General features: G+C 43.9%; 7 protein-coding genes across 14 annotated transcripts in view; 4 read left to right on the top strand and 3 right to left on the bottom strand.

Annotated features, from left to right (window-relative positions):
- dnaja1 (DnaJ heat shock protein family (Hsp40) member A1) overlaps positions 1–815 on the bottom strand; it is a 10537-nt gene extending 9722 nt beyond the window's left edge. Inside the window, exons 1-2 of one of the 3 annotated variants that reach the window (XM_061829992.1) lie at positions 704–815; positions 1–81 (exon numbers count right to left, since the gene is read on the bottom strand). The exon at positions 1–81 is cut by the window's left edge and continues 71 nt beyond it. In XM_061829992.1, coding sequence (XP_061685976.1) covers positions 1–61 — 61 coding nt within the window. In that variant the 5' untranslated portion in view covers positions 62–81; positions 704–815. The other 2 variants (XM_061829993.1, XM_061829994.1) reach the window with 2 other exon arrangements.
- On the top strand, positions 666–11000 carry aptx (aprataxin). Of its 2 annotated transcripts, XM_061829995.1 has the most exons (8): positions 666–798; positions 914–1029; positions 1349–1395; positions 1496–1771; positions 5898–5957; positions 6041–6267; positions 6434–6537; positions 9799–11000. In XM_061829995.1, the coding sequence occupies exons 1-8, from the start codon at positions 725–727 to the stop codon at positions 9975–9977; spliced, it is 1083 nt and encodes a 360-aa protein (XP_061685979.1). In that variant the 5' UTR covers positions 666–724; the 3' UTR covers positions 9978–11000. The 2 variants fall into 2 exon arrangements, with proteins under 2 accessions (XP_061685979.1, XP_061685980.1); XM_061829996.1 differs by lacking the exon at positions 666–798 and having other exon boundaries at positions 896–1029.
- Positions 11001–28014: 17014 nt separating this feature from the next.
- Positions 28015–38751, bottom strand: LOC133506692 (dentin sialophosphoprotein-like). Of its 4 annotated transcripts, none has more exons than XM_061831071.1 (11): positions 38671–38751; positions 34688–34865; positions 34392–34446; positions 34236–34280; positions 33971–34030; positions 33667–33732; positions 33559–33585; positions 33396–33461; positions 33187–33252; positions 31369–31431; positions 28015–30046 (listed from the first exon to the last, which is right to left on the bottom strand). In XM_061831071.1, exons 3-11 carry the CDS (start codon positions 34443–34445, stop codon positions 28241–28243), a joined length of 2253 nt encoding a protein of 750 aa, XP_061687055.1. In that variant the 5' UTR covers position 34446; positions 34688–34865; positions 38671–38751; the 3' UTR covers positions 28015–28240. The 4 variants fall into 4 exon arrangements, with proteins under 4 accessions (XP_061687055.1, XP_061687056.1, XP_061687053.1 ...); XM_061831072.1 differs by having other exon boundaries at positions 34688–34741; positions 38671–38744; XM_061831069.1 differs by lacking the exon at positions 38671–38751 and adding an exon at positions 35687–36439.
- LOC133506693 (uncharacterized) lies at positions 37270–140102 on the bottom strand. Its single transcript, XM_061831074.1, has 2 exons — positions 140035–140102; positions 37270–38502 (listed from the first exon to the last, which is right to left on the bottom strand). Exon 2 carries the CDS (start codon positions 38388–38390, stop codon positions 37704–37706), a length of 687 nt encoding a protein of 228 aa, XP_061687058.1. The 5' UTR covers positions 38391–38502; positions 140035–140102; the 3' UTR covers positions 37270–37703.
- sparcl1 (SPARC-like 1) lies at positions 49798–57325 on the top strand. The gene is made up of 10 exons (XM_061830096.1): positions 49798–49998; positions 50084–50137; positions 50218–51141; positions 52936–53029; positions 53384–53505; positions 53814–53934; positions 54024–54160; positions 54331–54479; positions 56814–56962; positions 57190–57325. Exons 1-10 carry the CDS (start codon positions 49945–49947, stop codon positions 57216–57218), a joined length of 1833 nt encoding a protein of 610 aa, XP_061686080.1. The 5' UTR covers positions 49798–49944; the 3' UTR covers positions 57219–57325.
- On the top strand, positions 109219–112026 carry enam (enamelin). 2 transcript variants are annotated; one of them, XM_061831152.1, is made up of 7 exons: positions 109219–109252; positions 109319–109374; positions 109473–109496; positions 109650–109715; positions 109789–109860; positions 110309–110419; positions 111640–112026. In XM_061831152.1, the coding sequence occupies exons 2-7, from the start codon at positions 109324–109326 to the stop codon at positions 111835–111837; spliced, it is 522 nt and encodes a 173-aa protein (XP_061687136.1). In that variant the 5' UTR covers positions 109219–109252; positions 109319–109323; the 3' UTR covers positions 111838–112026. The 2 variants fall into 2 exon arrangements, with proteins under 2 accessions (XP_061687136.1, XP_061687137.1); XM_061831153.1 differs by lacking the exon at positions 111640–112026 and adding an exon at positions 110538–110607 and having other exon boundaries at positions 109224–109252.
- cnga1a (cyclic nucleotide gated channel subunit alpha 1a) lies at positions 121148–127376 on the top strand. Its single transcript, XM_061829468.1, has 5 exons — positions 121148–121155; positions 122056–122160; positions 122877–122983; positions 125717–126327; positions 126435–127376. The coding sequence occupies exons 1-5, from the start codon at positions 121148–121150 to the stop codon at positions 127374–127376; spliced, it is 1773 nt and encodes a 590-aa protein (XP_061685452.1).
- Positions 140103–143780: the final 3678 nt, after the last annotated feature.

Here is a 143780-nt window from a genome sequence, read left to right as displayed (position 1 = left end):
CATCGGGGGTTGCATTCGGTTTGACACCCAAAGTGTCATAGAATCCAGTTTCCTTTACCATGTTTGCCTTGAGATGATAACCTTGAAAAAACAGAGAATAAAACATATTGATTCATGACATTCCCCTCTTATGTTTTAAGACATATAAACATACATATCTCTTGGGAACATGGACAAAAAAAAAAACCCCAACCTTGACACCTGGTTCAACTTTAAACAGACGATATTCAAGGGAGTGCTCAAATAAATGTTTCTTTAGCATTTACACGTAATAACTTCATATTGGTATTCCAAACGCTATGCAGTAATGCATATTCAGTATCACAATAATATCAATGATTTTGTCGCACCATGTGGTGGCTATTTGTTGTGTCGTTTTGACTATGCATCTAATTTACATTCGCTTGTACAATCACATTTGTTTGGGAAATAGAAAGACGGAAACATATCAAAGTTAGCCTGTCTATTTTCATTGAAAGGTGGCTATAAAATAGTGACAACTTGTGACCACGTAGCACAGGGAAACTGTTCTCAAGGTTTCGTTTCTCCGGCCCTGCTCACGTTAGCGTCGATACATCGTCGATGCATGGCTGATGCTAACATGCTAGCTGAGATGCGACGGTAATAATTCCAACATTATTATTAACGGAGTTCGGAAACTAGCATTCACAAAGCGCGTAAGCTTGTAATAAGACATCCAAACCTTAGTTGAAGAAATACGTTGATGCCGCAAAAAAGGTCAAGCGAAGAGTTCAAATTCCAGAATTTTCTCTGCTGTGGGGGAAGGACTGCAGTGACGTAAGCATCAAGCGCCGCTAGAAGGCAACAAAGCGACCGTGGGTCGTCTTGTTAACCTAGATGTTGAATAATTTATATTTTGTCCCAGCTATAATGATAAAATGCAAATTTGTAGGCTTGTCAGTCAGGAAGACACGCACAAACCTATTCTGCTGCCTCACCTTCAACCAGTTGTTCTTGGTCGTGGGCCAGAAACCACTATTAAAGACAAAAAATGCTCCAGGGAACAAGGTAAATACTGCAGTTTCGACTCAATCGTGCTTGTTGTGTCCAAGCAAAAAGGTAGCTTTACTTACCATTCCACTTAAGTATGAAGTAAGCTACATAAAGTTCGTATCAAAAGAGTCAATCTCGAGAGTCAATTTTGAATCCACGAATGCTGCAGATTTTAATCAATGCAAAAATATTTGGCCTTTATTTGTATGACTCAGAAGATTATACAGTGGTAGTCTACTTAATGAAATATGACTTAATCTACGTTATTTTCAAAAAGTCAGTTAAAATGTAATGCTGACTAATTATTAATTCCAAACTATCCCTTCTCAATCAGTTGTGTTGAAAGCAGACTGCAGCAAAGGATTTGTCAAAGTTAAACAGGTAAGAGAAAATGCAAACATGTACAACTAATATTGCACATTGGAAACTCACAATCAACTGGGGCTAGTTACTGAATTTGTTTCCCATATCTTTTCCAAAGCTTGGTGGAAACCCTACCTCCATAGACTCTGTGGTGGTGGGTCAGGGAAAGGAGGTTAAAATGAAGCCTGGTCAATTACTCTGCCTTGTCAATGAGCTGTATCCATACACTGTCCAGTTCAAGGATGATCCCGAAAGTGGCTTCAGTCATTGTAAGAGACCACGTGATGTGTCTTCAAAGGATAAATGTCTTCCAGAGGCTCCCACTGTAAAAGCAAGCAAAAAGACAGAACAATTGCTTGATTCTATCAGAGCAGGAGAGTCAAGGGCAATCACCGTAAGGAATTTCCAACAGAAAATTTATCGATGTATGAACTTGTGATTTATTTTGAGTAATTAATTACAAATAGTTGTGACTATTTTTTTTGATAATGCATGATGCAACCATCCCTCTTCTTTATGGGTGACATCTTGATGATCAGTTATGTACAGTAAATCAACCAATAATAAGATACCATGTACTTTCATGTAGTGGACAGTATGGGGGTGGGGGTGGGGGTACCTTAGAAAAGTAAAGCAAATGTATTTATCCAGTGCATTTTATACACCAGGCAACTCAATGTACTTTACATGATTGAAAGCATTTAAAAACAAAGAAAAAACGAAAATAAACATTTAAAATGGAGGAAAAACTAAATGTGCAATTCAAATGGTATAGATTGCAAGAACTATCATTTAAAAATGGAAATCTAAAAAGCCTGAGAAAAATAGTTTTTAAAAATATTCACACTTGGGCTGACGTCACCTCTGTTGGCAACTTATTCCATTTGTATGTAGCCTAATAGCTAAATGCTGCTTCACCATGTTTGGTTAGGACTCAGTCCTCCACTATTTGACCTAAATGACGATCTCAGGGTGTTAGACCTTTAGTAAACTCACTTGACTGACGTGAGCAATTGATTATTTGCTGCAAATCAGCAGGCACGCACTTCGCAACAGGTTTGAAAATATCAGATGATGTTGAGTCAAGACACCTCGTTGATTGTTTCAGTTGCGAAACCATTTTCTCTACAGTTGTTTGGGCATTGGTTAAATTCCGGCATGGTATTTTTTTTTGTTTTATCTGGTTGGCCTCAGGTGTAGTGTCATTTTATCATTTTGATAGTTTGATTTATATTTAAACTGATGGATTATATTTTGTCACTAAAATAAGATAATTCATTTAATTTCTCAGCTGTTAGGAGTTTTTAAGCTCTCTGATTCGGGGTGATTGTGAGCTTATGAACCAAAGAGTGCGAGTGCTGTTGAAGTTCTTACTGATGATTTTAGAAAAGTGCTGCCGAGCCCTATCTCTTAGTTAAAATTACAAAGACTGTATGTAGTGGTCATAGTCAATTTGGAGTTAAGTTTTTCTCCACTTACGTTCTAACTTCCTACACTTTGATTTGATGAGCTCTTTACCATCATTGTACTCCTCCACTAAGTTCTAGGTCACCTCAAAGTTATCTTATTCGTAGTAAGCGTGACAGCATTCATGACAAGTGAGATTTTCCAGGTGAAATTGTCTAAAATTTCATCAACTGTCTAAGTATTCAGTTTGGGGCACAGCTATGGTCTCCATAAACTAAGCGGCAGTGCTCTCATGTACAGTTGAAACCAGATGTTTGAATACACGGTGCAAAAACATCCATCCATCCATTTTCTTTGCCACTTATCCTCACAAGTGTCACGTGAGTGCTGGAGGTTATCCCAGCTGTCAACGGGCAGGAGCCAGTGTACAACCTAAACTGGTTGGCAGCCAATCACAGGGCATATAGAGACACATTTCAAATCATTTTTGGAACTCATGAGCGCGCTGAACAGGAACAAGCAGATTGTTTTCAACATAAAGTTAAAAAGATACATATAGGTTTTGGAGCAAAATTTGCTGCCATCCAAGCAACACCTTTTTCAGGGTTCCGCCTACTTATTTCAGCAAGACAATGCCACACTCACAATCACACCTAGGGGCAATTTAGAGTATCCAATCAACGTGGTATGTTGTTTTTTTTTTTTTTTTTTTTTTGCCACGATGTGGATGGAAACCGGAGTGCCCGGAGAAAACCCACGCAGGCATAGGGAGAAATATGCAAACTCCACACAGGCAGGCCGGGATTGAACCCTGGACCTCCGAACTGTGAGGCCAATGGATGCCAACAATACGTCACGATTGCCGAAAGGAATGTTTGTTCCAATGTACCGCTAGTTTGTTGCCACGAACGCTGATTATGTTGCACTAAACTTTCAGCATCTTCAAAACATTGCGAGTATAGACCATTCGTGTTTATTTCTTGACAGGCCAGTGCATTAAACTTTTATTCACATATTTTTTTTTTTTTGATGAAAAATTTTAAAAAACATTTTATATCAGGTTCTACTAATATCAGTTGAAATTGGAAATGATCATTTTTGTGTTTGAAGTTTTAGTTTTCTATTTTAGTTATGTATTTATTTTATTTTTAATTTATAGTTATGTTATATTAATCCAGTAAGTTATTTTAAGGCCGTCCCTCATCACACCTGCAACTTTATCTGCGAGCATGACTGAGCACACCTGTACATTTTTCAAATGTGAGTGACTGTGTGTATGTATATTTTTATATATATTAAAGGGAACTGATTATACTATTAGTATTACTAGATCTATATCTCAGACAGTGAGCAATGTGGTCGAGTGTATCAGTACAACGCGACGTAAAGTTTGAGACTTAAACGTTAATAGTAATTACTACAGATCAACTTCTTTAACATGTTTTGCTGTACGGTGTAGAAATTCTCGGATATATTTTCGTCTATATTCTATATCTATACTATAATGTGTATAATGTGGGGAAAAGGACAAGTTTAGATGTCTTTTTACTGAATAGTTCACTTAATTCATTTGTCTTGAGATAAGATGGCATATTTTAAGCATATTTTAATGATGTGATTTTGTGCCATCCAGTGATAGGGGGATGGGGGTTAAAAAAAATCTGGGCTAGGCCCTTGGGGAACTTCTGCCCATTTTTTTTTTTTTTTGGTCAGGACTTAGAAATTTTACTTTCAATTTTTGTCTGAATTTTGTTAACAGATATCGCCAGAATGCACCACAGCCATCCATTTTTTTTTTTAAATTACCCGGGGGGCATACCCCTGGACCCCCTATTCCTCACTTTTGTATTTTCAGGAACTTTCACAAAAGTGCACTTTCATCGCTACTTCAACACATAGCCCGTCTCCTTCCTGAGCAGCATGATGGCTGAACAATCCCAGTCCTATTTATACTTACGTGGAATTCTTTGAACAGATGACCATGGCATTTCAAGCATCTGGAAATATCTCCCTAGGATGAGCCAGACTTGACTCTTTTGATTTTCCCATGATTTCAAACAAGGAAGCAGAGTGTTTCCTTAAATACATCCCCAGGTGTGCTGTCAATTAAATCACGTGTTGTCAGTGCACCTATCATGAGTTCCCTAAGCCTTGACGTCATCATCTGGGCGTCTCTATGTACTTTAAAGACTATACTTTTTGTGTATGCAAACTTTTGACCTCAAAGAACAAAAACAATCTAAAGTTATTTAAGAAATTGTCTCTCTCATTATTGTGGCATTTAACAAAATTAATTAATTTTGGTGCTCCTGACTGACCTGAAAGGGAGCTTTATTTTGATTTGACTTCAGACAGCAAGAAAAAAATGAAATGTTTTTGCTTAGTATATATAAACCTCTGGCTTCAACTGTATATACCTTTTTCTTAATAGATTGTCTGAATTTGTGGAAGAATCTGTAATTCAAAAAATACATGTACACAAAAATGGTCAGAAATAGTCACATCCCTGTCAATTAATAGAATTTCAATATCCTTAGAGATAACCAGGTTTGGACTCTAAATATGTTGACAAAGGTCAAATGTGTGTCCTATAGCAGAGAGTTTTGATTCCCTGTCCCCATGTTATTGTCAACAAATATTAGTCTCTCTGTATGAATAAAATAGTTGTCATTAGAAATAGACAGGAGTTCTGAAAACAGCTGATTAAAGTAAAACACACTATTACATTTTAGGTAAACTACGATAAAATATTTAAATATATTGTTCTGTAGTTATGGTCTCCAACACTCCATTGAGTTGCATTCTTGTCTTGACAATATATCTAAAGTATTTTACAATCCCTAATTATTTTCGGGTTACTGTTGAAATATTTATTTGCTCCACTGTATACATTTCAATGTGCTGTCTAGAATGGGATGTCAAGTACACACAGAGCGATGACTCCTTGTCAAAGCAGTTTTATTTCCTGGACATAAAATATATTTGAGCTGGGTGTCTTTTTTTTTTTTTTTTAATTCTATAATGCACCTGTCAATTAATCTTGGAACGCAGTCCATTTGAGAAAATACACTAAGGTACCTCAGATACATCAAGTAAAATGTAATCTGTTGCAGGAAACCATTGGACATTGGAGCCAAGGACTGAAGGCTTCAATGCAAGACCCCAGTATGCAGGTACTTTTAAAAGAAAACACTGCTTATATAACAAAAGTCAGTTTAAAAGTAAAGTGTGATTACTGTCTGAAAAATTCTTGTAGGTGTATAAAGATGATAAAGTAGTGGTAATTAAGGACAAATACCCCAAGGCACGTTACCATTGGCTGGTCCTTCCATGGATATCCATTCCTAGCTTGAAGGCCCTGCGTGATGAGCACTGTGGACTGGTCAAGCACATGCAGCAAGTAGCTGAGCAGATGGTTCATCAGTGCCCACAAGCAAGCACTTTGGACTTTTGCATGGGGTATCATGCCATCCCCAGTATGAGGTAACTGAAGCTTTAATAGGGATGTTTTTCACTGGGATTCTGTCTTGCTTGTAGAAAGACAAGCATTGAAGAGTTCAACATTTAAATTTAAGTATACTCCCTTATGGTCTTGGCACGCGCACGTTTGTCATTTACACATACACACAATTGTGTTTTTCTTTTCCAGTCACGTGCACCTTCACGTCATCAGCCAAGACTTTGATTCTCCTTGCTTGAAGAACAAAAAGCACTGGAACTCGTTCACTACAGACTATTTTATCAAGTCTCAAGGTGAGTCAATTTTGTGGGGCCCGGAGTTGGAAAAAAATCCAGACTGATCCTCATTTTATATAGTTTGTTCAAAATGAAACTACTTGTTGTAATGTCCATGATTTTTGTTTGCTTATGTTAGAGTGATGTTATAATAATGAAAACTGTGATAATTTTGGTTGCTATAAATGTGATATTCCATTTTCATATTATTGCAGCCCTCCTACTAACATTTGTGCAAATCCGTTGCCTTTCAGCATCAACATGTACTTGAACAGTGCAAATAAATAATTTTTTTCATGTTGGGTAAAAGATAGTTTACATTTTTTCAAAAGTTGATCACTTGTCTCTACATATGCTCTGAGGAGGTTCTAAATTTGTTCAGAGAGTTCAAACAAAGTGTGAAAAAGTATTATCCTACTTCTGAAATTCTTATATTTTTGGATAAATTCACCACTTTGATTTTTAAGATCATCAAACAAATGAGTGAACTTACATTATTTAAATTAATTTTTCAATTATTTCTTTTGAACAAAGCAAAGGAAATTTATTTGTACACCACATATCATACACAAGGTAACTCAATGTGCTTAAAAGCATTTGAAAACAAAATATTTAAAATGGAATGAAAATGACACACAAAAAAAGTAACATGATTGAAAAGTGGATATACTATAAAAAGCATGACCAAAAAAAAGGTTTTCAACTAAACAAAACTAAATGTGCAATTCAAAAGGTATAGATTGCAAGAACTATCATTTAAAAATGGAAATCTAAAAAGCCTGAGAGAAATAGAGTTTTTAAAAACATTCACACTTGGGGCTGACCTCACCTCTGTTGGTAACTTATTCCATTTGCGTGCAGCATAATAGCTAAATGCTGCTTCACAATGTTTGCTTTGGACTCTGTGCTCCACTATTTGAATTGACTGTTTATCTCAGAGCTTTACTGGGTTTGTATTCCGTAAGCATTCCTTTCATGTATTCGGGACCTAAATCATTTAGTGATTTATAGACCAGTGCAAGGACTTTAGAATTGGGGTTATATGCTCTGACCTGTTTGCTCTGGTCAGAATCTGAGCTTCAGCATTCTGAATGAGCTGCACCTGTTTAATATTTTTTTTTTTTTTTTGGGGAGTCCAGTCAGAAGACCATTACAGTAGTCAAGTCTATTTGAGGTAAAAGCATGGATGAGTTTTTCCTGGTCTGCTTGACACATACAAGCCTTCACTCTCGATATGTTCTTCAGATGGTAAAAGGCAGTTTCTGTGATTGATTTGATATCATTGTTGAAAGTCAGGTCGGAATCAGTCAGAACACCAAGGTTTCTGACTTGGTCTTTGGTTTTTAAAGATAGAGTCCAGGTGTTTACTAACAGCAATTCTCTTATCTTTATTGCCAAAAACAATTGTCTCAATTTTGTTGTGATTTAGTTGAAGAAAATTTTGGCTCATCCAGTTATTTATCTGATTTAGACAGTGGCACAATACCTCAATTGAACTGGAGACACTGCTAAATGTAACTGCGTAGCTATGATAGTCAAAATAAAATTTCTGAACACTTTGACCCAAGGGTAGCATATAGAGGCTGAACAGGAGAGGTCCAAAAACTGACCCTTGAGGGACCCCATAGGTCATTGCCATTTGTTGAGATTGAGCACTTCCAATGGTTACAAAGTAGAACCATTGTTAACCAGGTAGAACCTAAACCATTTAAGGACCGTTCCATTTAGTCCTTCCCACGTTTACAACCTGTTCAGCTGTATATTATGGTCTACAGTATCAAAAGCCGCGCTGAGATCCAACAAGACCAAAATTGACACCTTTCCTGAGTAAGTATTCAACCTTATATCATTGAGCAATTTGATAAGAACAGATTGTGTACCGTGATGAGTTCAGAAACCTGATTGAAATTTGTCAAAAAGTGCATAATAAATTAAAGAAATTAAACTAAGTTGATTAAACATACCTATCTCAAGAATCTTGGCTATGAACGGGAGATTCAAGATGGGTCTATAGAATCGTCCGGTGCTGTGTTTTTTTTTTTTAGAAGAGGTTTAACAGCAGTAGGGTCCAACTCCCAAATCCCTACAGTAGCTACTTCAAGAGATTTGGGAAACTCGCCAGACTAAAGTGAGCAATAATCTGCTGCAAATCAACTCACACTGACTTCACCATAGTTCTGAAAAAGTCAGATGGTATTGAGTCGAGACACATTGTTGATGGTTTCAACTGCTGAACAGTTTTCTCTACAGTTTTTTGGTCAACTGTATCAGTTCTGACAAGTTAATAGAGTTTTCTCTAGGTGGTTTTATCTTTTTGCTGATTTGTGCTGACATTTTACCTGATAGATTGTATTTTTTCACTAAAATAACAGGTAAACTCATTGCATTTGTCAGCTGTTACGAGTTCTGGCTCTGATTCAGGGGGGGGGATTATAAGATTGTCAAACACAGCAAACAGAGCACGAGTATTATTGAGGTTCTTACTGATGATTTCAGAAAAGTGAGGGGAAAAAACCCAAACCACTCAGTTACCAGGCATCATCTAAATCATCAAAAATGATCTAAACCAAATAAATAATCTCTTGGGGTAATCTTTGTAGTCTGGCCACTCCTGCAAAGGTTCACCACTGTTCCATGTTTTTGTCCATGCGAGGAAAATGGCTCTTTGTATGTTTCGTTGGAATTGTAAAGCTTTAGAAATGGCTTTTGTCACACTTTCCTGACCGATAGATGTCAATGAGTATTTCTTGACTGTTCCGGAGTTTCTTTGGCTCATGTCATTTTGTTGTACCTGCAGCTGTTTAAAAATCTTATGTCAGACTTGATTTTGTTTGGACCGATTTTCAGTTTATGGGATTTCTCTGTTGGGCAGGTGTAGAGATAATCTGACTAGAGTGTGATCAACGAAAATTTACCAAAAATTGTGATTAGCCACAATTAATGTGTAATTAAACAAGCAGCGGGGTAATTGCATGTATCCACAAGGCCAGATAACTTTGAATATTTTTTTTCCTTTGTAAATAAAATCCTTTATAATCAGCATTTTAAGTTCACTTGGGTTATATTTGATACTTACATTTGTTTGATGATCCTCATAAAGTAAATAAGGTAATTTTCATGGCATTGTATTAACATTTTGATGTATCCGCAATTTGTGTATCAAACGTATGCATGCATAATTTAGGCACAGGTTTGTGTGTACGCCCAGTTAAGGAATGAGGCTTTGTCGCTAATAAGTTGGCAAAAGTGTTTACTTTGTGCTCTGTGATTTCTCTGCAGATGTCATCCGTATGCTTGAAACCGATGGAAAGGTAACAGTCAAAGAAGGCACCAGTGACTTGTTGAAGCTACCTCTGCGTTGCCACGTGTGTCATAAAGAACTTGGCACAATACCAGCACTAAAACAACACCTAAAGTGCCATTTCCCAGCTGAGAGTATGAACTCAAATGCAATATAGGACTTCATTTAATTATACATTAAATATGAGACACCTGTGTTTTCCTGTCAACCAGTCCACTTCACCAGTGATCAGTGAAGTTAAATGGTATAGAAAATGGATGGATCAAATGTCATACAATACATTTTTCTTATTGTAGACATTTAGTTAAGGATCGTGGCACAGTGGTCCACATGCAGTACCTTTTTCTTTTTTGCATTTCAATGCTTTTGGATTGTTTTGTAAAATTCAGTTAATTGTGATTATGCCACAGGCTTCTGGTTTTTAAGGATTAAGCTTTGTTTCATTGTGTCTGTCCATTCAATCATTCATTCATCCATCTTCCATTCCACTTTTCACTATGGTCCTGGACGTACTGGAGCCTTACCTAACTATCTTTGACCGAGAGGCTGGGTATGCCCTGAACTGGTTGCCACCCAATCACAGGGCACAATAAACAAACGGTCCTCCCCATGCAAAATGATAAAAGTTTTCAAAAGATTACTAAAAATACCGAATAATTTGCTGTATGTTGTAAGTATTAGTATTTAAGGAAATTCAGCCGTGTTGTTACAAGTTAAATGTGGACCGATAGACACATGCTTAGTTTACCTTTTGTTAGTTCATGCTTACTTTTTGGTCAAAACCATCCTTACCGTTTGGAACAGCCTCCTTGAAAAAATATTTTACATGGGTTACATGTTTTTGTTGTTGTTATTGATCAACAAGGAGGGTGGAGTTAATTATTACTTTCTCCTTTTTTTTCAAGCTATTGTTTGTATTTTAGTGGGTTTTAGAACTATGGTCATAATTTTTTTTTTCCATTTTATTTATTTCTTTTTTGATCAGCTGAATAACAGCCCGTTTCAGCCTGTTTATTTGCAATAACTGTGATTGGCTGGTAATGAATTCAGGGTGTACCCCACCTCTTTCCCAAAGATAGCTGGGATAGGCTCCAGCACGTCCGCGACCCTGGTGAGGATAAAGTGTACAGAAAATGCATGGATGGATAGGGTTTGTAATAAATCATTTCATTTTGTCTTACTGCCATATCTTCTTTTCGAAGCTCAACTGAGAACATCATCAACATCTTCAAGTGCCATTTTTTGATCAAGGATTGTGTGTGCGTGTGTGTGTTTGTGGTTATGTATATAATACACACACATATATACACCAGTGTTCAAATCACAGCCCACCTGTGTAGCGTTTGCATGTTCTTGTCGTGCCTGTATGAGTTTTCTCCAGGCACCTCAATTTCCTCCCAAATCCCAAAAACATGCATTCAATGGAGAGGTGTGATTGTGAATCTGTATGGTTGTTTGTCTCTGTGCCCTGTAATTGGCTGGAAGCCAGCGCAGGGTATATTATGCCTCCTTTCCAAAGATAGGAGATAAGATAGACTCCAACACTCCCCGTGACCATTGTGAGGATAAGCGGCTCAGAAAACAGACAGATGAATATATATTCATAATGTCCCAATTTCAATAAAGTTAGTACGTTGTAAAATACATTTAAAAATACAAACAGAATACAAATCATGTTTAACCTATACTTATTTGAAGACTGTGCAATGATATTTAATATTGAAACTGATCAACTTTGTTTTTAGCAAAGTTTAGTTTTAGCCTAGCTTTGGTGTCCGGGGCTAACGGCCTCCGCCGCCTGGAAGCTTGCTTGTGGCCGCCGCCAGAGCTTGTGGCCCGCCTTCGGTGGTGGCAGAGGCCTTTAGCTTACCTTCGGTGTGCGGGGCTAATGGCCTCCACAGCCTAGAAACTCGGCTCGCGGACCCCGCTGGAACTCGCTCGTCAGACTCTGCGTCATTCCCGTCCGAAGAACCATCCACGGCTGCTCTTCATCAGATGAGGATAAATCCGAGAAATCAGCGCTGGACATAATGGTGTCCCATATAATCGAGCCTTTGTTGTGGCACGATATACGTCATATACGCCCACATAGATCATGTGACTCGCGAAAATGGCAGCGCCCCTGAAAATTCGTAATTGTCGATTAAAAATCTTCTCAAAACACTATTAAATGCGAGAGGATTTAACACCAAATTGTCAAAAAAGGGTACATATTACATGACCTATTTATACACTGTTCATGCAAAGCACTGGATTTCCCCTTTAAAGACAATGTTCCTCAATGTACAGTTGCAAGGAATTTAGGGATTTCATCATCAATGATTGAAAATATCAAAAATTTCAGAGAATCTGAAGGTATCCCTGCATGCAAGGCTGAAAATCAACATTGTGTCGTGCCGATGAGAAGGAGTAGGAGGCGGAGTGTCGGACACAGGAACAAAACTTGTTTTATTGCTAGACATCAAAACATTATTCGCATAACGGCGGGAACTCTGTGTACCTTGACTCCGGAAGAGCAACAACAAAAACAATTCGTGCGGAACCCCGCACCCCAACTCGAGGTCCCGCGGGTGAACTATGTAAAAACCACACAAGCCTCCCCAGAATTCACCTATAGTCAAAATCCTCGTGCCGTGGAGGGATGACGACCCAACCCCGGTGGGTGTGCACTGTAGGGGCTGACGGGGGCGGGGCCGCACTGTCTATTGAGTCACGGGACAAGGGCCCAGGCGGGGTCAAGGGCACCCCGGCAGGCGCAGGGGCACAGGGCAAAGGGGCACGTCCCTGGCGCGGGGGGAGGGCCAACCCCAAAGGCTGAGCAATCTCCAGGTGCGCGGATTTGACCCTGTCCACGGAAACAGTCTCGGGTTTGCCGCCATTGTCCATCAGCAGGCTCTTATCCCCGTGCTCCAGGACCCTGAAAGGCCCGTCGTATGGGGGGCGCAGAGGTCCACGGTGGGCGTCATGACGAACAAACACAAAATCTGCAGAGCGCAGGTGACAGGGCAGCTGGGGTGCCATGTTGCAACGTGGGAACCGGCGCGAACCCTTTTGCGGCCTCCAGCAGGGAAGACCGTTGCCTGGCTGCGGACCAGGGCGATTGACAACAGGTCCTCCTTGGGGGCGCACCTGAGGCCGAGCATGACCCACGAGAGCTTATCCAATCAGTTGCCGTCCGTCAAGCCGGCACGCAGGGCTGCGTTCATGGAGCGGTGGAACCGCTCGCAGAGACCGTTCGCCTGGGGGTGATAGGCGGTACTGTGGTGCAGCTTGACCCCCAAACTCTCAGCGACTGCATTCCAGAGTTCAGAAGTAAACTGAGGGCCACGGTCGGAGGAAAGGTCGCACGGGGTCCCGGAGCGCGCAACCAACGTGCCGATGAACGCCCGGGCCACGTCTGACGACGTTGTCGAGGAGAGGGGAATGGTTTCGGGCCAGCGGGTCGTCCTGTCCACCATGGTGAGCAAGTACTTGAAACCGTGCGAGGGAGGAAGCGGACCTACCAAGTCGACGTTGACGTGGTCAAACCTCCTCTCGGGGACAGCGAAGGGCTCCAAGGGGGCTTTTGTGTGGTGATGCACCTTAGCCCACTGACAGGCCACGCACGAGTCGACCGAGGCCTGCACATCTTTCTTAAGATCGCGCCACACGAACTTCTGGGCCACCAGCCTCACTGACTGTTTCCTTCCGGGCTGGGAGAGGTTGTGGACCGCCTCGAAAACAGCTCGCCGCCAGTTTGCAGGGACCGGCGGCCGAGGCTGGTCAGCCGAGAGGTCGCACAGCAGCCTGACGCCCGAGTCACCAACCGCGACTTCCTCCAGGCGCAAACCCGTGTCAGAAGTCTTGAGGCCCTGCACCCCGTGGTCTGAGGCCTGGTCTGCGCTCATTCGGGAGTAGTTGAGACCCAGATGCACAGTGCCGACGATAGCCCTGGAGAGGCAGTCCGCGACCACATTGGATTTGCCGGCAATGTGTTGGATGTCCGTAGGGAGGCAGCGCCATTGTTGTATATGAGCTGCCCGAGGAACAGGATAGAGGGCACCCCGAAAACACACTTCGCCGGGTTGATGATCAGGCCATGCTGCTCGAGTCATGCGAAGAGGTCGCGGAGGTGCATCAGATGTTCATCCTCCGAGGAGCTGGCGACGAGGATGTCATCCAAATAGACGAACACAAATGGCAAATCCCTGAGCACAGAATCCATTTAATGCTGGAAAGATTGTGCCGCGTTTTAAAGACCAAACGGCATCCTCAGAAACTCGAACAGTCCAAACGGAGTGATTACAGCCATCTTGGGAACATCTGAGGGGTGCACGGGAACCTGGTGATACCCGCGCACCAGGTTGACCTTGGAGAACAGGATTTTGCCCGCCAGGTGGGCCGAGAAGTCCTGAATGTGTGGAACAGGGTAGCGGTCGGGCGTAGTGGCGTCGTTAAGGCGGCGGTAGTCACCACACGGTCGCCACCCGCCACTCGGTTTAGGGACGATGTGTAGCGGCGAGGCCCACGGGCTATCCGAGCGGCGGACGATGCCCAGACGCTCCATGTTGGCAAACTCAGACTTAGCGACTGCTAGCTTCTCGGGGTCAAGCCGTCGGGCCCTCGCGTGAATCGGGGGGCCCTTGGTCTAAATGTGATGCTCGACCCCATGTTTAGTCGTGGCAGAGGAGAAAGTGGGCCGTGTTAAGCCAGGGAACTCACCAAGGAGGAGCTGGTACTTTGTGCCGTCCGAGAGTGAACTGGAGAGACCGCCATAAGTTGCCTCATTGCGGACGCAGGCAACCGTGGAGAAAGTCAGTGCATCCACCAGACGGCCCCTCTTAACATCCACCAGCAGCCCGTGGGCACAAAAAAAATCAGCGCCGAGGAGTGGGAATGAGACATCGACAGTGACAAAGTCCCATGTGAAGCGCTGACTCCCGAAACACAAGTCCACATTCCTTATGCCATAAGAGCGGATAGGGGAGCCATTAGCGGACAGTAGGGGTGGCCCATGAGTCCCGCCACCGGCGTCCTCCGCAGTGGCTGTCAGGAATTTGCGCCCGGAAAGGGTGTCCTTAACGAACAGCAGCCGGCTCTTCGCGCCCACGCTCACGGCCGCTGCGCAGCGTGGGCTTTGGCGTTTCCTGACGCGTCGTAGTTGCAAGGGGCGCGGCACCTCTTCGCTTTCGCACAGAAACGGGCGTGGAAGTAGCACAAGCCTGTGCCAGCACGGCCGTTGGTGGCGATGGGGCTCCTGCTGGATGCCACCCCCGCGCCCGGAGGCGAGTAACTGCGCGTCGCGGCCAGCATCTCAGGGGAGAAGCGCTGGGTGGCCTGGAAGAAACGGTCGGCCTCCTCGGCCAGGGCCCGGGGCTCAGTGACAGTACTGTTTGCGAGCGCCGTCTGAACACGCGGTGGCATATGCCTGAGAAACAGTTCCATGAAAATGAAATTGGGCTCTTCCGTGCCCAGCAGGTTCAGCATCATTTCCATGAGTTCGGAAGGTTTGCTGTCCCCCAGTCCATTAATAGCCAACAGACATAGGGGACGCTCCGGCCGTGAAAGCTCAAAAACCTTGAGAAGGTGAGCCTTGATCCCAGCATACTTATCTCGGGCCGGTGGAGAGGTGATGAAGTTCACTGCTCTGGCCGCCGTTGAGCTCCCGAGGGCTGAGACAACGTGATAATAATGCGTGGAATCATCTGAGATCCCGCGGAGGGCGAACTGAGCGTCCGTCTGCGCGAACCACGCTGCCGCAGACGTCTCCCAAACCTCCGGCAATTTGAGGATGGCGGTTGCCATGTTCGGTTCAGCCTCGAAAATGCCGGGACTGACGTCTGGGTCACCAGTGTAGCGCCGGAGAAAAGGAGTCGGAGGCGGAGTGTCGGACACAGGAACAAAACTTGTTTTATTGCTAGACATCAAAACACTATTCGCATAACGGCGGGAACTCTGTGTACCTTGACTCCGGAAGAGCAACAACAAAAACAGTCCGTGCAGAACCCCGCACCCCAACTCGAGGTCCCGCGGGTGAATTATGTAAACACCACAATTGAATGCCTGTGACCTTTGATCCCTCATGTGGCACTGCATCAAAAACTGATATCAAGGTGTAATGAATATCACCACGTGGGCTCAAGAACACCTCAGAAAAGAAATTTCAGTTAATAAAGTTCTGCGCTACATCTGTAAGTGCAATGTAAAACTACTGCGCAAAGCAAAATCCATTTATCAACAGCACCCAGAAACACCGCCGCCTTCACTGGGCCTGAGCTCATCTAAGATGGACTGATGCAAAGTGGAAAACTGTTCTGTAGTCCAGTAAGTAAGTTCAGTTCAGGGTGTAGACTCCTCTGTATCATCCAAATGGTCATTGGCAAACTTAAGACGGACCTTGACATGTGCTGGTTTAAGCGGGGGAATCGTCTGTGCCATGCATGATTTCAAACCATGACACGTTAATGTATTACCAACAGTTGCCTTGGAAACAGTGGTCCCAGCTCTTTTCAGGTCATTGACCAAGTCCTGTCGTGTCATCCTGGGTTGATTCCTCACCTTCCTAAGAATCATTGAGACCCCACGAGGTGATATCTTGCATGGGGCTCCACTACTATTGAGCATGTTTAGCTTCTTCCATTTTCTAATGATTGCTCCAACAGTGGACCTTTTTTTTTTTTTTTTAATCTAGCTGTTTGGCAATTTCTCCGTAGCCCTTTTGTGCCGTGTGGAGTTCAACAATTTTGTCTCTGGTGCCTTTAGACAGCTCTTTGGTTTTGGCCATGTTACAAATTTGAGTCTTACTGATTGTATGGTGTGGAAGGTGTCTTTATGCAGCTAACGACTTCACACAGGTGCGTCTGATTCAGGATAATACATGGCGTGGAGATGGACTTTTAAAGGCGGATTAACAGGTGTTTGGGGGTCAGAATTCTATCTGATATATAGGTGTTCAATTACTTATTTGCAGCTGTATCGCATAAATAAAAAAATCATACATTGTGATTTCTGGATTTTTCTTTTTAGATTATCTCTCTCACAGTGGACATGCACCTATGATGAAAATGGCAGACCCCTCCATAATTTCTAAGTGGGATAACTTGCAATATAGCAGGGTGTTCAAATACTCATTTCTTCACTGTACATGATGATTATTAGATTGCTTCATCAAAATAATATTTGGTGTTGAAAAAACATATCCACAGTACAAACTTTACTTGATATAGGAGTATTAAATGGAACGTGAGAATGCAGCCCTATGGGGGCACAAGCCAGTGCAATCTGTAGGCCAGTCCCAAGCCTGGATAAATGCAGAGGGTTGCATCAGGAAGAGTTAAAGGGTGTAAAACTGTGCCAAACTAATATGAGCGTTCATCTAAAGAATACCATACCGGATCATTCGTGGCCCGGGTTAACAACACCCGCCCCCGGCACTCAGGAAATTCAGCTACTGTGGGTCTAAAAAAGAGGAGGAAAGTGGATTCATCGGCAGAAGAAGAAGTGGAATGCACAGAGCCTACAACTGAGGGTTGAGACTTTGAATGTTGAGACTATGACAGGAAAAGCTCAGGAGTTGGTTGACATGCTGATTCAGAGAAAGGCTGATATATTGTGGATCCAAGACAGCAGGTGGAAAGGTAATAAGCCCAGAAGTTTAGGACCATTGTTTGAATTATTTTACTATGGAGTAGATGGGAAGAGAAATGGAGTCGGCGTTATTTTAAAGGAAGAGCTAGCTAAGAATGTCTTGGATGTGAAGAGTTTGAGAAGATAGAGTGATGAGGTTGAAATTTGAAATTGAGAGTGTGTTTAATCTGTTTAATGTCATAAGTGGCTTTGCCCCACAGGTAGGATGTGACCTCTAGTTGAAAGAGAAATTTGGAAGGAATTAGATGAAGTAGTTCTGAGGATCCCAGATTGAGAGAGCATTGTGATTGGTGCATTTTGTAATTAACATGTTGGTGAAGGAAACGGGCGACAAAGAAGTGATGGGTAAGTACACCATCCAGGAAAGGATCTTTGAGGTACAGATGCTGGTGAACTTCACAAGAAGGATGGAAATGGCAGGAGTTAACAATTTTCCAGAAGAGGCAGGAACATATCGTGACTTACAAGAGCGGGGGTACAAGCACGCAGGTAGATTACATTTTGTGCAGACGATGTAATCTGAAGGAGGTTATTAAGTGTAAGGTCGTGATAGGGGAGAGTGTAGCTCGACAGCATAGGATGGTGGTGTGTAGGATGACTCTGGTGGTGGGTGGGAAGATTAAGAAGACAAAAGTCGAGCAGAAAACCATGTGGTGGAAACTGAGAAAGGAAGAATGTTGTGTGGCTTTTTGGTAAGAGGTGAGATAGACTCTCGATGGAAAGGAGGAGCTCCCGGCAGACTGGACTACTACAGCCAAGGTGATCAGAGAGACAGGCAGGAGAGTACTTGGTGTGTCTTCTGGTAGGAAAGGAGAGAAGGAGTCTTGGTGGTGGAAATACATGAAGTCATACAAGGAAACAGATCGGCGAAGAAGTGGGACACTGAAAGGTCTGAGAAGAGGCGAAAGGAATAGATTGAGATGCGACGTACGGCAAAGGTAGAGGTGGCGAAGGCTAAACAAGAGGCATATGATGACATGTACACCAGGTTGGTGTTAGGTCCAAAGCACGGACTTCTCGCTCAATGTAGACCCAGAGGTCACAGCACCGGGATAGAATGATTGAGACAGAGGCAGAGTTATTTTTTACTAAACTGCATTTTAGGGAGAGCTTGGAGGAGCAGAACATATCCTCCACACCCGCACGTAAGACTCTCTCCGAGCCCCCCCAAAACCACACATTTTGTTGAGTTTCACACATAGGGAGGGGGAAAGAGGTTTCACAAGACAAGTAAAGTTGTTATACAGAGACAGTTAATCTTCTCAAGGCCGGGTGTCCTCTGAGTGGACACAGTTTTTCCTGTTACAAAAACCCACAAGAATGCAACTATCATAAATTTGCAGTCACCTTGAGCTCTTAAACTTCCCATAGACAAACAGCACACACACACATCCCTGCACAGCAACAGAGTAATTAAAAAAGATTTATGACACATGAGGAGATACATTTCACAGACCTCTGTGAAATGTGTAAGCTTATCTTACATTTCCCCCCTGTTGTGGATTTTTGGAACATCAATTGAACTCAGTCCTATAACAGGTTTTAGAGCACAACATCATAATAATGCACAACATAGGTACCCAGTCAGGGGGAGGCGAAAACCCTCTTAATAGGGAAAAATTCCTCCCCTGCCCTCCGCTTGGAGCGACAGACTCATGGCCTGGCTGAGAAGGGAATCAAAATAAAAAATGGCAGGGAACACAGTAAACCTAAATAAAGAGGGAAAGAAAGCGGAGGACAGAGGTTACTAGCACATGTCCTCACCGGTGGGGTTTGGTTCTCAGTACCGCACCCGTAGACAGTAGGAAATCAGTCAGTATTTATACCGGGTCGTCACCATAGTAGCTGCTTTAAGTGACAGGATGGACCTTTTTGGTGTGGGACTGGTGAATCCACGTCTCTCTCTCCGCGATTTTGACAGCTGTGGGTGTGGTCAGGAGCACTGTGAATGGGCCTTCCCACCTCGGGCTGGACCAGCACTTCCTCTTGATGACCTTTATCAGCACCTGGTCTCCTGGAGTCAGCGATTCCTGTGTGGAAGGGAGAGAAGGACCTGGCAGATCATTTGCTCTTTTCACATTGTCATTTTGGAAAAGTCTATGCAGCCAGTCTGTCATGGGGTCAAGTTCCCCTTTTCCTCCTGTACTCCTGACGCTTCCCATAATGGAAGATGAAAAGGTCTTCCTTTTACTGCTTCAAAAGGTGTGATGCCTGTTACTGTTGGAACTATTCTCATGTATGTTTTGACTAAGGGCAAACACTCTGGCCATGGTTTCCCTGTTTCTTCCATGGTCTTTTTGAGTCTAAGTTTGATAGTGCCATTAGTTCTCTCCACTAGTCCTGCACTCTGTGGATGATAAGCACAGTGATGTTTTAGGCTGATCCCTATATGTTGGGCCATTTCTCCAATAATTTGGTTAACAAAATGTGACCCATTGTCACTCCAAGTAACTCTTGGAATACCGTGATCTGGGATGATGTTTTAACATATAGCTTTTGCTACTGTCAGTGCATCTGGCTTTTTTGCTGGGAAGATTTCTACCCATTTTGAGAATGACTCCACTATTACTAAGCAGTATTTGTGTGGACCGGATCTGTTCAGTTCTATGAAATCCATGTGGATGATTTCAAATGGGTAAGACCCTTGTGGGCACTTCCCTCTTGTAGGTCTGACATTTCCCTGAGCATTGTGTTTGCAGCATGTGAGGCACGATCTGCAAAAATTTTTAAAATAGGTAATGAGGCCTTTAGTACAGTAGAAGTTATTTTCTACTATCCCCACCATCCCCCCTGTTGAGACATGGCTTGGCCCATGACTCAATTTAGCCACTGCTTGAAAAAGACTCCGAGGGAGGCAGGGTTTGTCCAAAACTCTGTAAATGCCCAGGCCGTCCATTTTTGCTCCTGCTGCAGTCCACTGTTGCTTTTCATTGGGCGGGGCATTGTCCTGCATGTCCTTCAGAACTTGGAGAGGGATGATGTCTTGCTTCTGCGAAGGATGTGTCGTTCGTTCACACTTATCTTCATCTGTGCTGTCTGCTTCTTCTTGAACATGGGTGTGGCTGGTTCCCATCGCTGCTTGTTTTGCTGCTTGGTCAGCTTTAGCATTCCCTTGGGAGACTGGATCTGTGGCTTTGCACTTACAGACAGCAATTCTCCTTGGGAGTAGAACTGCTTGGAGTAAGGCTTTGAGCAGATCAGCATGCTGGACTGGTTTTCCACTTGATGTTTGCATGCCTCTCCTGGCCCATTGTGCAGCAAAGACGTGGAGCGTTGATTAGGCATATTGGCTGTCCGTATATATCGTGACCTCTTGACCTTGGAAGAGTTTGCATGCTTCTGTGAGTGCCACGATTTCTGCTGCCTGCGCTGACCAGTTGCCAGGGAGCTTTCCCGCTTTGAGTATTGCCTCTTCTGTTACCACTGCATAGCCTGTATTGTTCTTTCCATCAGGTGTCTTGGATGAGGACCCATCAACATAGACGACGTGACCTACTCCCAATGGAGTGTCTTTGAGATCTGGGCGTGGCTTGCAGCAGACTTCAGTTTTGTCTGTGCAGCTGTGCGGGTCTCCATCTTCTGGAGTTGGCAACAGGGTTGCAGGGTTGAGAGTGTTGCATCGCTGTATGGTCAGATGTGGTTGTGAGAGTAATGTAGCAGTAATGCTGAGGTATCTAGCTGGTGACAGAAATGACATCTTGGACTGAGTGAGCAGGATGTCCACCGCGTGGCTGACTTTCAAAGTGAGTGGATGAAACATGACTATTTCTGCTGAAGCTTGTACTGCCATTGCTGCTGCACAAACTGCTTGAACACATGGTGGCAGTGCAGAAGCGACGGGGTCTAGTCTCTTGGAATAGAATCCCACAGGGCGTGCTTTCCCACCATGATCTTGTAGCAGCACGGAGGTCATGAATCCTTCTCTGCAGTCTGCGGTTTGGATAAATGGTTTGTCATAGTTCGGGAGGGCTAACACCCCGGAACTGGTGATGTGCTGTTTGAGTTCACTGAAAGCTTCTTCTGCTTGTGGTGTCCACGTTATTGGAGCTTTGAGTTCCATCTCGTGAGCATAGATGAGGTCTTGAAGTGGTTGAGTCATTGATGCATAGTTTGGAATCCAACTTCGACAGTAATTGGTCAAACCGAGGAACATCATCATTTGTCTCTTTGTGGTTGGTTTTGGAGCCTCTTGAACTGTTCTTCGTATGTCATCCGTGAGTCTCTTGCCATGTTTAGAAAGTCTGTGTCCCAGGAATGTGACTTCCTTGAGACAGAATTGGAGTTTTGGGAGCGATGCTTTGTTTCCAGTAGTTGCTAAATGTTTGAACAATGCCAGTGATTGCTGCTGGTTCTCTTCCGGTGTGGGGCTAGCAATGAGGATGTCATCCACATAGATAAGGATTTGAGTAGTTGGTGCGTGTGGATGCAAACTGACACATCTGGTGATTTCGGTGGAGAAGATCGTGGGGCTGTCACAAAATCCTTGTGGCAACCTGGTGTAAGTGTACTTCACCCCATCAAAATTGAAGCCAAACCAGCCTCTAGCAGATGGATGCAGTGGGATTGAGAAGAATGCATTGCTGAGGTCAATAACTGTGAAGAACTCTTGATTTGGCTTTAGTTCGTTTAACAGGCTGTGTGGATCTGGCACACAAGGAGCCCTTGACTTGACAGCCGCATTCACTTGTCTTAGATCTTGGACCAGTCACCATGATTGTGAGTCAGCCTTTTTCACAGGGAATATTGGTGTGTTGCACTCTGCTGTGTCGTCTTCAATCAAGATCCCTGCTGTCAACATATTCTGAATGACTGGTCTGATTCCTTCTTTAGCATCTGGTTTCAATGGATATTGTCTCACCCGTGGTCTGTAGGTCGTTTTTGGTTCTATCTTTGCTGGTATGGCAGTTGTCATCAAGCCAACATCAGTTTTGGATGAGGCCCACAATTGGGATGGCACTCCTGGGAAGTCCGTTGCGGCATAATTAGCCATCACTGCCTCCTGTCGTGCATTGAGATGTTTGGTTGGAGTGGCCGTGGTTTGCCAGTAGAGCTTTCTTAGTCTCACTTCTCCCATGGGATAGGTCGTGCAAGTGAAATACCCTCCTCCATGATCCTTCCAATTCTGAAGGCTTGGGTATTGGAACGTGAGGGCCAGTCCCGCCATGCTTTTCCAGCTCATTCCTGGACTCCGAGATAGGGAGACATGGTACAACTTTCTGGGATTCAGGCTTTCAGCTTTTGGAGGAATTGAGACTACTGCCCATGCTTGTCCTTCATCCGTGGCTACTATGTGATTTATGGTGATCTTGGTGGGTCCAAGTTGGTTGAACCTCTTGACCCAATCTGCACTTGTTTTTTTTTCCTTGAAATACTTGAGAGTAACATGGAGTGGCCATTTCACTTGTGGAATTCCCAGTTTTGACGTGAGCATCTGTGTTGCAGTTCTTTCTAGGTCACGGACAACTGAGGTTGGACCAACGTTGTCAAGGTCCAGTGAATAAAATTCATCCGGTGGTCCGTTTCCTTGGCTGACACAGGCGTCCATCTGTTCCATAGATTTGATTGGTTTGATCCCATCTTCCGTGGCAATCAGGTTTATTCTCAGTGCTGTCAATAGATCTCTGCCCATTAGATTCACAGGGCAGGTGTTGCTCATAACAAACTTGGTTTCAATTTGTTGACCATCTTCATCCTCTACCAACACCGGGTGAGACCATAGTTCGCGTTGTGCTAGGCCTCCAGCACCTGTCACTATGATTTGTCTTCTGGAAGCTTTTACTCCCTTAACTGGATCTATCAGGACTGAATGGTCTGCTCCAGTGTCACATAAAAATTTTGTTGGTTTTTTAAATGGCCCAACTTTGAGCCACCGAAATGGTTTGGGTCTTAAGCGGTCTTCCAGATTTAAGATGGAGAGGTCGAAAACTTGGATTCATGATGCTTCCTCCGGGTCTGGTGGTTCTTCTGGCTCATCACCCTCTTCTTCCTCTCCCTCTAATAGTCATTGATCATATTGTGGATTGAATGGGGGGTTTCTTGATGGTCCTCGGTTGCTCCCTCCCTTCCGGCTGTCCGGGAGGGGGCATTCACGTGCCATGTGTCCCTCTTTCTGGCAGTTGAAACACTTCTTGGGACTCCTGGATTCTCTAGTCAGGTGTCCTGGTTTCCCACAGTTGTAGCACTTCAGGCTTGGTCCCCCTTTTTGTTGACCTTGACCTCTTCTTTGACCTCTTCTTTGCATAGCGTACACCCCAGAGGACTCGTGTGTCTCAGTAGACGTCGCCATTCCTCTTATGGCTGGAGTCAGCGCTGTCATGGCTGTTGTGCTGTCCATTTCTTTCTTTCTTCTATGGTTCTCCTCCGCATGACTGGCCCAGTCCATCAATTGGTTGGTGTTCAAAGTTCTGTGAGTCACACAGTGTTTTTGGATGAACCCGCTGATGTGTGGTTGGAAACCGTCCATAAAGCATTGTCTTAGCTGGCTGTGGTAGGGACCATTGTCGTTAGCATCTTCAGGCAGCCCACTGTTGGTTTTGAATTTTCCTTCCAGTCTGATCTTGAAATCATGGACTGATTCTTCTGGTTTCTGGCGGCACTGTCTGATTTTGCTGTAATCTGGTGGCTTCTGGTAAGCTGTCATTACTTGCTCCAGTACTTCATCCATCCTGGTAGTCAGGAGGGGGTCATCTGGGCGTAGGATTGGTCCATTGTTTCCTCCACAGGGGTTAAAATTTCCTCTCACTCTTCCCCAACGATGTTTCAGCGCTGTCTTGAATGCTGTCTCCACTTCAGTCCCATTAAGGTGAAAAGAGCTTTTTAGTTCTCTGAAATTAGAACACCAAGAAACTGGGTCTGTCTCTGGATCCCCCAGGCCTGTACAGGCTTCAGAACATTCAGTTGCTGTCCATGGTCTTGGCACTAGGATGGTGGGTTCGTTATCTCCATCCATCCCATAATGAGGATTGGCAACAGCATACAGTGGGTACATCTCTGCAGCTCCACTTGTAGTTCCACTTGGCCCCGCTCGGTGGCGTTGTTTCCTTGCTGGGGTCTGCTCCTGCCAATCAGATAAGCTGGGGTAGCTCTTCACTTTTGTCTCATCAGCTCTCCGACGTCCCCCTCTGGTGGTGATCGGCGAGAATGCAGGGGCTGCAGGATCTGTTGCCTCTCTCCAATCTTCTTCTTCCTCTTCAGCCCCGCCTTCTGCTGGGCTCTGGCTCACCGCTCGGGTGGTTTCACTTCCTTTTGCTTTTGCAGCTTGCTGGTGTGCGTTTCCTGTTGCTGATCTTCTCTGTGGCGCGGTTGTTTCTTCATCTGGCTTGATGCCAAGGGCAGCAATCAACCCCCCTCTTTGTCTTTCTCATCTCTCTTTTTTTTTGTTCTTTTTCTTTTATATCTCTCTGCCTTTTAACACACTGGTCTTCCCAAATTTTCAACTTACTTAATTCCGTCTCAACTTTCCCTGTCTTCTTTCCCTTTCTCACCTTTTCTTCCCATCGAGTTTTTATGCATGCTTTTAATCTCTTAATTTCTTCCGGATCTTTAAGATCGGGTCGGAAATAATATTTATTGACCCATTTTTTCAAATACTCACAACTACCCGGATGATGTCTCTGCATAAATTTCACATCAGGAGGTTCAGTCACCTCTTTTGTCTCTGCTTGTCCCATTTTTTTTTTGTCCTTTGTTGCTCCTAAGGCGAGATTTATTTTAGAAAATTCTGAATTTTGACGGGTGTGGTTGGGGCTCACAAACTTCCTCCTCCTCTCACTTGTGCAGCGTCCTGCAGCGTCCTGCAGCGTTTACTCTCTATTTTAGTTTCACCTAGAAACTTCGTGTATGCAGAAACCTATTCTGCTTAGTCTCACCTAGAGACTTACACGTATTTTACGCTCTATTTTAGTTTCACCTAGAAACTTCGTGTATGCAGAAACCTATTCTGCTTGGTCTCACCTAGAGACTTACACGTATTTTACGCTCTATTTTAGTTTCACCTAGAAACTTCGTGTATGCAGAAACCTATTCTGCTTGGTCTCACCTAGAGACATACACGTATTTTACGCGTATGCAGAAACCTATTCTGCTTGGTCTCACCTAGAGACCTACACGTATTTTACTCTTTACAGAAACCTATTCTGTCTGTGTCTCACCTAGAGACAAGTTTTAAAAGGCAGGAAGTATCGGAGCGGTCCTCACACACCACTTTTAGTCTCCTATTTTAACGTAATTTTACTACTTGTTAAATCTGGGTTTATTTCCGCTCTATTTTATTTTTAGATGTTAAGTTATACCATATAACCATCCTATGAGACCAAATAAGTTTTATCCTACCTCAGTGCCATGGCCCTGGTCCGTTGGAACCCGTCACCCGACAGTCCGGTCCGGCGCTGGATCATCGATGCGACCGATCCTTCAATGGAGGACACTGGTACCAGATTCTTGGTCTCGTTGATCCCGCGTCGTTCCAGGCGTCAAGCTGTTGGGTTTCCGGGTCACGGCACCAGAGAAAATGATAGGTCCAAAGCACGGACTTCTCGCTCAATGTAGACCCAGAGGTCACAGCACCGGGATAGAATGATTGAGACAGAGGCAGAGTTATTTTTTACTAAACTGCAGTTTAGGGAGAGCTTGGAGGAGCAGAACATATCCTCCACACCCGCACGTAAGACTCTCTCCGAGCCCCCCCAAAACCACACATTTTATTGAGTTTCACACATAGGGAGGGGGAAAGAGGTTTCACAAGACAAGTAAAGTTGTTATACAGAGACAGTTAATCTTCTCAAGGCCGGGTGTCCTCTGAGTGGACACAGTTTTTCCTGTTACAAAAACCCACAAGAATGCAACTATCATAAATTTGCAGTCACCTTGAGCTCTTAAACTTTCCATAGACAAACAGCACACACACACATCCCTGCACAGCAACAGAGTCATTAAAAAAGATTTATGACACATGAGGAGATACATTTCACAGGCCTCTGTGAAATGTGTAAGCTTATCTTACAGTTGGACATGAAAGAAGGAGAAAGGGATCTCTACAAGTTGGCCAGACAGAGGGATGGAGATGGGAAGGATGTGCGACATGTGAGATGATTAAGGATAGAGATAGAAATATGTTGACTGGTGCCAGTAATGTACTAAATAGATGGAAAGAATACTTTGAGAAGTTGATGAATGAAGAAAATAAGAGAGAACGAAGAGTAGAACAGGCAAGTGTGAGGGACCAGTAAGTGGCAATGATTAGTAAAGGGGAAGTTAGAAAGGCACGAAAGAGGACAAAAAATGAAAAGGCAGTTGGTCCTGAATACATACCGGTGGAGGTGTGCAAGCAATTTGGAGAGATGGCTGTGGAGTTTTTGATCAACTTATTCAACACAATACGAGTGGGGAAGAAAATGCCTGAAGAATGGAGAAAAATTGTAGTTCTCATTTTTAGTAACAAAGGCGATGTGCAAAGCTCTGGGAACTATAGAGGAATAAAGTTGATGAGCCACACAATGAAGTTATGGGAAAGAGTAGTGGAGGCTAGACTCGGGACAGAAGTAAGTATCTGTGAGCAACAGTATGGTGTCATGCCTAGAAAGAGTACCACAGATGCATTATTTGCCTTGAGGATGCTAGTGGAAAAGTACAGAGAAGGCCAGAAGGAGATACATTGTGTCTTTGTGGAGCTAGAGAAAGTCTATGACTGAGTACCAAATGAGGAACTGTGGTACTGCATGTGTAAGTCTGGTGTGATGAAGGAATATGTTAGAATAGTACAGGACATGTATGATGCCTGCAGAACGATGGAGGTACGCACTGGAAAAGAGAGGAATGAAGATTAGCCGAAGTAATACAGAATATATGTGCGTGAATGAGAGGGATGGGGGGGGGGGAAGTGAGGCTACAGGGAGAAGAGATAGCGAGGGTGGACGACTTCAAATACTTGGGGTCAACAATACAGAGCAATGGTGAGTGTGGTAAGGAAGTGAAGAAACTGGTCCAAGCAGGTTGGAACAGCTGGCGGAGGGTCTCTGGTGTGTTATGTGACAAAAGAGTCTCTGCTCGGATGAAAGGCAAAGTTTATAAAACAGTGGTGTGGCCAGCCATGATGTACGTATTAAAGACGGTGGCACTGAAGAGACAACAGGAAGCAGAACTGCAGGTGGCAGAAATGAAGATGTTGAGGAGCTCGCTAGGCATGAGCATGTTGGATAGGATGAGAAACAAGCTCATTAGAGGGACAGCCAAAGTTGGATGTTTGGAGACAAGGTTTGAGAGACCACACTTCGATGGTTTGGACATGTCCAGAGGCGGGAGAGTGAGTATATTGGTCGAAGGGTGCTGAGGATGGAGCTGCCAGGCAAAAGAGTGAGAGGAAGACCAAAGAGAAGGTTGATGGATATTGTGAGGGAAGACATGAAGGCAGTTGGTGTTAGAGAGGAAGATGTAGGAGATAGGCTAAAATGGAAAAAGAAGACACGCTGTGGCGACCCCTAACAGGATAAGCCGAAAGGAAAAGGAGAAGAATTTGAATGTTTGACTGACAATTAGCATGACACTTTGCGTTTAAGGATGAGACAGGGCAATAAAAATTAAAGTTTTATTTTCATAAAACATACACAAAATTCAGAAAACTGTATGGATATACTCTCTATGTGAAAACAAGTACAAATTATTTCTGTAAACACACACAGTAATGTAATGCGAATAACATTCAGGAGTAGAAAAAAAAAATAGCTTATGTTACACCTAAAACCTTCGGAGAGCTTCAGTAATCTTGAAGTTAACATGGGACACGTGTTTTAGGTGAGGTCATCTTCTCCGGAGACGGAGGTCCATGTCGTTTTCATCTGTCACCATGAGATGGTCCACTGAGTAGTGGCCGTCGTCGCCTATGTCCTGGAAGAAATACTCCTCGCTCTCACAGCTCTCATTCCCGTCTTTACAGTCTCCGGCCTTGCTTTGGTGTACCTCACTGCTTTCGTGACTGTTGTTGTCATTGGCCTTACTGGTTTCACTGCTCTCATTGCTGGTGCTGTCGCTGGCCTTGCTGGTTTCATTGCTTTCATTACTAGTGGAGTCATGTTCCTTCGTGGTGTCACTGGAGTCACTGCTTTCCTGACTGGTGGAGTCGCTGGATTCACTGCTTGCTTGACTTTTGGTGTCACTGGATTCATTGCTTTTATGCCCGGTGATGTCGCTGGCCCGAGTGGTTCCACTCTTTACATAAGTTGTAACGTCACTGGATCCACTGCCCTCATGAGTGCTAGTCTCACTGGATTCACTGGTGTCATCAGCGGTAATATCACTGGACATGCTGGTCTGAACGGTTTCTTCACTGGTGCTCTCACTGCTGTCAATCACCTCACTTACTAGTGAGCCCTTAATGGCATAGCTTACTTCACCGTCCTTAACTTCCTCATGGGTTTCATTGCTGGGCTTGTTAATGGTCTTACTGGACTGTTTGGTCTCATCACTGGCACTATGACTGTTCTTGTCTGCCTCGTTGCGTTCATGACTTGTGCTGTCTTGAGTCTCACTTGTTTGACTGCTTTCATTACTGGTTCTATCATTACCCTCGTTGGTCTGACCAGCTACCTCACCATTATCTCCACTTTTGTAAATAACTTTATTAACCAATCGTGCTTTGATGGTAGAACTTTTTTCATTGGTTTTACTTGACCCATTGCTATCAGTACTAGTGCTCTCATTGGATTCGCTGTTGTCACTTGCCTGACTAATGTCACTGATGTCAGTAGTCACAGTGGTTTCTTGACTGGTGCTCTCATTGCTCTCGCTGCTGTTAAGCACATCACTTACCTGTGAGCTATTGAGGGTATAGCTAACGTCACTGACTTTAACCGTCTGATCCATTTCACTACTGGGACTGTTGCTGGCCTGACTCGACTCAGTGCTCTCGTCACTGGCACTCTCGCTGCTGTTGTCTGGATTGGTACTTTCTTGACTTGTACTGTCATGAGTGACACTTGTTTCACTGCTTTCACTGCTGGTGCTGTTGTTGGCCTTACTGGTCTCACTACTTTCACTGCTGCTTATAACACTTTCATTGGGGTCGTCACTGGTGATATCACTGCTCATGCTGGTCTGGATAGTTTCTACACTGGAGCTCTCACTGCTGTCAATCACATCATTGCTGTTGTCCGACTCATTGCTTTCATGATTTGTGTCACGAGTACTTGTTTCATTGCTTTCAGTACTAGTGTTGTTGCCGGCCTTACTGCTTTCACTGCTTTCACTGCTGGTACTGTCACCACCATTGATGATTTCACCAGTTTCCCCACCATTGCTCCCACTTCTGTAAATAACTTGATTTACCAATGGGCTCTTGACGTTGTAACTTTTGTTATCGGTTGGACTTGACCCATTACTGGTGTTCTCATTGGACTCGTTGCTGTCACTATTGGTGGCCTCACTGAAGTTACTGCTCTTGGTGCTCACACTACTTCCGTTCTCATCGTTGTCAACAGTGTCAGTTGTGTCACCAGTGATGCTGCCTGTGTCCCCTTCTTCGCTGGTGGTGTCACTGATGTCGGTCGCATGTGGCACTAACTGACTTCCAACTTGGTTGTCAGTACTTGCAAAAGATGGATCCCATCTCTGAAGCAGAGAAACAAAATAAGTTGTTGTGTTACTTGAACCATTTTTACGCAGCAGGTTTAATTTCAGTATACCATCTTGTGGCTTGCATGCCGACTTGTGGCCTGTGTAGGAGGCAGTTTGGAGCCATCTCCATCCATCCATTTTCTATACTCTTGTAAGAGTTTGGGTTAAACTGCAGTCTATCCTGGCAGACTTTGGGCGAGTGACGGGCTACACCCTGGACTTGTCACCAGCTAATGGCAGGGCACTTAAACAACTATTCACACTCACATTCAAACTTATAGACAATTTAGAGACCTGAATGAATCCAACACATATTTTTTCAATGACAGAAAGAGCTGGCGAACTACTGAGATTTGAACCTTGAACCTCAAAACTGAGGCAGAGGTGCAAATTAGTCAACCACTGTGCTGTCTGCAAAGTGGATTATTTAAAAAAAGGAACTAACATCATAACAACACTGAACCTAGTAAATCAATACATTTTAAAGGTGACAAAGTGCATTGCTGGCCTTATCCAGAAACGCAAATCAGTTTTATCCTTAATCCACAATATTTTGTGAAACATAGCATTGTGTTCCTCCCATTATTACTGCTTTATATTACATTTTAAAACAAGGCCCTTTTGCATGTACAGTCTCTCATAAAATAAATCACCTATAGCTATACACAGACAAAAAGTATGACGGGAAATGCAATGTATAATGGTAGCAATAGCAATTATAATAGTCCATACATCCAAAGCTAAGTAAAAATGAAGTCAGAATATCGAATGTATAATTTATTTTCCAGTGATTCTGAGTCTTAGTATGAACAAAACAACCCAAATCATTACAGAAAATGACATTTTAGCGAAAGCAGAATAGGATAGGATAAAAAATGACCTTATTAGAGGGACAGCCAAAGTTGGATGTTTTGCAAACAAGGTGAGAGAGAGCACACTTCGATAGTTTGGACATGTTCAGAGGCGAGAGAGTGAGTATGTTGGTAGAAGGGTGCTGAGGATGGAGCTGCCAGGCAAAAGAGCGAGAGGAAGACCAAAGAAAAGGTTGATGGATGTTGTGAAGGAGGACATGAGGACAGTGGGTGTTGAAGAGGAGGATGCATGAGACAGGCTTAAATGGAAAAAGACCCCTAATGGAACAAGCCAAAAGAAAAAGAAGAAGAAGCTAAAGCAGAATCACACTTAAAAACAGATCTGAGGGGATTTTTTTTGCTGTATGTGTGCTGAATAATCCAAGATGAAATGAAAAGAAACCATCTCAAAATGATGCCTTCAATATAGAAAATTGTAATTAAGTCACATGTGGAATAAATCACCTGTTGGTACTGTTGTAGGTATTGCTGGTAGGATTGTGAATCGTAGTAGCCTCCACTCTGAGCCTGACAGAATTTTACAGAGAGACTTTTAATGATACTCCAACATCAACAATTTATTGGCATGCGCTTTATCAAAAGTCTAGAAAAGATCAAAAGAATCTCAACTGTGCCTTCAACAGCAGTTACAGTTAAGAAAATAAGTATTTGAACATCGTGCTACATTGCAAGTTCTCCCACTTAGAAATTATGGAGGGGTCTGAAATTTTTCAACGTAGGTGCATGTCCATCGTGAGAGAGATAATCTAAAAAGAAAAATCCAGAAATCACAATGTATGCTTTTTTTAATGATTTATGTGATACAGCTGCAAATAAGTATTTGAACACCTGTCTATCAGCTAGAATTCTGACCCTCAAAGACCTGTTAGTCCGCCTTTAAAGGTCCACCTCCACTCCATGTATTATCCTGAATCAGATGTATCAGTATGAGGTCATTAGCTGCATAAAGACACCTCTCCACCCCATACAATCAGTAAGACTCAAACTTGTAACATGGCCAAGACCAAAGAGCTGTCCAAAGACACCAGAGACAAAATTGTACAACTCCATATGGCTGGAAAGGGCTACGGAGAAATTGCCAAGCAGCTTGAAAAAAGGTCCATTGTTGGAGCGATCATTAGAAAATGGAAGAAGCTAAACATGACGGTCAATCTCAATCAGAATGGAGCCCCATGCAAGATATCGCCTCATGGGGTCTCAGTTATCCTTAAAAAGGTAAGGAATCAGCCAGGACTACACGACAGGACTTGATCAATGACCTGAAAAGAGCTGGGCCCACTGTTTCCAAGGTGACTGTTGGTAATGTCATGGTTTAAAATCATGTATGGCACGGAAGGTTCCCCTTGCTTAAACCAGCACATGTCAAGGCCCGTATTAATTTTGCCAGTGACCATTTGGATGATGCAGAGGAGTCATGGGAGAAAGGTTTGTGGTCAGATGAGACTAAATTGAACTTTTTTGTCATAATTCCACTAACCGTGTTTGGAGAAAGACGAATGATGAGTTCCATCTCAAGAACACCATCGCGACTGTGAAGCATTGTGGTGGTAGTATCATGTTTTGGGGGAGTTTTTCTGCACATGGGACAAGACAACTGCACTGTATTAAGGAGAGTATGATGTATTGTGAGATTTTGGGGAACAACCTCTTTCCCTCAGTCAGTGCATTGAAGATGGGTCGTAGCTGGGTCTTTCAACATGACAATGACCCGAAGCACACAGCCAGGAACACCAAGGAGTGGCTCCGTAAAAAGCATATCAAGGTTCTGGCATGGCCTAGCCAGTCTCCAGACCTAATCCCGATAGAAAATCTTTGGAGGGAGCTGAAACTCAGTGTTTCTCAGCAACAGCCCAGAAACCTGTCTGATCTAGAGAAGATCTGTGTGGAGGAGTGGGCCAAAATTCCTCCTGCAGTGTGTGCAAACCTAGTGAACAACTACAGGAAATGTTTGACCGCTGTAAACAAATTGCCAACAATTTCAAACAAAGCCTACGGTACCAAATATTAACATTGGTTTTCTCAGGTGTTCAAATACTTATTTGCAGCTGTACCACACAAATAAATCATTAAAATATCATGCATTGTGATTTCTGGATTTTTTTTTTTTACATTATCTCTCTCACAGTGGACATGCACCAATGATGAAAATTTCAGACCCCTCCCAGATTTCTACGTGTGAGAACTTGCAATACAGCTGGGTGTTCAAATACATATTTTCTTCACTGGATTTACAGTTCATAAGTTACTTGTTGAGTAAATTACCTGCTGGTAGTAGTGGTACAAGTACCGCTGGTAAGACTGTTGATCATCTGAGCCTCCAGTTTGAGACTAAAATAAATGAACAGAGAGAAACAGTGAATAATATTCTTTGACATCCCCATCAATGTGATTACACTGTTACATTCTTTTAAGGTTGATTACTGTTAACTACATGGTAAATCCAAACATTCACATTATGTTGAGTAAACTACCTGCTGGGGGTACTGGTAGGGGTAATGTTGATCGGATTGTGGATCATAGGAATCTCCAGTTTGAGACTGAAAGAAATGAACAGAGAAGTTTAATGATAGCTTTCAGGCATTTGGTGCATCCATTGAAGGTTAATTGCCGTAGGCTTTTGACAAAAATACTTACTTGATGCTGGCGATTTTCTTCAGAGCTCTGAAATAAAAAACAAAAGGAAATGTGAAAATGTCTAAAAACAACATCAGAAAATCCCAATTTAAAAATATATTGATTTACCTGCTGATGGTACTGGTCAGGGTAATGTTGATGGGATTGTGGATCATAGGAACCTCCATTCTGAGGCTGGGGAGAAAGAATCAACCTTTATTGACGCTCTTCAACATTAAAATAATTACTGTTGTCTTATTGTTGTCTTATAGGGTACATTGCTGTCAGCTATTCAGAAAATTGTGATTCCCCCCCCAGAGTTCTGAAATCCATCAAAAAAAGATTAAAAACAAAATTTTCAATAATGCCCTTAAATGGCAGCCTGCTAAGTACAATATTAAATAATATTTAAGGCACGTGTTGAGTCGATTACCTGCTGGTGGTGGGGGGAATGTTGATAGGATTGTATATCATATGAACCTCCAGTTTGAGACTGAAAGAAAGTCATGGAGAGAGAAAGAAACATTTAATGATACTCCTCGCCGACATAATAATCTATTGCGTTCTTTAAATTTTTGTTGCTATAACCTGCAGATGCAGAGTGCAGACTATGTAATCACTGCCCCGTTATTCAAATGAGATGCTGTATTTCCAATATTAAATAAATTTTTTAAAATGGAAAGATTAAAATTACTCACGGATTCACTTGATTCACTTGATTCTCCCACACTATTAAATAAAATCTGCCAAAAAACAAAAACACCAACTAATTATTTTTTAAAATGATAACAAGCCAAAAATTGTAAGAGTAGGAAGTAAATCATTTCTCTTATTTTTTGAAAATGTGTACTCACAGGTTTGGCAAATACAGCCGCAGTAAGGCAGAGTGTTAGTGCAATGACCCTCATTCTGTAATTGAAATATAATTCACATTACTACAAAGTTGTATCATACTTGTTATTCACACAGAGACACCAAAGACTCCACAAATGTCAGTCAATATAATCCTGATTAGATAAAATTATTATTGGAGAGCAATATACATGAAATCAGTTTACGTGTAAATCTAGAAATACATGACAAAATGAAAAAAAAAAAAACCTAAAAACAAACCTGAAAATATGCAAAGTAGATATTTAAATAATATTACCTGAATGGAAGCAGTCAAAGCTTGATCGATGAAATCTTCTTTATCAGTCAAACACTGAAGTGAGAGAGAAGCTGTCAGTCTTCAGTTTATATGTGACAGAGAGCTGGAGAAGAAGCCAACGCCGATTCTGAGCTGCAAGCGGGTGGTTGGGACATGCTGCAGGAAACCCCAACAGCTACTGTATATATGCAAACCAAATTGTTTTTTAGTTACATCACTTCCTTCCGGATTTCTCCTTTGTGGACACGCCAAGGTGTATTTGTGCCAGCAAGCGAGCTCAAAAACACATTTTGGCGGGATGGAGATGATTACACACACAAACCACAAACAGACACCACAAACACGCATGCACAGTGCATACACACACACACACACATATAAATAAATAAATAAATAAATATATCCACATACGTACAGACACACTATTGCTTTGAAATAAAATTCAAACCCACTTATTACACTTCAAACCAAGTGTCATAAAATAAAAAGCAACATTATGTCAGCAAGTACATTTTTTGTAGTCCAGATGCAGAGAGCAAAAATTGGTCCTGACAGAAAGACACCTTGAAGGTACAATGAGTTGCAAATTCTTTTCAACTTGCATTCAATTCAATATACTACAAGATGAGATATTTAATATTCAAGCTGGTGAATGCTGATGTGTTGTTCTCAAATATTCTCTCATTTCATATTTGATGGCTACAACACAGTCCAAAAAAACAAACAAAACAAAAAAAACAAATATGAGGGCAACAAAAGACTAAGAAAGTTGAGAAATGTTCAAAGAATACATTTGGAACATTTCACTGGCGAACAGGTTATTTGGAAATGGTGTCACGTCCCATCAGAACGAGAGGTAGGACCCAAATGCAGGAACTCGGAAGACGCAAGGTAGTTCAAGAAGAGACACGTTTATTGTATGCAGAGTTCGGGGATCGAGCAGGCAGTCCGGTGCACGGGGAAACAATGCAGGCAGAAGTGTCAAGGAGTCAGGCTTACAAGGTTGGTCGGAGAACGGACGAAGGTCGGTACACACAGGTTCAGTCAGGAATACGAGGGTGTTGGAACGGGACATAAAGCTCAACGAACTAGCCGAGGACCAGTCGTCACCGGGTCCTATATATACACGGGGGATGATCAGGCCGCATCAGGCACAGGTGTGTGCCTCACAATCAGCGCAGCCGCACAGCTCGTGCTGAAGCGACAGGATCATGACAGTACCCCCCCCCTCAAAGGCACGGCTCCCAGACGTGCCTAAACGAAAAAAAACAGACACTAATTAACACAGGCAGGGGTGGGCGGAAGGGGATCCGGAGGAGGGCACGCCCCCCCCCCCCCCGAACCCCAGACTGGTGGCCATCCAGGCCACCAAACACGAGGCGTCCGGGCGGACAGGTCAGGAGGACGACCCGGACGCCAAGCACCAGGGTCCCCACGGGGCGATTCGGGCGGACGACCTCAGTGAGCAACCAAACGGCGAGGCAGGAACCAGAACGAGGCAGGCCACTGCTCCAGACGAGAACCTCCCACGCCGTCGTTGCAAGACGACCAGGGATTGGTCGCCAACGAGGCCAGGTCCTGAAGCAGCTGGGCGAACTCAGGAGCGAAGAAGATGATGGAGAGCAGGACCAGAGCCATGACCGCCACCCCGAAGTCTCTCCAGCTCCTGGGTGGCTCCACAGAACTCCCCTGGACAGGAACGAGAGAAGGCGGCGCCAGTACCCCCCCCTCCTGGACAGCAACGAGAGAAAGCGGCGCCATCGCCGCCCCCTCCTGGACAGCAACTTGAGAAGGCGGCGCCATCGCCGCCCCCTCCTGGACAGCAACTTGAGAAGGCGGCGCCGTCGCCGCCCCCTCCTGGACAGCAACTTGAGAAGGCGGCGCCGTCGCCGCCCCCTCCTGGACAGCAACTTGAGAAGGCGGCGCCGTCGCCGCCCCCTCCTGGACAGCAACTTGAGAAGGCGGCGCCGTCGCCGCCCCCTCCTGGACAGCAACTTGAGAAGGCGGCGCCGTCGCCGCCCCCTCCTGGACAGCAACTTGAGAAGGCGGCGCCGTCGCCGCCCCCTCCTGGACAGCAACTTGAGAAGGCGGCGCCGTCGCCGCCCCCTCCTGGACAGCAACTTGAGAAGGCGGCGCCGTCGCCGCCCCCTCCTGGACAGCAACTTGAGAAGGCGGCGCCGTCGCCGCCCACTCCTGGTCAGCAACTTGAGAAGGCGGCGCCGTCGCCGCCCCCTCCTGGACAGGAACGTGAGAAGGCGGCGCCGTCGCCGCCCCCTCCTGGACAGGAACGTGAGAAGGCGGCGCCGTCGCCGCCCCCTCCTGGACAGGAACGTGAGAAGGCGGCGCCGTCGCCGCCCCCTCCTGGACAGGAACGTGAGAAGGCGGCGCCGTCGCCGCCCCCTCCTGGACAGGAACGTGAGAAGGCGGCGCCGTCGCCGCCCCCTCCTGGACAGGAACGTGAGAAGGCGGCGCCGTCGCCGCCCCCTCCTGGACAGGAACGTGAGAAGGCGGCGCCGTCGCCGCCCCCTCCTGGACAGGAACGTGAGAAGGCGGCGCCGTCGCCGCCCCCTCCTGGACAGGAACGTGAGAAGGCGGCGCCGTCGCCGCCCCCTCCTGGACAGGAACGTGAGAAGGCGGCGCCGTCGCCGCCCCCTCCTGGACAGGAACGTGAGGGCGTGCCCGTCGCCGACAGAGCAGGAGTGTGGAGCGTCCGCGGGCCGGTCGCCACTGCCACTCCAGAGCACGGACGAGAAGCGGCTGTGGAGACGTCGCCACCTTCTGGACAGCAACGGGTCGGTCCCCACTGCCACGTGAGCTTGCAGTGCATCCGTAGAAACAGCAACGTGGGCGTGGCGCGGTGGCGAATCCGTTTCCAGGGCAACGTGAACCTGAGTAGGCGGAGAGTCAGTCGAAACTGACACGTGGGCGTGTCTCGGGAGCGGGTCAGTTCCAACTGCCGCGTGAGCTCTGCTCGGAACCGCCAACACTGCGACGTGCACTTGAGGTGGCGAGTCTGTTACCACTGTGGCGTCCACTTGGCAAGGGGATGAGTCGGTTTCGGGAGCGGGTCAGTTCCAACTGCCACGTGAACCTGAGTCAGCAGCGAGTCCGTCGCCGTTGCGACGTCAGCGTAGGTCGGCTGGTTCGCCAATCCTTGCCGGACCTGGGCCGTGAGAGCCGCCAATTCAGCGCTCTGCCTCTCTAACTGCGCCCGCATTTCGCGACAGAACGCCTCGTGGTTTGGCGGCTCCTCCTCCCTCTGGGCTTGAGGCTTCGCCACCAGCTGCGAGTCTGCTGGTCTCACCGTTGCCGGCGAGGAGTGGGAGGACGGTGTCTTCGTTGCCGCGCAGCGAGAGACACCAGGGAGCGCCCGGCCGGGGCGTCTCCTCTGTCCGCCACGCGGAGGTCGCGGGTAGATGGCCAATCGGGTTCCCTCGTACCGATTAGTGTACTTGGATCTACCGGGCAAAGTCGCTCGGGTGCTGGAAACGCGGGGAGGCGGCGCAAACTGACTGGGGTGAAAGATCGGACGAGCAGATTCATATTCAAATTCGTCGGAGTCGTACTCAGGCAGCCGGTCATACAAATCGTGGTCCTCCTCATATTCCGAAAAGTGCAGAAGAATATGAGGAGCCGGACGGGTCGTGTTCGGGACGTATTCATACCTCGCTGGCGGAGCGTAAGACACGGAAGTGGAGGACATCAGGGACCCTACCCGGATTGGGCAGGCTTGGTCCTCCGGCAGACGGTCTACCTTGCATCGGTCCCGGCGACGCCGGGTCTTTCCTGCTGGGTCCTGTGATGGCCAGTTCGTTCTGTCACGTCCCATCGGAACGAGAGGTAGGACCCAAATGCAGGAACTCGGAAGACGCAAGGTAGTTCAAGAAGAGACACGTTTATTGTATGCAGAGTTCGGGGATCGAGCAGGCAGTCCGGTGCACGGGGAAACAATGCAGGCAGAAGTGTCAAGGAGTCAGGCTTACAAGGTTGGTCGGAGAACGGACGAAGGTCGGTACACACAGGTTCAGTCAGGAATACGAGGGTGCTGGAACGGGACATAAAGCTCAACGAACTGGCCGAGGACCAATCGTCACCGGGTCCTATATATACGGGGGATGATCAGGCCGCATGAGGCACAGGTGTGTGCCTCCCAATCAGCGCAGCCGCACAGCTCGTGCTGAAGCGGCAGGATCATGACAAATGGGTGAGTGTCATGTTTGGATATAAAAGGAGCAACCTGGAAAGGCTCAAGCAAGGAATGGGTGAGGTTCACCAGTTTGTGAACCACTCCATTAGTAAATAGTCCAACCGTTTCAGGACAATGCTTCTCAATTTGCAATTGCAAGAATCAACACACATAAGTGGCAAGATTGAAAACCAACATTGAAGGCCCGTACCTTTCGATGACTCAGGTGGGACTGCATTAAAAATAGAAATTGTGCAAAATACATTTATACACAGGCCAAGGAACAATCAGTTCACACACTTCACTTTGTCCAGAAATTTGAGTTAAAACTTCACCATATAAAGTGAAAGCCCGATATCAAAAGCATCCACAAACACAACCCTTCTCTGGGCCTAACCTCTCTCGGTCTGAGATAGACTGACACAAAGTGGAAATGTATGCTGGGGTCTTACAAGTCCATCCATCCATCCTCCATCCATCCATCCATCCATCCATCCATCCATTCATTTTCCAAGCCGCTTATCCTCACAGGGGTTGTGGAAGTGCTGGAGGCTATCCCAGCTAACTTTGGCGGAAAGGCAGACTACACCCTGAACTGGTCCCCAGCCAATCGCAGGGCACATATTGACAAATTTCAAATCATTTTTGGAAATCATGAATGCGCTGGATTGGAAAAAGAACATGCAGATTGTTTTCAACTCAAAGTTAAAAAAATACATATTGGTTTTGGAGCAACATCTGCTGCCGTCCAAGCAACACCTTTTTCAGCGTTGTCCCTGCTTATTTCAGCCAGACAATGCAAGACCACATTCTTCCGATGTTCCAACAGCACACCCTTATGATAAAGTACTAGACTGCCCTGAAAGCATTCCAGACATGTGTCCCATTGAAAATGTCTGCACATTATCACATTATAAAATGAAATAACGGAAGACAAAGACACTGCGTGCACTTAAGTTGTACATCAAGCAATTGAAAAGAATTGAACCAACAAAGCTTTAACAATTAGTGTCCCCAGTCCACAAATGCTTATTGTGTTGTTCAAAGGAAATACAATACAACAGTGGTCAACATACCCCTGTTACAGCTTTTTGTGAACTGGTTGCAGGCATCAAATTCCAAATTTGTGCATATTTACCCCAAAATTATATATAAGTGTATATATATATATATATTATATATATATATATATATATATATATATATATATATATATATATACGTTTTAACATGAAATACTGTATCTTGTCTTTATCTGACCACAGCACACTTCTCCAGAAGTTAGGATCTTTGTCATGAAGTCTTTTTGCAAACTGTAATATGTCTTTTTTTACGTTTCTTTATGAGTAATGGCTTCATTCTTGGTGAGTGGGCTTACAGCCCATGTTGGTGCAGGAATTGCTTTACTGTCGATACTGACACTTTCGTACCAGGTTCATCCAGCATCTTCACAATGTCTTTCGCTTTTTTTCTGGGGTAATTTGCACATATCAGACTAAAGCATCTGGAAATTGCACCCTAGGATGCGGCAGACTTGTGGAGCTCTACAATTCTTTCTCTGATTTCCTGGCTGATTTCTTTTGATTTTCCCATGATTTCAAACAAGGAGGCAAAGTGTTTGAGGTGCTGGCTTAAATACATCCCCAGGGGTGCCGTCAGTACACTCACATGTTATCAGTTAACCTATCAACCTATTATTTTAATAGAGTAGCGTTTAGATATAAATGTGAGATTTACAAATATGATATAATGGATCGTGGCACGGCGAGTGACTGGTTTGCACATCTGCCTCACAGTTCTGAGAACTGGGGTTCAGATTTTGGCCTTACCTCCGTGGAGTTTGTATGTTCTGCTCGTGCCTGTGTAGGTTTTCTCTGGGTACTCAGGTTTCCCCCCACATCCCCAAATCATATGTGAAAAGTCTAAATTTCCCGTAGCTGTGAATGTGAGTGTGAATGATTGTTTGTTTCTATGCATGTGCCATGCGATTGGCTGGCAACCACTTCAGGGTGTACCTCTCCTCTTGGCCAAAGATGGCCGTTACAGGCTCCAGCATGCCAGCAACCCTAGCGAGGATAAGCATAACAGAAAATTGATGGATTGGTGGATGAATATAATGGATTATGTGTGTACAGTGTCACATGAGCCACGTTCCTGTCCAGGCGACAGCTCGTCGGCCGCGCCATGTTCCTGCCTTGGCAGCGGCTCATCGGCTGCCGCACGTTCCTGCCCTGGCGACGGCGACATAACGGTCCCCTTCGTTCCGGTGCCGGTGGGACAGGTATTTGGCCGTCTTACATTCCTGTCCAGAGGGTGATTGGCCTGCGGCCGCTCCCCGCTCCTGCTTCGATGGCGAACTGTCCTTAGCTTCCCCTGGTCATGTTATTTGTTCTTTTTGTTTTTATTTTGTCGCGTCTGGGATCCACTCCTTAAGGGGGTGGGGGGGTTCTGTCATGAGCAAGGCTGGACCATGGCCAAGAGGAGTGTGGCCTGGCCACCGCTCTGAGCGGTTTCATCTCTGATACCTGTCGCTGGTCACAGCGGTGTCACATGAGGCACTGTGATTAGACAATGTATTTAAGTTGGAGTTTTGTCACTGGCATTCGCCAGTTGAGTATGCTTTCCCGCATCCAGGGTTACTCTGCCACTTGGCCATTATAGTCCAGTCACGCTTTTGGTTATGCTATTGAGTTGACTCCTCGTTATTGGACATTGTTTCTTGTGTTCTGTATCCTGCCTTCTTGGACTGTGTTGCCGTGCACAACTTTCGTTTATAATAAAACCCACTGAACATCATCTCCTCATCTTGGAGTCTTGCATTTGGGTCCATCCGTGGGTTCGTGACATACAGAAAATGAACTATATCATCTTATTCATATTCAGGTGATTCTGAGGGAAATTATCACTACACAGTATGTGATTTTGGTTAATGCATTTCAGGTGAATAAGTCAATGCAAAAACAATGTCAGAAAAAAATGGTCTCATAAAAGATACTGTACATTTCAAACAAGTACTAAGTTTTCCCCTTCAGTGTAACAATTGCAGTAATACAAAGTAATACGACATATTACAGTGGCCCTAAAGTCTGTTCAAACATTGGAATTGCGATGGAGTCTTCACTGCTGATGTGCCATTCGTTCATTTTATAAACAGTACTGTACCCTACCAAGTGACCCAATGAGAAGTAATGGACCACCAGTACAAAGTGTCATAACAAATGCTCATCAATAATGGGCAAAGTGGTTTTACGTTGTGCTTTTCTAGAGTCTTATTAAGTAATTTTTTTAATTCTTTGTTGTAGCTGCTATTTTATTATTCTACAGCCATGAGATGAAATCCAAATGACATTATGTAATCCAGTGTGTTCCTTTTTATTTTTATTTCTTTTTTTATGACCTGATTCTATGTAAAATATAGTTTTGTCAACAAGTAACCATACATACCATGTATGGTTTTTATATTGGGACGATGGGATTGGTCTGTGTAAATAAGGAATGTACAGTAGAGTGCCTAAATAAAGAGGACAAGCTCTCTTTCCTCTCTGAGGATCGTAATAGTTTCCTGGCTGCCCATATATGGTCTGTCTTTAAATAAGACTAAACAATTCCTTGTTTAACCTCCTTGGAGTTTGGCTTTGCACAAGAAACATGTAATTAGGCTGGGGATGTTCACTCAAGTCTGGAGCACTTTGCAAACCGCAGCCACCACTCTGTGTCCTGCTTTAGAAAGGGGCGGAGTGACTTGGGGCTGATTGATGCTTGTTGTGGCACGCAGACATGCGGTTTACTATGTCTGCGTGTTCGCCCTGTGGTTATGTGAAGTTCTGCGATGCACTGACCTTCACAGTTGAGAATACTGTGAATTTACACAATGCAAATGACTTGATGCAAGAGGACTTTTGGCACATTGACTTCAGTTTGTATTTTCTGACACATTTCTCTTGACCACCTGGAGCTGCTTAGTTCTTACCTACACAGCAATGCTATTCCAACTATTGCATCAGTATATAAAATAATTGCTTCAGTCCATCAATATATGATTAGGTATGGAAGAACAGTGAACGCTAACACTTTGAAAAATAAAACCAAAATGACACTCCACCCTGGATGCCACAAGCATCTCGGGTACAATATGGGCCAAAGTTGGTTCAGATCTGGCATCCTTTTCTTTGGTCTTCCTCTGGTGTCCAAAACATCCAACTTTGGCTGTCCCTCTAATGAGCTCATTTCTAATCCTATCCAACCTGTTCATTCCAAGTGAGAACCTCAACATCTTCACTTCTGCTACCTCCAGTTCTGCCTCCCGTTGTTTCTTCAGTGCCACCGTCTCTGATCCGTACATCATGGCCGGCCTCTGTCATGGTCCTGCCGGTCCAGCACTGGCTGTGCGGGTTCCCACGCGGCAGCACTGATTGGGAGGCGCAGACCTCCGCCTCATGATGGCTGATTGACCCTGGTGTATATAGGACACTGGTGACGACTGGTCCTTCGCCAGATCGTTGCACTCATGCCCCGTTCTTGCACTCCCGTGTGTACCGACCTCCACTTGTTCTCCGACCGACCCCATAAGCCTGACTCCTTTGACACTCCTGCCTTCTTTGATCGATCTCCCGTGTACCGACTCCTGCATGCCCGCGGACCTGCTCTCTACGCCCGACGTCCTGACTACCGCTGCTGCACCTGACTGTCTGCCTGATCACTGACCTTTGAACGATAAAAGTTTTTCCCGAATTAGCTATGCCTCTCCCCAGTCCTGCATTTGGGTCCTCCCTCCATCTCGATGGGTCGTGACAGCCTCACCACTGTTTTATAAACTTTGCCCTTCACCCTAGCAGATACTCTTGTGTCGCATAGAACACCAGACACCTTCCGCCAACTGTTCCACCCCGCTTGGACCCGTTTCTTCACTTATTTACCACACTCTCCATTGCTCTGTATTGTTGACCCCAACTATTTCAAGTTGTCCACCCTCGCTATCTCTTCTCCCTGGAGCTTCACCCCCCCCTCATTCACGCACATACTGTATATTCTGTTTTACTTCAGATAATCTTCATTCCACTCCTTTCCAGTGTGTGCCTCCATCTTTCAAATTGTTTCTCCACATGCTCCCTGCTTTCACTTCAGATCACAATATCATCTGTGAACATCATAGTCTACGGGGATTTCAGTCTAACCTCATCTGTCAGCCTATTCATCACTACTGCAAACAGGAAGGGGCTCAGAGCTGATCCCTGATGCAGTCCCACCTCCACCTTAAATTCTTCTGACACACCTAAGGCACACCTCACCATTGTTCTGCTGCCCTCATACATGTCCTGTACTATTTTAACATATTTCTCTGCCACACAGATCAGATCTGACATCAAGAAAGATAAATAAATCCCCTAAACTTTGAAGATTATTTTGAATTAAAAAACACTGAGGTGACAATCACTGTTCAGGCAAATGTACTTAAGACATTGTCCCGGTTTTGCACACTCCGGTCTGCTTATCCCTTCACTTTTATTCAAAAGTGTATTTTTGTATACTTGCAGCATACCTGGGCATTGTTTTCTGACATTCATTGAGAAAATTGATGGATGCGCTAGATATTCAAAATGTCCTTTTCTCTTTTCTTGATTAAAAAAAGTTGTGACTTTTAGTACTTGCACTTCAATGAAAATGATAGCATTTGAAAAAAGATGTCCACTTTGAGAACTTCTTTTTAATATTCGTGTTTTTACTCACATGGCTGACATTCTTGTCATGTAAAAGGGCCATCCACAAATCCCTTTCCTATATGGCGGATTATGGTCGCCTGGAATGGTCGCCAGGGAATTGCCAAGTACATAAAGATGAAATAAATTCACACTACATGTGCACACCAATGGACAAGAGTTTTCACTTAGCATGTATGTTTTGGGATTGTGGGAGGAAGCTGGGGTATCTCTCGAAAATGCAGCAAGCACGGGGAGAACATGCAGACTCCAGACAGGAAGGCTTAAACTGTGATTCGAACCTCAAAGCTGTAAGACAAATGGGCTAACCACTAACTCACCGTGCTGACCAACAATGGACCAAAAGAACATAACATAAATTTGTCAGCTTCTATTTTAAACTGTCTGTAAACAAGGTCTAAAATGTTCCAAATCTGCATTCTTGCCTTTTAAAGAGCTAGAACCCGTTTTTCAGCATTTTCTGACTTTCACAAACTAATCTTTTTACATTTTATGGGTCTATTGCCAATCACAGTGGTGCTTTTTTAAGGCATGAAGGCAAAGAGGTTTGTTACGTCTGGGATCCTGGATTGTCGCATAAATGTCACTTCAAACAGGGTGCGATTTTTGGCAGTTTGATGCAACAGGAGTTGTATCTAATTTTGAATGCTGAAATGGTGTGAGGGGGAAAAACCCCTAAAGCTTTTTCACTAGGTTGCAGTTCAAGGTTAATGTGTTTCTTTGTGCTGGGATGGTTGTGGAAAGGTAGAATATTGCTCAAGGGCACTTGCTTAACCTTAAAACGGCCTTTTCATTTGGCCATTTCGTCGTAACCAAAGGAGTCCTTTTTTTTTCCATTTGTGAATATATGATTGGTAGCGCCCTTTTCTTGAGCAAGAAAGAATGATGAATCTGGGCCCAAGGACCTCAATTTGACCCGGAAAGTTGGACTTCATGTTGTTTTCAGTGACGTGTATTGGGCCATTTTTAGTAGGATATTGTTTGTGATCATTTCAACAGGCTCTTGGCTGCTGAATTTGATATTTTGGGGTATAAAGAAAAAGAAAAAGAAAGAAAAGGTGCTTTTTTTGGCTTCTACAGGTTGTATCCATTTTGGATCCAAGTCAGCACATTTTTTGATCATGGTACTTTATCTGCCTCGTGCAATGTGCAGTGAAATATGTCGGTGGGAGCCTGGTTACCAGTTGGAGAACCAAATCCAGAACTTGTGTCAGTACCTTGGTCAAGGGAGCGGACTGGAAATGACCTTGCGTGATTTTTGGAATGTGGTGGCAGTCTGGGGCACCCTGAGAAAATCAAGAGGCGTGGACGGAACCTGATAACTTCACAATGAAAAGGCACCAAAGTTAGCTGTTAAGCGCAATTGCAAAGCTGGAATTGAAAGAACCACTACGCCACCATGCTGCCATGTTGTAAAAAAAGTTGAAATGTACCTCAGCGTGGTCACCGGTCCCCTTCAGCAAAGCGAACTGTTATTTTTTTCTCATTGTATTTCTAGCTTCCCTTTTTTTCTGAAACACAAAGTCTTCAAACAGACAACAGACTAGCGTGTATTACATTTTCTGTCTTATGCTGGCGTTTGCTGCTTTATTTTATAGTAGTGCTGAGTAAGTCTGCTTCTCGGCCAAGACGTTCTTGCGTTCAAATCTCATCTTGAGCCTTCCTGGGTGGAGTCTGTTTGCAGGAGAATGTGAGTTTAGATGCTTGGTTGTCTTTATGTGGCCTGTGATTCACTGGTGACCAGCTCAGAGTGCACCACTGGACCCTACTTCTTGCTCAAAGGTAGCAGCAGTACCATCAGCCCATGACTCCTAATAATAATAAATGTGTATGAAATGGATGGATGGATGGATGGATGGATGAGTTCCTGATCACGCCCAGTTCAGCCAGTCTTTCCCTAAACAGCTGTTATGGTGTGATATGTAACTACTCTCTATAACATGAGCTTCTGATATGTGGTACAGCTACTCCATCATTGCCCTACAGAATATTAAACTACTATCATACATTTATTCTCTCCTACCCAGTATTTATGGAGATCTTTCCAATGAGCCCCAAACCCCTCACCACCAGATGAAGTCAGTGTTAGTGTGACTGACCTATTGTGTGTGTGTGTGTGTGCGTGCGTGTGTGTAGACTGTTTGTATTGTATGATCCCCGTCTGGAATACAAAAGAACTCCTTCACAGGTTGAGCGGAGGCACATACTGATACTTGTGCAGGATTCCCTTTCTCCTTCCAGCAACTTACCCCAGGTATTTACTTGATTATGCATGGTGTTTTCAACTTGCTTTGATGATTTGTGAGTGACGTTATTATTTCTGATTAGGTCACATTTGTTATAGGGCCTGTTGTTTTGTTAGTCCCGACGCCTCTTTTGTCTGATGTTGAGCGTTGACTATTTTATTCAGACACTTTGGGATTTCTGTTGTTGGTTTCCAATACTAAATGAATACTGCCTTTATTGCCGTACAGACTAAAAATCAGACGTCTAGACCATATATGTGAAAATGTGATGTGAAGTTGAACTAGTGTGTACTTAGTCACTCCATGAAGAAGCCTCCTCAACAGTACTTGATGTATTATTCACACTGTTTAATGTAGCCCATATATCAATGTGGTCGACAACCCTACAGACAGACACTTTACAGTAATTGCAGGTTGAAGAATGCACATTTATCACCGGAGTCAATCAGGTTGGAAGATTCTGTCGACTCAATAATCCCGCAAATGAAAGCGCTAAATTACACTGTCTAGACTATGTGTTGACAAAGTATGGCCCATGGGTCACGTACTGTATGGCCCGCTCTGTTCTTTAATCTATCCTGCCGTTTATTTACATTATCAAGAATCCTGCAGTTTTTCTTGCAATGATTTAGCCAGTGTCCCCTCGAACTAGTTAATTCAAACAAATTTGTACAGTTTAGGTTATGTATTTATTTGTCTCATTAAGTAATTGGCGGTTTAGCTGTAAATAATGAAAATATGCATTGAAATAGTTTTACATATGGGCAGCAAGGTGTTTCAGCTGGTAAAGTGTTAGACTCACAGTTCTGAGGACCGGGGTTTTATGGAGTTTGCATTTTCTCTCCGTGCCTGCGTGTGTATTCTCCAGACACTCCAATTTGCTGCCACAAACATGCATTCATTGGAGACTCTAAATTGAGCCTAGGTGATCTTGAGTGCAAATGACAGTTTGTCTCTATGTGCCCTGCGATTGGCTGGCAACCAGTTCAGGGTGTAGCCCGCCTCCTGCCCGTTGACAGCTGGGATAGGCTCCAGCACTCCCCGTGACCCTTGTGAAGATAAGCAGCAAAGAAAATGGATGGATGGATGATTAAAACAGCGTATAGTAGAATAGTAGTATCATTTTAAAATGGAAATATTTAATAAAGCATGACAATAAAAAGCGTTTTTATCCTAGATTTAAAAACCTGGGGCTGACGATACTTCTGTTGGCACATTAATAGCTCAATTTTGCCTCACCATGTTTGCATTAGACTTTGCTCCACTATTTAACCTGAATCTGTAGTACGACCTTGAAAAAGCAAGAAAGGTTTGTTAGTAATGTGATGATGCCAGTATATTTATCCATCCATCCATCCATCCATCCATCCATCCATCCATCCATCCATTTTCTTAGCCGCTTATCCTCACAAGGGTCGTGGGAGTGCTGGAGCCTATCCCAGCTGTCAACGGGCAGGAGGCGGGGTACACCCTGAACTGGTTGCCAGCCAATTGCAGGCTACATCGAGACAAACAGCCACACTCACAATCATACCTAGGGGCAATTTAGTGTCCAATTAATGTTGCATGTTTTTTGGATGCGGGAGGAAACCGGAGAGCCCAGAGAAAACCCATGCAGGCACGGGGAGAACATGCAAACACTACACAGGTGGGTCCGGGATTGAACCGGGACCTCAGAAGTGTGAGGCCAACACTTTACCAGCTGATCCACCGTGCCTCCACATTAATCCTACATAATAAAGATACAGTATATTAAATAATTTTATTACAAATATTAATTTTAGATATCACGTATTTTACATCATTTAATAATATTAAGTATTTTACATCATTTACCTTTTTAACTATCTTTCTATTATGTATTTTCCAAGACGCTTATCCTCACAAGGGTTACGGGAGTGCCGTAGTCTATTGCAGCTAACAATGGGCAGAAGGCAGACTGCACCTATTGTTTGTCAGTCAGCTGCAGGGGACATGTTGACACCATCACTGGCTGGGAATTGATCCCACGCTGCCTACACCAAAGTTAGGCTTGACCCCATTTTAACTATGATTAATTAATTTGAAAATATATTTACATTTAGTCAGCACGGTGGATCAGCTGTAAAGTGTTGGCCTCACAGTTTTGAGGTCCAGGGTTCAATCCTGGCCTGCGTGTGTGGAGTTTGCATGTTCTTCCTGTGTTTGCATGGATTTTTTACCGGTTTCTCCAGTTTCCTCCTACATCCCAAAAAACATGCAAAAATAATTGGAGACTCTAAATTGCCCCTAGGTGTGGTTGTGAGTGTGATTGTTGTCTGTCTCTATGTGCCCTGTGATTGGGTGGCAACCAGTTTAGGGTGTACCCCGCCTCATGCCTGTTGACAGCTGGGATAGGCTCCAGCACTCCCCGCGACCCTTGTGAGGATAAGCGGCTAAGAAAATGGATGGATGGATATTTACATTCAAATCTTTTATTTCCCTAGGGATGACCTTGCCCATATGCCCATTGTAAAAATGAAACGGAGCTTGTGAGTTTCACTCACAATAGCCAACTGATCACACTCATTTGTGCATCTTCCAATTTTGACAAAATCTTGTGTCTACATAGTTTTCACATTTAATCCAAACAATATGCATTGGGAACACAATGAAGTGTAAAAAAAATACAAGTTGCTTCATTTCTATCTTCAAGATACTGCTGTCAGACCTGTGACGGTAATAGTAAATGATGTAATAGTAAAACCACATGCTGTTATACACTATTTGCATTCATAACAGTCTCGACATAATCTGCATGGATGAACTGGAGCAAACCCGAGTAAGTACTTTGATTCCCATGTACAGGCTCACTTATGTCTGCTTTGCTTCCGCTCTCAACAACAAAAAGTGACGGTGAACTTAGTCTACTTTTATCCAGTCTAGTAGCTGTTTCGTGTTTACTTTAGCTTTAAAAGAGACGTGAGGTCAAGCAGAGGGTTGCTTCCACGATGGGAGACAGCCATTCAGACAAATCTGATCAAATATTTGGAAGTCAAAATATTTGTTAATTTTGAATTTTTGTCAGTGGCTTATTTAATTGATTTTTTTTTCTTTTTTTTTTCTTTCTTTTTTTTAATTGTTACAGCCATGAGGACCTTCATAGTATTCATTTGCCTACTGGCTGGAGCATTCCCTTTATCTGTGAGTAGCAAAATCCTTCATCCTGGGCTTTTTTGAAGTTTTGAAATACACGGGCATGATCATTCACACGTCTAACTGCATACAGGTAGAAAATAATCGGCATGGAAAATACAGGACTCCCCACAAGGCCAAAGAAAAGGTAAAGCCATCAAAAATGGTTTTGTTTTGTTGAAAACACGATATAAAGTTGAAAATATATTGTATTCTCTCTGAAACAAGGACATGGTCACTGAGGAGGCCAACAAGGTGGCAGTTTTACCCACGTTAGTGACTGTTGAAGCCAGCAGTCAGGAGCAGGAGGAAGGGGAAGCCAGTGTGGAAGACAATACTAATGCAAAGAAAAAGACCAGCAAGTTGGTGACCACAAAGGCTAAAAGCGAGGTGGTTCTGTTGAGCGAGAAGGAACTTAATGACCTTCTCCAGAAGGAAACAACAGAAGAGGAAGAAGCAGAGATGAATGATGACGGGAACACAGGTGCAGATGAAGAGGAGTTCAGACAAATAGCAGAGGTGCAACAAAAGAAGCTGGAAATGAAGCAAGAGGAGCTGGTCCAAAACAAGAGCATAGGAGATACTGAAATGTTGATGAATGAAAACAAAGACTCCGAAGTGGAGATGAAACTCAAGGAATATGAACAAGAGTCTATTGGAGATGAAAATGGTGCTTTGTTAGAAGAATCTGAAGGCAGCACAGAGTCTAAGATCCTGTCCAGCCTTGACTACGCTGGTGACAGCGCAATTGTGCCACCACTACGCTTCATGCTAGCCAAAGTCCAAGCCCTCAGAGATGACCTAAAGCCCGTGTCTGCATCAGATAACAAAGATGGCGAAGTTATAAATCACGATGTGATGCAAAACACGGAAGGAGCCGAATACCACAGAGCGGCAAATCAGGATCACATTCAAGACAACAAGGCCAAAGATGCAGCGACAAAGCTGGCAGAAAAGGATGAGGAGAAGGCCAAGGTCGAGAGTGGAACTAATGCCAGTGGAAAAATGAGGAGACCAAAAAAGAACCAAAGTGCAAGGAACCACTTGCAACACACGGAGGAAAAAGAAGACGAACAGGAGCAGAACCAAGAGGGACCTCAGGAGATGGAAGGAGGACTCGATAAGGCAAAGAGGAGAAGAGCAGGACAATGGGTATGGCATATGTAGTGGAACCTCCTAAATTCTGTCATGCTCACAATCTGAATCATTTTATAATTAATAATAAGTTCAAAATGTCACCACCACAAAACAGTAAAATGTATGGGTCACAGGCCAGAAGAGGCCCTTCACTGGGTCTAATACGGCCCGTGGGGGTAAATAAATATCTCCTGTAAAAATATTTTAACATGGTGAATATTGTAACATATCAGTCAATACCTTCAGTTCAAAAGAGGTTTTTTTTCCATTTAATCCCGCAACTTGTATGGATTCTTAAATATACTTTTTTACAAAGTAGGCAGATAGCTACACATACTTCTGGAATATCCATCCATCTATTTTCTTAGCCGCTTATCCTCACAAGGGTTACAGGATGCTTCTGGAATATTCCACTTTAATTTGTGTGGTGCAATGACTCACTTGAGGTTGTAAAGATTTCCAGATGAATGTGTACATTATATACATTTGAAATGAGTTCTAGAGTTGTTTTGAAATAGTAGATACAGTATACCGAATATATACTCTTTGATATATAAGTTGGACAATGTATACATAAAAAAAAACCCAAAACTGATTTATGGTATTGTTGAAATTGCATTAACTTTTGATGAGAAATTTCAGATTGCTCATATGATTTGCAACAGGCTCATAATACATATGAATATATTCTAAATATAATTATTTGCACCAAAACAATGCATAACATTTTGGAATAGTTATGTATAGTTTAATAAGCTCCAACTCTACTGGTCAGGCCCATTTGAAATCGCACTAACTAAAATCAGTTTGCGACATTGCAAAACTTTACATAAAGGTTTAACATTCTTAGCTGCCAATAAAAGAGATATTAGTCTATATGTCCAAATGCCAGTACCAATGAAGTTAGGACGCTGTGTAAAATGTGAGTTAAAACAAAATACAATGATTTGCAATTTTTTTTCAGCCAACCTTTAATCAAATCCACTCCAAAGACAAGATACAGTATACTATACAGTATTGCCAAAAGTACTGGTATTTTTTCACTGATGTCAGAGGACCCTTTATAGGAATATCAGCTTTAACTCCTCTCAAAGGCTTTCGGAGCGTGTGTCGGGGATTTTTGAGTATTCTTCCAAAAGCGCATTTGTGAGGTCACAAATGACATGCCTGGCTCTCAATCTGAACTGATACAAAAGCTGTTTCATCAAGTTTAGGTCAGGACTCGACAGCTGCAGTCTGCAATACTTATACACTTCAGTTGTCATCGTACGTAGTATTTCAGTGAAAAAGCTCCCTCATCACACAGAAATAAAACGATTTAGTGGTGCATTTAGCAGGTATAGAAATTTAGCTGATTAGAATGTACTTTGTCCGTATGAAGCAGTAAAATTCTCAGCTTGATGCACAGACCTGCACCAGCTAAAACATAAAAACATATAGGCCCATGTATTCCGAATGACTTAAAAAAAAAACAAATGGGGAACCTGTGTGTAATTTAATCAATTTTGGTGGATATACAAAGAGTATTTAAAACACAAGTGAATGTATCATTTCAAGGGCAGTTTTGAAGGCGGTACACAGCCAATGCATCCACAGGAGGCTTCTTGCGCTCTTGTCAGTGGTGGGTTTTACAGTTTTTTCTGCTGCCCTCAAGTGGGAAAAACAGTTATTACATGTGTCCATCAGGGACCTCCTGAAGGATTTAAATTTTTTTTTTTAAATATGGGTTCATGAGAAGGACCTTATACATTTGCACCTCTCAAGGCTGGATGCATGTGTTTGAATGTTTTCATATATTTCATCCTACAGGGCCCTTTAGTAGGCGTGAACCCAGTCCAGATAAGGGCCAAAGTGGATCTCTATCCGAATGCCAGGCCCTCTCCCCCCGCAGAAGCCCCCCCTGGTTGGTGTCTGCCGGATCCAGCGGCATTCTACTTAGAATCAATCTCTATACCAACAGTCTGTGTGGAATCTGCTGACTGGAGTATTTGACTAACAAACTTCTGCATGAGCAAAGCCGTTCTTGCTTTGTGGCAGCAAAGCAAAACAGATCTCCCAGCTTAAGGTTGAATGCAGACAGATCAGGTTGAATTTAGTCACTGTACAAGCTTGAAGGCAGGCGGAATGCAAAGGATGCTGTGTTGTAGTTACAGCTCAATGCTTTTACAGCAGTAACAACAAAATAAAGCTAACTGGACAGAGAATGGCATTACTAATATCAAGTCAAGTGCATTTATCGCCTCTATTTTTCTTTTAGATCCATGCGATGACTTCCACTGCAAGCGTGGAAAAATGTGTAAACTTGATGAAGATAATAAGCCAAATTGTGTATGCCAGGAACCCTCGGAATGTCCCTCCAGCTTGAATGATTTTGAGCATGTAAGTTTGAACTACTACTACTTTTACCTGAGCGAAATGCATACCTGTTTGAATGTCCCTCCGCCTGATTGGGATGCACGGGAGCACCCCCACTTTACACACCTCTGTTTGACAGTATTCAGTTTACCCAACGTGGATATTTTTGCTCATTGGAGATGAACGGAGCAAACTCTACACAGAAAGAATTGAGCTAAGATTTGGAGAAGTCATGCTAACCACTGCCAAAATAAAGACCTCGCATCTTCATAATTTAATCGACACAATCAAGGCAACGGTCAATATTGCTGATTGTCATTTCATTTCCGAAGGTGTGTGGGACGGACAACAAGACGTACATCACATCATGTGAACTCTTTGCCACTAAATGCAATCTGGAAGGCACCAAAAGGGGGCACAAGCTTCATCTGGACTACACGGGACCTTGCAAATGTGAACATGTGTGAACATTTCACTGAAAGGCTGATGCATGAAAATAATTAAAATATAGACCTTGAGCTCTCTTGTTCTATCGTACTCAGTGATCCCGCCATGTGTGGACACAGAACTTGTCCAGTTTCCGCTGCGAATGAGGGATTGGCTGAAAAATGTGCTGCTGCAGCTTTATGAACACGACTCCGAGTCCCCGGGCTTCCTCACCTCGAAGCAGCGATTCAGGGTTTCAGCAATTCAATTTTATGAAACTATCACAAACTTTGACAATGTTACAATGTCCGTCCCTCCTATTCACTGTATAGCATTTATTTTAAATACACCTTAATTGGGAAACCTAACAGCTATATTCAGTATAATACATGGATTTCAAGTTCTTTAGTTTCTGTTTTGTAGGTGAAGAAAATATTTGAGAGCGAGCGACGTCTTCGTGCTGGTAATCACTCTGCCGAGCTACTGGCTCAAGACTTTGAGAAGAACTACAACATGTACATCTACCCCGTGCATTGGCAATTTGCTCAACTGGACCAGAACCCCTCTGACAGGTCACTTTTATTACACTATTGTACTGTATAGCAGAAGCACTATACTCCATCTAGAATGTGGACCTTGGGGAAATTTATTCAGCTTTTGAATGGATTTATTTCAGGAGTTTTAGATATCACAAGGGTTTTAGGTGACATATTTAGAGGAGCTTGTAAAGTGCCTTGTGAAAGTATTCGGCCCCCTTGAACTTTTCAACCTTTCGTCACATTCCAGGCTTCAAACATAAGGATATAAAATGTTTATTTTTTTTTGGTCAAGAATCAACAACAAGTGGGACACAATTGTGAAGTGGAACGACATTTATCGAATATTTTATCCTTTTTTTAACAAATAAAAAACTGAAAAGTGGGACGTGCAATATTATTCGGCCCATTTACTTTCAGTGCAGCAAACTCACACCAGAAGTTCAGTGAGGATCTCTGAATGATCCAATGATGACTGATAATGATAAATAGAATCCACCTGTGTGTAATCAAGTCTCCGTATAATTGCATCCGCTCTGTGAGAGTCTCTGGGTTCTGTTTAAAGTGCAGAGAGCATCGTGAAGACCAAGGAACACACTGCTGAAGACTGCTATTCACAAACACTCTCCATCCAACCTCACTGTTTTGCAACGAACAATGGGCAAGAATTTCAGTCTCTCCATGTGCAAAACTGATAGAGACATACCCCAAGTGACTTGCAGCTGTAATTGCAGCAAAAGGTCGTGCTGCAAAGTATTAATGCAAGGGGGCCGAAGAATATTGCACGCCCCACTTTTCAGGGTTTTATTTGTTAAAAAAAGTTAAAAATATCCAATACCTTTCATTCCACTTCACGATTGTGTCCCACATGTTGTTGATTCTTCACAAAAAAAATAATAATTTTATATCTGTATGTTTGAAGCCTGAAATGTGGCGAAAGTTTGAAAACTTCAAGGGGGCCGAATACTTTCACAAGGCACTCTAAGTTAGCTAAAACAAATTTTGAGGGGCTATATAATGAAACGCTATTTACACAGAAAAATTAAAATACACAAATTGGAATTGAAAGAGCGGCACGGTGGCGCAGCTGGAAAAGCGTTGGCCTCACAGGTCTGAGGTCCCGGGTTCAATCCCACTCCTGCCTCTGTGGAGTTTGCATGTCCTCCCCGTGCCTGTGCACTCCCGTTTCCTCCCACATCCCAAAAACATGCAACATTAATTGGATGCTCTAAATTGGTGTGATTGTGAGTGCGGCTGTTTGTCTCAGTGTGCCCTGCGATAGGCTGGCAACCAGTTCATGGTGTACCCTGCCTCCTGCCCGTTGACAGCTGGGATAGGCTCCAGCACTCCCACGACCCTCGTGAGGATAAGCGGCTAAGAAAATGGCTGGATGGATGGATGAATATACCTTAGTCACTTGCGACCCTCGTGAGGATAAACAGCTCAGAAAATAGATGGACGGATGAAATTGAAAGTAATGTAAGTGTATCTTATATCCCCCTCACAGTTTTGAGGTTCTTAATTTGAATCTCTGCTCTGACCTTCATGTGAGGAGTTTCCATATTCTGCCCATGCCTGCGTGAGATTATACCCACTATTTATTTTTTTTTTTACTTGATTCCTCCCACTTTCCAAAAGCATGCATGTTGGGGTACCCCAGGTGTGAACATCCGCAGGAATGGATTTGTTGGTCTATATGTCCCCTGCAGTTGTCCAAGGTCAACTGCGACAGGCTCCAGCTCATCTGCAACCCAAATGAGGACAAGTGAACAAGAAAATGGATGAATTATATGTACTGAACAGCAATACCTTGAGATACAAGTGACTTCACCTGCAACATTTCCAAGATGCCAATTGTCAATAAGCCATTTTTTTTTTTGGGGCTTGAGATACAAGCAAAATTTTAGATAATTCCTTGCAGCGGAAGAAAAATATCAATTGGTTGCAGTGATACACCATTATGATGGTTTGCCAACTGCCAAGAGACCTAAAAGGAGAAGAAAAACAAGGATAACTAATACATTAGGGAGAGTCGTGCAAATTTTCTCATGAAATTAGTCTTTTTTTAGGTGGTAATGGGGGCGAGGGCTGCAAAGGATTATTTGTATATTCATTAATTTCAATAAGAAAAGATGATTTGAGATAAATGTGTGCCCATGGAACAAATTAAATTTGCGTCTAAAAGCACCACTTTTTTACCATCCACTTTTATTGTCTTCTATTGCAAACTAAGCTAAAAAGACATCACAAGGAACATCACGTCGTAATTGTGTAGCAGTTCACATATACAGCAGTCACAACTACTATCATGATCGAATGGTGGCCACATGCACACAGTCAAAGATTATCGTGTTCTTCTCTCTTGTGTAGAGTCTTGTCCCATTCAGAACTGGCCCCGCTCCGGGTCCCTCTGGTCCCCATGGAGCACTGCACCTCTCGCTTCTTTCACGAGTGTGACGCTGACAAGGACAAGCAGGTGTCCCTCACAGAGTGGACCTCCTGCTTTAGCATCAAGGATAGTAAGATCACACACATCATGTTCAGTCATCCTGTATACTGTCTTTATCTTGAATAGTATAATTGCAGAAATACTTTTTTTTGGATCTGCATCGAGTTATTACTACATACTATCATAATTCAATGCCTGGAAATACTACGCTATACCGCTGTGGAATTTCTTCTTAAGACATGATGCATATTATTGGTGCATTTGAAACAACTAATGTCAGCAATTTCCTCTCCACAGATGACATTGACGTCAACCTTCTGTTCTAAGCCTCACTTTGTAGCTCATTGACAGTGCCAACGCTTGACGCGCTCCAGCAGTGCAACTCTCAGCATAACACTGTAGTTGTACTGCAGTAGAAGAACAAAAAGTTTTGAACCACATCTTTCTTTCAGCCAAGTAATCCATTAATCCGGGGTCGGGCTGGATCTCTTAATTTTTCCTCAATGATTATTTCTTTTTTACTTTAATTACCTTAATTAATATACAGTATGTTGGAGAAATTCAGACTTTAAGCTGTGTGGGCAAAGTTTAGGGAAGCATTGAGTCCAGTATGACGTGCTTCAGTCCAGAACAGAAATCATCTCTCAGTGAGTCACAAGTGTTTAAATTAATGTGGAAAAATGACAAGTTTGTAACTGGACAGTTACACTTCAACATCTTGGAGAAACCCGTTATAGCTGTCAAGTGAGGTCCATTTTTACTTGTATTTGTAACGATCTGATCTGGTAACATGTTTCATCTCAGAACAATATGCTTTGTTTTATTTTCTACATTTTGATGCTATGCTGTATTTTAGATGGTACTGCTAGATTTTTTTTTTTTTTAAGTTAGAGTGAAATCTTTTTATTTATGCTTTCCAAGTTGGGTAAACATTTAGTGAAGAATGTATTACACGGTACACCGTAGTAGACTTCATAATTACTGTAATTGCTGTTGAATAAATAGATCCTCTGCAGCGTCTGGTAGATTGGAAAATTGCTTCTGAACTATGTGTTGCTACCTTAGAAAGTGTTTATGTTTACATCCTGTATCATTAAAAGCTGAATGGAACACTCATTACGTTGTTGCATCATGTTGGTGAATCCCTGTTGACTCTCATACATAGGTCATCAGTTGAATCTGTCATACTGTAGTTTATTTTCTTTGTGGATCGAGCCTCACGGGGGCCACAATGACATCAGCACTGATTGAAAAAAAAAGCATTAAGTATTATCCAGGTAATTGCGGCGACAGTAAGCACTTCAATGTGATTGGGCCAAACTTAGAGACGATTACCCTGCTTTCAACAATATAAGTAGAGAGAGGAAATCAGCCCTTCTCCTTGTGTTGCCTCATTGTTAAAAATGTCTTGGCTATTGCCCGGCATGGATTTTGCTGTATTGTTGGATGGTGGTTTGTCCTCAGGACGTGCTGAGGCATATCTCAACAGAAATGGAGCGGCTTCAGGAAACAGTATCAATAGTGTTCAAATATTGACCCAACTTGATGGATTGCAGCAGGGGTTTTCTGTTGGACTACACAGCAAGTTGGGAACTCTCAAATGAGCCAAACAAGGCCCGATTGGCTGGATAAATACAAATTGCAGGTTGTCTCAGAATAATGGAACCAACCCTTATAAAGATGACGATAAGAGTAGAAGATGAGGAGGAAGAAAGATCTGGGGCGAACATTCGGGAGAGGAAAGACATATGAGGCCCACAAATGAATGTATTCTCCATTCCATTTTATCCATACTGTTATGTGCCGAAAACTATTGCAATGATAACAATTATGAGATCCTGAGTCTAATTCAGGAGTGCCCAGACTTTTTTTTCCCCCAAGATCTACTTCTCAAGCATCCACCCTCTTGCGATCCACTGGGGGGAAGGGGCGGGAGTGGGGGATGACATTTTTTTGAGGAAATGAGGAAATAGAATGACCCAGTCACAAAGATCTACGCACTACAAAAATGCAAAACATATTTATTTTAAAATATATTGAGGATAACCGCATGAGCCAATATTAAACAACATAATTAACTTGTGGGAGTCTATTTTTTGTAACTACCTAAGTTCATGTGGATTCGTACAACTGCAGTGAGAAACACTCCTAATCTCTGATGTCCTTCCACACGTCAGCCATGGCTTCACAGCACCTTTACAGCTGCAGAGTTTTTATGGAACATTTTATTATTTTTAAAAGATCGTAACAACGAGTCAGCAATGCCTCTTCTGCCATCTCTCCGTCTTGGAAGGACTTCTCGTTATTAACGATGATGTGACGAACCCGGAACGATGCATCGGTGGCAGCTTTCGCTCTTGAACTATATTGTGTGAAAAGTGATTGCTGTGTGGCCAATTTGGATTTTAGTTCGTTATCTTTTGTCATTCTCAGCTTGCTTTTCGGTGGAATGTCGGCGTTGTATTTTCCACAAACAGTTCGAAAATGCTGCGACACATTTCACTCCACTGGCAGATGAGGCAATCGCACTTTGAAAATGACATCGTTAAAAAAATTGGCTGCCTCCCATTCCGTATGAAAGTGATACGTTTTTGTCTTCTTTACTGCAGCATCCAGACTCGTGCTAGTTAAGATTTCTCAGAGCTTAAAATAGGGGGAAACTCACTGACAGTGTGTTTTCCCGTACTGTTGTTGTTTGCACTTGCGCGGTGAGCTAAAGTTAAAAAAAAATTATGGCTGATGTCTTTTTTTTTCTCGCCGTCGCCATCGAACAAAACTGCCTCCCTGATCGATGCATTGAACACCCCTGGTCTAATTGCATAATTGTCCATTTATTCATCCATTCATCTATTTTCGGAGCCACCTATCCTCACGAGGGTCACAGGAGTGCTGGAGCCTATAGCATTTGTCACAGGGCAGGAGGCGGGGTACACCATGAAATGGTTGCCAGCCAATTGCAGGGCACATATAGACAAACAGCCGCACTCACAATCACACCCAGGGGCAATTTAGAGTCTCCAATAAATGGATGTTTCTGGGATGTGGGAGGAAACCGGGGTGCCTGGACTAAACCCATGCAGGCATAGGGAGAAGATGGAAACCCCGGTCTTCATGCCAACGCTCTACACCTGCGACACCGTGGCACCCTGCATACTTGTCATTTTTAGAATTTTTTCAGGGCAAGAAAACACAACAAGTTAAAAACCAAATTGTAAGAGTTCACATTGCATATTATCCTGAATTGAATGACTGAGAATGTACAATTTTTTGGTAGATTCGTAGAGGGATCTCTTAAGTGCCATGTCAGACGCAAAAAAATGAGCAGGGACACATAAGGTACAGTTAATCTGCATCCACATACATACATTATTGCTTACCCGCGATTTGATGAAATGCTATAGATATATAAAGTATATGTGTGTGTGTGTATACAACGAAGTACATTTGTGAGTAAGCTGAGACAAGACATTTTTTTCAAGTTAGTTGAAGACTAATTTATAAAAGATGGCACTTATTCATGCGGTCCCGTCGATCCACACTGCTTTTCTCTCTCTACACAAATGACTGCACCTCAATGCACCCGGCTGTCAAACTCCTGAAGTTCGTGTATGACACCACAGTTATTGGTATCATCAAAAACGGTAACGAGTCTGAGTATCGACAGGAAGTGGAGAGGCTGGAGCTTGGAGCCTACCCTCTCATCCACCGGGATGAACCCCCAACGTACAGGCGCCGAGGCGGGGTGCAATAAGTATACCCACACCTGCTCGGCATCTCCAGAGTGGAACAGAGTTCAACCCCTCTCAAGAGGACAGGTACCAGAGGCAAAGCAGTGTGTGAAGGAGAGTCTGACTCAATCTAGTCAGAACTTCACAACAATAATTATTATCTATAATACATTACTTCTGCACTCACTTTGGTAGTCTGAGCACGGTACACAATGTGCGCATTTGTTGTTGATCAATACTAGCCTCTTGTACGTGAGCAGCATCTGGACAACTTACACAATCAACAGTGGAGTATACCCAATAAAAATAGCAAAATTGACATTGTCCCAGACTGTCGTATAATTGGTCAGTGTAAACTGGATACATTCCTTAAAGTCTTAACGCCCTTTGCACAATGGTCATTGCACTGGACTATTGCCCTATTAGGCACTCTAACTACTCTAAATATCATAGGTTTTTGCATCTTTTGTTTTTCTGTATGTCGTGATGTTTTTCCAATAGATATCTTTTCTCAATAAAGATGGGTTACACAATCTGTGGATCTCAGAAGGCTGAAAGACTGAGCGCTTGCTGCATGGGTGAGGCTCCTCAAACCGTTTTATGTGTAAGAGAGCAGCCAAAAATTCCCAAATTCCTAAAACATTTGATCCCAAAGATATTTTCCTTGGTATTGAGCTTCCATCATGATTAAACAATTAAAAAGGTTCTAGTAAAAAGTCGAATATGTTCACAGGAAAATGAGTCTCTAATTAGTTTAAAGGCCCAAACACAGACTTCCACCACAGAGGCTGTTTATGTCGTTGACTGTGGTCTGCAAAGTCGGTAGGCAAAAAAAACCTAAACCTTTGTCCCCAGACAACCACAGTGTGAAAAACAGAACCAGCTGACCACACCTAAAATGTGGACTTAAATACCTTGAATAAATCCGATATATTAGTGGTAAAAGCTATTAAAATGTTATCATAAGATGTATAATATGCACATATCTCTTGCGCTGTGAAGCTTTTCTCTTTTCTGTTGAGACAAAAATTGAACTATAAATAATCTCATTGCACGCACCTGCAACCTTCCTTGAGTTTACTGTTTTTTGCAGACAAAATGAGTGAAAGTGGAAAAGTGAAAAGGTAATTAAAATAACAACTCTCAACGGCAACTTTTGAACAATAATTTATGTCTTTTGCTTTGCATCAAACTTAGCCAGCAATTTTGCATCAACACTTTCTGTGCTCGTTTGGCTGCTTGGCACCTGTGCAATCATGTTTATTTTCTTCATGATTTAAGATTAAGCATTGTTTGATGATTTTATATCATTGATTGCATTTCAGGACAATAAGATGTTAGATTGAAGTCAGTGTCCCCCACTGTCCCGTAAAATTTACCTTTTGTTTATGGTTGGTGGCTTGTCCTGAAACAATTGGATGATGGCAAATAGGATTTAGGAACAATACTGGGATAATGGTACGAAATGTGTTGGTACGAGCAGCGCTGTCACTGGCACCGTAGAAAATTGATATTTTAGCATGTAAAGCTGTCAACCGTCCATGCAACTACGTAGTTGGATGTTACTATTGTCACTATACCAAAATTCTCTTTTCTGTCCCTAACTTGCCTAAAATAATTTGATCCGATACTGAAACCTAAGAATGGAAATCTCGAACATTGGTAAAAGTAGTGGAATGGAAATATATAATAATAATAATAATAATAATAAGTAACATTTTGGATAAATTGTACTTCCTTGGATACTATGAATACGCTGTACATTCTACTTTTACTTGAGTATTAAAGTGAAGAAGAATCGCTACTTTTACTCTGTTAAAGTGATTTAATACAATACAATACATGCCACTTTCTACTATTATTATTGTAAGCGCAATCTATTGATAGACTTTATCTTCGACTATTGGATAGGGCACTTTTACGCCAATCCAACTTGATCCTGTCATTTGACTCCAATTGATCTACCGGATGGCAAAGAGCAGTCACATGAAAGCACTGAAACCCTTGTGGGCCAATGGATGGAGCCGTGAGAATGATTGACAACTATCTTTTTCCCAATCAGTGAACGTCCTTTTCTGAACCCCGCCCATGATGCCTACAGCCGTGATACTTTACCCACAAACAAGAAGAGCGTGTCTTTACTTTAAGGGGCCAGTGTCAGGAAATGGGCTGATTTTTAGTATGTTATTAGTGAAAAAATGGCAACCAATATGGGCCCATGCATTTTTTCACCACAAAACATGATTTTGACGTACATAGCTTTTTGTAGCTCATGCCATGAAAATCCTCTCGAGGGATTTGTTTTCGAGAAGAAGTAGGAAGTTACGTAAAGGACAGGAGCACCCCCAAGTGAACTCATTTGTTTCTATTAGTTTTACCTGTAGGAAGGTAGCTCGTTGCATTGCCAGCTCGCTGCATTGCTGGACATTGATTGACCACTCGGAATAATGTTATACGTATTTTTTATTACAATATCTATTTTAGAATCTATATAGGGATGACACTTGACCTTTAAGACTCTGAATTGCGAGTGTATAGTCCTGCTTATATCCGATTTGGAAATATGGTGCTTCGATGTGGCTGGGGAACGTGTAATGGAGACGAGCGCTATCGAGAGAGATTACTGGGAGGATATTTGATGTGCTTTCCCGGCCCCAAAGCATAATTTAGATACATGCAACCGGTGGATTAAGGCTTGTGGCCAACCTCACGACCAGTTGAACGCAAAGAAGATAAATCAGCACAAAGCCGTCAATTCCAAGCTAAGCTATTCAATCAGTTGGTGTAACACCTATAGAGGAAGGAGGAAGCTCTGCCGCACCTCGGCTCTGCTGTCCAGCGTTATTATCCATGATTGATAATGATGATGTATTCATCACGTGAATACAAATATTTTGGGCCTACATTTACGAGTACAGTACGTATGTTCAGACCGATAGAGGACAAGCATACTGCCATAATTTATGTAAATAAATTATCCACTATGAATGTAGATATCATTTAGAATCGACATGTTCATGTAGCGTAAAAATGCAAACTCGCCCTGCTTTGCATGAACAATAGGCAACAGAAATCTTATCGCATTTGATGTCCAACATTAGTTTATGGGATGGTTGATCCTTTTGCATGCACGTACGGCCAACACATGGCAGAAACTTTAACTGGCGTTCCCATTTAGCAAACCTTGACATTGTGGTGGTTTACATAATTCACATACGGGACCTCGACTTGGGTTACGAGGTTCCACACGGACGTTGGTGGTGGTTACACTTCCGGTGTTAGTGTTGGGTAGAGAGTTCCCGCCGTAATGGGTTCACGCTGTTGATGTCTGCATTAAAACAAGGTTTGCTCCTGTGTTCGACACTCTGCCTCCGACTCCTTCTCTTCAGCGCTACACTGACCCCGACGTCAGTCCTGGCGTTTCCGAGACTGAACCGAACATGGCAACCGCTATCCTCAAATTGCCGGAGTTTTGGAAGACGTCCGCGGCAGCGTGGTTTGCGCAGACGGAGGCTCAATTCGCCCTCCATGGGATCTAGGATGACACCGCGCGGTATTACCACGTTGTATCAGCCCTCTGGAGCTCAATGGCGACCAGAGCAGTGAGTTTCATCACATCTCCCCTGGCCTGAGATAAATATGCTGGACTCAAGGGTCATCTTCTCAATGCTTTCAAGCTTTCACGGTCAGAGCAAGCCCGACGTCTTTTGGCTATTAATGGACTAGGGGACAGCAAACCCCGTCCGAACACATGGAAATGATGCTAAACCTGCTGGGCGCGGAGGAGCCCAACTTCCTTTTCATTCAACTGTTTCTCAGACACATGCCGCCGCATGTTCAGACAGCGCTTACTAAAATTACAATCACTGAGCCCATTTCTTCCTGCCCCCTTCAATCAATGGACTGCCATTTTGATCGGTAGCTTGGGGTGCATAACAACAGTATCTAAGTAGGTGTGGCTTAGGCGCCCTGAGTGAATCTATCCGTCAAAATGACTCATTGTAGGAAAAAAAAAAAAACAGCTCCGAGTGTTTACTTTACAGACTCCGAAAAACAACCACTTGTCATGCTACATAGTCTTAAATCTTGACTGCCCAAACTTGGATATTTCAACCCACTTCTTACTTGAAAAAACACCTAGCGGTAACTTCCAGATGTTTTTGCTGTTGTTTTAGCTGTGCATCTGGCAAAATTAGCCCCTTTTCATGGTCACAAGTCACTGCAAAACATGTTTCTTTGGGCATATGTTGTAACCTTTCTCTCTCTCCGTCGTTCTTATCCACATGCACGAACACACACACACACACACACACACACACACACACACACACACACACACACACACACACACACACACAAAACTATCACTAAGTCGGGTAAACAAACAGCTTCTACGTTCAGTCATTCAGGTTAATATAAAATAATGTTTCTGTAAGGTCCGATGCTTGTGTTGTAGGGTCTGGGCAGTTAAAAATTTAAATGGTGACAGGTGTGTGTGGACTTCCATTTTATTATAATTAATATTATTTTATTTGACATTCATGACCTGTTTTTTTTTTTAAATCAGAAGTTACTTGTGAGTTACTCTTCACTTGAGTAGTTTTTCCTCACTCAGTAAAGGGGCAATTTACAAAGTCAACTCTCAATCACCCATCCATCCATCCATTTACCAAGATGCTCTTCCTCACAAGGGTTGTGGGAAAGCTGGAGCCTATCCCAGCCCAACGTCCACTTGGACTCAATGTTCTCCGCCCCACCTGGAACATGAGCAAAGCTCTGTCGGAGGTGGGAGTGGAAACTCCTTCTGACAGACACTCACAATACGTTTGGGCCTGCCATGTCAGACCGGCATCACCCCCCATCATCAGAGCCAACTCACCACCATGTGGAGATCAGTTGACAATTCTGCCCCTCTCTTCACTTGAGTCTCCATGACATGTGGCTGCAAGTCAAATGACACAACCAACTCGAACCACAACCCATGGCATCCTGGTGCCAAGTGCACACGTGCACACCCTTATGCTTGAACACGGTGTTCGTTATGGACAATCCGTGATGAGCACAAAAGTCCAATAACAGAAGACTGCTCGGGTTCTGATCGGGGGGTCACACCCTTCCAGGTCTCATTGCCATTGCGTATGTATATCTACCACAAAACACATATAGACTGGTTGGGCGAACTCCCATGCACCCTCAAGGATCCTGCCGAGAGTGTAGAGCTGGTCCACTGTTCCACGGCCAGGACGAAAACCACATTGCTCCTCCTGAATCCGAGACTCGACTTCCCGATGGACCTTCCTCTCTAGTACCCCTGAGTAGACCTTACCAGGGAGGCTGAGGAGTGTGATCCCTCTATAGTTGGAACACACCCTCCGATCACCCTTCTTGAAAAGGGGGACCACCACCCCAGCCTGTCAATCCAGAGGCACTGTCCCTGGTGTCCACATGATGTTGCAGAGGTGTGTCAACCAGGACAGCCCCACAACATCCAGAGCCTTTAGGAACTCCAGGTGAATCTCATCAATTCCCAGGGCCCTGCCACCAAGGAGCTTTTTAACCACCTCGGTGACCTCAACCCCATAGATAGAAGGGCCCCCCTCAGAGCTACTCTCTCATCCACTGGGGTAAACCCCAACGTACTGGCCCTGAGCCAGGGGGCAATAAGTATACCCAGACCTGCTCCGCGTCCCTCCCCGTGGGCAACTCCAGAGTGGAAGAGAGTCCAACCCCTCTCAAGAGGAATGGTGTCAGAGCCCAAGTGGTGCATAGAGGCGAGTTCGACTATATCTAGTCGGAACTTCTCGACCTCATGCAACAACTCGGGCTCCTTCCCTGCCAAAGAGGTGACATTCCATGTTCCTAGAGCTAGTTTCTGTCACCGGGGATCGGATCGGCAAGGTCGCCGCCTTTGGTCACCGCCTTTGGTCACCGCCCAGCTCACATTGCACCCGACCCCTATGGCCCCTCTCACAGGTCGTGAGCCCATGCGAAGGGGGACACATGTTACCCCTTTGGGCTGTGCCCAGCCAAGCCCCATGGGTGCAGGCCCGGCCACCAGGCGTTCACCTTCGTGCCCACCTCCAGGCCTGGATCCAGAGGGGGGCCCCGGTGACCCGCGTCCGGGCAAGGGAACCCAAGATCCAATATTTGTTGTCATCAGAAGGTGTTTTTGGGACGTACTTTGTCTGGTCCCTCAACTAGGACTTGTTTGCCATCGGTGACCCTACCAGGGGCATGAAGCCCCGGACAACGACACACAAACCCCTCCACCACGATAAGGTGACGGCTTGAGGATGGGGAAGGGGACTCACATTACCCATTCGGGCCCCATGGATGCAAGCCTTCGAATAAACTACTGAGGTAAAACTACTTGTGGTATTTCAAGCTATCAATACCATATTTTATTATATATTTAGCCCAGGTAAAACAGAATATATATGCATGAATGAGAGGAGTGGAGGGGCAGAGTGAGGCTTCAGGGAGCAGAGATAGCTAGGGTGGATGACTTCAAATATTTAGGGTGAACAATCCAGAGTGATGGTGAGTGTGGTAAGGAAGTGAAGAAACTGGTCCAAGCAGGTTGGAAAAGCTAGCGGAAAGTGTCCGGTGTCTTATGTGATAGAAGAGATAAAACAATGGTGAGGCCGGCCATGATGTATGGATCAGAGACGGTGGCTCTGAAGAGACAACAGGAAGCAGAAATGGAGGTGGCAGAAATTAAGATGTTGAGGCTCTCGCTTGGGGTGAACAGGTTGGATAGGATGAGAAATGAGCCCATTAGACGGACACCCAAAGTTGGATGTTTTGGAGACAAGGTTAGAGAGAGCAGACTTAGATGGTTTGGACATGTTCAGATGCGAGAGAGTGAATATATTGGTAGAAGGGTGCTGAGGATGGAGCTGCCAGGCAAAAGAGCGAGAGGAATACCAAAGAGAAGGTTGATGGATGTTTTGAGGGAAGACATAAAGTCAGTTAGGGGTTAAAGAGGAAGATGCAGGAGATATGGTAAGAGTGAAAAAGTTGACACCTTGTGGTGACCACCAACGGGACAAGCCGAAAGGAAAAGTAGAAGAATACCACATTTTATATCTTAATAACCGAAATTTAAAACATTTGTGATACTTTTAAAACCTAACCATTTATACAGATGCGGCAATTGAGAGCTGATTTCATTTGCAATCCCAACGCGACTGCAGGACTGAGGTTGGGAATTTTATTATATCCAGGTATATATATAAAAAAATATGTATTTATTCCATTTTATTGAGATCACATACCTATATGCTGTTGATGCTCACAAATAACTATAGATGTAAATTATTTCCTGGGAAATGCAATACGAACAGGAGCTTGAATCCTTCCACAGTTCCATTACAAATTTGAGAACAATAAATCACATTTATAGTCATTTTCAGGCTTCCCAATGTTTGTAATTGTATTTATTTAAAAACACAAGTTTTTCTAATTACTTAGCATTCAGTTAATTACTACAGTTTTCTTTATGCAAGTTCTCTAGCTTTCGAGAACATCCGCTCACGTTTCTTATGTACTGTACCTTTTATTTACCATGTGCTTTGATGTAATGAAATATTTAACTTATTGTATCACATTGTGCCATTTGTACGTACCGTATATAACATATTTGCTTTATTATTGCTTTGCTTTCCTCTTTTGTCTGCAGCCAGGTTGGCATTGCAAATACGTGATCTCAATGAGGTTCAATAAGTAAATAAAAATGCATGACTTTATGGACAGCACATGAGTCTGAAGAAGACTGTACATTGTAAATACACTATTGTGCACCCTGGACTAGTTGCCAGCAAATCAAAGGGCATATCGAGACAAACAGCCGCACTCACAATCACACGTTGGGGCAATTTAGAGTGTCCAGTTCAGGGTATTCCCTGTCTCCTGCCCGTTGACAGTTGGGATAGGTTCCAGCAATCCCCGCGACCCTTGTGAGGATAAGCAGCTACGAAAATGGATGGATGGATATACAGTGAAGGAAATAAGTATTTGAACACCCTGCTATATTGCAAGTTCTCCATGTTAGAAATCATGGAGGGGTCTGAAATTTTCATCGAAGGTGCATGTCCACTGTGAGGGAAATAATCTAAAAAGAAAATGAAAAAAAAATCACATGATTTTTTTCAATGATTTATTTGTGTGATACAGCTGCAAATAAGTATTTGAACACTAGAGAAAACCAATGTTAATATTTTGTACAGTAGCCTTTGTTTGCAATTACAGAGGTCAAACATTTCCTGTAGTTGTTCTCTAGCTTTGCACACACTGCAGGAGGGATTTTGGCAAAGTCCTCCACACAGATCTTTTCTAGATCAGACAGGTTTCTGGGCTGTCGCTGAGAAACACAGAGTTTCATCTCCCTCCAAAGATTTTCTATTTGGTTTAGGTCTGGAGACTGGCTAGGCAACACCAGAACTTTGATATGCTTCTTACGAAACCACTCCTCGGTTTTCCTGGCTGTGTGCTTTGGGTCATTCTTATGTTGAAAGACCCAGCCACGACTCATCTTCAATGCTTTGACTGAGGGAAAGAGGTTGTTCCCTAAAATCTCACAATACATGGTCGCGGTCATCCTCTCCTTTACACAGTGCAGTCGTCCTGTGCCATGTGCAGAAAAACACCCCCAAGGCATGATGCGACCACCCCCATGCTTCACAGTAGGGATGGTGTTCTTGGGATGGGACTCATAATTCATTTTCCTCCAAACACGGTTAGTGGAATTATGACAGAAAGTTCCAATTTGGTCTTATCAGACCACAAAACTTTCTCCCACGACTCCTCTGTATCATCCAAATGGTCAATGGCAAACTTAAGACGGGCAGGTTTAAGATGGGGAACCTTCTGTGCCATGCGTGATTTCAAACCATGACGTCTTAGCGTATTACCAACAGTCACCTTGGAAACGGTGGTCCCAGCTCTTTTCAAGTCATTGACCAAGTCCTGTCGTGTAGTCCTGGGCTGATTCCTCACTTTACTAATGATCATTGAGACCCTACGAGGTGATATCTTGCATGAGGCTCCACTCCAGTTGAGATTGTCCGTCATGTTTAGCTTCTTCCATTTTGTAATGATTGCTCCAACAGTGGACCTTTTTTCACCAAGCTGCTTGGTAATTTCTCTGAAGTCCTTTCCAGCTGTGTGGAGTTGTACAATTTTGTCTCTGGTGTCTTTGGACAGCTCTTTGGTCTTGGCCATGTTACAAGTTTGAGTCTTACTGATTGTATGGGGTGGACAGGTGTCTTTATGCAGCTAACGACCTCACACAGGTGCATCTGATTCAGGATAATACATGGAGTGGAGGTGGACCTTTAAAGGCGGACTAACAGGTCTTTGAGGGTCAGAATTGTAGCTGATAGAAAGGTGTTCAAATACTTATTTGTAGCTGTATCACAAAAATAAATCGTTAAAAAAATCATACATTGTGATTTTTTTCTTTTTCTTTTTAGATTATCTCTCTTACAGTGGACATGCACCTATGATGAAAATTTCAGACCCCTCCATAATTTTTAAGTGGGATAACTTGCAATATAGCAAGGTGTTCAAATACTCGTTTACTTTCCTGTATGTTAAATGTTAAACTGAATCTGTGTTCATTTCTCCCATCCATTCCGCAAAGGAAGGTCACGCTAACAATGAAAACTATTATGATTGTAGTCAAATTGCAGTTGGTTCATGTTCACTGAGCGTTGACTGTTAATTTACCTCCGATTGATGAGTGTTTAAGTGTTTTGCAATTATTTATAAAATTAAAAAAGCATCTGTCAATTTAGAGCTATAGATTACAAAATGCTAAAGACTTATTTACCCGGTGATGCATTTCTACCAGAATTGACCATTTCACAATATTTTACAGTTATTCTGATAATACAATAACATGCTATGGTGAATTCACCCTAAATGGAATTTTTTTCTGAGTAGTTTAGAAAAATTGATGGCTAGATATTTACTGCAATTAAGTGTTACAAAAAATATTTCAAATCCCAAACTCTTCAAACATTTAAATGATATTTCTTTAGTGTTCAATGTTTTGTACTTCCATTTATTTTTTGCAATTCCAAATATTGCAGTGTGCTTCCCCAGACTCACTCCTTTCCCTTCCTATTTGAGCCTTGATTCTGATTCTGAATTTCAGGAAAAAAAAATACAAAGTGATTTGCAGCATCACTAAACTTCTCTGTGCAGCGGAAAAACACATTTTGTTTGTACCTTTGTATTTCTAGGGGAATTAAACTATAACTCTCTTGCTTTCTTGCAGGAGTCTTCTTGCTCAGATAACATTTAATAAATCTTAATGTAAACTGTTTATCATGTTATTGTGAATTGTGAGATGTATATGAAAGGAATGGAAAGATGCTTGGATGCTCTACAATTGGTGGATCAGAACTTATATCTAACGCTTTCTTTTGACGAAAAGCAAAAGAACCACAGGGAACATCAGGCAGTAGATTTCAGATAATTGAAGTGGACCTGAATCAACCTCTTTCACCTTTTAGTCAAGAATTTTTTGGGTCAGCTTCCTTTCACTAACAATTTGTCAAACAGCACATTTAGAGCAGAGCCATGAATAAATTACCACCTGCACCTTCATTGAGATTGTTTATTGACTAATTATTTTAACATGATTGTTTCAGAGACCCATACATTTTAACTTTGTGTCTTTTAATTATGATTGCAACAAAATTGACTATATCCTTCTGTCGATAATGTAAAAATGCTGAACAGCACAAAACATTGCTTTACAAATGAAAAAAGTAAGACAAAGTAAACCACATAAAATGCCTTTGAAAGATTTAATTGAAAAATACAATTAAAAAGTCTTTGGGCCACAATTCCCATTCTATAAAACAGAACAGGACATTTAATCACATTTCAGAATCAGAACCCTCTTTTTTTAACCCTAACCATGTCAAGAGTGCACAAGGAAATTTTCTCAGTGAACCTAGCCGCTCCAGTATGACACAATTTTGACAAAAGCACGGCCGCCACCCGAGTGAGCATAAGCGGCACAGAAAGGGGATGGATGCTTTTGAGACCTAAAAACACACTACAGTCACTTAGCCCCTTGCAGTTTCATGGAAAAGGGAAGAAACTGTTGGAATGTCTGCTTGATTTTTTTAATTTGATTTATCTTGATTTCATTGATCGTTAATGCCTACCTGAAGGAAGGCGGTGGAAGAGGTGGTGGCCTGGTTGTCAAAGGTCAAAGACAGGGGTGGGCAAACTTTTTGTCACCGGGGCCACGTTGACGTTTAAAATTCGACAGGCGGGCCAAGTCACAAGCAGATGCCTACATATGAAAAATAACGACATTATAGTGTTTATAGTTAGATTTACTTATAATGGGAAATGTGTGGTTTTGTTGATCACTTTTTTTCTCTTTTTTTGCCAGTGCATCAAAATCTGGTGTTATTTTCATTGTGGGAATTTTTAGAACAGCAGCTGCTAAATGGTAGGAATTTTAGTTATCCCCTACCAAAAAAAAACCAACAACTTTTCCTTACAGTAACTTTACCCATTACTTGGTAATGTACACCACACGAGTTACAGTTGCATCAACATGAACCAATAATGCAGAATTGATCTGACAACACGACAGTAAGTACCTAAACATACACAAACACACTATTCTCAGTAACATTCTCTAATAATGGAGTGCAGAGTCCGAAGCAAATATGGTGAAGCAGCATTTAGCTGAGATGCAGCAAAACAAAAACAAAAAAACAAAATGGAATAAGTTGCCAACAGTGGGTACGTCAGCCTCAAGTGTGTTTTTTGAAATCTAAAGTAAAGAATCTTCTTATTTGATAGATAGATAGATAGATAGATAGATAGATAGATAGATAGATAGATAGATAGATAGATAGATAGATAGATAGATAGATAGATAGATAGATAGATAGATGTCAGCTTTAAAGGAAACGTGCGTACAATTATGAAACTGTTATGTTCCTGGCTTCAGCCCCGTCCCCGATGCGGCACGCACCGCAGCAATCAGTGGAGGCGCACACCTGCGCCTCATTTCACATAATCACGGCCTATACAAATAGGACCACACCTATTGTCTGGCCTTTGCCAGATCGTTGGCTCATGCCTCATTCCCGCACTCTCCTGATCCTGTTCCTGATCTCACGTGTACCGACTCCTGCCGGCCTTTCCTGCCTACCGATTTCATTACTACTGCTTCCGTGGACTTCCTGTTGGGTTCTCGACACCAGACTGAATAAAGGCGTTTCCCAGACTGTCTCTCCACCTCCCGAGTTGTGCATTTGGGTCCAACTCTGTGTTCTGGTCGTGACAGCAAGTACTGAGACACATTACATTTCTCAATATAAGCTTTCTTAATCATGCTTCACAAGATATAATACACCAATTGTGTCACAGTATGTTGCAACGTTTCCTGCTTTTTTTTTTATCAAATAATTTTCAAAATTGACCTTTATTTAATCCTAAATTTGCAAATTTAAATGTGTGACATACTTTGGGAGGGAACATAATACAAACTTGTTTATAGGCAACTAGAAAAACATTTGGGTGTTCACTCCAGACACCACAAAGTCACCTGATTTGTCATCATAACACCACTTAAGTCTTACTGGGATGTGTTTTCTAATTTTTCAAAAAGACAAAAGGCAAGAAAAGATAGAAATGTGCATATTACAAGACTATTTGAATGCTATTAATGTATTGTGGAAATTCTTGTCCGATGTCAGTTTTGTGCAAATATATACGACCGATCACTAGATTGGGGTGGCAAATTGATAAACACCAAGGAATGTTGAGGTGGACGATTTCCTAACAACTGCAATGTGCAAACAGTTGTGTACGTGTACGTCAGCTCCTCCACTGTATATAATTTAAGTTTCACTGCGAGATCGCAGCAGTATTCTCATCAGCTTGTCTACTCAACAAGACTTTACCGTAATTCTCCTTTTCCAGTTGTCTAGTAATTTCAACAATTTATTTTTTGCAGATGGAAGTTTGAATATAAATCATTGTGTTATAATTTAAGCAGGTTTGATAGCTGAAAGGATGCTGAAAGTCGCACTTGTGCTGGATTGCCTCCTGAGCCTCACTTTGGCTCATCCGGTAAGTGCTTACCCTGAAATATTAATTTCTTTTGTACAATTAGTACACTGTAAATAGTAGAAAGATGACTGAAGGAGACGATATGAAAATGTTGTACTCAATGGACCTAACTTTAGCACCTTAAACCCATTAGAAATGATTAAATGACAATTTAGCAAACGCAGTTTTGTTGAAGCAAGTGGTCATATTTTGTGGCGTGTTGTGCCAGTGTCCATATAGCTCACCATTGCTTGTCATAGAAACAAAAAAGTGGTAACCACAGTAAAAACAATAAGAAAGGTTTACTTTAAAAATGGTCAATGCACATGGTGATTAGAGACTCACTGGTTTGAATAGCATCCATCCATCCATGATATGAGCTGCTTATCCTCACAAGGGTCACAGAAGTGCTGGAGTTTATCCCAGCTATCTTCAGGCAGGAGAAGGGATACACCCTGAACTGGTTTCCAGCCAATCGCAGGGCACATAGAAACAAACCACCATCTGCTCCCACAATCACATTTCGGCGTACCCAGAGAAAACCCATGCGGGCACGGGGCAAACATGCAAACTCTAAACAGGGGTTGCTGAGAGTTGAACCTCGGTCCTCAGAACTGTGAGCCAGATGCTCTAACCAGTAATCCCAACCTTTCGATGCTTTGAATAGCAGTCCAAGCTATTTAATGTAACTGCTGAGATTCTTCTTTTGGAACAAATGCAAGGAAGTAAAAACAAACAAACAAACAAACAACAAGAAACAAAAAAAAACCCCTACAATATTTGTTGAGGTGAGTTGGTCACCTGGCAGCAGGTTGCCTTTGACTTAAAAGTACTCTCCACAAGAAAAATCCAGTTAAATTCTGATTTGTACAACAATTGTTTAGCAGTGTTGGGCTTGCACTTTGAAAATGTTGCATTTAGTACAAGAAAATAATTTCTTATTCAAAAGTATTACAATGTTGCTGTCTAAATCATATGGTATGTGTTAGACCACTTCTTTGTGATTGAGGTATTTTCACTTTGCAATATAAGTTCATTGTTTTTAGTAAAACATCAAGTTTCTTTGCATTGAAGTTTTACATATTAACAAAATAATTAACATGTACTTACCGCAGCACAGCGGGCCCGTGATGAGCACAACGTCCTTGCAGTTGTGTAGTTGCCAGGCGGCGTCCTTGCTGCGCTCGCCGCAGGATTGCGTGGGTTTTCCAAGGCACTCCAATTTCCAACTGTATTAGAAAAAAACCTGCATGTGAGGTTAAGCAAAGAGTAAAAGTAAAAACTATCCTTGGGTGTGAACGTGATCGTGCATGGTTGTGGGGCTTTACCAGTCCGACTCAGCTGGGATTGGCTCCTCCGGATCGGCACAACCGAAAAAGGATGCTTGGATGAACATCTGCTTGCCAGAAATTAAGTTGTACTTAGATTAGTCCAAATAATAATTTTCCTTCTTATAATGACTTTCCCACACAACATTTGACACTTATTTACTCAGTTTATAATGAAGCATCAACAATGATTCTTATGCGATTTATTCGTTGCTTTGTGACTTTTTCATCAGGCAGACAAAGCACCCAAACGCCTTGCCAGATCCATCTCGGACTCGGAGTCAGACTCTGACTCCTCTTCTGATGAGATGAACGTCAGTATGAGATTATTATGCCTTTCTTCTTGAGAAATTCCGAAGAGCAACTAAATTTATTTTTATATTATGTTATATTTTCTTTTTTAAAGGTTCCCCTGAGTCAGAGTCAGTTGCTGCAGTTGATCCAGGACCTTTTGACCCTCCTCCGACAAACCACACCCACCACGCCAACCTCCACTGTGGCTACACCTGCTCCACTTGGCTAACAACAAGCGACCTATGACAAACATTGTGACTTAATGTCACCAGTCACGTTACTCCGACAACCAAATATTTTTCTTTTCACACCCACTGCCCAATTTAATTAAACACCATGCATGGAAAATTATGCGCATATGAGTTATGTGTTATAAGCAGGGCTTCGGTGCTAATTTCATGATTTAAAAATATATTCTAACTCTGACTCACTTGCCCTATTTCCATGTCATCACAGTATTTTTTTGATAGAATTGTTGCATTCATTATATCCAGTGCAAGTATGGTGGTAATGATCTTGTATTCTTCTTCTTTTTCTTTCGGCTTGTCCCGTTAGGCGTCACAACAGCGTGACATCTTTTTCCATTTAAGGCTATCTCATGCATCTTCCTCTCAAACACCCACTGCCCTCATGTCCTCCCTCACAACATCCATCAACCTTTTCTTTGGTCTTCCTCCGCTCTTTTGCCTGGCAGCTCCATCCTCAGCACCCTTCTACCAATATACCCACTGCCTCACCTCTGAACATGTCCAAACCATCGAAGTGTGCTCTCTCTAACCTTGTCTCCAAAACATCCAACTTTGGCTGTCCCTCTAATGACCTCATTTCTAATCCTATCCAACCTGCTCACTCCGAGCGAGAACCCCAACATCTTCATTTCTGCTACCTCCAGTTCTGCTTCCTGTTGTTTCTTCAGTCCCACCGTCTCTAATCTGTACATCATGGTCGGCCTCACCACTGTTTTATAAACTTTGCCCTTCATCCTCGCAGAGACTCTTCTGTCATTTAGAACACCAGACACCTTCCGCCAACTGTTCCATCCAGCTTGGACCCGTTTCTTCACTTCCTTACCACATTCACCATTGCTCTGTATTGTTGACCCCAAGTATTTGAAGTTGTCCACCCTTGCTTTCTCTTCTCCTTGGAGCTCCAGTCTTCCCCCTCCACTCCTCTCATTCATTGTCATTTACTTTGGCTAATCTTCATTCCTCTCCTTTCCAGTGAATGGGTCCATCTTTCTAATTGTTCCTCCTCCTGCTCCCTGCTTTCACTGCGATCACAATATCATCTGCGAACATCATGGTCCAAGGAGATTCCAGTCTAAAGTGTACTATTGTACTAGTGTACTGTAAGTCTAGTCTTGCTCACACTTGTCTACCATTCTTTAATGATAGCAGAGTTGACATGTTTCTTCATTGCTTCTTAGGTTTCTTTCCAACCATTTCTGTGAAATACCAAACACACATATTCATAAAATCATTTGGTAAAATATAATATTAGATTTTAATCACATTCAGTATTACAGTGGCAGTAGCAATGCCGTTTTCAACAATAAATACGCCACAAATTTGCTGTGACGACAGAGTGGACATTATAGTTCCCAAATGGACCACACCTTCCTTAGTAGAGGAACAGGCAAGGTAAAGGTAGACACAGATGTTAAAGGTAGTATTGTGATTGAATTTCATTTTTCATGATGGGGAAGAGTTACAAAGCCCTTTATTGATGCATAGTGATAAGAATTGAATAAGAAAAGACACCTAAAGGAGAATTTCTTTTGTCATTTTATATCTGCGGCTCAGTATGCATCTGATTCCTGATGAAAAATGTTATACATTGGAAAAGAGGTCAGCACAGCACTGGAGTGTTCAGCAGGTCCGCTTCATAGTCATAAATTACGGGATGAAAAGTTGTCCCACTGCCTTACGATTAACTGGCAAACAGTCCAGCGTGTACGTCGCCTGATTTGCCTAATGTTAGTTTTAATAGCTCCGTGTACGATGATAACCAGAGAAGTACATTTTTTTTTCCACATAAGAGAGGGTTGTGCAGTTGCTATTTCGGCGAAATTCGTCCCTTTCACACTTTGCTATGTAGCTGTCAGGAGTCGTCAAACGATGAGTAGTTTTACCTTGTAGTTTTATCATATACTGTAGTCAATGACATTATAGTAAGAGATTGAAAATAAACAACAAAATGTGCTGACTTTAAATCATTTTATTATTGAGGAGTTGTTTTGAAATTAGAACAATCTTAAAATTGATAACCACCCGAGAAAATATTAAATGTTCAATCGAAGTTATTTTAAAATTAGAGTGAATTGTTTAATAGAATACAATCTTTACTGTCCTTGCACAGTCTGCAGTGAAATGACCTCCCAGGTTTCTGAATAGCCTGTACATTTTGCAAAATTAGTCATATTTTAAACATCTTTTTAAACATCCAAGTAGTGTTCAGTGAACCCAGATAACTGTACTGTGTCGGCACTAATCTATCGTGTTAATATTGTAAACCAAAGTTAACCCAGGCCATGGGATTAATAATCCATTTGTTACACTCTTTCCCAAAATCAAGTAACTACGTCAAAATTGAAGAGGGCTACATTTTGGTCCATGTTAACCTCCCAAGTTCCCAATAAAACAGCAGTTTCTGCTCCCAGCTGGGAGCTTTGCTCTGTAGACCCCGTCCCCCCACCCCCCACCCTGCCACGCACACAATTCAATTTATCTACTGGTGAGATATTCAAAAACAACATTGCAGCACTTACTGTTACAATATTGGCTCTGTTCTCAATTGTAGCAGCCATTGCATGTTGGAGGATCAATCTGGCTTTTCAGAGACTTATTTAGATTGGAAACAATGTGTTCGTGCACACTAAAACACAACCTTTGCATGGCCAATTGAAAAACAATGTTTTTTAAAACCATAACAACCCCCTCGCCTCCTTGTAACAGGTTTTATTCAAGAGTGAGCGAGTGACTATCGACCGAGGGATGAGATGAGTTTGCGCCTGTATGGGAGGAATAAATGAGGAGGACAAGAGTCCAACAAGCCTCATAGTTGGTTTTCAAGGCCACTTCACGGAGACGTTATGCACATTTTTCACAATTTGAAACAGTGCCTAGGAGTCTTAATGAAAGGTGTCTGATAATGTTCTGTCAAAAATACACAAAGAATAAAAAAATGCACTGCACATGCCATAGACACCTGTTGAATTATCGCTGTATTGGGGAGATGGTAATGGCTCATCCAAATGCAGAGAGTAGCTTTTGTCACCATGACAACAGAAAGGGAGGACGGGTAGGGCATGCAGCATGCGAGCGGCAACTCAGTTTTATATTTAGCGACGTCCCGGACACCTCTAGCACACGTTTTTCACAAAGTGAAATAACACGCAACAAATCTTGTGACTTTTTTGTGGCATTGTTGGAGACTTTCTGCAGACTTGGAGACTTGCTCCAGAGAAGGTCTCATCCAATGTCACCTCTCCTTCTCCTATCTGAAAACGAGCACCCAAGGTTTCATTGCATTATCACAGCATTTCATCACAAAGCCACAAAAATCTTTTTTTTTTTTGCGGTGTTGCGAGTAATATTGGCAAACACAAATATACCCCAAGCCAAGATCAATTACTTAGACAATCATTGTAGTCTGTGCTGGTTATTTCAAGCTAAGGCCGGTAACACAGTTTGCAAAAGTTAATAGGCGCAAACACTGTAGGCTCTGCTTACTTTTTGACTTTGAAAGGATAGTCTTGTCAAGTACTCCAGAATCTGATCGTTGCATGCCGAATTAATGGCATTTAATTGTCATTATACCATTGGACAATGAAATGGGTGAACTTCTTCTTTTCAGTGCATACATAAAAGCAATGTAAAAATAAATAAGAAGAATAAAAATAAAAATAAATACAAAAATAGATGTGTAAAACGGTGGCACGCCAGTGCAACTGGTTAGAGCATTGGCCTCACAGTTCTGAGGACCTGATTCAAATCCCGCCTGTGTGGAGTTTGTATGTTTTCCCCATGCCTGCGTGGGTTTTCTCCGGGCACTCCCGTTTCCTCCCACATCCCAAAAACATGTAACTTTAATTGGAGACTCTAAACTGCCCTGAAGTGTGATTGTGAGTTTATCTGGATGTGCCCTGCAATTGGCTGGCAATCAATACAGTGTGTACACCGCTTCCTGCCCGATGATAGTTGGGAGAGGTTCCAGCACTCCTGTGACCCTTGTGAGGATAAGCAGATCAGAAAATGGATGGATGGATGGATAGATGTGTAAAACAGAATGCATAAAATGAATTATAAGAAAAGATGTTGAACTCAACGGGCCTTCACATTAATTGGACGGCTAGAGGAAAAATGAGCAGAAAAAAACTATTCCTCAGTCTGTTGGTCCTTACTTTTGTGCCTCTGTGCTGTCTTTGCTGCTAAATCATGTAAGGAAAAACTAAATGTATAGGCCAGTCATTGTGTAAATTAGTTGACTTGTAATGTCACAATATTGTCGCATTTAAAACGACTCACTCCCAGATATTTTTCTTAGAAACAGCCAGATAACAAAATATTTACTTTGGCTTTTTGCTTTCAACCTTGGTGAGGGGGAAGGCCCTCAAGAAACTCAATTATTTGTGTGCAAACAATTAAAAAGCAAAATTTACAAGGTACTGTATATTCCATTAAATGAAGAGCAACAAGCAACCTCACAGTAACCTTCCAACTTTTGTCTGTGTTTTTTTATACATATTTTTTGTTTAAAATAATAATAATAATAAAATCAAGCCCAAAGGGTTGTGTACGTGATCGTCTTCAACCTCTTTAAATGAACATTATGTCTCCACAAAGTACAAAAAGATGACAGTTAAAGAAAAAGCAGACTGTCATGGTCCTGCCGCTCCAGCCCGGGCTGTGCGGGTGCCCGCGCGGTCGCGCTAATTGAGAGGCACACACCTGCGCCTCATGCGGGCTGATTTTCCCGTATATATATATATATATATATATATATATATAGGACCCCGATGACGACTGGTCCTCCGCCAGATTGTTGAGCTTCATGCCCCATTCGAGTACTCCCGTATCCCTGATCGTCAACCCAAGTGTACCGACCTCCGCCTGTTCTCCGACCAACCCGTAAGCCTGACTCCTTTGACACTTCTGCCTTCCTTGATTGATCTCCCGTGTACCGACTCCTGCCTGCCCGCTGACGTGCCAGACGTCTCAACTACCGCTGCTGCACCTGACTGCCTGCCCGATCCCCGACCTTATAATAATAAACGTTTTTCCCCGAACTACCTTGCATCTTCCGTGTCCTCCTGCATTTGGGTCTTACCTCCGTTCTGATGGGTCGTGACACAGACTAAAATTCAATGATTTCAAACTGATGAGAATTTTTTATTTGTAGTGAAAATATTTCTTCATTCATTTTACAGAAGTTGTTCCAGCCAAAGCACACAATTGAGACTTCTATTACTTGTTTTATTTAGCACGTGACGAAACACTTCTATTAATACCAGAGGGAAAAAATGCCGGCAGAAACAAACTATTCATGTGCATTCATGCTTGTATTTTAAAAAGAAAGACAAACATTTCAATGACAAAATAGAGAAATGTAACCAGACATACTTAGACTTACAGAAAGCTGGATTTCTTCATAAACACAAAAATTGTAATGAAGAGGGATGTCTTTGAAAGCTTTAGGATTTCCAACATCATAAGAATCAGGCAGTATAATCTTTGAATCATGACTGTAAATGGTCAAGAAATTAAATGTCATGTTTTACCAAAGGTGCTACCATAGATGAAAAATTTGCCCGACTGCTTTTCCGTGTGGGTGGCCAAAAAACTCAATAACACACACTTGGAAGGAATAAGAATTGTGTTCTACATTGTTACTACTTCATAACTTCCATTTTGCATGTATCTGTGCAAAGACAAACTGCATAATCGTGGAAGGAAAACCTCATGTTATTTATTTCAAAAATCCCAATAAAAATAAAGTTGAACGTAATCTTATTTTTTATCAACGATCTCCTTGTGCATTTTTTTTCATTTTGTTTTATTTTGAATAACGGTGAGGACTGTGGTTATATAAGATCCCACTATAATTAGCAATGCTGCAAGGAGAAAGATATTGGGGTGGGGGGGTAACTATCAAGGGATCCCCACAGGGTGCCATTTAAGATCGCACCACCACTGCATGCAATACATGTCATGAGCTACTGTATACCCTTTAGTTCCTGTGCCGGAGCGTGGGTGGCGCTTTGCTCCTGTCTCATCCTTTCTCTGGCCGTGCACCTGTCATCAGTCAGCCTTCATCGTCACTTGCATTTAAGCCTGCCAAACTCTTAATGTTTTTCTGTGGTACACTGACGCTGTACTTGCATGTAATCTTAAGGTATGCCTTTGTCTGATCTCCATGATCTTTCTTGTTCTACGCCTTGCTGAGTACTTCAACCATGCCACCGCCCACCGCACGTTCCCATCCACTCCGCTTCAAAGGTCCAACTGAAAATTCTTTTTCAAACCTTTTCTCCACAAACTTCTCCCGGTTTCCACTTGCTTTTGGGTCCAGTCAAAACTGCTACCAATGTATTGAGACAACATGTACAAGAATGTAACCTAGCTTGACTTAAAAAAAAAAAAAAAAAAAACATTCTATACTTGGTAACAAATAAGACTAGAGTACTGTTTTATGTGAATTCACTATAAGAATTGAACACATAATATTTTTTCTCTGTAGGAGGGCCCGGGGCTACGATGAACACTTTTATTTATTGTTACAGTCAGCAGATGGAGATTATTGAATGAAGTGATAAAAGATGTTACATTTCAGCAGATAAAATTTGGGATCTTTGTTTAATCTTGGTGACTTGATGAATTTGCCAGTGTTATTTTTCAACTGGGAAAATGACCAGGCTCCAGTACTCCTGCAATCCTTGCGAGGATAAGCGGCTCAGATAATGGATGGATAAATTGTTATCCATGGCATCCAGACAACAGTCGCACTCACACTCACACCTCAGGGCAATTTAGAGTGTCCAATTAATGTAGCATTTTTTTGGGCTGTGGGAGGAAACCGGACTTCCTGGAGAACACTCCCGCAGGCACGGGAAGAACATGCAAACTCCATAAAGACGGGGACTGGGATTTGAACCCTGGTCGTCAAAACTGAGAGGCAGACTCTCTAATCTGCCTACACTGTCCTGCCTAGATTATTATTGTTATAAAAGGATCTTGAACTATTTCGCCAATCTGTGTTGAGACTGTTTTCATTTTTAGTGTGGTATTTTGGATTGTCCTGGCTGTTGTATCTGTATCGGTTGTGCATGTGTAGTACCCCATCACAAATGAGATGTTGTATCGCAAGTATATAAAGAGCACTGACTTCATAACTTTTACTGTATATTAATCATCTCTTTTAAAGTGTGTATTCTCTTTTAAAAGGAAAATTATTTGACAACTGCGGGATCTGATAAAAAAAATACACAAGAGTGTTGTCTCTATGAAGTGGCTTTACTATAATACGCGACTTGAAATGAGTTTGTTCAAGTTTGAAGATGCTGTGGAGAACACAGACAAGTCGTTTTGTAGTCATGCCACTCCACAAGAGTAGAATAACAAAACAAGATGCAGTTGTCTACAAATTAAACAGGGAAACTGGATTTTTTTCGTCTTCTGCCTTATGAAAGATATTTTTCAACAGTGTAATTGCCAATAGCAACAGAATATGACCAATGGAAACTAGTGACTAGTGTGTGTCCCAGTTAGGTTTGGTGAATTCCTGGGACTGTCAAGTGGGACAATGAGAAATAATGCAGATATAAGCAATAAGCAGAACATTTTGTTAAAGAGGGAAATGCAGCAGAATGTCAGTTATTACAACATCCATCTGTCCTTCCATGTATTGTCTATACCAGTGCCATTTATTCTGTCAAGAATTGTGAGTAGCTGGACACCATCCCAAGAAACTGTGGGCAAAATGCAAGCTATCCACTGAAGTGCAGGCCAGTCAATGGGAGGAAACATATGGAGAAAGACAACCATTCACGCTGACATTTTCACAATCACAAAGTGGGAAATGAAACAATACTATCCAGCAAAAAAGCTTATGATGCTTGATAAAATATAATTATTGGTGAAAAAAAATCCATCATCATAAGCCTCTGTTGATCAGGGTTGATCTTGGGGTGACATCCTATAAACAGCAAAAAAATAGAGATACAGTAATTCTGTTTTTATTGCAAGTCTGCCCATGACAAAACAAAATCTATAATACATTACACTGTATTGATGTTATAGTTTGTACAACCTGGTAAACAAAATTAATTAAATTCAATAGATTTTTTCATTGTTCCGTGGTGAATGTCCCAAATTGAATATTACCATACTTTTTATCAAAGTATGGAAGAATTCACCATGAAGTGACCTTCAATTTTGGTCCTATTGGAAATAAGGAAACAGACATGGGGACACAGTGAACGACTGGTTATAGGGTCTGTTTCACAGTTCTGAGGACCGAGGACGAGATGTGAATGTGAGTGCAACTGTTGTCTTTCTCCATGTGCCCTGTGATTGGCTGGCAACCAGTTCAAGGTGTACTCTGCCTCCTGCCCGGAGATAGGTGGGATAGGCTCCAACACTTGTGCGACCCTTGTGAAGATAAGTGTGTCAGAAAATGGATGGGTAGAGGTGTAGACAAGGTAGGCCAATCATCACGAAGAGTCCATCCATCCACCTGTCTGTCCTTCTATTTTCAGTACCGCTTACCTTCACTAGGGTCGTGGGCATTCTGGAGCCTATCCCAGCTATCTTTGGGCGAGAGTCTTTCCTTTGACGAAGACATTTTGGAGAACTATAACTTTCACCTTTGAGGCCCAGTACGTAAGGTAATGTCCTTAAAACTCATTCACTGCCAATGACAGCTTTTGAAGTCCAATTTCTATATTAACTGTGAGACCAGGCAGTGATGAATAAGAATCATAGGATCAGTTTAGTGTGGAAGGACTTGAGAAGCCTCACATCAACCCTATCAAATATCTTTGTGATGAATTTGTTGGGCATCCCACCAGCCATCCCAATCACCAGTCAATTCCATAGATCAAAGCGTCAGTTAATTTAAACCAACTTGAATCCAATCACTTGCATTTTCATTAAAAAAAAAAAAAAAAAACACTTTACACACTCCTAGCTTTCAGGTTTCAAGTCCAAGATGAAGTGAGTACAAAAACCTCACCTTCATCCTTCCTTTTGTTGCCTTTCTTTGACTTTAAAATGTAGCTGATACAATAGTCCGATGGTGATGTCGTCACCAAAGCAGCAGCGAGTCCAACAGTGATGAGTCTCACAGTCAAGTAAGACAGGCTTTCAGCTGTGTCCTGCATTCCCTTTCTGGCCTCTATTTGTGGCCGCCCCCTGCACCTGCCCCGCATCGACATCTAACTACATTTACTTACATAAACAATAACTATCCAGAGTACAGGCCCGCAGACCACCGAGGGCCCATGATGAGGCAACGGATGACATTTTTTCTTAGTACTCTAAACAATAAGGTTTCCATACATATACATTAATTATGAGGATTACTGTATATGTGGGGTGAAATGTTAGAATCAGAATCAGCTTTAATGGCCAAATATCTAACAACACACAAGGAATTTGTCTACAGCAGTCGGTGCCACCCTATTACGACATTCATGTTGAGTACTGAGAAGGAGAACAAACAAACTAACAAGAATGAAGAACAGTAGACATTCATTTAATAGGAAACTATTCCTTATAAGAGTCACAGATACAGAGTCTTCTAGCAGTTTGAGTGTGTCAATGGCCCATATTATGTTAAGCTTATATAGAGTGGCCTTACCCGTTCGTGGTTTACCAATATAGACCAGTGCAATGACAATTGTGCAAAGGGTGCATCTTAAAGTGACGAATCGTGAGATAGTCTACAGCGTATATTACTAATACTAATTGGACCAGCAGGATGTGTGGGTGTATCCCAACAACGGCGGAAGGCATAAAATAGTAAGTTTGCTGATCTAGAATTTAGTGACTTAATTGCAAGATGGACAAAAACTGTTAGAATTCCTGCAAGTTTTGATTTGCATTCATCGGTAACACCTACCTGACACAAGGAGCTGGAAGAGCTGGCGGCCGGGATGTGGAGGGTCATAAAGGCAGGAGGTAGAGGACACAACCTTAAGGGAGCCCCGGTGCTCATGTTGTGTCTAGATGACATGGGTGTCACCCAGCATCACTACTGTGTCCTCCCTGTCATGAAGTTGTAGATCCACTGGCAGATGGCAGGGGAGATGCTGAAATGGAGAACCTTGAAGGAGAGGATTTCAGGAATGATTCTGTTAAACGGAGAGCTGAAGTCCACGAACAGGATCCTCGCATAGGTACCCTCGGTGTCAAGATGTTCAAGGATGAAGTGCAGTCCCATTTTGACGACATGATCTGCAGACCTGTTACCTCGATAGGCAAACTGCAGTGGTTCCAGCCGGAGACCTGTGACGCTCTTGAGGTGGTCTAGCACAAGGCGTTCAAAGGTCTTCATAACCACAGATGTCAAGCCAACAAGCCTGTAGTTAATAAGACCTGAGAGTGCTGCTTTTTTGGGGACCAGTATGATGGTGGATCGTTTTGAGCAGGTTGGTACTTCACACAGGTTTAGAGACCTGTTGAAGATCTTTGTGAAGACAGGAGCAAGTTGGTCTGTGCAGACTTTGAGGCAGGATGGGGACATAAGGTCTTGGTTTGAAGGAATGGTTTCAAAAGTTACAGAAAAACACTCTCTCCCTTGAGGATAATTTATAAAAAAGGGAGATAGTATTTAAAATTTTGTTTTCAATGTAGAATGTATCTAAATAGTTGTTCCCTGCCTGTCTCTTCACCAATTGTGAATTTAAACAAGCAAGTGAACGTTTAACAATCTACCTATTTCTGAAAATGTGTCTGTGACTAAACTGTTCTTCACTTCTACAAAACAGTGGGGCAAATACACATGACAAATCCTAAGGTTAGCAGAGCTCCAGTGTTACCACAGGTTATCACTAGCTCACAATCTAACCGCATTAGCTTATGATAATAATTTTATAATAATGTTTCCAGAACCCATTAATATAACTGAATAGGGTCACCAAAAATGTGAAAATCATTTAAACAAGAATTTTAGATCTTAGTCATTGTGCAGGGGTACCTAATCAAGTGTCCAACTGAAATCTGAGCAGTTTTCTAAACTGTAGATGGGGAAACATAGACTGCACAGCACAGAATGGTGTAATGTGTTGTGATATTTAACATGTCAGGCATGCCCACAGAAAAGTTCAGGATCAGTACTTCAGTACATCAGTAAAGAATTATGGCTGATCCTTTAACTAGTGGCATTTTTGCTTCATCCTTCTCTGGACCCAGCATTCCATTGCTCATGCAAAATGCTCATAAATAAACGAACAAACAAATGCGGGCTGTAAATCAAGCCCCATCTCACTGTTCATGTTTAAAGTGGGACTGTCATCCCAATAAACATTCTAAAATAGATATTGTAATGAAAAATACATATAACAGTATGCACTTCAATGTCTATACGAAAAAATAAATGTGAGCGGATCGTGCATCATCCATGCGCAAAGTTGCACAATTGAGTGTCCCTCGACATCCAAGTGGTTGCCATATTAGTCGCGTCCTCTGTCCTTGACGTCATCGTCACTTCCGCCGTTGAAAATGCGCAGTGCCTGCAACTATGGAAGCCGAACAACAGAGATATTCGGATTTTATTATTCGAAGCTCTTTTCGAAAAGGACAACACCACACAACCGAGTGAAGTTACCGGGGCAATATTACACTATTGTTTCAAGCCCTCAGGGCAATATTACACTATTGTTTTGAGCCATATTCAGATTATATGCGATCACGGCCAAACCGCATCCCTGTCCAATCCACTTCCGTGGTGGAGATGAGCCATCGCGGCTCATCACAGCCGGCCGGTGTTATGACAGAGCTGAGCGGTGCTGCTTTAGGGGGTTGCTCACAGATGCCGCAGATGAGCAACACAGTTGAGCCGGGGCGCTTTATGCGCGCACGCGACTGAGTAACGCATTCTTGGCTGGGTTCTTCAGAGCTGCTCCCGTCGAAAAGCCCAACGCGCAACCTTCGCAGAAGCTGTGACTGCTGAACGCGGAGCCTCAGCCTGTGTGGCTGATTTTCGGCACCGTGGGGGCATATAAGGAGGAAGTGGAGCCGAGCCATGCTGCTTTTAGGGGTATGTTCAAAGCCGCCACAGTACGCGATGAACACTATCGAGATGAGGCTGAGTGAGACATTGGCTGGGCGACGCACGCATCGACACATTTCATACGCGGATCTTTTATTACGTTATGAGGGAGACCGATTACGTGGTCCGCTCCAAACTATTTTTTTTAAATAGCTGTATGCACACATTGACATCTCTACAGGTTGGCCAGACAGAGGGATAGAGATGGGAAGGATGTGCAGAAGGTTAGGGTGATTAAGGATAGAGATGGAAATGTGTTGACTGGTGCCGGTAGTGTGCTAAATAGATGGAAAGAATACTTTGAGAAGTTGATGAATGAAGAAAATGAGAGAGAAGGAAGAGTTGAAGAGGCAAGAGTGAAGGACCAGGAAGTGGAAATGATTACCAAGGGGGAAGTCAGAAAGGCACTACAAAGGATGAAAAATGGAAAGGCAGTTGGTCCTGATGACATACCGGTAGAGGTATGGAAGCAATTTGGAGAGATGGCTGTGGAGTTTTTGACCAACTTATTCAACAGAATACTAGCGGGCGAAAAGATGCCTGAAGAATGGAGGAAAAGTGTTCTAGTTCCCATTTTTAAGAACAAAGTGGATGTTCAGAGCTGTGGGAACTATAGAGGAATAAAGTTGATGAGCCACACAATGAAGTTATGGGAAAGAGTAGTGGAGGCTAGACTCAGGACAGAAGTAAGTATCTGCGAGCAACAGTATGGTTTCAGGACTAGAAAGAGTACCAGAGATGCATTATTTGCCTTGAGGATGCTCGTGGAAAAGTACAGAGAAGGTCAGAAGGAGCTACATTGTGTCTTTGTGGATCTAGAGAAAGCCTATGACAGAGTACCAAGAGAGGAACTGTGGTACTGCATGGGTAAGTCTGGTGTGGCAGAGAAGTATGTTAAAATAGTACAGGACATGTATGATGGCAGCAGAACAATGGTGAGGTGTGCCTTAGGTGTGACAGAAGAATTTAAGGTGGAGGTGGGACTGCATCAGGGATCAGCTCTGAGCCCCTTCCTGTTTGCAGTGGTAATGGATAGGCTGACAGATGAGGTTAGACTGGAATCCCCTTGGACCATGATGTTCGCAGATGATATTGTGATATGCAGTGAAAGCAGGGAGCATGCAGAGGAACAATTAGAAAGATGGAGACATGCACTGGAAAGGAGAGGAATGAAGATTAGCCAAAGTAAAACAGAATATATGTTGCGTGAATGAGAAAAGCGGAGGGGGAAGAGTGAGGCTACAGGGAGAAGAGATAGCGAGGGTGGACGACTTCAAATACTTGGGGTCAACAATACAGAGCAATGGAGAGTGTGGTCAGGAAGTGAAGAAACGGGTCCAAGCAGGCTGGAACAGCTGGCGAAAGGTGTCTGGTGTGTTATGTGACAGAAGAGTGTCTGCTAGGATGAAGGGCAAAGTTTACAAAACAGTGGTGAGGCCGGCCATGATGTACGGATTAGAGACGGTGGCACTGAAGAAACAACAGGAAGCTGAACTGGAGGTGGCAGAAATGAAGATGTTGAGGTTCTCGCTCGGAGTGACCAGGTTGGATAGGATTAGAAATGAGCTCATTAGAGGGACAGCCAAAGCTGGATGTTTTGGAGACAATATTCGAGAGAGCAGACTTCGATGGTTTGGACATGTTCAGAGGCGAGAGAGTGAGTATATTGGTAGAAGGATGCTGAGGATGGAGCTCCCAGGCAAAAGAGCGAGAGGAAGACCAAAGAGAAGGTTTATGGATGTGGTGAGGGAAGACATGAGGGCAGTTGGGGTTAGAGAGGAAGATGCAGGAGATAGGCTAAGATGGCAAAAGATGACACGCTGTGGCGACCCCTAACGGGACAAGCCGAAAGGAAAAGAAGAAGAAGATGCACACATTGACACATTTCATACGCAGATCTTTTGTTACTTTATGAGAGAGACCAATTACGTGGTCCCCCCCAAACTATAATTTTTTTAGTAGCTGTATACACACCTACCTTTTATTTGGAACCCACAAATCTCTCGTCCTCTGCACCCGTGCTATCCATTTTTCACAATTCTCTTTCAAACTTATGAAGGGTAATTACGTTCTCCCAAGTGTTCAAACAATGTCCAGCAATGCAATGAGTAATGCAATCATTTTGGCTAACACGAAGGAACAACGAGCTACCTTCCCTGAGGTAAAAATAATGGAAACAAACAAGTCGACTAGGGGGCGCTACTGTCCTTTACGTCACTTCCTGCTTCTTCTCGCAAACAAACCCTGAGAGGATTTTCATGGCGGGAGTTACAAAAAGCTGTATACGTCAAAATCATGTTTTGTGGTGAAAAAACACATGGGACCATATTGGCTGTGGGTTTTTCATTAATAATATACCAAAAATCATCAATTTCATGACAGGCCCACTTTAAATGACATTAGTGGAATCTCCTTTAGGCAGTTCAGGTGGTTGTTCATGTGTTTTGTGAGCACAGTCACACTTGTTCTCACACAAATCCCTTAACTGGTTTTGAAACACCAGTCTTTGCACACTGTGGTGTTTGAGTCCATCATTGGGAACATTTTTACTTTTGTAACATTAAGTGATATGTTTTCATTACCGCTGACACTTCCTCCCTAGTCTTACATTTATTATATTACATATTATGAGTACAAAATTACTCAATCGTAAAATTGTGGTTATCTATGTATGAGAATGATCTGATTAAAGTGTATTGAGCTTTTTGCTGAGAGAAAAACTGTGCTCGGTGCACACAGAGGGAGGCAATCATGCATGCATGCATGGGGATGCACGGACACACACATACGCATTTTGTTTATCAGCATTCTTTGGGATGGGTGCAGTTTTCCATTTCGTCCCACCCAGCGAGTTAGGCTGTCCACATCATTTTGAAAAAACTAGAGAGACAATGACGCATCAGCTGCACCCACAGGTAATGATGTGATGTCGACTGAACTGCAGATGTTCCATCCTTATAATGGTGGAAAACAAGCAGTCAGGGGATTTACTGGATTTTCTCTCGATTTCCACCTCATTCAGTCACCCTGACAGAGAGATAGGTGCCAATTTGTCTCGTGATGCCGGATTTGATGTTTCACACCACGAACAAAGCACAAGATTATACACCCCCCTCTACTTTTATTGAATTTACTCTTAAGGGCTCCAGGAGGACATCCCTTGAATGCATGCATTGATAATGAGGAAACTAATCTCTATTCTATCGGTTTTCTTCAGCTTCTCACAATGATGTCTAGAATAATGACATCACCTACTCCCAATGTCAGGACTCCGACTGAGTAGAACCATCATGTCCTTGTTATAATTTCTACTGTACTGTTTTCCATTTTTCTGCAGATTTGGGACTGTCACACATTGCGTGATGTGATCGAAACTGATTAGACCGGACCATAGCATAAAAATACAAGTTGCAGGTCCCCCCCTCCTACTTTGAGCGATTAGCTAGATCGCTGGCCCTACCCAGCGAAGTACGTACTGTTCATGTACATTTTGGTCACAAGCTTCGCTTTTTCATCCACAGTCACATTACACATTATGAATGTAGTTGTTGGAAGGATAGATGCAAAAGATATCACTGTATTTGATGCTGTTTATACTCAAGTTATTTAAATTGGGGAGAACATGGTGGCATTACTTCTTCGCTTGCTTAAAACTCCTCTGATTGAAAGCTTACCGATGTGCATTTTGTTTGATTGTAATCGAGGATGTTGCGAAAGTGTGTGCTGGTGATTCTGAATGGAAGCAGTGGAGCAGCTGGTTAGAGCATTGGCCTTACCATTCTGAGGACTGGGGTTCAAATCCCGGCCCTGCCTGTGTGGCTTTGCATCTTCTTCCCATGCCTGTGTGGGTTTTCTCTACATTCCAAAAACATGCATCAATTGGAGACTCAAAAATTTCTGTGTCACAAACCTCCGGTACAGGGGCGGGCCCAAATGCAGGACGTCGAGGCAAAGGCATAATGCTCAATATAGTTTATTCCGGAAACTGGGTCATACACGGTGTAGCAGTCCGACAAGGCAGAGGTACAGAAACGCTAGGCCAGGCATGATCCAAAAGACATGCAGCAAGGTTGGATGACTATGAGGCAAACTAACAAACTCAACAGGACAGGATCAAACAAAAGGGTACAGAATCGCGGTGACTAGGGTTACTCTAACTTACGCATACAAGCGGAACGTCCCACAGCCAGTGAATGCAACTCACTAACACAAAGCAACAAACTGGCAACTGACAGTGACAGAAACTCAAACTTAAATGCCTGTCTAATTACAGTCCCAATGTGAAACAGCTGTGAGCGGTGACAGGTATCACCACCCAGAGCAGTGGCATGGCCACGCCCCTCTTGGCAGTGGCCAAGTCTTGCTCATGACACCCCGAGGTGTGATTGTCTCCATGTTCCCTGCGATTGGCTGACAACCAGTTCAGGCTGTATGCTGCCTCTCGCTCGATGATAGCTGGGATAAACTCCAGCACTCCCGCGAAACTTATGAGGATAAGCGGCTCAGAAAATGAATGGATAGTTTACGGGAAGACCTGCCATGTCTAACATAGCTGTAATGAGAAAAGAACCCATAGTGAAGTCTATATATTGAACAGCTATATTAAAATTCCAATATCTGAATTTCAGCACTGTTTTTTGATTCCAGTTACTGTATTGTTGATTATTTATTCTTTTCACTGAAATGCATGACTGATTGAAACTTTATTTAATCTCTGACCAGCAGCTGGTGAGTTGACAACTTTTCATGTTCGTCTTGTGTCTATCCTGATTTTATGAAAAATCTAATCTGGGAATCTAAATGTTATCATGTTTGCATCTTCTTCCTTGATACTTTCTCATTGCGGCAGCAACAGCCCTCGTCTCATACATACCCTACGGGTCACAAGGGCTGCCTGAATTGGGCTGGGAGAGGCTGCGGCACTCCTAAGTAGCTTGGAAAATGGACATGGACAATAATCTGATGGACTTTAAGATTTCATGATGTTTAATTTTCTCCTCTACGTGTTCGGACAATAGTCTTCCCTTTCATGCAGTGTGAGCTAAGAGGAGCTCCAACTGCACAGCATGCAGACTTTCACTGCAGGCTCAGTCAGGCAGCCCAGTTAACTCAAAGATGCTTCATTCCTCATCCCCATTGGCTCTAATTGCATCTGTGTCCTGCTCTTCAATCCAGATGGTGGCTCAAACAAACCAACTGGGTGTCTACCTGCCTGGTGTCTTGACAATCCTGGCTGCAGGAGCTGCTCAATACGTAAGCCCGGCTGCGGGCTTGACTTATCCTGGGCAAGCAAATGGACGAGAGGGGATGACAGAACAAACATTGCTCCATTCAACACAAGGGGAGACTTTTAGTGAGTCACCAAAAATGAATTCAAGGTTTAAAGTCTTTTTTTTTTTTTTTAATCCATCCCAGTTGTGAGCGTGGCAAGCACACATGTACAACAGTGGAGCGAACCTGTATCACTAGTCCATTTGGTCTTAATAATCATGGTACTCCATTGGTTAACTAAAACTGTAATGAAGTCTTTAATGCAGGTTTTCATATTATTGTTATTTATTAGATAGCAAAGAAAAACTTTACACATAAAAATCTTCATTTGTGTCTGTTTTTTATGTTGCTACTTTTTATCTCTAATATATTGTTATAATTATATAATTCCACTATAATACTATGATAATAATCTTTAATATCTATCCATCCATTTTCATCACCGCTTATCCTCACGAGGGTCTCAGTGAGTGCTGGAGCCTATCCCAGCTGTACACCCTGAACTGGTTGCCAGCCAATCATAGGGCACATGGAGACAAATAGCCGTACTCACAATCACACCTAGGGGCAATTTAGAGTGTCCAATGAATGTTGCATGTTTTTGGAATAATGAAAACCGGAGTCCCCGGAGGAAACCCACACAGGGACGGGGAGAACATGCAAACTCCACACAGGCGGGTCCGGGATTGAACCTGAGGCCAGCGCTTTACCAGATGAGCCGCTGTGCCACCTGATCTAAGATCCTGTTTGATAAATATTTTTCATGTTTTTAATGCTTATCTACATTAGTTAAAAAGTACTTATCTACATTATGTATCGATCAGAACCTCAGAACTATGAGGGCAATGCTTTACCACCTGATTCACTGTGCCGCCTAATCTTTAACATTATATTTTCAAACTGAGTATTGTTTTATGGATAACACGTTGACAAATGTAAAAATATAAGTCTTACTAACCTGCCACAGTTAAACTGATATGGGTTGTTTTCACTGAGGTCACATTTTTTGCTGAATTACCCACACACCACTGCGCACCGCTATTTAACCTCTTTACCTAACGCGTACCAATGTGGAAATCTACAGAATGCTCTTAGTTACTGTTTGTGTTTTTGTGTTTCACAGGCGTTGCGGGACTCAACTACACAAGAGAGGACTTGCTAACCATCAGAGAGCCTTCTTCTGACTTTTCTTCTGACTTTTTTTCGACAACTCTCGCCAATTCGCTGAAGCTTTTTCCAGAGTAGCTAGTCGGGGCGCTCTTCAAAGCCTCGCAACGAAGAGGCTCACAATCCAAGATACAAGTCCGGCTGCGTAAGTGGGGACATTGTCTGTCGCTTCTGACAAAAGACTTTGGACGTACTGTGGCTCTGTGCTTCACAGAGACTTAGCTTTGTGGGTGATTGCCCGACGCTGCTATCCCGCTGCCCGATCTCAACCTCCATCGTGCTGATGTGTCCGAGCTAAGATAGCAAGGTTAATCGATACTCTTTTCAGAAGGCAAACATTACAGTTAAGATCGTTTTTTTGTTAGTCACTTGAAAGATTTTGAAGATTTTGCAACTCCTCAGTCCTCTTAGTGTCCCACTTCTTCTTCACTAATCTCTTTCCTTGTATGACTTCCTGTATTTTGGGGTTCCACCACCACGTCTCCTTCTCCCCTTTCCTACCAGAAGACACACCAAGTACTCTCCTGCCTGTCCCTCTGATTACATTGCCTGTAGTAGTCTAGTCTTCAGGGACCTCCTCCTGTGCATCGAGAGCCTGTCTCACCTCTTTCCGAATATTCTTCCTTTCTCAGCTTCCAACATATAGTTCTCTCCTCTGTCTTTATCTTCTTAATCTTCCTACCCACCACCAGAGTCATCCTAACCACCACCATCCTATGCTTTCGAGCTACACTAGCCCCTACCACTACCTTACAGTCAGTAACCTCCTTCAGATTACATTGTCTGCACAAAAAATAATCCACCTGCTGTCACGACCCATCGGTACGGAGGGAGGACCCAAATGCAGGACTCCGGAGACGCAAAGGTAGTTTGGGAAAAGTCTTTATTCGGTCCAAAGTCGGGGATCAGGCAGACAGTCATTTGGGGCAGCGGTAATCAGGACGTCTGGCGTAGAGAGCAGGTTCGTGGGCAGGCAGGGGTTGGTACACGGAAGATCGATTAGAGAAGGCAGGAGTATCAAAGACGTCAATCTTACGGGGTCGTTCAGAGGACAAGCGGAGGTCGGTACACCAGGGTTGAAGATCCAGAGTACGGGAGTGCAGAAACGGGGAGTTGCGACGATCTGGCGAAGACCAGGCGTCCTTTGGGTCCCATAAATACAGGGAACAATCAACGAGGATGAGGCGCAGGTGTGCGCCTCCTAAACAGCGCTGGTGTGCTGGGACCCGCCCAGCCAGGGCTATGATCATCAGCATAGCCATTCCGATACCCTTCCAGTTTCGGGGTGGCCCATCTGAACTCCCCAGCTCCTGTCGCTGTCGAGACAGGGTGTGGGACAGCCGCGGACCGGTCACCACCAGGACTGGAATGAAGAGGACTGTGGTACCGTCGCCATCTGCTGAACGGGATCGTGAGGATGCCAATGGGCTATCCTCTGTTGCAGTCGAGACAGGGGCGCGGAACGACCGCGCGCCAGTCGCCGTCGAAGCAGAAGCGTAGGATGGCCGCAGACTGCTCACCGTTGAAGCAGGAGCGTGGGGCGGCCGCAGGCCTGTCGCCGCTGAGACAGGGGCGAAGAATGGCTGTGGACCGATCGCCGTCGGTACTGGAACGAAGGAGACTGTGACGCTGCCGCCGTCTGCTGGACAGGAACGTGAGGCGTATGCAGAACCGTCGCCACCTCCTGGACAGGAACTTTAGGCTGCTGCGGAACTATCACCACCTCCTGGACAGGAGCGTGAGCTGGCTGCGTCGCCATCACCACCTCCTGGACGGGAAAGTTCCTTGGGAACACGCACGTTAAAGGCGCTCTGGCAGGCTCATCCTCGATTACCAGTTACACCGTTTTCCCACGGCGGTCGCGCAGACGCTTCTCACCACCGCGACGTAGGTGTGATGCGGCAGTGAATCTCTCCCACCCGCGACGTGAGCTCGGTCCGAAACGGGGCCGAAGGCTACCGTGGCGTGAGCCAGGATCAGCAGCACGTCTGTCTAAGCCGCGACGTGAGTGTGGGATCAGGCAGACAGTCAAGTGGGGCAGCGGTAATCAGGACGTCGGGTGTAGAGAGCAGGTCCACGGGTAGGCACGGAAGATCGATCAGAGAAGGCAGGTGTATCAAAGACCTCAAGCTTACGGGGTCGGTCGGAGGACAGGCGGAGGTCGGTACACCAGGGTTGATGATCAAGAGTACGGGAGTGCAGAAACGGGGCATGAGTTGCGACGATCTGGCGAAGACCAGTCGTCCCCTGGGTCCTATAAATACAGGGAATAATTAATGAGGATGAGGCGCAGGTGTGCGCCTCCTCATCAGCGCCGGTTTGCTGGGACCCACCCACCCAGGGCTGGAGCGGCAGGACCATGACACCTGCATGCTTTTACCTCCGCTCTTGTAGGTCACTCTATGTTCCTGCCTCTTCTGGAAAAAAGTGTTCACTACTGCAATTTCCATCCCTTTTGCAAAGTCCAGCACCATCTGCCCCTCAAAGTTTCTTTCCTGGATGTCATACTTACCCATCACTTCTTCATCGCCCCTGTTTCCTTCACCAAGATGTCCATTATAATCTGCACCAATCACAACTCTCTCTATATCTCGGATGCTCAGAACGACTTTATCTAGTTCCTTCCAAAATTTCTCTTTCAACTCTAGGTCACATCCTACCTGTGAGGCATAGCCGCTTATCACATTGGCCACGCCCCTGACAGTATATCTGTGACCTGGAAATTTCTGTGCCCTGGTCTCTGCCAAAATTGTACCACAGCACCAGTAAAAATCCATCTATTTCCGTACTGCTTATCCATATTTGGGTTGCGGACATGCTGGAGCCTATACCAGCTGACTTTGGGTGAGAGGTGAGGGACTGGTCGCCAATCAATCGCAGGGCACACCAGTTAACAACAGCATTCTGCAACTAACAGACTTTGTCAAAGCAGATTTAAGAGACAACTGAAAACTAGTTTTGGACACACATAGTGTTCCGTTGTTCAACGCTCCTTTAAAATGAGGTTCCGCTGTGTAAAATCCCCAGTGGAAATGCGTTGCAAAGCAGCATGAAAAGATTTGAAATTGGGGAAGACTAAAAGTGAGACTCGTACTAGACACTGCAATCAAGCCAAGTGTGCTATTAGGTCAGCTATAATTTAGTAAAACCCAAGTCCAGATGTCCTTTCCTTGCTTGCTTGTTTTTTCCCCTCATCTCTCAGCTCTTCACTGTGATTGGCTATTAAGTGAAATGATTCTATAAAAGTGCATTATTATTTACATCAATTCCTCCAGAGGGTAAGTGACAAATGTTCATCTTGCATTTTGGTGACGGTTATGTCTGCAGCTTTGGAACTCATTGGCAAAATGAAAGTGGTCCTTTCGTATCTCTTCCTGCCAGCATTGCCTCTACTCCACCTGTATGTTTTCCAAACGCTCTTTAAGTGGTGTTCATCCATTAGTTTCCAAGTGTCACTCCTGAGTTACATGAAGTAATCGTGTTTCTTTTCTCTGTTTCTTTCCAGCCCTTCTTCCTTTACCTGGCTCACACAAATGAATCAGCCTTAATGTCATGTTTTCACTCCATTAGTATAAAAATACATTCAAGGGAGTTCAGGGTGCGCTGCACACTGGGGGCACATAGTGTGGAAATAGTATGTTATTATTATTTTTTTTTTTACATTTCTCTCTACAAGGATAATATGTCACTTTATCATTCACCGTTTTTGTCACTCTATCCGCAGACGTTTGATGCAGGTGCTCATGGAGTCAATACGGCACAAGTGAGTGCCCGTTTTGATAAAAAGTTGAACTAAAACTTAAAGCCACACAAAACCTTGTCAAGCTTCAGCTCAGTGAGAATTATGTCCACAAGTTATTTTTTTTGTTTGTTGTTGTTTTCCTTCCCTCTTTATTTCCCTTTGTGATGCCAGCACAGAATTGCCAGTTACAGATGAATACCAGAGAATTAAAAATGTAAATTGTTACACTTTTCTATCCTGGTTGCCTAGCACATTATTGCTCATAATAAATGTACATCCAAAGAGTTTCTGACCGAAAATTTGCAATCTGGCTGGCTGGTCAGCACAATGACAAAAGTATTTCAGCACAGCGCAGTATGGCAAAGTCAAGAATAATTTGACAATAGCATTTATATCAGTTAACTTACATTTACACTTGTATTTCAGTTAAGGGTGTAACTGAGCTGTACTTAAAACCTTGCCAATGTGGTAAATGTAGTAGTTCCCCACATCCCTTTTCCAGCAGCCATTCCCCTCTAATGGGTTCATCACGAATGCTATTCCACAGCCGTCCGGTAGACAGAGTGTGGAAGTGGTAAATACATAAACTCATATTCAGTCTAGTCACTATTAAATACAGTTATTGAATGACTCTTATAATATTCACCACAGTAAGCAACTTTATAAAAACTTTTTTTCCTTTTTTTCCGATCCACAGTACTTCCCATATGACTTCTCTCAGCAGGTAAAGATACGCATTGTTGAGAATTCTGTCGAGAATAGTCAAGATTGTATTTCAGCGGCACTCCATAAATAAAACACAATTATGTTCTTGTATTTTTCCTTCAGGGGCCAAATACCTTTCCATTACAGGTGCTACCATTTGATTTTTCACCTCACCACTCCTGCCCTCAGCAAACTCCAAATGTGAGAGAACAAAACACAAAGATGTTGCGTTTATGCTAGGATGTTTCAACAAGTGTTACTTCCATTTCCTATCTTGAGAGGTTTTTCGTCTTCTTTTTAGTTGTACACATCTGCAACGAAGGTTTTGCCATCGCAGGAGCCGCGGCAACTTGCCCAGCAGGACAAAGTCTCACTAAATAAACAGGAATAACAGTCAAACCAAAACAGGAAAAGATACAAGGAATGGAAATCTATTTACATATGAAAAATGGAATGTACACATGAAATAACACTGTGTTAAGGCCATGACTATTTATAACCTTTCCAAAATTTGAGTTGTAGTGCCTTTTTGTATGGTGATTTGGCATCTCCTGGTTGGAATTTGCACAAGAAAGTGTACGGACATGAAGATGTTGTGTTTGTGATACATTATTTACGAAACAGTGTCAGCATTTAAATTCATTTTTATATTTAGAAAATTATTTTTTTTGAAAGGTTCCTATTAAAACATACAATGACCAAGAGCATTATCTCTACATTCATAGTATTGGGAAGGGTACTCTTAAATTAATCAAATATTACTTTCCGTAAAGATATAAAGAAAAATAGATTGCATTGTTGAGCCTTGCTTTGCAAAACAAAATATTAACAAAAAAGATGAAATGAATAAAAATGGGCACGGTGGATCAGCTGATAAAGCGTTGGCCTCACAGTTCGAGGTCCCTGGTTCATTCCTGGAGCTGCCTGTGTGGCGTTTGCATGTTCTCCCTGTGCGTGCGTGGGTTTTCTCCGGGCACTCCGGTTTTCTCCCACATCCTAAAAACATGCAACATTAATTGCCCCTCGGTGTGATTGTGAGTGCAGCTGTTTATCTGTATTTGCCCTGCGATTGGCTGGCATCCAGTTCAGGGTGTACCTTGCCTCTAGGATAGGCTCATGCACTCCCGTGACCCATGTGAGGATAAGTGGCTAAGAAAATGTATATATATATATATATATATATATATATATATATATATATCTGTATGTATGTAATTTCCAATTAAAATTCGAATTAAAAACATCTTTACAGATGTCTCTAAAGGTGTGACAAATGGGAAGAGAAAGCCTTTGCAGTGGAATTATCACTTAGATTGGCCTTGAATACGGCACTTGAATATGTTGTTTTTTTTAATTCCTTGGACAAAATAAAGTTCCATTTGCTGAATAGAACGGCTTTTCCAAAGATTTTATCTATCACTGTTTTCTTCATCGAGTACCAGTAAGTTGTAAACTAGTGAGTGAAAGAAGAATGTTCTACAACAACAATTGTTCCTTATATTTTTTTAAAGGAAATAAAGCATTTGTAGTCAATAATATCTGTTTCAAATACTTGTGCTTTTCACTCCAAATATTTTGTCTAAAGTTTTTTAGTTAATGTCCATGTAAAGTGAACATAAAAATGTCTTGTATATTTGACACGCCATAGAGAAGTGTCGTTAACAATGCAGCCCTATGGGGGGCACAAACCAGTGCAATCTGTAGGCCGGTCCCAAGCCCGGATAAATGCAGAGGGTTGCGTCAGGAAGGGCATCCGGCGTAAAAACTGTGCCAAACAAATATGAGCGTTCATCTAAAGAATCCCATACCGGATCGGTCGTGGCCCGGGTTAACAACGCCCGCCCCCGGCACTGCTAACCTGCAGGGTGTCGGTGGAAATTCAGCTACTGTGGGTCGAAGACAAAGAAGAGGAGGAAACCGGATCCAGCGTCAGAAGAAAAAGAGGAATGCACAGAGCCTACAACTGAGTGTAGGGACTTTGAATGTTGGGACTATGACAGGAAAAGCTCAGGAGTTGGTTGACATGATGATTAGGAGAAAGGTTGATATTCTGTGCATCCAAGAGAGCAGGTGGAAAGGTAGTAAGGCTAGAAGTTTGGGAGCAGGGTTTAAATTATTCTACCACGGAGTAGATGGGAAGAGAAATGGAGTAGGGGTTATTTTAAAGGAAGAGCTGGCTAAGAATGTCTTGGAGGTGAAAAGAGTATCAGATCGAGTGATGAGACTAAAATTTGAAATTGAGGGTGTTATGTATAATGTGGTTAGCGGCTATGCACCACAGGTAGGATGTGACCTAGAGTTGAAAGAGAAATTCTGGAAGGAACTAGATGAAGTAGTTCTGAGCATCCCAGACAGCGAGAGAGTTGTGATTGGTGCAGATTGTAATGGACATATTGGTAAAGGAAACAGGGGCGATGAAGAAGTGATGGGTAAGTACGGCATCCAGGAAAGGAACTTTGAAGGGCAGATGGTGGTGGACTTTGCAAAAAGGATGGAGATGGCTGTAGTGAACACTTATTTCCAGAAGAGGGAAGAGCATATAGTGACCTACAAGAGCGGAGGTAGAACCACGCAGGTAGATTATATTTTGTGCAGACGATGTAATCTGAAGGAGGTTACTGACTGTAAAGTAGTGGTAGGGGAGAGTGTAGCTCGACAGCATAGGATGGTAGTATGTAGGATAATTCTGGTGGTGGGTAGGAAGATTAAGAAGACAAAGTTAGAGCAGAGAACCATGTGGTGGAAGCTGAGAAAGGAAGAATGTTGTGCGGCCTTCCGGAAAGAGGTGAGACAGGCTCTCGATGGACAACCGAAGCTCCCGGAAGACTGTACGACGACAGCCAAGGTGATCAGAGAGACAGGCAGGAGAGTACTTGGTGTGTCATCTGGTAGGAAAGGGGAGAAGGAGACTTGGTGGTGGAACCCCAAAATTCAGGGAGTCATACAAGGAAAGAGATTAGCGAAGAAGAAGTGGGATACTGAGAGGACTGAGGAGAGGCGAAAGGAGTACATCGAGATGCGACGTAGGACAAAGGTAGAGGTGGCAAAGGCTAAACAAGAGGCATATGAAGACATGTACACCAGGTTGGACACGAAAGAAGGAGAAAAGGATCTCTACAGGTTGGCCAGACAGAGGGATAGAGATGGGAAGGATGTGCAGCAGGTCAGGGTGATTAAGGATAGAGATGGAAATTTGTTGACTGGTGCCGGTAGTGTACTAAATAGATGGAAAGAATACTTTGAGAAGTTGATGAATGAAGAAAATGAGAGAGAAGGAAGAGTTGAAGAGGCAAGAGTGAAGGAACAGGAAGTGGAAATGATTACTAAGGGGGAAGTCAGAAAGGCATTACAAAGGATGAAAAATGGAAAGGCAGTTGGTCCTGATGACATACCGGTAGAGGTATGGAAGCAATTTGGAGAGATGGCTGTGGAGTTTTTGACTAACTTATTCAACAGAATACTAGCGGGTGAAAAGATGCCTGAAGAATGGAGGAAAAGTGTTCTAGTTCCCATTTTTAAGAACAAAGGGGATGTTCAGAGCTGTGGGAACTATAGAGGAATAAAGTTGATGAGCCACACAATGAAGTTATGGGAAAGAGTAGTGGAGGCTAGACTCAGGACAGAAGTAAGTATCTGCGAGCAACAGTATGGTTTCATGCCTAGAAAGAGTACCACAGATGCATTATTTGCCTTGAGGATGCTTGTGGAAAAGTACAGAGAAGGTCAGACGGAGCTACATTGTGTCTTTGTGGATCTAGAGAAAGCCTATGACAGAGTACCAAGAGAGGAACTGTGGTACTGCATGCGTAAGTCTGGTGTGGCAGAGAAGTATGTTAAAATAGTACAGGACATGTATGATGGCAGCAGAACAATGGTGAGGTGTGCCTTAGGTGTGACAGAGGAATTTAAGGTGGAGGTGGGACTGCATCAGGGATCAGCTCTGAGCCCCTTCCTGTTTGCAGTGGTAATGGATAGGCTGACAGATGAGGTTAGACTGGAATCCCCTTGGACCATGATGTTCGCAGATGATATTGTCATATGCAGTGAAAGCAGGGAGCATGCAGAGGAACAATTGGAAAGATGGAGACATGCACTGGAAAGGAGAGGAATGAAGATTAGCCGAAGTAAAACAGAATATATGTGCGTGAATGAGAAAAGTGGAGGGGGAAGAGTGAGGCTACAGGGAGAAGAGATAGCGAGGGTCGACGACTTCAAATACTTGGGGTCAACAATACAGAGCAATGGAGAGTGTGGTCAGGAAGTGAAGAAACGGGTCCAAGCAGGTTGGAACAGCTGGCGAAAGGTGTCTGGTGTGTTATGTGACAGAAGAGTCTCTGCTAGGATGAAGGGCAAAGTTTACAAAACAGTGGTGAGGCCGGCCATGATGTACGGATTAGAGACGGTGGCACTGAAGAAACAACAGGAAGCTGAACTGGAGGTGGCAGAAATGAAGATGTTGAGGTTCTCGCTCGGAGTGACCAGGTTGGATAGGATTAGAAATGAGCTCATTAGAGGGACAGCCAAAGCTGGATGTTTTGGACACAAGATTCGAGAGAGCAGACTTCGATGGTTTGGACATGTTCAGAGGCGAGAGAGTGAGTATATTGGTAGAAGGATGCTGAGGATGGAGCTCCCAGGCAAAAGAGCGAGAGGAAGACCAAAGAGAAGGTTTATGGATGTGGTGAGGGAAGACATGAGGGCAGTTGGGGTTAGAGAGGAAGATGCAGGAGATAGGCTAAGATGGCAAAAGATGACACGCTGTGGCGACCCCTAACGGGACAAGCCGAAAGGAAAAGAAGAAGAAGAAGAAGAAGAGAAGTGTCATTAACAAACGTGTCAAATTTGAATTAATGAAAAAATAAAGCTTTTAAAATTACTGTAGATATTTTCTTAGGTCTTACAAGCTGCAGGCATATCTGCAGTGAATGCACTGAAAACCGTCACGGTCCGGGCTTGAAAAGGCAAGGCAATGACACGGTTAAGCCAAGTGCAGGTAAGCAGGGATGCAGGGCAGGATTCCAGGAGTTATTTAATTTGAGAAAGAGCAAAATGAACTGCCCAACAACTAAATAAAATAACAAAGAAAACCTTAAATAAACCTAAACAAGAAACAAGATGTGGTACAGAGAGAAAATGAGCTGAGACAAAGCTCCGGCCTCGCCCGCCGGCTGCCAGAGCTCGAGAGCGGCCCACCCGTCAGAGCTCGCTCATCAGACACCACATCATTCCCGTCCGATGAACCATCCGAAAATTCTACATTATTTTCAGCCACAGGTTGACATCTGTATGGAAGTATTCCTCCGTCTTCCCGATCAATCCGAGAAATCAGCGCTGGCCATAATTGTGTCCCATCGTAATCCAGCCTTTGGTGCAGCACGTAATACGTCACATCTGCGCACCTAGGTCATGTGACTCGCCTAAATAGCGGTGCCCCTGAAAATTTGTAATTGTCAATAGAAATCTTCCCAAAACACCATTAAATGAGAGAGGATCATATTTTCAAGATACAGTACATATTACATGATTTATTGGATACATTGTTAATCCAAACCACCAGAATTTCCCTTTAAGTACACAGAGATTGATGAGACAATGAGGAACACCTGGACAACACATGAGTGGCTGGAGGGAGCCGTTTGGTAAACACAAGGGAGAAGGGAAAAGGTGAACAGATGGACACAGCTATCAAAATGAGCACACGAGACATGGAACACAAGAAATTAACAAAACCAACCCAACCAAGAGGAACACCATGACAGAAAACACGCCCCATTCAATTTCCTTAAAGGACTATATAATGGACCAACCACAACAGAACATAGCAGGTGTTTTTAGCTTTTAGATTTAACATATTTTAAACATGGCAGCATGATGGTGCAACCAGTTGGATCATTGGGCTCACAGTTCTGAGGACCGAGGATCAAAATCTCACCCCGCCATTGTGGAGTTTGCATGTTCTCCCCATGCCTGCGTGGGTTTTTCTGGGCACTCTGTTTTCCTCCCACACCCCAATAAAACATGCATTAATTGAAGACTCTAAATTGGCCCTAGGTATGATTGTGAGTGTGACTATTGTCTGTCTCCATGTGCCCTGCGATTGGCTGGCAACCAGTTCTGGGTGTACCCCGCCTCTTGCCCGAAGATAGCTGGGATAGACAACCCTTAGTGAGGGTATACGGCTCAGAAAATAGATGGAGGGATAGATGTTTTAAACACCAGTCTCCCACAATGTTCTGTTCTGTCCCATTATGATCTCTCCCAAACAACAACAGCACCACCTCTAGGAATGAGTCTTTAAATATGCAAATGACATGGTCTTGGTGTCTTGACGGTGGTCTGGGAAAACAGATGGACAATTGCCTTTCTTTCCAACAATACGTGACACAGTTGGCAAGAAAACACCTCCATCTTCTCAAGAAGCTGAGAAATCATCCTGAATGATAGTCTACCAGTCATTCATAAACTGAATTGTCACCTTAAAGTGCCACTGACACAAAAATCAAAACTACAAATAATATTAATCATGTTGCTGATGATACCAGTCAGAAAAAGTGAGCTGGGAGGGTTTTATAAAAGCGCAATTTTGCGTAAGTCTAACTTGACACAATGCGCATCACAGTGGTGGCCATGTTTGTCTGTGATGTCATGTACAGGCATCACACTGGAGCCCTGGCAATGAGAACACGCTGACGAATGAAATGGTAGATCAACGAGGCCGATTTTCAATTTTTCTGAAGCCCCATCTGAGACTGGAGCTCACATAACATCTCAGAAGCGAATTAAGCAAACAGGGACATTTTACCATATCGTTTTGAGCCATATTTGAACGATATGTGGATCACTTCTCCACTAACAACAGACTCCCCTACAGACACAGACGAGTGGCCCGATGTCAAAGAGGACGATGAATTATCCTAAATGACACTTTTACAAGTCTTGTGTAAGTAGCGTACTCAGGAAGAACCAAAAAATAATTGGCTCACCACTATCCCCACTGTCACATCTAAATGAGAGCTCTGTGGTCAGCAAACCCACCCCATCAACAACCAACTGCAGTCCCAGCAACCAACTCCACACATGATAATGATCTGCTGCTGGTCCTTTTCCTTTAAGTATATATGTGTGTGGTTCATTTTTTTTCCATTTAATTTGGTGTGCTTAGTATATGTATTGTTGTGTAATTGTGTCTTAGTCCTGTTTAACGTATGAGGAAAAAAAATCTTTCACCCTCTTCTGTCAAATTGTTTCTATTCAGCCTGTGGTTCACAGTTCATTCAAGGTCTACCAACACGTAAAGCATGATTTTTAGTATGTTTTTAATTTAAAAAAAAAAAAAAAAAGCAGCCGGAATGGACCCATCTGTTCTTTCACCACATGTCATGATGTTGGTGTATATGATTTTTTATGATTTTTGCATCTCCTGCCATGAAAATCCTCTTGACGCATTTGTGTTGGAGAAGAACCGGGAAGTGACATTTTTTACATTAGCAGGGTTGAGTGTTCATATTGGTTTATACCTATTGTACCGGGGAAAAATTACTTGTTTTTTTCATCGTGTTAGCCAAAATGCCGGCTTGTCGTATTGTTGGATTTTGCTCAAACACTCGGGTGGATGGATTTACTCTTCACACTTTTCCAAAACACCCAAGTCGTCGTGAAAAATGGATTGCACAGGTGCAAAGGACGAGAGCTTTGTTGGTTCTAAATGACAGGTAGGTTTGTATAGAGCTATTAAAAAATCTAATCATTGTGGGGGACTAATTTGTCTGACAGTTTATAGTATATGTTACGTGTGAATTTAGAATATACCGGCAAAATATAAAAAAGTACTTGTATTACGTTTAAGACAATTTAATCCCACACACAATACAATACAACACAAAACAATAAAATAGAAGTACAAAGACAGTTTAGTAGCGTGTAACATGAGCTAACTAGACGTATAGTCACAAACTCGAACAACTTCTCTGAAAGCAGCAATTAGAAAAAGTTCCATCCGCACCTGACATTGTAATCCTTCATCCCAGAACATTACAAAAGACCTGCATCATAATAACTTCATAAACTACACCAGCATTAGCCTCAACGCGGAGGTGGATCAGGCGGGGAGGTGGTTTTGGGCCACGTGCGCGGAGGAGAAATGAGCTCTCCCCGACCACCAGCCACCGGTGTCTGGGCACTAGTTACTTCGCCAGGCATGGGTCCTGAGTACGCTACATACACAAGTCATTTTGAATATTTGATCGGGTTCCTTATCCTCCTCGTCCGTCTGTCGGGGAGTCTGTTGTCAGGTAGAAGTGATCTGCATATCACCTAAGTATGGCGCAAAGTTATAGGGTAATATTGTCCCAGTCACTTTAGTGAGATGTTCTCTTCTTTAAATAGAACTTCAGTCTTAGAAAAATCTAAAAATCACTCTTGTTCATCTCCCATCGCCTGTTGTTCCGCGTGTTTCTATAGCGACTGTCCCAGTGTGACAGCTGTAAATGACGTAGCAGGTAATATGGCTACCACTGGGATGTCGAGTGAGACTTTCGCAACTTTGCGCATGAGTGAGACGCTCTCGGCTCATTTTGTTTTTCGTACAGATATTGAAATGAACAGTATCATATGTAGTTTTTATAACAATATCTATCTTAAAATGTAAGTAGGGATGTCGGTTGAGCATTAAACACATGCTTCCAGTATGTAGCAGGGGTGTGAAACTCATTTTTGTGGCGCATTATGTTGTACAGTAGCTTTGACATTCCGTCAGAGGGCTGTTATAACGGTGAACTCATAAAAATGAATACTTGCCTCAGATAATTAATTATAGAAATACAAACTGATGTGCAACTTCTTTTCAATTCTGAAGCCAAGAAAAACATGTTTAACTTATATTACATTTCATTTAAAAAGTGTTTTTTTTTCCACAAACATGAAATCAATGCAATTTTTTTTCTTTCATGGGCCTCATAAAATGACAAAGTGGGCCAGGGTATGAGTCCTATGGTTTATAATTGCATTGCTTTAAGTTTCAATCTATTACGGTAGCCTGATAAAAAAGGTACTTAACACTTGAGAATTTAACTTATGACACCATGCTGCTCTGTAAAAAGCGGGATACAGGGAAGATATATTTTTTTTCGAGGTATAGTCATAGATGGGTAGCTAACCGCGCGCTAAAGTGGTAGGCATGGGGGTCATGGGCACAGTAATTATAACTAAGCAACTCTCAATTGCACTGCATAGCCATTGATAAAACAAAAGTGCTTAGTGCTTTTATGGTGAGGGAGAGGCGACTCATGCTGGATGCTGAAGTGCATCATCATCATCACAAACAATTTTAATTGTGCCTGAAAGTTTAGGTCACTCTTTCTTTGTGCAGGTTTTCAGCAGTTATCTTCAGTGGTCAAAATAATTCCAGAATCTTAATTTATTTGAATTAGCTCACACTAATCTGTTATTTATTTTCTATTAAAAGATTACTCTTAATAATAAAGGTGAAACTCCCTTATCTCCAATATAAGGTTTTTCTTTTTTTATATTTTAATAAACAATCCATCCATCCATTTTCGGAGAGACTTATCCTCACGAGGGTGTGGGAATGCCGAAACCTATCCCCGCTATCTTCAGGCAAGAGACTGGGCACACCTCAAATTGGTTGCCCCCCAATCGCAGGGCACCTATTAACAAACAACCATTTGGATTCACATTCACACCAAGGGGCAATTTAGAGTTTCCAATTATTGCGCATTTTTGAGATGCGGAAACCGGAGTGCCCAGAGGAAGCCCACACAGGCACAGGAAGAACATGCAAACTCCACAGAGGCTGGGCAAGGATTTGAACTCCAGTCCTCAGAACTGTGAGAAAACCCTTTAACCAGTTATGCCACCAGCAATGTAACATTTGTGATTGACATTCAATGATATGAAAAAAATATAGCTAGCTATTAGCCAGTGCTAACAGATGACCCGGTTTTTATGCCATACACTCTCTGCAGGTTAACTGCATTCATGAACATACAAACTTTGCTGTGATTTTCTTGCATGACATAATAAAAAACAAAAAATTTTAAAAAATACACTGTATACCAGAACAAACAAAGCATTCATATCCACGGAGGGAATGGCTGACACTTGTTGTGACTCAGGACTGCTTTGATGTGGAACCACTTCAGAATGCAGAGCAACTGTTCATCATGATACACACCAGTGACGACATTGGAATGCAAGTACAAGTCTAAAAGCGATACCAAGAAAGGCAAGATGATGGTTTGGTTTTGGTGCTCCCCCCGGGGACAAATGCTTGTCACAACAGGAACGCTCCCATTTCCAAGTGCAGAGGTGCCATTCGCTCAAGTCTCCAATACCACCTCAAACAACTAGGAACATCTCCTTCTAAATTTGTCCACACATCTCCTGTTATATAATTCTCCCACTTTTGAACACACTAAATCAATCAAGAAAATATTCTCCTATCAGTTTCCTTGAATAGATTTTATCATTCGGTATCTGTAATTATTATGTCGGCGAAAAAGACTTGTGCGTGAGTGCACCTTACACACCGTGTAATTTAAGTTAAGAAGAGCTTTGAATTCATCCACCTCTTTTTTCATATTTAAAGCATATTTATGTCCTCAAACACATTCTTTCCTGTGCTTGGTGGGATTTGATTGGCTATTACACCAGGTTCAGGTGTATAAATGGCATCCATGTAAGAAAGCAACCATTTTTTTTTCCCTCCAGAGACAGATCGTCTTAAAATTCTGCACACCAGAAAGGTGAGACTTTAAATGTGTGATTTTTTTTGCATACAAAACCGACAAGATTATATTTCTTATCTTCAGTCAAGATGGAGCGAGCTGTCGTGATGTGCCTATTTGTTGCTTGCTCGGCTGCTCCTGTAAGTCTGTCTGGAATTTAAAAGATCTCAAATGTAACTGGATTTATTCCCGACAACGTGGATCCATTTATTTTTTTGCCTATATTCTCCTCTTGTAGCTTCAGGAGAGTCAAAGTAATGAGGTAAGTCTGTGTCATCGTGCTATCTGTCATACAGAATGTCGTGTTTAGAGCAGGCCACCGGAAATCATGGGCTGATGGATGTTGGAAAGGACAATGATCGCTGTCGCCATTGCGCTAGCCTGTCTGGAAATGTCTTGCACTGTATTTTCTCAGCAGATCGCGGCACATGCCAATCAAGCCCTGAGGTTGATGGAGATGTACAGGCTCTACCAGCAGCAGGTTTGAAGTCATCGTTTCATTTGAAACCAAAAGAAACATAAACATCAATATGCTGATTTGGGTTTCTTTTCAGGGATTGGCGGTGAACCCGTTTCTTCCCGCCGCTGCAACTCCCAGAGTAAGAGCTGCAGCTAAAGCTCTGTCTGTAAGATTGAAAACTACTTAAGTGGAATTGAGGCAATCAAACTGTTCTTGGTGGTTGGATATGATTCACATCCAATTCAAAATGCTTCTCTGGTTAAATTCATCCATCCATTATCTTAGCTACTTATCCTCACAACATTCCTAGGAATACTGGAGCCTATCCCAATTATCTACAGGTGGAGTACACCCTGAACTTTTTGCCAACCCATCACAGAGCACAAAGGAAAAATCAACAAGTAACACTCACAATCACACCTATGGGAAATTTAGAGTATCAAAAGTCTCCAATTATTTATTCAGTTATGTATTTTGGCTCAGATATTGTTTAGAATGTCAGAACTTTGTTCTAAATAGACGATAAGTGATGGCCAAAAACCTCTTGTAGCACTGAAGAAGCCTTTTGGACTAAAGATTAAACATACCTATGATCAATTATGCTTCTTCTTAAGCAGGTGGATGCTGCCCCTGCTCAGGCAGCCACTGCCGCTGCTCCTCTCCCTCCAGCTGCTCCTGCTGCTGCTGCTCAGCCAGTTGGGGAAGATGCATCAGAGGAGGAGGAGGTGATGGGCAATCTTGACTTTTCGCCAAATATTGAATTGTTATCACTACTGTGTGTGCTTCTTCTCATGTGTGGGAATTTAGAAAAAAAGAGTTTAACACTCAATCGTCATATTTCAGCTGTGATTGGTTGACAACCGGTCCTGCCCTATGACAGATGAAATTGGCTCCAGTAGTCCGTGACCCCCGGGAGGATAAGTGACTCAGAAAATGGATGGATGGATTGTTTATTAAAATATAAAAAAAAGAAAAACCTTATATTGGAGATAAGGGAGTTTCACCTTTATTATTAAGAGTAATCTTTTAATAGAAAATAAATAACAGATTAGTGTGAGCTCATTCAAATAAATTAAGATTCTGGAATTATTTTGACGACTGAAGATAACTGCTGAAAACCTGCGCAAAGAAAGAGTGACCTAAACTTTCAGGCGCGATTAAAATTGTTTGTGATGATGATGACGCACTTCAGCATCCAGCATGAGTCGCCTCTCCCTCACCATAAAAGCACTAAAACACATATTTTAGATATTCTGTTTGAAAATGGAAAATTAAAATAAAGGATACTCTCGGAGGAGGTGCACAGTCGCTGATTAGTTCCAGTGTGGAATTTGCATGTTCTCATATTTATATGGGTTTCCCCAGGTGCTCTGCTATCTTCCCTAATTCCAAAACATGTATGTTGGTTAATTCCATCCATCCATTTTCTGCCCCACTTATCCTCACGAAGGTCGCGAGAGTGCTGGAGCCAAACCCAAGTGTCGTCAGGCAGTAGGCGCGGGGTACACCCAAACTGATTGCCAGCCAGTTGCAGGGCACATGGAGACAACCAAAAGTTGCACTCACAATCACACCTAGGGGCAATTTAGAGTCTCCAATGAATCCATCTTGTTGGCATGAGGGAGGAAACCCACACAGGCATGGTTAAGAACATGCAAACTCCACACAGGCAGGGCCGGATTGAACCCTGGTCATCAGAACTGTGAGGCTAACGCTTTCCAGCAGCACCACCATGCTGCCTGGTTAATTGAAGACTCTTATTCACATTCAATTTTTTTACAATCAAAGCATGGAAGGGCACATATCTCATGCTCCAAAAAGCAGTCAATAAGAATAATTTTAAAAACTTGAGTCAGGTCACCATTTCTTTTTTTTAATTCATTGAAAGTAATAAAATGATGTAAAAGTGTGAAAAATTATAGACACTCAATTTTCCGCACTACAGAATGCCAAGCCTGCCTCAAAACCTGCTGCTCCTGTTGCCACTCTAAATTCCGAAGAGGCAGAGGAAATGGAAGAGGAGGCAACTGTGGTCGAGCCAGAAGTAGAAGTGCCTGCAGCAGATCCCGCAGCTCGTGCAGATGTGCTAGCTGTGGATGCTGCCCCACAAGCCCATGAAGCTTCCGAAGCACCAGTAGGATAAGTTGCTGCAGAAGAAGCTGCTCCTGCTGACTCTGCTGTCGTGTAATTTTACACTGCATATTTCCAGCATCTAAACATATCACTGGAGCGCTACAGCTCAAAATGCGGGCACAGAATGAAGACTGAAGAATATGCTTTAGTGGATGCATGCACAGTTAGAGTCCTGTTAGTGCAAAACAAAAGACATAAACATTGCTCTTCATTTGTTCATATTTTATCGCAGTTAACATTTACCCTATTAAATAAAGGCCAGATGACAAACTGTGGTTTACAGCTTTTGCTTAAACTCCTTCTGTCACAGAGCAAACACAATGCAAAGTCCAAAAGCATAAAACACAGGGTTTATGCCAATTTGGAGCAGCACGTAATTATACATTAGTGTTATTTACCTTCTGCTTTAATCATTAAGGTCAATGCATTATTTACTGAGAAATTTTCAAAAATAGATGTTTGAATGGAAACATGTGCCTTGCAGACAGTGATCTGGGCTCACTGTGCGTATGTGCAGTTGGCCACTGGTGATGTACACACACACACACACCACACACACACACACTTCAGTTTGTGGTATTTTGCAGGGTGATTCAATGAGTGAGGGATGACTGATTGATATATCCAGCAGTCTGATTCACATACGTACTGTAAGAAAAGGATTCACCACTGGATTCTTTTGGTCGCTTTTTATTATTCACAAGTAGTCCATTAGGGAGAACATTTAAGACTTAAATGTAGCTTATGGTTGCAAAAAAATATGGCACATATCATGCACAGGTATAATAACTAATACTGCATCCATTATTCACAGGTTTGTTATTTGCTGGAGTGTAAGGAACGTAACAATAACAGGAGAACACTGCACACTCATAAATACATATATTACTGTACTTAGCCCATGGAAGCAACTTGGAGAGGTGCCTGTGGAGTTTGTGACCAACGTATTGAATAGAGGAATAAAGATGATGAGCCACACAATGAAGTTATGGGAAAGAGTAGTGGAGGCTAGACTCAGGACAGAAGTAAGTATCTGCGAGCAGCAGTATGGTTTCATGCCTAGAAATAGTACCACAGATGCATTATTTGCCTTGAGGATGCTCATGGAAAAGTAGAGAGAAGGGCAGAAGGAGCTACATTGTGTCTTTGTGGATCTAGAGAATGTCACGTCCCATCGGAAACGAGAGTAGGACCCAAATGCAGGAACTCGGAAGACGCAAGGGAGTTCAAGAAGAGACACGTTTATTGTATGCAGAGGTCGGGGAACAAGCAGGCAGTCCGGTGCCGCAGCGGTAGTTGTGACATCGGGCGAAGAGAACAGGTGAGCGGACAGGCAGGAGTCGGTAGACGGGGAAACAATCAACACAGGCAGAAGTATCAAGAAGTCAGGCTTACAGGGTTGGTCGGAGAACGGACGAAGGTCGGTACACACATGTTCAACCAGGAATACGAGAGTGCTGGAACGGGACATAACGCTCAACAAACTGGCGGAGAACCAGTCGTCACCGGGTCCTATATAAACAGGGGATGATCAGCCCGCATGAGGTGCAGGTGTGCGCCTCCCAATTAGCGCAGCCGCGCAGGCACCCGCACAGCTCGTGCTGAAGCGGCTGGATCATGACAGAGAAAGCTTATGACAGGGTACCAAGAGAAGAAATGTGCTAACTGGAAAGGAAAGGAATGAAGATTAGCCAAAGTAAAACAGAATATATGTGTACGAATGTGAGGGGCGTAGAAGCACGATTGAAGCTCCAGGGAGAAGAGATAGTGAGGGTGGATGACTTCAAATACTTGGGGTCAACAATACAGAGCAATGGAAAGTGTGGTAAGGTAGTTAAGAAACGGGTCCAAGCGGGGTGGAATAGTTGGTGGAAGGTGTCTGGTGTTCTATGTGACAGAAGAGTCTCCGCTAGGATGAAGGGCAAGGTTTATAAAACAGTGGGGAGGCTGGCCATGATGTACGGATTACAGATGGTGGCACTGAAGAAACAACAGGGAGCAGAATTGGAGGTAGCAGAAATAAAGACAGTGAGGAATCTCGCTTGGAGTGAACATGTTGGATAGGATCAGAAATTAGCTCATTAGAGGGACAGCCAACGTTGGATGTTTTGGAGACAAGGTTAGAGAGAGCAGACTTAGTTGGTTTGGACATGTTCAGAGGCGAGAGAGTGAATATATTGGTAGAAGGGTGCTAAGGATGGAGCTGCCAGGCAAAAGAGTGAGAGGAAGAGAAAAGAGAAGGTTTATGGATGTTGTGAGGGAGAACATGAGGACAGCAGGTGTTAGAGAGGAGGATGCACAAGATAGGCTTAGATGGAAAAAAATGACACGCTCTAGTGACCCCTAACAGACCAAGCCGAAAGGAAAAGAAGAAGAAGACAGTACATCAATGTGGTTTACATTGACAGCGTCATTATGCACCGCCCACCACTGGTGCTTTAGTTAGCAAAGTGGTGTGGGTGACATAGAGCGAAGATGAGCCAGACATGCGGCTTATTTTTTACTCTCAATAATAATGTCGAGGACGGCGCAGCTGTAGAGCATTGGCCTCACAGTTCTGAGGTCCAGGGTTCAATTTCGGATCCGCCTGTGTGGAGTTTGCATGTTCTCCCAGTGCCTGCGTGGGTTTTCTCTGGGAACTCCAGTTTCCTTCTACATCCCAAAGACATGCATTAATTAGACTCTCTAAATTGCCCCTAGGTGTGATTGTGAGTGCGGCTGTTTGTCTCGATGTCCCCTGTGATTGGCTGGCAACCAGTTCAGGGTACTGCGCCTTCTTCCCGTTGACAGCTGGGATAGGCTCCAGCACTCCCCGCAACCCTTGTGAGATAAGCAGCCAAGAAAATGGATGGATGAATATTGGAGCATGAGAATAATAAAGAAAAAGCGGTGAAACGGGACGAGATTTGCTCTTTTTCGAGTGAGTAAGGTTTGGTCTGAAAAATGCATTGCGAAGCCAAGGAGTTTTGCTCTTTATGTTCAGAAAAAAACATGAAAAAATGGCGAAAGGACATTTACACGAAAGTGCCAGTGTACTGTCAATTTTTGACAAATAAATAATGCTTCATAACTATTAACTAGCCATACGGCAACTGAGCTTTACTGTTTAAATTGAAGGTTATTTAAGAACTTTCAAGATTTAAAGGGTTTAAATCCAAAGATTTCAGCACTTTTTATGAATCTGTTTGATTAAAAAGTTGTGGAACCTGAAGCAAGCTGCCTTGTTTAATTAAAGGTGCTGAGAACATGATGGACAAAACGTGTCATTTAACAGCCAACAGGGAGAGCCAGTGGACCAGCATACCATTGCCCTGAGAGAAAGACAGAAAAGTCTGTGTGTGTGTGTGGGGGGGGGGTTACTGCCCATCACTGTCAGAGGCTCACATTTCAATTCCACCACGGTTCCTTACTTAAGGAGAAAAAAGTCTACCTGATGTGAAACCTCCTCTAGCTGGCAACATCTAATCGGATCAGAGTTGGATGTGGCTAAAAGTGCTGACACAGCATGCGTGTGTGTGCGTGTGCACGCGTGTGTGCATGTGTGTGCGTTGGAAAACTCAATGCTCTCATGTTGCACATCTGAACAGAAAAGTACAGGGAGAAAAATAGAATCTTCATCACTAAATGGGTTTCAGCACTTCGGTTGTCCACTTTATAGTATTGTATCAATCACTGCATAGGAGGACTTTGGCTCCTCGTCTTTTACTCACCTCTAATCTACTTAATCCTTATCTGGTCTGGCAAATCTGTGTAACACCATTATTTTAGCCCCAGTGCTTTGTAGGTGTCAGTGTTGCATGTAACTACATTTTAATATTTTGCTTAGCTTCTGGAGACCATCCTGGAAATTCTGCTGCACATGTGAGTGCTTCTTGCATACAAGAGGAAAATTGACTCTTCAGTTGGAGGTCAAGGTAGGATAAAATTAGATTTTTTTTCTTCGTTAAGTAACAGTAAGGGATTCTGTTGTTTTTTTTTGTTGTTTTTGTTGTTGCTGTTGTTGTTGTTGTTTTGTTTTCACATTGCAAGTTGATGGAAAAGACAAGCCTCTAATTGTGCTCTTCTTCAATTCAGGTATACAGCAGGACTCATATTGTCACTCTCAAGATACAGTAACCCTTTGGGCTCTCATTTTTATTGGAGCAATGTCTTACTATTTCAGTTACTTGAGTATACGTGAACCCATTCAGACAGACTGTATTGAGACAATGATATCAACACTGACACACACAACATTTAGGGCTTCTTAGAAAGGAGACACGCTAAAGAATGTGGAAGGTCTGCAGACCTTGGGTGTATCGAACAATATTGCAAAAAAATATATATTTAGTGTTTTGAGTAATTATCCCATTATGCTGGAACTCACTACTATAGCAGGGGTGTCAAAGTCATTGTACTTCAGGGACCTCATGCAGTCTGATTTGATATCAGGTGGACTGGACCTTTAAAATGAGAGGGTAATTTAACAAGTTGTTATACTAGCTTTGCTATAACGCAACAGAATGTAATTACATTTGGGAAAATGTATATTAGCACAAATTTAACAAAGGATCCTTTTCTTAAAGAATCAGAGCAACTTCAGATTTCCATTCATCCATTTTCTTTGCTGCTTATCCTCACAAAGGTTATGGGGAGTGCTAGAGCCTATCCCAGCTGTCAATGGGCAGGAGGCAGGGTAAACCCTGAACTGGTTGCCAGCCAATCACAGGGCACATAGAGACAAACAGCCACACTCCCAATCACACCTAGGGACAATTTACAGTGTCCAATTAATGTTGCATGTTTTTGGAATGTGGGAGGAAACCGGAGTGCCTGGAGAAAACCCACACAGGCACAGGGAGAACATGCAAACTCCACACAAGCGTGTCTGAGATTGAACCCGGGACCTCAGAACTGTGAGGGCAACGCTTTACCAGCTGAATCCCCGTGCCGCCTTCAGATTTTTTCAGAAAAAAATATGCTTCATGGAATATGCTTCACCTATATATGTGTATTATGAATGATAAGATGAATCATATATAATCATTAATAAATCGGGCAAAACATTCAACCTTTGGAATTTTGATTTAAAAAACATTTATATAGTTTGCGTTGGCGCACAGTGTACAACTGGTTAGTACATCTCGCTGCCAATTCTGAGGACCCGGGTTCAAATCCAGCCTTGCCGTGCGGAGTTGGCATATTGTCCCTGTGCCTGTGTTGGTTTTCTCCAAGTACTCCGGTTTCCTCTTACAGTCCAAAAACATGTATGCCAGGACAGGTGAGTGGAACACTCTAAATTGTACATATCTTATAATGTGACAAGGACTGGTACCTGTCCTGTGATTGGCTGGCAATCAGTTAAGGGTCTACTACTACACTACCTCTCGTCCAGATTCAGATGGGATAAACTCTACCATGCCTGCGACCTTAGTCACGAGAAGCAATATGGACATTTTGTGTTCCAACTATATTTTAAGAATTCCTATTACTTATTTTTCCCCAAATGCATTATAACTCAAAATGAAAATTGACTGCTAAACCATGCAAAGTGAAATGAGAACCCTTTCAAATGTATAAGAAAATAATAACTAGTCCTGTAAATGTATAAGCTTTATACAAAAAGGATGCATACAAAATACATGGGAACATATTTATGGCATTTTATCACAATTGTCATGATCCTGCCGCTCCAGCACGAGCTGTGCGGGTGTCCGCGCAGGTGCTCTGATTGGAAGGTGCACACCTGCGCCTCATGCAGCCTGATGATGCTGTGCATTTATATGACCGCGATGACAACTGCGCCAGTTCATATGATCTTCATGTCCCATTCGTGTGCTCCGGTATCCCTGATTGAACCTGTGTGTACCGACCTTCGTCCGTTCTCCGACCAACCCCGTAAGCCTGACTCATTCGATACTTCTGCCTGCGTTGATTGTTCTCCCGTGTACCGACTCCTGCCTGTCCGCTCATCTGCTCTCTTCGCCCGACGTCCGAACTACCGCTGCTGCACCGGACTGCCTGCTCGATCCCCTACCTCTGCATATAATAAACGTGTCTCTTCTTGAACTACCTTGTGTCTTCCGAGTTCCTGCATTTGGGTCCTACTCTCGTTTCCGATGGGACGTGACAGAACGAACTGGCCAATACAGGACCCAGCAGGAAAGACCCGGCATCGCCGGGACCGACGCAAGGTAGACCGTCTGCCGGAGGACCAAGCCTGTCCAATCCGGGGAGGCTCCCTGATGTCCTCCGCTCACATGTCTTACGCTCCACCAGCGAGTCAGTTTGCTCCGCCTCCCCGCGTTTCCAGCACCCGAGCGACTTCGCCCTGTAGATCCAAGTACACCTATCGGTACGAGGGAACCCGCTTGGCCATCTACCCAGGACCTCGCCGTGGCAGCCAGAGGAGACGCCCCAGCCGGGCGCTCCCTGGTGTCTCTCGCTGCGCGGCAACGAAGACACCGTCCTCCCACTCCTCGCCAGCAACGGTGAGACCGGCAGACCCGCAGCTGTTGGCGAAGCTCCCAGCCCAGAGGGAGGAGGAGCCGCCAAACCACGAGGCGTTCTGGCGCGAAATGCGGGCGCAGATAGAGAGCCAGAGCGCGGAATTGGCGGCTCTCAGGCCCAGGTCCGGCAAGGATTGGCGAACCAGCCAAGCTACTCTGACGTCGCAACGACGACGGACTCACTGCTGATGCAGGTTCACGTTGCCGTGGAAACCGACCCGCCCCCTTGCCAAGTGCACGCCGCAGTGGGAACGGAGTCGTCACCTCGCCAAGCGCACGTGGCTGTGGAAACCGACCCGCCCCCTTGCCAAGTGCACGCAGCAGTGGGTACGGACTCGCCACCTCGCCAAGCGCACGTAGCTGTGGAAACTGACCCGCCTCCTCGCCATTCCCACGTCGAGGTTTTGGCTGTTCCGAGCAGAGTTCACGCGGCAGTCGGAACTGACCCGCTCCCGAGACACGCCCACGTGTCAGTTTCGACTGACTCTCTGCCGACTCTCGTTCACATTGCCCTGGAAACGGATTCGCCACCGTGCCACGCCCACGTTGCTGTTTCAACGGATGCACTGCAAGCTCACGTGGCAGTGGGGACCGACCCGATGCCGCCTCACGTTGCTGTCCAGGAGGTGGCGAAGGCGATGGGGTCGCCGCCTTCTCACGTTGCTGTCCAGGAGGTGGCGATGGGGTCGCCGCCTTCTCACGTTGCTGTCCAGGAGGTGGCGATGGGGTCGCCGCCTTCTCACGTTGCTGTCCAGGTGGTGGCGATGGCGATGGGGTCGCCGCCTTCTCACGTTGCTGTCCAGGAGGTGGCGATGGCGATGGGGTCGCCGCCTTCTCACGTTGCTGTCCAGGAGGGGGCGGTACTGGGGCCGCCTTCTCACGTTGCTGTCCAGGAGGGGGCGGTACTGGCGCCACCTTCTCACGTTGCTGTCCGGGGGGGGCGACGGCGGTGCCGCCTTCTCACGTTGCTGTCCGGGGGGGGGCGACGGCGTCGCTGCCTTCTCACGTTGCTGTCCGACAAGAGCTGGGGAGTTCTGATGAGCCACCCCGGAGCTGGAGAGACTTCGGGATGGTAATGGTGGCGGTCATGGCTCTGGTCCTTCTCTCCATCATCCTATTTGCTCCAGATGGCTCCAAGCCGCTTCATGACTTGGCCTTATTGGTAACCAATCCACGGCTGCCTACTGACCAAGCCTCGGTGGCGACCAATCCCTGGTTTTTGGCAACTTCGTCCATTCTCCGACCAACCCCGTAAGCCTGACTCCTTCGATACTTCTGCCTGCGTTGATTGTTCTCCCGTGTACCGACTCCTGCCTGTCCGCTCATCTGCTCTCTTCGCCCAACGTCCGAACTACCGCTGCTGCACCGGACTGCCTGCTCGATCCCCTACCTCTGCATATAATAAACGTGTCTCTTCTTGAACTACCTTGCGTCTTCCGAGTTCCTGCATTTGGGTCCTACTCTCGTTTCCGATGGGACGTGACAACAATATGATTCCACTGGTTTCAAATAGTGCAAGCACCATTAAATAAAGTTCAGCTCATGTGAGTTCAAACCCTCCATTATGTTTTCATAATGATGAACAGGAGACTTGACTTGCTTATGCAACAGTTTATCTACTTAATAGGAATAGTGTATTTACATTAGTTTTTGTAGGTAGACAATGAAGAACAAGAAGTCAAGCAATGTGGCAAATGAGCTAAGAAGCAGAGTAGGAGTAGCTCTCCTCAAACTTGGTTGTGTTACTCATAAACTCAAACCTTGATAACACATCCACCTCATTTATAGTCACCATTTGAGAGGGGCGCCATTGAGTCATTAACCAATCCATTTAAACACGTAAAATCACTCTTCACAGTATAACTGTTGCACCATCTGGATTGACCCCCTTGGCTGGTCGGTTTTGGCCAGCGGGGTTTAGGTTTGACATTATTGCTATAAAACATCACCAGTTCTATTTAGGTCAACAGATACTTCAAAATTACCTTCAATTAAACCATAACAAAAGCAAAATTGTTTTTGGCTATAAGGAAGATTGCTGTTCTCAAATATCTTCACTCATTGTCTTTACAAACCAAAAACCAAGTCTGAAACATTGATCTGTTGATAGAGTCTGAGCAGACTTTCAGCAGTCATCAAATCAATCACTAAAACAGCCTTTAACCATTTAAGGAACAGTGTGAGGGGTTGGATATGGCAAGCAGACCAGGAGAACCAAAAGACTGCTTTTATCTCCAGTAGAGTTGAGTATTGTAATGGTATTGTGACTGGACTCCCCCAGAAGAAAATTTAACAGCTGGAGCTGAGTTTCTGACCAGGAAAAAAAGAGATCCATCCATCCACCCATTATCTGAGCCACTTATCCTCACTAGGGTCGAAGTAGTGCTGGAGCCTTTCCAGCTGCCTTCGGGGAGGAGGTGGGGCACACCTTGAACTAGTTGCCAGGGGCACAGACAACAGTCGTGCTCACAATAACACTTGGAGGCAACTTAGAGTGTCCAATTAATGTTGCGTGTTTTTGAGATGTGGGAGCAAACCGGAGTGCCTAGAGAAAACCCATGCTGGCAGGGAGAGAGCATGCAAACTCCACATAGGCGGGGCCGGGATTTGAACCCCGATCCTCAGAACTGTGAGGCAGACACACTAACCAGTTGTTTCACCAATTCTAAATCTCTACACTGGCTCACAGTTAGCTTTAAAATAGACTTTGAGGTTCTGCTACTGCTCTAGGAATTACCTGACTACACTGAAGACATGTTAATGAAATACAAACCCAGGATCTGAGACATACAGAATTTAGTCAGAGAGTGGAGCACAGAGTCCAAAGCAAACATGATGAAGTAACCTTGAGCTGTTATGATGCACACAAATGATGTTTTTTTTAAGTACAGGTAAGAAACAAAAAAAATGTTCCTCATTTCTGAGCATTTTAAAGCATTTCCATTATTAAATGATCTTTCTTGCATTTGCACAGTAATTTTTTTGTTTTGTTTTTTGTTTTGATTGTCAACGCTGTCTTTATTTTGTGCTATATTTTTAAATGCTGTGAATCACGTAATGTACATTGGGTTACTTCCTGTACGAGGTGTGCTGTATGGAAAAAAATGCCTTGTTTTGCTTTCCAATTATGATAATCGTCCCATATTCACAGTATACTTGATGCATTATTTCGCTGGTACCCTGCAGATCAGCTGCTATGATGATGTCAGCCGCCACCCTATGACACATGACACAAGACCACCAGCTGCACCAAACGGGGGAGTCGAAATGTGACTGAACCTTTCAGTATAGATTAGCAAAATGCCCTTATTTATTCTTCTATATGCACATCTTTATCTTGTGTAAATTACGTTTGCTGCAGGATTGCGGCTCAGTCAGTCTCCGGTCACCTGTTCAACACCAACAACAATAATGACAATGACGAGTAAGTCCAATTCTGGTACCATGAGGAGATTTGTCAAGCTATTGTTTGCTTTGAAGTTCCTTTAAAGACTGGTAGAAGCCAATCTAATGCTTTTAGTAGTCATGCTGTCTAAGATTAAATTGTGGAAAATTGACTACATTGCATATAGGAAATGATTCACTGCTAACTTTTTTTTAAAATCATATATTCAAATGCACAGAAAGAAAGAAAAAGGACAGAATGAAAAGGCTGTAGAACAGTAAGTGTAACATCCAGCAGAACTGGTTGAATGGACAATAAAAGATATTTTTCAATTTATTTATCTATCTTCTTACAGGCCTAAAGAAATATTTGTCATCAACCCTGCTGGAAATCTCTATTATAACTGGCTCTTCATCATTACATTGGCAGTCATGTACAACTGGACCATGATAATAGCAAGGTGACTACTTTCCCAAAGTATTTGGTACCATGCTGGCGTTCTGCTGTTTTCAAAAAGCATTTAATAAATCTGAATTCAGTATGTGATCAGTGCTAGGGTTTGCCCATAGGTAATATAAGCTACAAAATTATTTTTATGCAAAATCTAATTGAATGCAATATATTATTTTTAAGTTTCAATAATTGCATTGAAATCACAAACACCTGAGGGATTACACATTTATGAGTCAAGTTAAAGGGGAGCTATTACAGATAATTGACTTTTTAGTTGCTTATGTGCAAATAGTTGGGTCACGAGTGTGAAATTCAGTCCATTTTGCGTCCCGTTAATCTTCGAGGGTGTGTTGGCTCCTATCTCACCTGATTCTGGGCAGGAGGTGGGGTACACCCTGAACTGGTTGCCAGCCAATCAGCTGCTGGTGTGAAATTGAACAACCAAACATTCATTGTTGGCTGCCTATTTGCAAAAAATGAGTTTCTGCTAGGATGTTGTCTTGTTGCAAAATCCCAGCTTCACTCTCACTCATGATTAGAACAAATTGGACGTCAACCAGTCTCTCTGAACTTTTTGGTTCTACCTCATCTTCTCCTGTGTACAGTTATGTGCCTGTGTTTAAAACCGCTACACACTCACATGCCCACGCACACACACACAGTGTCACAATAAAGTGACATTATTAGTCAACTATGATTCTGGTTGTGTTCTCCTGCAAACAGGGCATGCTTCGAAGAGCTGCAGCACAACTATATCCTCTACTGGATTCTATTTGACTACAGCTCAGACCTTATCTATCTGGCTGATATGCTTATCAGGACCAGGACAGGTAAAAAAGACATGCACTGCAATGGGGGATGTTTTTAAGTTTGCTATGTAAATAGTAATCAATACTGTACGCTATCAGGCTTTTGGGTAAAGAATGTAATAAAACAGGTATAGTATTAGCATACAAAGTCAAGAACCAGACAGCTTATCGTCTTAGAATTTGAATGAAACCAGATTGATGTGACAAAGTTATCTAGTTATATATGTTATAATGCTTAACTAATCTACACTCCAATTACAATAATAGTAAAGGTGTGAGGCATTTCTGCACTCCAATAAAAACAGAGCTTCCCTGCATATTCCATCTTGCTGTTATCCATCCATTCATTTTCTTAGTCGCTGTCAGGTTCACCAATCAGACATTCATTAAACAGGACAAAAAAGGAAGCAAAAACAACAGTTGAAGTCTAGTGAGGAGAGAGAACTGTCTCGTACAATTTACCACTACACTCTCTGATTATCCTCTCCTCAGCACTTCTATTGATTTACTTTTAAGACGCCCCTTATTTACATGGATGTTACAAAAAGGAGATGGCAAGCGAAACAGTTGGAAACAAGGTGTACATGTTTGTTCATGTGCGTGTGGATGTGTTGAAGATTGCTGAATACATGTGTGCTCATCATTTCTTTAACAGGCAGCAGTTCTAATAATTCTGATGATTAGACGTTTTAGTTCTTGCTATCTCCAGCTAGGAGGCTGCCACGTTATCTCGAGCAGTCAACCATTTCTTTATTGGAAGCAGATGTATGATAATTATGATCACAATTATTCCTACATTTCCACCCTGTTTTTCCTACATTTGCGACCACGTTTTCTAGAGCAGAACAAAGCATTCTTCATTGCAGGGAAAGCAAAGCATTCTTCATTGCAGGCAGGAACAGTAACTGAATTGGAGCAGAGCAAAGCATTTCTTTATTGCAGGCAGGAACAGTAACTGAATTGGAGCAGAGCAAAGCATTTCTTCATTGCAGGCAGAAACAGCTACTTAATTATATTTACAATTACTTCTACATTATCCTCCTGTTTATCCTACATGTGCTCAAATCCTCACATCATCTAATAGATCATCCTCTCGGCTTTATTCGACAGAGTCATATTTACAAAAACAAACATAGTTACAGTCGGAGGAAAATATAGTACTAATTACATGTAATCTTCTGGATCAGAGAACAGGTCTGGAAGAGAAGTCATAACGTCATCGTCGTGGTCAACAATATCACTGTCATTACCCTGTTGTACCAATAGTGGATATATTTCTGCCAATTTTGAATTTGTGAGTGACCCATCAGGTGCTGTGATATTTGGAATAAACAACACTGGTCACCGTACATTGAGCAGTCGCCACCCTTCTCGGCCAGGAGCATGTCGACCGCCATGCGGTTCTGGAACGTCATGAGTGAGGTTGCAGCTGGTTGTTCCCTTATGGCAATAAAACCTGCTTCCGTATAATTAACTAGTTTCTGTACATTGTAATGTATGTAGTTGATTCTGTCAACGTTTTTATTCAGAGTTATCCATAACAAGATGGATTCACATCCTGCAGCAATCTCGTTAACCAATTTATACTCATCTGGTATGCAGTTGGGATGCCATTTGCATCAATGTATGTCGCATCTCCATCTTTCCAAGAGGACCTTCGCCTTCAGGAGAACCCAAGGGGAGGTCCAAAGATGGATGCAGCCAATTGTAAATCCTCTGCTTTGGATGGAAACACAGTCACAGATAAGAGCAGTGATACCAGTGTACACGTTCCTGCTGCATTTATCAGTGTGTCACACAATTTTTGACCAACACACCACCACCACACATCGCTGCATGGGAGCAGTGGGGCAGTTTGCAGATGGATATCATGACACCATGTTTTGTTGAGACTTCCCACTTTAAAATCTGTCCCTGTAAAGCTAACACAGGAGAAATTAGCCAATGCAACATTAGTAGAAAATATCAGTTTATCTTACTGCCTTAGTTGTTGGATAAACACTTTTCCATTTCTGACAAGTGGTGTTAGGAGTTGTGTTAGTCATTACCTCCAGGGTACAGTGTGTTGGGATTTCTGCTGGAAAAACACGCATTAGTGGCCTAGGGCCCATGCATGTGACGTAACTATAGTTTACCTTGTTAACTGCATTCTACATTAATAACGACCAATTTTTTCCCATTTGTAAAAAAAAAAAAAAAAAAAAAAGATAATGAGAAAATGTTCCTCAGGCTTTTTCGGTTAAAATACTCCCTCCATAGTATATATACTCTTTTGTATGGCATTCAGGTTTAAGGTAGCATTAAATTGGCAAATGGTGAGAAGAAAATCGAGGTTTCCTTTAGCATAAGCCCAGGGATGGAATCCCCAGCAATTAAACTCTGCCAAGGAATTGAAAAAGTGTTTAACTGATTCATTGGGAGGCACACATGGGTTGTGGGACTGCTGGAGCCTATCCCAGCTGTCAAAGGGCAGGAGGCAGGGTACACCCTGAACTGGTTGCCAGCCAACCGCAGGGCACACAGAGACAAACAGCCACACTCACAATCACACCTAGGGGCAATTTAGAGTGTCCAATTAATCTTGCAAGTTTTTGGGATGTGGGAGGAAACCGGAGTGCCCGGAGAAAACATCTCGCTGTTGTTCAGTGTTTAAATTTGAAAAGTGGTCATGTATGAATATAAGTGATGCATGTGATAATGTTTACTGCTGAACAATGCAAATAACCTAAATCACTTGCCTTTGTACATGTGCAGGTTACCTTGAGCAGGGTTTACTTGTCAAAGATGAGAAGCTGCTCCGCGACCGCTATGTCAAGAGCTTCCAGTTCCGGCTGGACATCTTGTCCATGTTGCCCACTGATGTCCTCTATCTTCCTCTCGGTCTGGACTACCCAGAGATTCGTGTAAATAAGCTTTTGAGGATTGGTCGCATGATGGAGTTCTTCACAAGAACAGAAACTAAAACAAACTACCCTAACATCTTCCGTATTGCAAACTTAATCATGTACATCCTCATCATTATCCACTGGAATGCCTGCTTCTACTTTTCATTTTCAAAGTCAATTGGTTTTGGGTCTGATGAATGGGTTTACCCAGCACTCGATGATCCAGAAGAGCCTGCTTTTGGTCAACCCATGAGGAAGTATGCCTTCAGCCTCTACTGGTCCACATTAACCCTGACCACAATCGGAGAAACGCCACCACCAAGCCTCGATTCCGAATTTATCTTCCATGTGGTTGACTTCTTAGTTGGGGTTCTTATCTTTGCCACCATTGTGGGAAATATTGCTACCATGATCTCCAACATGAATGCTGCCCAAGCTCAGTTTCAAGCTCGAATTGACAATATTAAACAATACATGCAGGTAGATATTCAATTGACTTATTTTTGTTTTTGTTTTTGGGAACAAGATGGACTGCAATTTCCCACTGTTTGATTATAATTGAGGACTTAAACCCTTGTCATTCACAGGTCCGAAAGGTCAGCAAGGATCTGGAACTGCGTGTCATTAAGTGGTTTGACTACCTGTGGAACAATGGCAAGGCGCAGGATGAGCGCGAGGTATTGCGATATCTTCCAGACAAGTTGAAAGCCGAGATCGCCATCCAAGTTCACATGGAGACACTCAAAAAGGTTCGCATCTTTGCAGACTGTGAGGCAGGCCTGCTGATTGAGCTAGTGCTCAAGTTACGGCCTCAGGTGTTTAGCCCCGGAGACTACATCTGCAAGAAAGGTGATATTGGTCGTGAGATGTATATCATCAAAGATGGACAACTCGCAGTGGTTGCTGATGACGGTGTTACACAGTTTGTGGTGCTGGGAAGCGGAAGCTATTTTGGTGAGATCAGTATCCTTAATATCAAGGGCAGCAAAGCAGGAAACAGGCGGACAGCCAACATTCGCAGCATCGGATATTCAGACCTCTTCTGCCTGTCCAAGGATGATCTCATGGAATCACTGGTGGAGTACCCAGATGCTAAAGGCATGCTGGAGGAGAAGGGTCGACAAATCCTGATGAAAGATGACCTGATTGACTTGGACCCAGCTAACATCAAGCCAGAGGTCAAGGAACTGGAAGAGAAAGTCAGCAGGTTATACAATACAATGGATCTGATGCAGATCAAACTGAAGAAGATTTTAGAAAAATACAAAAAAACTGATGAGATTCTGTGGGATCGGATCACTGACCTGGAGCATCTGACAGGAGAGGAGGTAGAGGATGACAATGATGGGGATGCGAAAAAAGATATTCAAGTGGAAGAAAAGAAAACTGAAGATAAAGCTGTAGTGGATGAAGTGGGCAGAGAGGAAAAGGAAGAGATGGGTGAAGAAGAGAGGGCTGAAGCAAAGGATGTTCAAGAAAAAGGCAAAAGCATGAAGACAGATGACTGGCAAGAAGACAAAAATAAGTAAAATGCTTATTGTACATTAATAATCGGACATGCTGATTTAAAAATATTTAATTATATGTATCCTATATGATTCAAAATGCTTCCACACTTTGGACTCAAACTTGCCGTGGCATTGTGAGTTCTGTCTGAGTAAACAATTTTTCTTGCATTTTCTTTCACAAACTCACAGCATAATTTGGTAACACTATGATAAGTGAGTTTTAAGAGAGTGGGATAAAGTTAAAAACGAAGAGGCAACTGCATCATGAACATCTGACTGTTTTTAACATTTTTGACCGAGCAAGCTATTCTGGTTCAAGCTATGGTGAAGTTTCATGTGATACGATGCATTAGTCTGTGTACTGATGCACTCACATCTTTTAAATCATGGATCGGGTTGCATATGACAAAAAAAAAACTTGAAGAGGTCATGTTGCCTTATACTGAAGAGGACATACCATTTAAACTGTAGACATACAACAAAATATTGGATTTTTGATTCAGTGGCATAACAGCTGAAAGTTGCCACAAGTTGGTGGTTGACTCCATGCCACACAGATGTGCCGTATGTCATGTAAATAAAAACTGTGGTCAAATCACTAAATATTAGTTTGGTGGTTCAAAGGACTGGTAAATCCTAGAAACAAATACGTTTGTACAAAATAGATTTGAGTTTGAAAGTCAACCTTTTTTGGAACACAACCCTTTCAACAAATTGCCCAATTGCAGAGCTTTAAGAGTGTGTATATCATGAATGCTGCGTCTCATTGGTTTTTTGAGAATGTAATGGACCTACTCGGAACTTGTTTGACATGTAGCAATAAAAAAAATATACTGAAAATGTGGATTAATCTGGTTAGTCACATTGTACCACTATTATTTTGAATGTATGTAAACAACACACAAGGATTTTTTTTAAAACTCACAGTTGTGCAGGTTGTGCAAAGAATCAAAGAAGAGCAGCAGGGAGAGGACACAGCCTCGGTGTGCCCCGGTGCTGATGATGTCTGTGGATGAGTTGGTGTCTCCCACCCTCAACTATTCTGTTCTACCCGTCAGGAAGTTGTAGAACCACTGGCTGATGGCTGTCAAGATACTGAGCTGGAGAAGTTTGTAAGAGAGGAGTTCAGGGATGATGGTGTTCAACGCAGAGCTGAAGTCCACAAACAAGGTCCTAGCATCGGTTCGCACGCTGTTGAGGTGTTCAAGGATGAAGTGCAGACCCATGTTGACCCCAACATCCACAGACCTGTTAGCGTGGTAGGGAAACTGCAGTGGGTCCAGCTGGGAACCTCTGACGATCTTGAGGTGTTCCAGCATGAGGCATTCAAGGGACTTTATGACCACAGATGTCAACAGGGCTGTAGTCATTTAGACCCAAGATTCCAGATTTCTTGGGGATTGGGATGATGGTCGAACATTTAAAGCAGGTTGGTACTTCACACACTTTTACAGACCTGCTGAAGATCTTTGTGAAGACTGGAGCAAGTTGGTCTGTGCAGAGTTTGAAGGAAACAAGATCTGGGCCTGCCGCTTTGTTTCTTTTGTTGTTTGAAATTAGATCTCACGTCCGCTTCATGAATGGTCACCACAGAAGTTGAAGGCGTTGGAGTGGTCAGTGGTGCGTCTTGGTGGGTCGTGAAGTCAAAGTGTCCTTTTCAAATCTGCAGTAAAAGCTGTTCAGGTCGTCGATTAGCTCATTACAATTGTCCACTGTGGGGAGAGGGGGCATCGTTGCTTGTAATTAGTTGGCGATGGTATGTATATTGTATGTGACGAACAAGGCTGCCGCCGTCGGCAATGAAGAACGTCGCCGACACAGTTGGCGATGAACAACGGCGCCGACAATGCCACACTCAGCCGTGAGCGATGACAACGCCGTAAAGCAGCCCGGCTCAGCGCCGCAATGAGCCACCCAGGCAAGGCGCCACAATAAGCCACCTCAGCAACACAGTGAGCCACCCCGGCCGAAGCCGTGATCGGAGGACGCGGCACCAAAGCCGTGACCGGCGGATGCGGCGCCGACACGCACATAGACACAATTAGCACCCCTGACTTATGTACGCAGATCTTTTGTTACGTTCTGAGAGGATTATGTCCCCCACCCCCTAACTATTATTTTTTTTAGTAGCACTATACACACCTACCTGTCCTTTGGAACCCACGAACATCTCGTCCTTTGCACCTGTGCAATCCATTTTCATGACAAACCGGGTTTTTTGGAAACATATGAAGAGTAAATCCATCCTCCCGAGTGTTCCAACAATATCCAGCAATACAAGGAGCCGGCATTTTGGCTAACACGAAGGAACAAAGAGCTACCTTCCACCAGGTCAAACTAGAATAAACACACGAGACCGCCTGAGTGTGCTGCTGCTGATAACGTCACTTCATCCTTCTTCTCCAAAACAAATCCCTCGAGAGGATTTCAATGGCGGGAGTTACAAAAAGACACATAATTTAATTAAAAACATTCTAAAAATCATGCATTTCACCTCTGTGGAGCTTTAAGCCTGGCAGAGTTGGCCAAGTTGGGCTATTATCCAAGGCCTGTTGGTATTGAATGTGTGAAAAGTTTTTGTATAGACACACACCACCTCAAAGAAACTGATACAATGCAACAGCAGCATTGTATTCATATAGGGTGCTAGGACACTCCAGTCTGTGCAGTCAAAACAGCTTTGAAGTTCTGTTAGTGGCCAGTTAAGTAAATTGAATGAACCATTCATGTTCTGGGGTGATCCACAAACTGATTACCTGTGCTGATTGCCACACCTGTATTGGTTTGCCATACTTACCTGGGTGATCACACAGGGAGGAGGTTATGTGGAGCAGAGCAGAGAAGCAGAATAAGTCTAAATGTTTGATATTTTATTTTGGTCCATTTATATGCATATTAGCATGACATTGATGTGAAATGTTTTTTTTTTTCAGTTTGGGCCAGCTGCTTGTGGCCTTCATTATGTCATTGAAGAGTTTGCACCCTTGGTGGGGCGGAGCGAGGTTGGCTCATTCTCTTGATATTTGTGTGTGTTGTTTTAATTAATTGTTGTTTAATTATATGCAAAAATGGATGATGATATTGGGAGTTTTATGGTTGGATGTATAATGAAGTGTCTGTTTTTAGAGAAAACTGAACTTTGTACCTATTAATATTATGTGTTTTTTAGTTTCACGGTGCTTGAAGACGCAATAAAGTTTGCACCGGTTGAACCTTATGCTGTCTCATTGATGCCAAGGGCTGCTACAAGTTCTAATTTTGCCTCGGTCCACTTTTCCACTTATTTTACCAAAGGTTTCACACACTGAAGTACTTGCTTGTATGCAGGTATGAAATAGATAAAACAGTGATCAGAGGAGCCTGGGGCAGTGGCGGGTATGGTATGGGTTTTTATTGTGGTATTGCAATGATATATTTTCCCTCATTGAACAGTCTATGTGCTGCTTGTATTTAGGGAGTTTGTGGTTTAGCTTTGCTCAAATCTAGGATAATGAGGGGCGACTCTGGGTGTTGCTTCTCAATCTGATTTTCTTGTTAGGCAAGTCTTAACAGTGCTCAATTCATGCTAACTTAGGGCAGAATGTAGACAGTAAAAATGAGACAGATACACATACATACAGATAAAGACACATATGGTACATAAAATGGCTTACAGTTCAAGAACAGTGACTCCAAAAGCGAGCTGCAATGTGTGCTGAGTTGTGTGATGTCCATGCACCATTTCTCATTGACATAGAAGCATATCCCACTGCTTTTTGTTTCACCGTTAGCTATGCGATGCAATCTGTCTGATCTACATGTAAGTTGGGCAGCGCTATAGCTCCATCAGGAATGCCTTTTCTGGTCCTTATCATGATATGAAGCCCATCAATTTTGTTGGTAAGGGAGCGTGGATTGCGCCAGTATGTGTCCTCTGCTGAGGAATTTTACTTGGAATTCCCTGCAAATTCTTTGCTTTCACGCACCATAGAGCACAGACGCTGTGCTATTCAATTCAATTTGTGATCGCCAATTCAATTAAAGGACAGTATCTGTTCATCTAGAACAGTTCAATCCGAAATTATTCAGTGCCTTGAAATTGATTCAGTAAGAATTCAAAAAATTCAACCTATGTGATTGTGAAATAAATACCTGAATATTGGCCAGTGCAGGTGAAATTTCTTAAATTACTTTTGTTTCTGGTCAAGATATAACATTATGGATATACACTAATACCCAACAATAAAGAAGCATTCATGGCAATTGCGTTTTCACTATTTGAATAAAGTGGAAGTAACATTACTTCAGGGTGGATGAACAGGAGGCTTGTAGCGCCAGAGAAAAGGAGTCGGAGGCGGAGTGTCGGACACAGGAACAGAACTTGCTTTATTGTTCGACATCAAAACACTACTCGCATAACGGCGGGAACTCTGTTAACCTTTCCTCCGGAAGCGCAACAACAAAAACAGTCCGTGCGGAACCCCGCACCCCAACTCGAGGTCCCGCGGGTGAATTATGTAAACACCACACAAGCCCCCCCAGAATTCACCCATAGTCAAAATCCTTGTGCCGTGGAGGGATGATGACCCGACCCCGGCGGGTGTGCACTGCAGGGGCCGAGGGGGGGCGGGGCCGCACTGTCCATTGAGTCACGGGACAAGGGCTCAGGCGGGGTCAAGGGTACCCCGGCGGGCGCAGGGGCACAGGGCAAAGGGGGACGACCCCGGCGCGGGGGGAGGGCCAACCCCAAAGGCTGGTCAATGTCCAGGTGCGCGGGTTTGACCCTGTCCACGGAAACAGTCTCGGGTCTGCCGCCAATGTCCACGAGCAGGCTCTTATCCCCGTGCTCCAGGACCCTGAACGGCCCGTCGTATGGGGGGCGGAGAGGTCCACGGTGGGTGTCATGACGAACAAACACAAAATCCGCAGAGCGCAGGTGACGGGGCAGCCGGGCAGCTGGGGTGCCATGTTGCGACGTGGGAACCGGCGCGAACCCTTTTGCGGCCTCCAGCAGGGAGGACCGTTGCCTGGCTGCGGACCAGGGCGCTGTGGCGTCCGGGATGAATTCGCCGGGGACCCGCAGTGGCTGGCCGTAGACGAGTTCGGCGGATGAGGACAACAGGTCCTCCTTGGGGGCGCACCTGAGGCCGAGCATGACCCACGGGAGCTTATCCAACCAGTTGCCGTCCGTCAAGCTGGCACGCAGGGCTGCTTTCATGGAGCGGTGGAACCGCTCGCAAAGACCGTTCGCCTGGGGGTGATAGGCGGTAGTGCGGTGCAGCTTGACCCCCAAACTCTCAGCGACTGCGTTCCAGAGTTCAGAGGTAAACTGAGGGCCACGATCTGAAGAAAGGTCGCACGGTGTCCCGAAGCGTGCAACCCACGTGCCGATGAACGCCCGGCCCACGTCTGACGACGTTGTCGAGGAGAGGGGAACGGCTTCGGGCCAGCGGGTCGTCCTGTCCACCATGGTGAGCAAGTAGGTGAATCCGTGCGAGGGAGGAAGTGGACCTACCAAGTCAACGTTGACGTGGTCAAACCTCCTCTCGGGGACAGCAAAGGGCTCCAAGGGGGCTTTTGTGTGGCGATGCACCTTAGCCCGCTAACAGGCCACGCACGAGTCGACCCAGGCCTGCACATCTTTCTTGAGACCGCGCCACACGAACTTCTGGGCCACCAGCCTCACGGACGGTTTCCTTCCGGGGTGGGAGAGGTTGTGGACCGCCTCGAAAACAGCTCTTCGCCAGTTTGCAGGAACCAGCGGCCGAGGCTGGTCAGCCGAGAGGTCGCACAGCAACCTGACACCCGAGTCACCAACCGCGACTTCCTCCAGGCGCAAACCCGTGTCAGAAGTCTTGAGGGCCTGCACCCCGTGGTCCGAGGCCTGGTCTGCGCTCATGCGGGAGTAGTCGAGACCCAGATGCACAGTGCCGACGATCGCCCTGGAGAGGCAATCCGCGACCACATTGGATTTGCCGGCGATGTGTTGGATGTCCGTAGTGTACTCAGAGATGAACGACAGTTGGCGTTGCTGGCGCGCGGACCACGGCTCGGCCACCTTGGACATGGCGAAAGTGAGGGGTTTATGGTCCACATATGCCGTGAACTCACAGCCTTCCAATAGGGAGCGGAAGTGGCGGATCGCCAGCCAGAGGCCGAGGAGCTCTCTATCGAACGTGCTGTATTTGCGCTCCCTGGGGACCAGCTGACGGCTGAAAAAGGCAAGCGGTTGCCAGGCGCCGCCGACCCACTGTTCGAATACGGCTCCAACAGCGTAGTCCGATGCATCGGTAGTGAGAGCGACAGGGGCCCCGTGGGTCGGGTGAGCCAGCATAACGGCACGACTCAGTGCGGCCTTCGTAGCCTCGAAGGCTTCCATCCTCTCGGCCGTCCATTCAACGTCCCGGTTGGGGGCCTTGTCTTTAAGAGCCTCATAGAGCGGGCGCATGATGTGGGCCGCCCGGCGGATGAACCGGTGGTAGAAAGTCACCATCCCCAGGAACTCCCGGAGGCCCCGAGCCGAGCGAGGTCGGGGAAAAGCGGAGACGGCCTCCACCTTTGCCGGAAGGGGGGCGGCGCCGTTCTTGTCTATGAGGTGCCCGAGGAACTGGATAGAGGGCACCCCGAAAACACACTTCGCCGGGTTGATGATCAGGCCATGCTGCTCAAGTCTTGCGAAGAGGTCGCGGAGGTGCATCAGATGTTCATCCTCCGAGGAGCTGGCGACAAGGATGTCATCCAAATAGACGAACACAAATGGCAAGTCCCTGAGCACAGAATCCATTAAACGCTGGAAAGATTGTGCCGCGTTTTTAAGACCAAACGGCATCCTCAGAAACTCGAACAGTCCAAACGGAGTGATTACAGCTGTCTTGGGAACGTCTGAGGGGTGCACGGGAACCTGGTGATACCCGCGCACCAGGTCGACCTTGGAGAACAAGATTTTGCCTGCCAGGTGGGCTGAGAAGTCCTGAATGTGTGGAACAGGGTAGCGGTCGGGCGTAGTGGCGTCGTTAAGGCGGCGGTAGTCGCCACCCACCACTCGGTTTAGGGACGATGTGTAGTGGCGAGGCCCACGGGCTATCCGAGCGGCGGACGATGCCCAGACGCTTCATGTTGGCAAACTCGGACTTAGCGACTGCTAGCTTCTCGGGATCAAGCCGTCGGGGGGCCCTTGGTCTCAATGTGGTGCTCGACCCCATGTTTAGTCGTGGCAGAGGAGAAAGTGGGCCGTGTCAAGGCAGGGAACTCACCAAGGAGGAGTTGGTACTTGGTGCCGTCCGATAGCGAACTGGAGAGACCACCATAAGTCGCCTCATTGCGGACGGAGGCGACCGTGGAAAAAGTCAGTGCATCCACCAGACGGCCCCTCTTAACATCCACCAGCAGCCCGTGGGCACAAAAAAAATCAGCGCCGAGGAGAGGGAATGAGACATCCGCAGTGACAAAGTCCCATGTGAAGCGCTGACTCCCGAAACACAAGTCCACAGTCCTCATGCCATAAGAGCGGATAGGGGAGCCATTAGCGGACAGTAGGGGTGGCCCATGAGTCCCGCCAGCGGCGTCCTCCGCAGTGGCAGTCAGGACGCTCCTCTGGGCGCCGGTGTCACAAAGGAATTTGCGCCCGGAAAGGTTGTCCTTGACGAACAGCAGCCGGCTCTTCGCGCCCACGCTCACGGCCGCTGCGAAGCGTGGGCTTTGGCGTTTCCCGACGCGTCGTAGTTGCAAGGGGCACGGCACCGAAACGGGCATGGAAGTAGCACAAGCCTGTGCCAGCACGGCCGTCGGTGCCGAAGGGGCCCCTGCTGGATGCCACCCCCGCGCCCGAAGGTGAGTAACTGCGCGTCACGGCCAGCGTCTCAGGGGAGAAGCGCTGGGTTGCCAGGAAGAAACGGTCGGCCTCCTCGGCCAGGGCCCGGGGCTCAGTGACAGTACTGTTCGCGAGCGCCGTCTGAACATGCGGTGGCATTTGCCTGAGAAACAGTTCCATGAAAATGAAATTGGACTCTTCCGTGCCCAGCAGGTTTAGCATCATTTCCATGAGTTCGGAAGGTTTGCTGTCCCCCAGTCCATTAATAGCCAACAGACGTCGGGCACGTTCGGGCCGTGAAAGCTCAAAAACCTTGAGAAGGTGAGCCTTGATCCCAGTATACTTATCTCGGGCCGGGGGAGAGGTGATGAAGTTCACTGCTCTGGCCGCGGTTGAGCTCCCGAGTGCTGAGACAACGTGGTAGTAACGCGTGGAATCATCTGAGATCCCGCGGAGGGCGAACTGAGCCTCAGTCTGTGTGAACCACGCTGCCGCGGACATCTCCCAAAAGTCCGGCAATTTGAGGATGGCGGTTGCCATGTTCGTTTCAGTCTCGAAAACGCCGGGACTGACGTCGGGGTCACCAGTGTAGCGCCGGAGAAAAGGAGTCGGAGGCGGAGTGTCGGACACAGTAACAGAACTTGCTTTATTGTTCGACATCAAAACACTACTCGCATAACGGCGGGAACTCTGTTAACCTTTCCTCCGGAAGCGCAACAACAAAAACAGTCCGTGCGGAACCCCGCACCCCAACTCGAGGTCCCGCGGGTGAATTATGTAAACACCACAGGCTCACCTGCTACTTCTGATGCTGCTTTTCAACATAGAAATAATAAAAATGTTAATAAATCACTGACTGTAACTGAACACAAAATACGAACTGGTCAAATGATGTAATAATATTTATTCCTACCCACTCAGTTACTGTGACATTGTGTGCCGTAGTGGTTATGTTTCTCTGAATAGATTGTATTGTACAACTATTTGTCATGTTAGCATTTTGCTGAAGTCTAGTACAGCTGTAATGAAATTTTGTGTTCACCAAGCTTTTAACTTGACTGCTGTCTTGAGGAAAACATCTTACAAATTGGTGTTGGCTTTGATTGTGTGGCACATTGTGTTTGGAGTGGAATGTCTAAGGCATTAATAACATGTATACTTATAAACATTATTATTTTCAGCCCACCCAATACACAACACACACAACATTTTTTAAAATAGTTTACCCTTCAAATTCAACTCGTGTGTGACTCTGGACATGTATAACATTTGCTCCGTTTAAGTATGTTAGTTCTTATAGTAACAACAATTCGCCAGGAGGTGGCGCTGTGTTTCATTTGTCAGCCGACGCTGCCCAGCTCATTCGCTGAAAAAGCTGCAGTACAGGGAAACGTATAGATAGTTTTCAACCACGTGACCTTATTCGGGCACGCAGCAATGCTGGATGGGTTCACTAATGAAGATTATTTTACTTTTCGTGCACTTTCATTATTTGCTTAAATATGACCTTAGACATTTAATCAACGGATAAAGTGTCGTCCATTTGCTAATCAGACAAGGATGTGTTGTGGAGCCAGTGGTTGTCCTTGATCTTTGTATGCAGAAAACTGGCTGGCGCCATACTCCTCTCCCAGGTGTTCCCGTGGAGACGAACGACACCAGATAAGGAGCGGAAAGTTACCATCCCGCCCCAGGATCTGACTTTGGGGCAGCCACTTCTACCATGGACCCATACATATAAAAACCGTGTGTTACTGGGCAGCTTTTGTCTTCTTCTTTGGCTATCCTGCCAGAAGGCACACGTCTCGTGTGCGGCAGATACCCAGATAAGACCCGGACGTTTGTACTGCACATTCCTTTGTAATAAATCCATTTGCTGTTAACTTTTTCTAATCATTGGTCATATCTTCCTCGACTCGTGAATACGCGTAGGGTCCAAACTCGCAAATCCCTACATTACTGATGTGCTGTTCACTCTATCGTTTTTTTTATACAGACCGGAATTACACAAATCTTCGTACGATTGTTAAAAATGACGCATGATGGCTAAAAAGACTTTGGAAAGTTATCGGGGCTCATTAGATGTTTCGAGAAACCGTTACGACAACAAATGTACTTTGATTGACTATCAACCCATATGCGTTGAAGAAACACAAATGGAGCAAGAATTTTGAACTGTTTGAACAACCAATTCATCAATGGCTGGGTTCGTGATGCAGCGGTATCCATTGTAAGCAACCTGTCTCCACGCTTCTAGGGTTAGTGTACTGCACAATGCAATTTAAATATGTAGGCTGCGGCTACTTAATTTCTGAGTGAATGCTGTCGAAAGTATTCACTCGTGTGATTACAGTCAGCGTTGTGTTAAATTATGCTGATTATACCAACGAAAGAGGTGTAGATTATTATTATCGTTTTTACAAACATGTGCACATAATGATGAGTTGGGGAGGGGGGGAGGGTTCAGTTCAGTTTGAGTTGCTTTCGTGGCCTGACAGAAAATACAGATTTTGAGAGACATCCATTACCTTCACACACAAGTATTATGTAGGCTCTTGGCCCAAAAGTACACTTCTCCTTCACAGAACTTAGTTATTGTGAAATTCTAAAAGGTATCCAATATCTACCAACAACAGAACAGAAAATGCTCCAAGCAAACTCTGACACAAGAAAATGATTTGGCTGTTACATCAGCTCTGGTGATATGAGACAGCCACAGTTGTCGCCGTTTGATTAACTGCTCATTTTTCTCTCACTGGTTCTTGATCACAGCTGGCAGTCGAAACAAAGACAAATTTACAACGTCCACTTTCATTTGAGCAACCGATAACATAGCAGTGCACCCCCATTCATACGCCTTTCTGAACTGATTTCTGCTTTGTTACGATTTGTTGACTCAAATTCATCCATCCAAAATGGCGCCCATTCTCTCAACCAGCAGATGTGTGACGTCATTCCAAAACAATTTATAGTGTGTGAGAGCCATTAGAAGATGCAATTTATGTGCTGTGAGCTAAATGTGAATTCTGTGCAGTTTACAGAAATAAAATCAACACAACTTTAATATGCTGCACAAAGAATTGGGCGACTCCTTCTTTAAAGTGTAACATATTTTGGCGAGCCACCCAGGAGGTGGCGTTGGTGGACTTTAAACACATCAACTCCCCTTCCTTCACCAAAGAGACAAACCTTCATCAAACCTAAGAGAAATGGAGGACATTCAGCTTCTGCAAGACCAAGTGAGTGCAGCCCTTTGGCAGCGAACAGAGGAAATTCTCCTGGATGTCTGCAGGTCCTTGAAGTGTCATGGCCTGGACAAGAGAGAGCCCAGCAGCATGCAGGTTGCTTATAAGGAAAACAGAAGAGGTAGTGGATGGTATAGAGATAGAACATACTGATGTGGAGGTTAAAGAAGGTTTGAATAATGTCCTGATTGAAATGGAAAAACAAGACAAAAGACATTGGAACACTGCTGAGAAAAGCCAAGAAAGTGAATCTTCACCACACCACTCAACGGGAGCTGTGAAGCCACGTACACACGAGAAACACTCATCACTGCGCCATCGTCTGCCAAAGAGTCCAGAACCTTTACTAAGGGGCCCTTCACACATGTTTCCTGAACTCACACTGAGGAGAGAGTTTAAAATATGCGGACAAATAGGGGAAAGTGGGCAGAAGGATAAATTGTCCGACCTCAGTTTAATCAGACAGATTGAGATGGGGACAGAAAAAGGGCATGCAAAGGCTGAGATAACTGAAGCTGTGATCGGGGCTATGAGTCCAGGACTGTCATTAAGAGACATGTTGGAGATAAAGCGTGGGTTGACACTCTCCTCACTACTCACCATCCTGAGAGGTCACTATAAGGTCAATAGCTCCACAGACCTTTATCACCAACTTATTAACCTATCTCAAGACCCAAGGAAGACACTCCTGAACTTCGTGTTTCGTGCAATTGAATAGAAGAGAAGTTGTTATGGGAAGCTGAAAAATGAAGATGCTGAGGAACATTACACTTGAGCCATCATCCAGTGAAAGTTTCTCAGGTCCATTGAAACAGGATTATTGAGTGACTGTAAAATGTAACATATTGCCCTGCCTCAATGATGTTATAATCACAGATGAGGTACTCATAAAGAAAGTGAATGAAGCTTCCAGGGTGGAAAATGAGTGACAAGAAAAGTGGTTCACTGCTGCTAGAGGCCCTAAGTGCAAAAGCTTTGCTCTGATGTTCAAACTGAATCTGCCCCATTAAAGAGCATGGCAAAGACCAAGGAGCCCAATCCAACAGTGACTGTCAAAGCAGTGAAAGGTAAAGAAAGCAAAACTGAGCAGACCTTGAGCACGCAATAGATGATGGAAGAGCTTCACACAGAAATGAAACAGATGTTGTCCGCTGTCTTGGAAGCCAGTCATCACCCCGCTTCAATGAAGCAGAGACTGAAAGGTTGTCAAAAGGGCAGAAATGAAGGAACAGGTGAGAATTGACCCCTCTGTAGAATTTGCGTCATCCGCGTCACTGACCAATCAGAGGCCAGAGATCTGCATAAACCACGCCCCATTTGGCGTCCGCCGTTCCCTCAGACAACGTTGCATGGTCCAGTATAGCTTTTGTTAGCGTTTTATCGCGTATTTGGGTTCTTTAACAATAGATATTGTCACGTCCCATCGGAAACGAGAGTAGGACCCAAATGCAGGAACTCGGAAGACGCAAGGTAATTCAAGAAGAGACACCTTTATTATATGCAGAGGTAGGGGATCGAGCAGGCAGTCCGGGGCAGCAGCGGTAGTTGTGACGTCCGGCGAAGAGAGCAGATGAGCGGACAGGCAGGAGTCGGTACACAGGGGACCAATCAACGCAGGCAGAAGTATCAAAGGAGTCAGGCTTACAAGGTTGGTCGGAGAACATGCGAAGGTCGCTACACACAGGTTCGATCAGGGATACCGGAGCACACGAACGGGACATGAAGATCATACGAACTGGCGCCGGCCAGTTGTCATCGCGGTCATATAAATCCATAGCATAATCAGGCTGCATGAGGCGCAGGTGTGCACCTTCCAATCAGCGCAACCGCGGACACCCGCCCAGCCCAGGCTGGAGCGGCAGGATCATGACAGATATGGTTAAGAGATGTAGTCACAGACTTTGTAATAGTGACGACAGGTATCCTGAGCTAGCCTTAGTTGGTGGAGTTCAATTCGTACCCTTTCCAAAACCGAAGACCCAGTACGAAAAATGTCTTCGATGGATCAAACTTTGTGGAAGATTGTATGATCAACTGAATCCATTTAAAATCAACTGGAACAGATATGTTTGCACGAAGGTAAGTCCTACATTTGATTTTCAATACATGTCTCATACAAAAGAATTAGCAGTTCTTCGCTTGTATAACATAGCTAAGTGTGAATGATTGATACACTTGATCTGTGTTGAGCGATATTTTGCGATGATCTGACTGCACAAACCTGTCTCTGTTCGGCGCTCCCAAGCGAAGCTAAACCGGACTTTGTTTGTTTGCACGAAGGTATGCCCTATATTTGATTTTCAATACATGTCTCATATAAATGAATTAGCAGTTCTTCGCTTGCATAACATAGCTACGTGTGAATGATTGACACACTTGATCTGTGTTGAGCGATACTTTGCGATGATCTGACTGCACAAACGGGTCTCTTTGTTGGCGGTGAGCTAAGCTAAACCGGACTAGCAGTCCTAAATGCCTTCGACGTGCACCGAGACACCAAGACTGAAGGAAGGATGTTTGAGGACTCTAAAGTAGTGATTGTCGTACTCGGTCAGGACTTATGTAGGTTCGGCACTAATTCAAGAATAATTATTGAGGGGAGCGCGTGACGTTACACAAAGAAAACGAGAGAAAGAACTCATGAATCAAGCCTCGCCTTCTTTTCCTTCATACGGCGGTTCACAAACGGGTATACAGATACACATACAGATTCTGCACACAAGTGTGATATGTAACACGAAAATAGGAAACTGTCAATGACGAATTCGTCTTTGGGTTATAATATATTATATTATGTGGCTTCTCGGTCTTCCTCTGACTCCGGAAAGATCTCGCACTAATATCAATGGTTTCTCCGTCGATATGCATGTACTTACTTGAAGTCCTGCTGTTTGCTTTTCAACGATATTTCACTATTCGCTAAGAATGCGAGTGAGAAATCAGCTGGTAAATCGGACAATTTCGCTCTAGTCTTTTCTTCCTTCGCCGCCATTTTTGCTATTTGTTTGTCTGAGGTTAGCACACATGGGGTTATGTAACTTCAGGAGGCGTGGTTAAGTGCCCTGTACGGAGGGGTCAATTGTTCACACTGCTTCAAGTGTGGGCAAGATGGTCATTACTTCCGTGGCTGGAGGGTGGAGAGACAAGTGCCAGGAAACGGACCAGGACTGCTGGAGAGAAACCACCAGTAGTCCAGAACAAAGAGTCCCAAAATCCCGTTCATTTGTCACTGTCAGAGACAATGCACCAGGGTAGAGCAGCAGCAGTAAATTCAGTCCAGCACCTACCTTCCAGGCACCAACCACAGCTGTTTGAACTGGTTGGGAAAAGGTCTATTGTTAGCTGTTACAGTATTTGGACAGTCATCCAGTTAAAGTGCTGTGGGACATTGGTGCCCAGTCCTGCATCATTAATGATTCCTGGCGCCAACAATACGTTGACGCCCAACAAGACGCTGCTAAGACAATGCTGCGAGAGGAATGTGAAGCCTTTGAATATGACAGTGACGATATAGGTTGTATTCCATCATTAACGATGCATATTATTCTTAACCACACCAGTCCAGTACAAAAGACTTACATGTCCGTCCCAAGCCCCCTTCATCAAGAAGTGAATGAGTACCTGCAGGATTTGTTGAACTGGGGCTGAATCACACTTTAAAGGTCACCGTACTCATCACCTGTGGTATGTGTTCGCCCCCAGCAGCCCCTCTTGGCAGTGGCCAAGTTTTGCTCATGACAGACCCCAGCCCCCTTGGAGCATGGATCCCAGACAAGACAAAACCAAAAATCAACAAAAAACATGACCAGGGGAGGGTTATAGAGGGCCTGGGGGAGGGCACAAACCCCCCAAACCCAGTCTGTCTGGTGGCCATCCGAGCCACCCAAATCGAGGTGTCCGGCCGAGCAGGTCAGGAGGTTGGCCCGGGCGCCAAGCACCAGGGTCCCCATGGAGTGATTCAGGCGGACGTCCTTAAGGACTAACCCAAAGGTGAAGCAGGAACCAGACGGGAGGAGGCGACGGCTCTGGACGAAAACCACCCAGGATGTGGTCGTGAGGTAGCCGGGGATCGGTCCCCACCGAGGCTCGATTGTGAGGCGGCCGTGGATTGGTCTCCACCGAGGCTAGGTTGTGAGGTGGCTGGGCATCAGACCGCCGTGGGCCGATCACCATCAAAGCAGGAGAGGGAGGTGGCAGCCGTCGACACAGGGGTGTGAGGAGGCCACAGGGTGGTCCCCGTCGAGACAGGGGCGTGAGGTTGCCGTATACCTGTTGCTGTGGAGACAGGAACTTGAGGTGGAAGAATACCTGCCGCTGCCGAAACAGGAGCGAGAGGCAGCTGCATGCCGGGACGTGGGCGTGGTTATCGGGTGAACAAGCGTCAGGCGCCGTCGAGGCGTGGAAGTGGTTGTCGGGCAGCCGAGGATTGGGCGCCGTTAAGGCATGGATGTGGATTGGCAGTGGCTCGGCCTTCGTCGAGACAGGAGGGGAAGGCGACCGCGTGCCGGTCGCTGATGAGACAGGAGTGGGAGGTGGTTGTATTCCTACCGCTGTCGAGACAGGAGCGTGAGACAGGAACGAAGGTGGTTGTGGACGGGTCGCCGCCAGGACAGGAACGAAGGGGGTTGTGGACGGGTCACCGCCGAGACAGGGACTGGAACGTGGGGTGGTCAACAAGCCTTCGCCGCCACCTTGACAGGAATGTGGGACAGCTGACGAGCCTTCACTGACACCTGGACAGGAACATAGGGTGGGCGACGAGCCGTCACTGCCGCCTGGACAAGAGTGTGGGGCGGCCGACGAGCCGTCATCGCCGCTGAAACAGGGACGTGAGGCAGCCAAGGAGCCTTCACTGCCGTGTGGACTAAAACATGAAATGGTCAACGAGCCGTTGCCGCCACCTGGACAGGAACATGGGGCACCGACGAGCCGTTGCCGCTGCCTGGACAGGAGTGTGGGGCAGCCGACGGGCCTTTGCCACTGCCTGGACAGGAGAAGAGGGCGGCCGGGGAGTCGTTGCCGCCGATACAGGGATGTGAGCCGTGGACAGGAACAAGGGGTGGCCCACGAGCCTTCACTGCCCCCTGGACGGGAACATGCGGTGGCCAATGAGCCGTCGCCGCCGCTGGGACAGAAATATGAGGCGGCCGTGAGGTGGCCAATGAGCCCTCGCCGCCTGGACGGGAACGTGAAATGGCCGGGAACCGAAACAGGAGCATGGGCCACCGGGAAGTTGCAACCGCGACGTGGGTGTGGCATGGCAGCGGGTCAGTCACCACCACGACGTGGGCTTGGCTCAGTAGCGGATTGGTGGCTACCGCGGTGTGAACGTGGTACGCCAGGAAGTCTTTCGCCACCGCAACGTGGATGTGGCGTGGCAGAGGGTCAGTT

This window comes from Syngnathoides biaculeatus, chromosome 9 (genome assembly GCF_019802595.1).
Source record: "Syngnathoides biaculeatus isolate LvHL_M chromosome 9, ASM1980259v1, whole genome shotgun sequence".
In the NCBI taxonomy this organism is placed as follows: Eukaryota; Metazoa; Chordata; class Actinopteri; order Syngnathiformes; family Syngnathidae; genus Syngnathoides; species Syngnathoides biaculeatus.
The sequence above is the reverse complement of the archived record's forward strand: the minus strand, read 5'-3'. Positions and strand labels throughout refer to the sequence as shown.

What these genes read in the sequence shown, in the direction of transcription:
- cnga1a (XM_061829468.1), top strand. An exon ending in TGGACCATGATAATAGCAAG is followed by an intron (nt 122,161 to 122,876) that starts GTGACTACTTTC and finishes TCCTGCAAACAG; the next exon opens with GGCATGCTTCGAAGAGCTGC. An exon ending in ATATTAAACAATACATGCAG is followed by an intron (nt 126,328 to 126,434) that starts GTAGATATTCAA and finishes TGTCATTCACAG; the next exon opens with GTCCGAAAGGTCAGCAAGGA.
- LOC133506692 (XM_061831071.1), bottom strand. Translation starts at nt 34,445, where the DNA reads ATGAGGGTCATTGCACTAACACTCTGCCTTACTGCGGCTGTATTTGCC. An exon ending in CGGCTGTATTTGCCAAACCT is followed by an intron (nt 34,281 to 34,391) that starts GTGAGTACACAT and finishes GTTTTTTGGCAG; the next exon opens with ATTTTATTTAATAGTGTGGG. An exon ending in ATTCCCCCCACCACCAGCAG is followed by an intron (nt 33,733 to 33,970) that starts GTAATCGACTCA and finishes CTTTCTCCCCAG; the next exon opens with CCTCAGAATGGAGGTTCCTA.
- enam (XM_061831152.1), top strand. Translation starts at nt 109,324, where the DNA reads ATGGAGCGAGCTGTCGTGATGTGCCTATTTGTTGCTTGCTCGGCTGCT. An exon ending in AGGAGAGTCAAAGTAATGAG is followed by an intron (nt 109,497 to 109,649) that starts GTAAGTCTGTGT and finishes GTATTTTCTCAG; the next exon opens with CAGATCGCGGCACATGCCAA. An exon ending in ATGCATCAGAGGAGGAGGAG is followed by an intron (nt 110,420 to 111,639) that starts GTGATGGGCAAT and finishes TCCGCACTACAG; the next exon opens with AATGCCAAGCCTGCCTCAAA.
- sparcl1 (XM_061830096.1), top strand. Translation starts at nt 49,945, where the DNA reads ATGAGGACCTTCATAGTATTCATTTGCCTACTGGCTGGAGCATTCCCT. An exon ending in CCCACAAGGCCAAAGAAAAG is followed by an intron (nt 50,138 to 50,217) that starts GTAAAGCCATCA and finishes CTCTGAAACAAG; the next exon opens with GACATGGTCACTGAGGAGGC. An exon ending in GACCAGAACCCCTCTGACAG is followed by an intron (nt 54,480 to 56,813) that starts GTCACTTTTATT and finishes TCTCTTGTGTAG; the next exon opens with AGTCTTGTCCCATTCAGAAC.
- LOC133506693 (XM_061831074.1), bottom strand. Translation starts at nt 38,390, where the DNA reads ATGTCCTCCACTTCCGTGTCTTACGCTCCGCCAGCGAGGTATGAATAC.
- aptx (XM_061829995.1), top strand. Translation starts at nt 725, where the DNA reads ATGCCGCAAAAAAGGTCAAGCGAAGAGTTCAAATTCCAGAATTTTCTC. An exon ending in AAAATGCTCCAGGGAACAAG is followed by an intron (nt 1,030 to 1,348) that starts GTAAATACTGCA and finishes CTTCTCAATCAG; the next exon opens with TTGTGTTGAAAGCAGACTGC. An exon ending in TGCAAGACCCCAGTATGCAG is followed by an intron (nt 5,958 to 6,040) that starts GTACTTTTAAAA and finishes AAATTCTTGTAG; the next exon opens with GTGTATAAAGATGATAAAGT.